The sequence below is a fragment of the Spinacia oleracea genome, chromosome 5, assembly GCF_020520425.1.
Source record: "Spinacia oleracea cultivar Varoflay chromosome 5, BTI_SOV_V1, whole genome shotgun sequence".
In the NCBI taxonomy this organism is placed as follows: domain Eukaryota; kingdom Viridiplantae; phylum Streptophyta; class Magnoliopsida; order Caryophyllales; family Amaranthaceae; genus Spinacia; species Spinacia oleracea.
In genome coordinates, this window is record NC_079491.1 from 21,038,710 (window position 1) to 21,150,432 (window position 111,723).

General features: G+C 35.0%; 5 protein-coding genes and 1 long non-coding RNA gene across 8 annotated transcripts; 2 read left to right on the forward strand and 4 right to left on the reverse strand.

The window, feature by feature from the left end:
• Positions 1-9,789: 9,789 nt before the first annotated feature.
• Positions 9,790-12,610, reverse strand: LOC110779156 (uncharacterized GPI-anchored protein At4g28100). Its single transcript, XM_021983685.2, has 2 exons — positions 11,770-12,610; positions 9,790-10,303 (listed from the first exon to the last, which is right to left on the reverse strand). The coding sequence occupies exons 1-2, from the start codon at positions 12,439-12,441 to the stop codon at positions 9,965-9,967; spliced, it is 1,011 nt and encodes a 336-aa protein (XP_021839377.2). The 5' UTR covers positions 12,442-12,610; the 3' UTR covers positions 9,790-9,964.
• A 1,766-nt stretch (positions 12,611-14,376) lies between these two features.
• On the forward strand, positions 14,377-15,901 carry LOC110779157 (H/ACA ribonucleoprotein complex subunit 3-like protein). Its single transcript, XM_021983686.2, has 3 exons — positions 14,377-14,539; positions 14,846-14,888; positions 15,573-15,901. Exons 1-3 carry the CDS (start codon positions 14,486-14,488, stop codon positions 15,668-15,670), a joined length of 195 nt encoding a protein of 64 aa, XP_021839378.1. The 5' UTR covers positions 14,377-14,485; the 3' UTR covers positions 15,671-15,901.
• Positions 15,902-16,374: 473 nt separating this feature from the next.
• LOC110779155 (phosphoethanolamine N-methyltransferase-like) lies at positions 16,375-24,073 on the reverse strand. Its single transcript, NM_001426333.1, has 12 exons — positions 23,789-24,073; positions 23,549-23,676; positions 20,344-20,481; positions 20,071-20,208; positions 19,805-19,948; positions 19,042-19,152; positions 18,808-18,949; positions 17,932-18,212; positions 17,424-17,585; positions 17,270-17,323; positions 17,103-17,177; positions 16,375-16,970 (listed from the first exon to the last, which is right to left on the reverse strand). The coding sequence occupies exons 1-12, from the start codon at positions 23,799-23,801 to the stop codon at positions 16,872-16,874; spliced, it is 1,485 nt and encodes a 494-aa protein (NP_001413262.1). The 5' UTR covers positions 23,802-24,073; the 3' UTR covers positions 16,375-16,871.
• Positions 24,074-31,530: 7,457 nt separating this feature from the next.
• LOC130461959 (uncharacterized) lies at positions 31,531-35,076 on the reverse strand. 3 transcript variants are annotated; one of them, XR_008922034.1, is made up of 5 exons: positions 34,820-35,076; positions 33,718-33,779; positions 33,130-33,224; positions 32,734-32,886; positions 31,531-31,650 (listed from the first exon to the last, which is right to left on the reverse strand). It is a non-coding gene; the product is annotated as an uncharacterized lncRNA (long non-coding RNA). The 3 variants fall into 3 exon arrangements; XR_008922033.1 differs by having other exon boundaries at positions 33,130-33,779; XR_008922032.1 differs by having other exon boundaries at positions 32,734-33,779.
• A 3,337-nt stretch (positions 35,077-38,413) lies between these two features.
• LOC110804241 (golgin candidate 2) lies at positions 38,414-57,542 on the reverse strand. Its single transcript, XM_022009799.2, has 10 exons — positions 57,385-57,542; positions 56,226-57,266; positions 50,128-50,238; positions 48,919-48,978; positions 47,984-48,041; positions 44,819-44,871; positions 44,630-44,722; positions 43,935-44,060; positions 39,039-39,086; positions 38,414-38,935 (listed from the first exon to the last, which is right to left on the reverse strand). The coding sequence occupies exons 1-10, from the start codon at positions 57,436-57,438 to the stop codon at positions 38,564-38,566; spliced, it is 2,016 nt and encodes a 671-aa protein (XP_021865491.2). The 5' UTR covers positions 57,439-57,542; the 3' UTR covers positions 38,414-38,563.
• A 32,321-nt stretch (positions 57,543-89,863) lies between these two features.
• LOC130461182 (uncharacterized) lies at positions 89,864-94,266 on the forward strand. Its single transcript, XM_056829163.1, has 3 exons — positions 89,864-90,971; positions 92,974-93,038; positions 94,036-94,266. Exons 1-2 carry the CDS (start codon positions 89,873-89,875, stop codon positions 93,000-93,002), a joined length of 1,128 nt encoding a protein of 375 aa, XP_056685141.1. The 5' UTR covers positions 89,864-89,872; the 3' UTR covers positions 93,003-93,038; positions 94,036-94,266.
• The last annotated feature ends 17,457 nt before the right edge of the window (positions 94,267-111,723 follow it).

Sequence of the window (111,723 nt, forward strand, 5' to 3'; positions counted from 1 at the left end):
GCACCTTAGGTACCTGGGACTTGACACTTTCAAAAGAGTTTATGATGTGGGAATAAAGATCGAGGATGATCTCGCGAAAACAATGCAAAGTAAACCCGCATATAAAAGCAATACCTACAACAGGGGCAACACATCCCAAGCCCAAGAAGTCCATGCCGTAGAGGAGACTCCCGCCCGGAGAAACCCTGGAAGATGGGTCCGAGACCGAAAGTTTGCCCCACTCGGGTCGACTTTGGTACAAGCCTTTGAAAGGCCAACCAATCAAGGAAAGTTGAGACCTATAGGCCCCACCCGTGACCCTCCTGTCAAGAACAGATATTGGGTCAAAGGTACTTACTGCAAATTCCATCAAGGAAATGGGCATGACACCGAAAATTGCTGGAATCTAAAACATACGATCCAGGACATGATAGAGGATGAAGTGATACCTCTCCCTAACGTTGGCAAACCCAACAACAACAAGAGCCCACTCGGCTCTTGTCACATCTCTCTCGACCAACCAGAAAATGAGAATTTCGACCCAACGGTGTACATTACACCCCAAGGTGCACCACCCGCTGTGGTCCCTATGGATCGAATCGAGAGAGAAGTATGTGGTGTGTGGAATGATGATGCTGAAGATATTTACCTATGTCAAGTGTCGGGCCAGGACCTCTTTACTGAAACTTGGCCCGGGTATGCTCTCATTGACACCACCCCTCAGGAGCCCGAGGTCGACAACCTCACCCGATCCGGAAGGATATACCAACCGGATATTCACCCACCTCCTATGGGCGATATCCCAGTTAGGCAAACTCCTGAGAATGGACGGCACACCACCGTCGCGGAAGTCATTGAAAATCCTCTCTTGAAACAACTAAAAAGAACCAAAGCCGAAATTACCATATGGGATCTCATGTGTACTTCAAAGGAACATCGCGAAAAGCTTATTCGCTCACTCGACCTCATCTCAGTACCTACAGATATCACACCTGACTCACTGGTTAGCCATGTCACGAGAGATATCGGAGAAAAGGCCATAGTTTTCACTGACAAAGACTTGCCCAAAGAGGGGGGTGCTCACAACAAAGCCCTTTATCTAGTGGTTGGATGCAAAGGACAAAACATCCCCCTAGCGCTCGTAGATAACGGTTCGGCGGTCAATGTTTGCCCATTGCGAACCGCCCATTGCTTGGACTAGGAAATGATGACTTCCAAACCTCCACGCAAGGGGTACGAGCTTATGATAACTCCCGAAGGCCTGTGTTGGGAAAAATCAACCTCACCATACAAACCGGGCCTGTGGCACGCACCACGGAGTTTCAAATAATTGACATCAAGCCCACTTTCAACCTCCTCTTGGGGCGACCTTGGATCAATGACTTAGGAGGTGTGGCTTCTACCTTGCACCAAATGGTTAAACTTAACTATAACGGGGTAATACTAGAAATCCGCGCCCCTCCTCTCGACGCCAGTTGTACTATGGTTGGAACGGCCGAAACTGCAGACGACCTTTATGGGTTTCAAATGGAAGAAACAATCCAGTTCATCGAAGATTATGATCCAGCATTCCTAGACCCGCATGCATCCCGAGTCATCCCTAGAATGATGTTAGCTCAAGGTTATTTCCCTGGAACCCCATTGGGCATAAGAAAGAAGGAATGCACATTCCATCCTTTACCCAACAAATCTACTCCCTTTGGCTTAGGCTATGAACAAACGGAGGAAGATATTGTTGACCGCCTGTCTAGGCTACGCCTTAACAAGGCCAAACAAACCACCCTCCTTTCCCCATATCAAAGAACCCTTAACGGGATGTTCGTTCGGGAAGGAGAAGGACACCCATGCTGTGATTTCCCTGAACCCTTCGTTCAGGATGGCTTGCTAAAACTAGGATTTGAAATCTTCCATGACTGCCACACCTTGGATGAGGCACCCCACCTCACCAAGACTAAAACAACTGAAATATTGGACGACCAGGCTCTATGGACATTGTTTAACGAATCGAGGCCTATGGAGGACGAGACTGTGACGACTACCCTAGCTTTACAAGATGAAGGTTTCGATCCAACCCGGTTAATCGCTCCTGCATCAACGCTAGAAGAGATCGAGAACGGATGGGTGAAGACATATCAGTGGGTCAATGCAAAAGGAATAGAATTCAAGATGAGTACCGGTGAAGGACCAAAGTTTTACGAGACTAAACCCAAGGCTTGAGCCACATAGAGCACCGTAGTAAAAAGCGCCTAGTAGTTCTTTAGATTGGTAGAAAAATAATAAAGACTTTAGATGGTCCTAAGACCCCTTAGAATATAGGTCAAGTTTGTTTCAGTGTGTTTTCCTTACTTTCCAAATTAATAAAGGCGTAATATTTCTCCTAAAAATTCTAACACTAAGTAAACACCAAATGTACTTGCAAAACACAAAAATAAAGAGGCGGCCCACTCTAAGGCCCAACAAACGAGGCCCATTCGTTCTTGAAATAGTGCTATGGGAACCAGTTCCCGAAACCCACAAAATAAACCGCACCATCCCATTCATATCCCCAAAAACCTAAAAAGTCAACCAGTATTATCACAAGAGTCAATCCATGCAACCCAAAAAAAAATCAAAGGAAATCAAAATCCAAAACAATGCAAATGTTACCAAAAAAACAGATTCATAAAACATAATTCCATCATACCCTTCACTAACAACGCGCACCTCAATCCACCCAAAAAGCCTACACAAAGATTTTCATATCTTCCACACCTTAACTCCATTTTCAAATCCGTCTCGAGTCACGGATAGAAAAAATTAATCCGGACAAAAATGCATCTCACGCTAACAGTCAAAAAAGCCCCCGAATTAGCCTCAAAATTGATTTTAAATACGAGCAAAATCAAAGCACTAAAAAAGGAAAAAAAAAAGAAATAAATGCAAGAACACGTGAAGCAAAGCGTCAAAACTGACCGCCCAAGTCATTTTCAGTGCCCAGGGCTGGGCGCCGAAATCTTTGACGCCCCAGCCTGGGCGTTGAAACTCTCTGCCTGCCTAAATTTTTTTAGAAGTGCTCGTCATTTTATCCGCACATAACGGAAAAATAACGAACACTTGGGGGGTACAGCACGTATCCAAATAGGCTCACCAAAAAATATAGCCATACAAAAAGTAGTCGAATTTCACTTTTTACGCGACTTACGGCAAAAAAAACGGCAGACGAAAATAATGATAATACTTCACTCGTTTGACCGATTAAGTAATATGCTACCACCTCAGGGCATATCTATTAAAATCTGGCATCCTAGAACTTATTCTAGCCAGAACTACGCGCGACCTGATTCTGACAAGATACGTAGGCAATCCTTACCAAGGATTCGGTCCAATCAAAAAACAAACATACATAAATTGTGCAAAAAAGTGTTAGACATGTAAAAATATAAAAAGAAGGAGAAACAAAAAATGAAAATGAAAAAATAAAATACACCTTTATTGAAAAATAATAAGAAGGAAAACAAAGTGCTAAGGAATGAAAAAACAAACACAACTGAAATAAATAAAGGGCACCTACACCCTAGCAAGAACTACACTACTCTAGTTCTTCCGGATCATCAAATAAAGTGTTGTAGAGGGCAATGTTCGCAGGATCCACCCTCACAGTCTTCTGCGCTGCCCCAATATCAATCTCCATAAGAACCGGCTCCTGGACACTAACTTCCAAAGATGCCAAGGCTTCAGAAACATTCTCAGTTACAGCCCGCTCAGCCTCAAGGGCGCAGACAATGGTGGGAGAAGGATTATTATCATCAACTAGACTAGCCACTGTTTCTACAGGCGGCTGAGCCTTCCTAACCCATACATTATTCCGGCGACAACCTCCGCGAGAGCTTGCATTTCTTTTAACAACAGCAGGCCCCTTCATGTTAGGCATCTTCTTAGGCCTGAAACTGGAACGGGGAGGAACTTCCTTTCGCTTTCGATCAGGACGAGCTTTCACAGTCTTAATACTATAGGTACGAGGTTTGGCAGAATCAGGACCCTCATACTTAACACGAATACAAGGTATCAAAAGCTCAGCCGGCTCCCCATTTCGAGCCTCGGTCCTCACAGCTTTATCATGGGAGCTCATCCACAACTTGTAGTTTTCAGAAAGACCCACAAAGCCATTTGTAGCTACGGCCCAACGCGGGAGACCATCATAATACTTAGCCCACGCTAGAACCCGTGCTTGTGAAAAGGCCGCTACCTTAGGTGGTACCGTATCAGAAAAGGGGATAGTCTGCCTTAAACCATATTGACGCATGACTCGGTAAGGGAAAATATAAATGGGACGAGATAGCCCCAACAAAGAAACATAAACCGATACATCAGAACCCCCCGTCATAGTAGTCAAACCCCACCATGGTACCACCCACTTAATAGAACAAATGCCATAAGTAAAAAAGGAGGTCCATTCGGCCTCGTCCTGGCCTTGGTGCAAGTATTTTCGGTTACCCAAGGCTATAGGGCGATAATGTTTAGGATCGGCAGGAGCTTCCAAGAGTCTAAGCCGTTCCACGAGCCAAATCTGCAAAAAACGGGTACGATCAAAAAATAATAATAAAAGAAAACGGTTCCTGGGGCGCAGTTTCAACGCCCAGGACCAGGCGCCGAAAATTCCAGCGCCCATCCCTGGGCGCTGAAACTTAGCCCCAAGGCAGGACGAATAAAAAATGTGTACGCAAAAAAAAACGTGTATACGTGCGCAAGAAAAAATCGATTACCTGCAGTAATAGGGGGCTTCCCTTAAAATGTTCAGATTTGGCATCCTTCTTCAGCTCATCCGCACTCAGCAAAGTTTCGGCAACAACCAACGGCATAATGGAATAGCAACTTTCCATCTGGCTAATCAAGGGGATCAACCTTATGTCACCGAACTCACCATTGTTATTCGACAGCAAATAATGATTCAACAAGCAAAATACAAGGGCTCGAATATTCAATTTCTGTTCGGTCATATTCTTACTAGGCCTAAAGTGGTGTTTTACAAGTTTTGCCAAATTAACTTCATCACCTACAACAACTTCAGCAAGCATGTTATCATCTAGTCCTAGGAAAGCCCCTATGGTTGTTTTACTCTCTTCAATAGTGCCAGGAGTGGCAGGGGTAGCATTAGTAGGATAACCAAGGATCGCAGCAAATTCATCTGGCAAAGGACATATTTCGTTGCCCCGAAAGACAAAAACATGATGATCGGAATCCCAAAAACTTAGGGCTGCGTGCAGAAAATTATAGTCAATGTTAATTTGTTGTAAGCCTAAAAGTGCCTCTAAGTGGTATTCTTTCAATAAAGCCTTTTCTGTAGGATTAAGGGCCCGTAGCCAACGCCTAACAACCCGTTGGAGTGAGAAAGTGGGAATTGACATGACGAAAGCAAGGAGTAATTAAAACACAGCAAAGAAAGAAGGAAATTGAGAGTGATGGAAAATAAGGGACGTATCTAGCCCCTATATATAGCTGAATGCATCAAGTGAAATCCTGATCCCATTCGGGAACGCGTTAAGAAATCCGAAAGTCAAAATTCACCAGGAAAAGACTTTCAGCGCCCAAAGCTGGGCGCCGAAATATTTAACGCCCAGCCTTGGGCGTCGAAAATGCAGCCCAAGGCCCAGATTTCACAAAACGCGGAACAGGAACAAACTTAAAACCGTGTTGCTAGACACGAGGCCCTATGTACAATTAAGATCAAGCCCAAAAGCACCTTTAAGTTCCCAAATAGCAAAAATGAATGGTAAAACTTGGTCGAAACTTAGACTTGTCTCAAGAAACATATATGTACACTGTTCAAAACAAAAATATCAAGGTCATTCTTCGAAACACCAAAAAATGTTGTTAAGTCGTTGGTTTCTCAAATAAAAAATGTCTGTCTGTCAAAGGGTTAAATCGGGCCAAGCTGAACCGAATGATATTAAACCTTGTCGCCCGAAGACTGAAGTCGCACCCCGCCACTTCGCCAAAGTAGCACACCACTATGAAAGGTCGCTCGCACATACGAGCTCGACCCCAAACATGATTAAAAAACGTTATGAAGTATGCGAAAAATGACCACCAAAGCCCGAGTGCTTGGGAGGCTCGCAAAAAGTATACTCCAACAGAGAGCGCGCGATCAAAATCACATTCCCGGGCTGCGCTATACACAAGTCCCGTGTTTGGATAATCTCAAAAAAAAGAAACGAAAAAAAAACGGTATTTAAAAAAAAATATCGCTAACAGAAATATACTCAGTGTGGGCCCACTTATAGGACACACCTAATCAGCAAATGTTGCGACCCACCAACCGGTTGTAATCACAAAAGCCCTTCTACATAAGCAAAATGAAAAGAAAGAAAGAAATTCAAAATGGGCTCGCCCACCTTCAACGGGCGGGGTCTGCGTCACTAGCCACGCAGGTCCTCAGTTTTCCAAAAATGAAATTTTCAAAAATCAAAATGAAACAGGCTCGCCATCTTTAGCCGGCGGGGTCTACGTCACAAACCGCGTAGGTCCTTATCTTCAAATTTCAAAAACAACTTCGTCCACTTCTATCGGACGGGGTGTCCACCCTTAGCGGACAGGCTCGCCATCTTTAGCCGGCGGGGTCTGCGTCACTAACCGCGCAGGTCCTTAGTCGCTGCAGCGATAACCTTTATCGGTTTTCCCTTTTTCCAAAAATTAAAGGAGCGGTTTTCCCTTTTTCCAAAAATTAAAGGATCGGTTTTCCCTTTTTCCAAAAATTAAAGGATTGGTTTTCCGTTTTTCCAAAAAAGAACGATGAAATTGGTTTTCCCTTTTTTCCAAAAATTAAAGGATTGGTTTTCCGTTTTTCCAAAAAAGAACGATGTGCTGGATTTTCCTTCGTTTTACGTCCCATAAAAACAAGGGGGTTTTCTCGTTTAACTAGCCTTGAAAATGAGAATCTTTAAAAACGTTTTTACCTCGTGGTTGGGCTTGGCCAGGCCCAATTACACTTTATAGCTTTGATTTCGAAAACATCTGTAGCTACTCCCAATGACAAAGTGAGGGAGTTTCTACGCCTCTTTAGATACTTCCAATGACAAAGTGAGGGAGTATTCTATACTATCCGTTGACAAATCCCAATGACACGTGAGGGATATGTCGACATTTCAAGTGATGACCCTTAAGTCAAATGTTATCACTCGGGGGCTCGTGAGACCCTCGCAAAACATGTCACATACACCATGGCTTGTGTGGCGCACTCCGTCCAGTACTTTGACCATCGTCTCATCCCGAGACTCAGTCAAAGTGGGGGCTAACTGTAGACACCTACTTTTGTCCCCATTCCCGAAAGGGAAAGGTTCGATGATGAAAACATAAATCTCCACTTGACAACGCATCTCCTATAAAATAATGAATCTCAAAACTCCTTTTCATTTCACCCGAAACTCGCTATTTATGGAAACCTGCTAAAAATAGTAAGTGTCGTAATAGGTAGTTGTTAAAAGTGGCAAGTCATAAAAGATAGAAACCTGTCAGAATTAGGTGTTGCACTCCAACATAAATCCTAAATGAGATAGAAATTGCGAGAGAATTCTATTCCTAATATGATTCGAAAGTAAGAGTCACGTATTAATTAAAATCCTAACGAGCCTAGAGTTCGTAACGGGCCCAGACGCATCCCGTCACAAGGTTAAATACGCACTAAAGGACAATCAGAGTTACTGCCGTGGTTTACCACTCTAGTATGTTGATTAGTTCTGAGTTTTAACCTTAAGCTTCCTATTTCTACAACTTTTTATACACAGTTAACCTCGTTCTTTTAGTGCAGATGTGGTTTTTTTTTGGTTTTTTTAGTGAACTGCTGTAGAAAAAAATTGATAATTTTGGATTAACATTTCTTTTTGTTAAATATTGTAACTTTTTTTTTGTAAGTTTACATAAATAATTATACCAGCCTGATATGTTTGTAAAAAGTAGCATAATAAGAGAAGAGATTGATCACATATAAGTGTAACGAGGTTTCATTCTAAAACCAATTGGTAATAGGTGAAGTATCCCACCAATCTTATATGCTAGTCAATCTTCCTCTATTTCTTCTATGTGGGACAACTAGTCCCAACTCATATATGGATTATTTTTCTCAACAATATCCAATATTATTTGGAGTTTCAAATGAGCGACGGCAAAAAAAAAAGCATATGACTCATAACCCCATGAATGATAATTAAACATTTAAACTAGTTCTTGCTTGACCGAGAGAGAACAAGCGTTCAAATCCATATGTCTAAAATTTGTATCCATAATACGCAAAATGGTGAGATAAACGAAGGGTCGAGAATTGTGAGCGTCTGTCAAAATTTTGTTAATAGAGGAAAATAAAATATCCAATAAATATTTTAATTACATACGTAGAAAGTAAAAATCATAAAGTATGGGAGTATTTGTTTTTGTTTTGTTACGTATAAACGAGCTAAAATTGTTAAAAATATGTAAATAGTGTTAAAAGTCAATATAGTACAACTAGTACTAAACAAAGGGAGATGAAACAACACATGTAGCATGAATCGCAACAGACCTATAGTAGCTATGGGAAAGAATATCCATAGCGTGATAGCGGGGGTAAATCTTCTTTTACAGAGATAAAAAGGGTGAATTGTCTTTTTACAGAGATGGACATGTCAGCATTATCGTGCGGATGTTTGCAGTTTGTAAATTAGAATTAGTACTATTTGAATATTGTATGGATATCTTTTATGCTTACAATAGGACTCAAAATTTACTAACGGTTGGTGTGTCGTATCCCAACCATCAAATTTCCAGTTTATAACTCTAATTAACTCATTAAGGAGTGAAATGATAACATTGAATAGTTTAAAGGTACTTTTCATGTGCCTAAAGGTATTGCTTAGGCTTTCAATGGTATAGAAGCAGACCTGTTAAATGGGTTGGTCGGATTGGGTTGTAAAAAATTATTTTTGAGTTGAATCGGGTCGGTCTCTTTCGGGTTCAGGTTCACAAATGCTTGTTTAAGACCCAGAACTTTTGGATTCGGTCGATCCAACGGGTTGAGAGATTTTAAAACGCGCATTATATTTTCATTAATTTATGTGATGAATATACAAAATATGAGCACAAATTAACAAATTTTCCTACTCAGGTTTTTATTTAGTCAAATTCAACCATAAAATGACGTATAATTCAAATTAAAATCATATTACACACAACAATAGTAAAAACAACGTGTTTATTATGCTTAAATTTTCTCATAATCTCAATTATTACTACAAAGACCATGATTCTCAATTGGTCGGGTCCAAAACGGGTTCGGTCGGGTTTTGACCTATTACTTTTCGGGTTGCTCGGGTTCAGATAAAATCGGGTTACGGGGCATAAAATCTTATTCAAGACCCAATATTTCCGGATCAGGTCGGATCAATTTTCGTGTCGGATCGATTTTTGACCGGTATAATAGAAGTGTTGTGGTTTGACTCGCTTAATGTTTAAACATCATTTTCATCTCTGTTTTTGGTGCTATTATTTTTACCTGCCCATAGCAGCTACTACATGCAACACCTATTGGTATCATTTTCTGTAGCTGAATTGAAGTGTGTTCTAATACCTTGTTTGTTTCCCAGAAAACAGTATTACGAGCAGTTGCATCTGCCAATGTGTCAATGTGTCATGTGTCATGACTGAGCAAAGCATATTTGGAATTTGGATGTCACAAATAATAGCAAGAGACAGATCAGAGTGTTGTCCATGTCAAACCCAAAGGAGAAAGGACCCATCACCATGTTAGTGGAGGCCCGTATGTTCCCACTAAATGTTAAAACATCACTAATTCAAGTACTTGACTCATCTGGAACATGACACTTTTAACCCTGCACAAAGTTTACTGGTAACATGCATGATTTTAAACCCTAGACTACTATTACATCTTACTTACTAGTTACTACAACACAGTGAGTGGTAAACACTAAACAGCCACAATTAAAGAACAAAAAATGGGGATTAAAGAAGATGATTAAATCTAGAAATAATACGATACTATAGTTGAGCTCGTAATTAGCAAGAAAAACGTGACGTAGAGAGGGGACTTAAGGGTTACTGATGAAGACTGGCCATCGATTTCAGAGGAATCAACAGCGAGTGGCAAACCATTGCTGCTCAGACTACATGATTGTGGATCAGCACCTTCTTCATTCAGCATTAGTGCTCTCATTACTGCTGTAACCGTAGACATATACTTGTCTCTGTTTTTGTGTAGAAGCCATGTCAACCCCATTAATTCGCAGTCTCTGCTACGCATCTTGCTTGTCCTCACGTCTGCTTTTGTTCCGTTCTTACTTACTCCGCTGCCTTTTTTCAGCTGCGAAACAAAAAAAAGGAGTTGAAAGGACTCAGTATGTGAAGGTTTATTCAAATCCTCAATGTAATGATGTTATTATGAGGTCTAAACTTCATTCTTGAATATAATAATGTGCACAACCGCCCATTCGAGGCAAAGTTTCAGAGCATAAATGGTCAAAAAGGTTCATCAAAGATTGATTATGATATCTCTGCCTGGATTAATATACTATTTAGGAACAATTATAACATGATTAGTAGTGAATGTTGTGCAAAAGTATCAATCACAAAAGTGGGAGTGCTCATAAAAGTACATAAAACAAAATGAAATTTTGAACAAGGAGAATAATATCAACAATGTCATAATTGTACGAAATAGCAATAAATAACTTCATTCTTTCCTCACCTAGTCTTCAAGTGCAAGTATAGCATTTTTTTAAATCTTCAAAACATATATTAATGTCTTACTAGCAGTCTAGCAAGAGTTTCACGTGAAAACTTAAAAGAATATTCAACCACCGTGAAAATGGAGGACCATATCATATACTACCTCCGTTTTTTTTAGTTTTTTACACATACTCTAATGCAATTTTAACCATTAATAAGTCCAATTTCAAATGTGAAAAAAATATAAATTTTTTGATATTTTGAAAATACATATCGAGACTCACCATGCAGCCTTGCCCGGAAAACACTTACGGAGTAGAATCAACCCCCAAGTAATTAAATAGGTCCCTTGACATAATGCTGACTATAAGAATTTACTAGTGTTTAATTTGAAGAATACATTAGGGACTGTACTTTTCAATAATATTATATATTCCCCTAGATCGATACTCGTCTTGATTTCATGTAATCATTTGACAACAATCAATAAACTAAGCAGTATTACTGGATCACAATTCCACAAGTGTTAAGTTTCTTATATGTATGTTTTAATTAGAAAAATATAAAATTAATTAATGATTGTAGTCCATATAATATCATTTTTGTCCTATTTAGCAAAGTCCAAATCAGTATAGTAAGTAAAATGCAGAATTGAACCCACAGACTACCAATTCCTCTATTGCATGAACAGGGATGTCCACCTTCAGTAAAAACTCCCTCAATCCCGGAATTATAGTGTAATTTGAACTAGTAATGCGACAATTAAACCGGAATGGATGGATGGATGGATTTCCCTACAGACCATGTATCTTACAAGTTATATTCAACCTTATCCATCAAACCCATTGATCAAAGCAAAATACAAACATAAAAGACAAACTCAGATTGTGAAGATATTTCCAATTTTCAACTTTGTCAAACTCCAATGATGCAAGATCAAAATGAAAATTTAAATCTTATAATCCCATTTAACCACTCAAGATCCCATAAACTTTAGGTTTAGCATTTCCAGAAATGATTTGGGGTCGACTAATATGAACTATAACCGGAAAAATCATCCAAATGAAAAGAGCAAAAGGCGGGTAGAGTAAGAGAAATTACCGAGTAAAGAGAGTGCAAGCACTTAGAACAACCAGCAAGGGTAGAATGGTCATCCTTAGACTTATGTGAGCTATAACAATCTTTCTCTAACTTGTTGACTCTGTCATCCCCTGCTAATCTACCATCTTCTGAAATATGAAAAGCTTGAGGACAGCTCAATTGATGAAGCCTAATTCCACAGTAACAATACACAACATCACAAGTTGCATTTATTTTTACCAAATTTACCCCTTTATCTCTCATTGCGTTTTCAAGCCCATCAACACATGTTTCTGAGTCATCTGGCAGCAATGGCATATCATACGACGTCGTTGATACCGACTTACTATTGCTAGCTCCTTTACCCAGAGCTGTATTCGAGTAGGCAGAGTACAGCCAGGCGGCCAGGACAGGGCAGCATTTGCCTCGCCGGAGATGCCCGCCACCGTTACATGAAGCCTTAACGGCGGGGAAGATCTCATCGGGGAGGGATAATGGACATCCGGCTACAGCTGATTGTTCAGGGAATGATGGGATAGTGGCCGGCGGAGAGGGATTTGGGAGGAAGGTTTGCTGTTGTTGGATGGAAGCTGGGTCTGGGTTGGGTAAGACGGGTAGTCCGGGCAATAAGGGCAGGAGAGAGAAAAGAAGGGTGAGGATGATGGGGAATGGTGGAGGATGGTGGTGGGACATTTCATAAAGAAGGAAAGAAGCTTGAGTGAGTTGGTGGTGGTGGTGGTGGTGGTGGTGGTTTGTGGGCAGCAGTGACTGAGACTGAGTGAAGAAGAAGGAAAAACAAGTGTAATGGGAATAAAGGTGGGATGTGTTAGTGGGTGCACTGCTTCATGTAATGAGTACCTAAAGTTTGGTTGGGTATCGATGTTGGAGCTGTTAATATAATTTTTTTTTTTTTTTTTTTAAAGTAGTACGGAGTAACAAAATATCTTATACGGAGTAGTCAGTTAACTCAGTTTGCTGCGTAATCTACATCGCACAACTGTTTGTACCTTGTCATTTACATAGTCTAACTAAAATCTCAGTCTTGTATGTGACTGATATGTGTGTTTTATATAGAGTTTTTACCCCGTCCCTTAGTACTTTTCTGCATCAAATGAACTCTTAGGAGCCTTTTTTAGTACTAATCTGTGTTATTGAGTGTGCCTTGAGTTTCATGATTACTTAGTAAGAAATTGGTCTTTTTAGGCTCGTTTCATGGTAATATGGGCCACTACACGATCCCGATGAAGTTTGGGACGACTATCGTCGACTTTTGGGAGCCTTAGATGTTTATGGTTGAGCCCCGGAAGTTAGACGCGGTGCTATGGGCGAAGAATGATGCTTTTAGACAATCACCCGTTGAAGGGTGGGTGAAAGGATACCAACCGGGCGAGCAAGAAGCTGATTAATTTATGCTTTCAACACGCGGCCGACCGGGCGCCCTTCGCCAGGTGACCACCGGGCAGACAACAATATTGAGGAGACCAAGTGTCTTTGCCCGCCCGACGGGCGAAAGTTGAAGAATTCAAAGGACGTCGCATTTAGCTCGGCGGGCAGACTTGCGCCCGACGGGCGGGTTTCGAGCTTCTCGCCCAGTGGGCGGATGTCTGCCCGACCGGGAGACGACAACCCCGGGCGCTTTTTCAACAAAAAATAACAAACATTATAAAAAAGAACATAAAATTCCAGAGGAAAAAATAAACAATAAAACAATTATGAACAATTTTATAATAAATTTTAAAAAATAACGTGAAAGAACAAACAGTACAACAAGAAAGAACAACAGTACAACAAGAACGAACAAACAATACAAAAAGAAATAACAAACAATACATACGCTTGTAAAAACATAAAAGATCAATGAAGATTAACCAGATGATTATTATGAACAAACAAATAAACAAGAAAGAACAAATAATTCAATAAAAAGGACAAACTATATAAAAAGGAGCGATTTCCTTCAATATTGCATAAGGATATACCAATATTATATTAATTCTCACACTTACTTACTAACCCCACCTACACCCCTATTCCCTACAAAAAATCATTTAAAAATTCACACCTCCACTCACCACTCTCCACCTCTTACCCATTTCCCACTAACTATACTCCCTCCGTCCCGGAATACTCGACCCGGTTTGACCGGCACAGAGTTTAAGGAACTTGAATTGACTTATTTAATTTAATAGGTAGTAGTTGATAGTGGGTATTATTTTAATGTAGTTAGTGAGAGATGGGTTAAGAGGTGGGGTTGGGGGAGAGTAGGGGTTGAATTTTTAATTACTTTTTGTATGGAGTAGGGGGTAGGTGGGTTAATAGGGGTGGAGTGAGAAATAATATAATATTGTTAGAATATTTCCATTTTTAGAAACAGGTCAAGTATTAAGGGACGACCCGATAAGGAAAACAGGTCAAGTATTCCGGGACGGAGGGAGTATTAAAAAAATACCTCACTATCAACTAACACCCATTAAATTAATAAGTCAATTTAAATGTCTTAAACTCCGTACCGGTCAAACCGGTGCGAGTATTAAGAGACGGAGGGAGTACTTTTTAAGTTAATTCCCACCTTACCGTCCACGTAAGCAAGGGAGAAAGAGAAGTAATTTCTTCAAAATCTCAGTTTTTTTTTCTTTTTCAAAAACCTAAATTTCTGCTTCTTTCTTTTCGCTTCTAAAATTCTAATTCTTGAAGGGTTTTTAATTTTGTTTGAATAGGTATAAAAGAGAGATCGAAAATGTATCTGCAATTTTACATCAACGATAATGGCGACAAAGTCTATACTACCAAGGTTCTTCCCCCTTCTTTTTGCTCTTTATTTTTTTGTTTTCGTTTATTCTGTTAAATTTGCATATAACATGGGTATTTCATGTTAAATTAATTTGGGGTTTTTTGTTGAAGATTTAATATGGGTATTTGATGATATTTTTTGGTGAGCTCGTTTTTATGAGGAATTTCATGAAAAGTGAAATATTGAAGCAGGAGTACCCTTTCCTGATTTTAGTTTCGGTCGATTAATTTTGATGATATTGCTAATATTAAAAAACATTAGGGTTCTGAATTTGAAGTATTGATATAATTTCATGTATTACTGCAGAAGGAATCACCTGTTGGTAAGGCCACAGAATCAGCTCATCCAGGTAAAATTGCAGCTAATTTAAACATATTGCTTGTTTTAGTACTTGAACAATGTTTTAGATGTGTGTTAGTAACCCTCAAAAGGTTTTATGAATGAACAAAAACGGAACTTGATTGGATTTTGTTGATGATGAAATATGTGATGACATTATGTTGAGTTGATGATGCTTCTTTTGATTGTTACGCTCGAACTGATCAAAGGTCAAGGTTTGATAAAATTGTTATGTTTTTCAAGGGTGGTTGATTGCTGTCATGGTGTTCCAATTGGTAAAACCGTTTCGCTTGATGTTGTTTCAGTAGTTGGCTCACTGGTTGTTTCAATAGGTCTATGTTTACAAACTTTTAGGAAAGACGATCTAGCGGTTAGACCACTTTTATGCATGCACTTTAACTAATTAGTTAATCGCTGAAACCAATTAGTTAAGTTTGAAATTCAATTAGTTAAGCAACGAAACCAGTTAGTTATGCAACCGAACCTATTAGTTAAGCACTGAACCAATTAGTTAAACAATGAAATTGATTAGTTAAGCAATGTGATCAATCATAATTGAAGAAACTAGCTTATACTTGAACCAACCATCTACTTATGATTGACATTTCTAGGTTTTGGTTGCTTACTTATAAGCTGCACGGCTGCACCTATGTTGCATCCCCTGACTATATTGTGTTGTGTATTGACTATGCAGCTCGCTTTTCTCCTGATGACAAATTCTCAAGGCAGAGAGTTCTGTTAAAGAAGCGCTTTGGATTGTTGCCCACCCAACAAACACCTCAGAAGTACTGATATTGGATGATCACATAACCTTCTGGTGCTTGGGGATGTGTTGAATCTGTTTCATATGTTTCGGTATTATGTTATGAAATTGCCTCATATGTTTCGTTGATCTCATATGAAATTGCCTCATATGTTATGAAAGAGTGCAGACTAGATTTTGTGATGTACACATTTTAAGGTTGTAACTTTAAGAATGAGTTTTGTCATTAAATGTCAACGTCTAGTTATTCTGTCTCAAAAGGTCTTGCGCGCACAAGGCGTACAATAAATTTATTGTACACCAAGATAAATTTTATGCAATTTTTGGTAATTTAACCTACTTTTTTGTAACTTTTATATTATAAAAACAAAAGGTTGATAGATAAACATTTTAAAGGATAAAATGATAATTTATACATTATTAGTGATTTTGAAAAAATAATTTTTATTTAAATGAAAATTTTTATCACTAAAAAATATATAACTTTTACATATATAAATATAACTTTAAAACATTTTGAGTTAACTTTTACTCCGGTGTACAATATTTATTGTACATCACTTTTAAATAAGAATTTGTGATTTCGTCTTTTCTTTCTCCCTTGCTCTGCTTGGTAGCCGTGTGAGGAGAGGTTTGTGTTGAAGGCCATATTTCTAAAATACCAATTATTTGATTTTTTTTTTTATTAGTAGTTAATTGAAGATATTGTAAGCCAAAATGGAAGTTAAATCGATGCAACAGAAGAAAACGTAGGAAGTATCCTTTTAACAACTAAGTGCAGTACATACTAATACAAAATCCATATTTCCCTACACACTTGTGAATAAGTGTGTTGCAAGTTCCACTTTCAACAAACTAATACACATTACTAACAAAGAGTTTCGACTTCAATCCACCATATAAAGAAGTAAAAGCGGTGATATTATGATGGTAAGATTGAGTGAACTTGGAACGGAAAATGTACAAAACACATAACTTAACCACTAGATCTCTATATAGAGAGTGGGTTCTGCCGTTTTGATGATTTCGTCTGCAACTCCATGAGTTCCCTTCAGTTTCTTATGCGAACTTCACTGCTTGTGCTAATTCAGAAGTGACTATAAGAAATCATCTTTCAGTTTGCAACTCACAGCTTATTGGTAGATTTTGCATATACAGTCCATGAACTGAAAATACATTGATAAACTAATACTAGAAAAAGGCACCGTGCTGCTTTCACCAGCTCATTCTTCACATTTTCTTGGCAATGAACAAACCCCATTGTTGCTCACCCTCTGTAGTCCTCACCAACTTGGCCTTCCAACCATCAACTATGTCGTTATAATCCTCCTGGAAATCATTGCACCAATTACAAGTTAATTTTTACCATCAACTTTAAAGAATCGATTTCAAGATCCTTCAAAAATTAGAGAGGGAAGATATAGGAAGCAGCGGGAACTGGGAAGTGCACAACATACAAACCTCAGAGAAATCATCAATGAAGTCATCCTTCTCCTGTTCAAGAGCATCTAGTTCCTTCTGCAGAACTTGAATGAACTGAAAGCAAACATCAAAACAAAAGGTTCAGTTTTCATTTTTCCACACTTACATCATAAAGGTATGAAGAAATAATAAGTACTACGCAAGACCTGGTCAGTCCTATTCTCAGCAATAACCTCAACGAATCCAGCATCTTTAAGCATCTGATAAAATTAACAGCAGCCAAATGATTGTAATTTGTTAATACCAAGAAGTTGTAAATATTTAAACACTTTAAAAGATTAGTAAACTCAATCAGCTTGCCTTGCCATATGCCTTCACATCGTGGAGATCATATCCCCTCTGCCTGATGTATGCAGCAAATTCAGCTGAAGGTGTACCAGCACTCTTACAGTAGTCACTAATAAGAACTTTGCCTCCAGGTTTCAACCATTTGTGGAAGGATCTAAATAAAGCAGGTTTGTCCTGAAATATGACAAAAAAGGTTCAAGAATTAATTTTCTCCCTTCCATTTACTTTTCTGTAAGTCATTCTCAGTTGTGATGCAGATTACTCGAGTATGAAGTCAGTAATGTTCAACATGGACAGCTAGGATTTGTTTATTTTCGCCATTTATGTTTAAGTCTTAACTAAGTCTTGGGACATCATAGTAAGGGTTAGAACAGCCAGAATAATAAAATTGGAGTATGCTCTAAACAGTTCACATCATATACTCAAAACATTTAAATCTCAAATAAGTAATTCACCAAGCTAAGCAGCAATTGTCATCTCAAATATAAGCTGGAGGGTGATATCACAGACAGCATGTTACCTGAATATGCAGAATGGTATCACGGCTGTAGATGACATCAAAAGAGTTTTCAGGGTAATCTTTCTTGGTGCAATCTGCCACCTCAAACTCAACAGCACATTTGAGGCCAATTGAGCGCTCAAGGGCAAAAGAAATCATATTAATGGAGAGATCAATTCCAACAACCTCAACATCATAGTTCTCTGCCATGTAAAAATCACCTCCACCTATGCCACAACCCACATCTAGGACCTTCTGGCCAGGCTTCAAGTCAAGCTTTGATACAAACTCCTTGGTTGTTTCTGCTCAGAATCAAATATTTTAGCATCAAAGCAAGAGAGTCACAAGGCATGGGACAAAATTTAGAAGTTTCAGATCTCAAACCCACCCTTCCCTCCCAAAGAAGACGGGGGGAGGGGAAAATGTTTCAGAAAGCACACAACAATGTCTTAGTTAGCATTGATAATGCTTCATGGCAAGGATCAAAGTCTCATATGGAACAAAATGATATTATATGTTCTCTCAGATTCCATCACTTCTGTTAATTAGACCAAACCAAAAACAAAAAGTTGATTTTTGAGAAGCCCACTCCCAAAATCAGTTGTTGATGAAAGAGCATCCATGAACGAACATATGTTTCTTCCTTTCTGCTGTAGTTTGTATTCCATGTTTTTTCAATTTTTAATATAAGAAATAATAATCTCTTTATTCAAACTCAGCTATTGATATTGTCTTCTGCTTAGGATAGGAATCAAGGTGGTTAACCTTTGTTAGATGATCCTCATGCTATTTTCTATGAAATTAATTAAACAATTAATACGCCTAGCCCCTAAAATTCTGTAGTACTGATTGCAGAATAATATTAAAATGCTAAGGTGCTAAGGAAACCAAACCTACCGAGTCCTCCGGTACTAACATAACCAGGACCAAATACACGCTCATAACGCAGTATGCTGTTAAACTTGTATTGACTAGAATCCAAGAATCGCTGGAACCCCTTGTCATCCTCTGAATCAACTTTCTGCCATAACCAGCTTATCTGCAACCAGTAACGTATTTGTCAGGAAATTTGGTTAACTAGTTGTTTATCCATTCTAAATATAAAGAAAATGGCACAGAGATATCCAGTACCTGGTTCTGATTCTTCTTGCTTTTGACATAAGCTCCAATACATTTGCAGCCAATTAGGGAGAGCTCATAGGAGTTCCCAGAATCATCTTGCATATGGCATTCTTTGAAGATCTGTATCAAAGAAAGATTTTAGAATGTGAATAAAGTGAGATTTGAGGTATAATTTAAAGTGCTAGGAGCAATCATGATACAAAGTACACAGAAAGTATCAATAAGGCATGAGCCAAATTACATTGTTGATTTTGGGATTCGTATAATTTTACAAAACACTGCCTTAAGTTCCTATGTATTCAGAAGTTATCAATGAGGCATGTCCCCCTTCGGAATCAGTTCTAATTTTTCAGTTACGTATTACTTTATATCACCTATCAACCACTTATTGAAGAAACCTGTGTTAGGCCACTTTAAAGTGATGGTCTAATCAAAATAGACTCTTTGGTGTTGTAATGACAAGGTTATTCAGGCAAGAGGCACTTTAAAGTGATCTTAAAGTAGATGCATATAAACCTTCTATATTTGGTTATCAACTTATCAAAGCATAATTAATGTGGAGTAGATGAAACAATCACCAGTGACCAATCTACATGATTACAGACAATCTGGTTAGTTCTGAACAAATATGGCATTTGTTTAGTGATCAGCGGTAATAATACTAAAAATGTTCAGGTTCTGCATTAAAAGAAAATACAGCCAGAATTATTTAATCAACTATTTAAGAAAAAACGGACAAAACAGAGAAAGTGAAGAAGCATAAAATCAAAACCTTGGTGTAGAACCTAGGTTCACGGTAGTGGGTTGGATTGCTTTTGCGCTTGTGATCTCCTGATTGATGAAAACAAGATTCTCTGAAGAAAATGTATCCTCCTGGCTTCAACCATTTCAACATCCTTTCAACCAGACGCTCAACCTACACAATAACAGGAAAAAAGAATATAAAGCAGAGAAATTAATATAGATGTTCTTGTAATAGGGAGATTTCCAGGGAAATTTTATTAGATTTGACCACAAATAGCAGAAATTTCATTATACCTCTTCATCAGAAAGATACATGAGTAGCCAATTGGAGAATATGATATCCACGGAATTTGGTGAAATGTTGAGACTTGGAGATGTCACATCAGCACACATAAACTTCACATTTTTGTAATGCCCATTTATGCTTTCATTCTGCAATCAACAAGGGCACTTGAAGAGTTAGAATAAGCGACATGAGCACATTGCAGAAGAATAGCAATTTTTTCGTACAACTTCAGATAGAGTATACAAAGTAGAGAGAATCAAGAGACAGCATTTTCACATCACCTTCTTTATAACACTCTCAATGAAATCCAGAGCGATGACCTGGCTAGCTTTCTCGGCCAATTCACCAGTAAAACGACCAATACCAGCACCGAGTTCTAAGACAGACTTTCCTTCATAAGGTGGAAGCATGGAAAGTACCTATACCCATAGAAAAATGTGTTAAAAGGTCTCATACATTGTGTTGATAAGCATTTGCATCTACTGGTCACACACATACACTACGGCCTGCCCTTCATTAACTTGTTCTATTCTATAGAGTACAAATACAAGCACGTACAGATTACTTATAAATCATGACAACGCAAGGTCGCTTGAATCATGTAAGATCACTTCAATTAGCATACTCAAAGCACTCTTAAAACTCCAAAAAGGATAAATTTGATCTGGTAATCTGGCAAGTGGTCAAAGCTTCAATTATATCATAGGTATAAAGCTACAATCTACTCTAATAAAATTCTTGGGTTGATGTTTAAGTATTACTCTGAAGTCTGAAGAGTCTGATCTGAATCTTTTGTTTGAGTTTATTATTTTAACTTTTACATTTCAAATCATGAATAAGAGAATGAAGACGATGAACTACTAATTTAACTCTAGGTTTAATGCCAAATATTAGACAGTTCAGATTGATACCAAACCAACTTTTGTTGTCTTTATCCACACACTTAGTAAACAAACAACCAAGTGGTTATTTAGCTAATTCGCAACAATACTTTAACAATACCAAATTACCAACAAACAAAAGATAATCAAGTACGGAGTACTTTCTTTTTAAAAATAATTAACACAAATACGATTATTTATTGGAAATTATATCCCAATCGTTGAGACTTAAATAAAGGTGTTGTTCTCTTCGCTTGAGTTTTACAAACTAAAATACTACGTTCCTTAACTATTGCACCATCATTGACTTTACATTTTCCAATAGATGATTTTGACTCTCAATATCTCGAATTATGTATAAGTAAAAATTATATAAAGTTGATATGTAGAAAATATATATCGATATGAATCTAACTAGATCTCACATGACTATAATTTTTCTTACATATGAATCACGAAAGAATGTCAAGGTTTAGTGTGAATAGAATAAAAAACAAGATGATGCGATATTTTTGGAAGCTCTGTTTTTGGAAAATGTTAATTCAATATTTTTTTACTGATTTCCTAATGTTTACTTTCACAGGTAGCTGTTGATTTTTATTAGTTGACATTTATTTTTACTGACATGTTGACATAAAAGTATAAAACTCTTTTCCTTAAATGCTTCCTACTCAATTATTGCAAATTATAATATTTCCTAATCAACTATATTACCCTTTAAAAAGCACATCCTTTATGGTGAAATCGTTTTTAGAAAGTCATTGAAGAAGCTCGTTACTCTTGTTAAAGAAAACATGAAAGATACAGGTTTTATTTAAAAAAATGAGAAATTAGTTTAATTTTATCACCATTACTTGAAATAATTTATTGTGTCATTAACAAGTTGATATGCAATTACTACAATAAAGTTGTCAATTTTAATTTCTTCTGAAGTTATCATCAACCCATTCACGCCAAAATCAAATCGTAAACCCAGCAACTTGGTAAGTGTCAGTCCATGTGGAGCAATCAGTTTATGCAACAACTTGGTCCACAAGTATATACTATTGTCAGCAAGGGGATGTGTTCCATCATTGGTATGCGCAAAATATTCAGATCACATCAATACAATAATAACCTTACCTACCAAAAACAATTTAAAATTTGTTCCGGATCTTGATAATATTTATACTAATATTTTATACTACCCATATAGGATTTTAGTTATAGTTGTATTTTTCTTAGGGATGTTAGTGGGGCGGGTTTCGCGGGAGACCCGACCCGCATCCGCCCCAAGTAGGCGGGGATGGAAGTAGGTTTGGCGGGTGATGGGGCGGTGATGGGTATAAAAATCGTACCCGCCATGGGTGATGGGGCGGGTGTGGATTTTATGTTGAACCCGCCCCATTCCCGCCCGCTCCGCCCCATCCCCGCCCGCCCCGCCCCATCCCCACTCGCCCCGCTTCATACTTGCCATGGGTGATGGGGTGAGTTTGGATTTATTTGCATATTTAGGTGATAATATAAATTTAGGTGAGATTTTTATGTTTTTTGTTTGGATTTTTTTGTTATGACGAGTATTTTTTTCGATTATATAGGTTACTTTAGTCATAAGGTATTTTTTTTTCTATAGTTAACTTTGATTACTCCGTATATATGGCAAATGTTTGCTAAATAAGAAAAATTAAGCGGGTATTAGCGCGGGTATGAAGCGGGGATAAGATAGGGATGGATACCCAGTTGGGTGGCGGGGCGGGGATAGATTTTAGCTTACAACCGTTGGGGCGGAGATGGGGATGAATTTTGTACCCGCCATGGGTGATGGGGCGGGGATGGGGATGAAATTTTTTGGTGGGGATGGGGATGGAGGGACCTACATCCGCATCCGCCCCGCCCCATTGACATCCCTAATTTTTCTACTAGGCCAAAATGGTACACGGGTCTAAGTGCCCCTGAGTTTGATCCCGGCCTTAAGGTTGTGTGATATTATAGACAATTATTTACTTGTAAGTTGTAACACTAACGCAAGTAGTAGTGTATACTCGCTTACAAAAAAACAAAGCTAGTATACACAACTTGAGTTAGCGTTATAAGTGAATAATTGTGTACATGATAATATTAATTAAATTTAACAACATTGGATGTCTATCAGCATTGGGGTAGATGAGAATTGACACTCAATTTTCGAGGTCAATCACACAACTTTTTGTTTTAGTGCAAGGATTCATGGTATAATAGTATATGTGATTATGTGTTACACCGGAGGTCCGGAGGTCAATATAAGTCCAATTCACACTAGTAGTATATTATACCATCAAATATATATGGTTGATAAACATTTTACTTGTATTAATTTTTCTCCGTATATGACTTCACGATTCTTCCCAATATTGCAACTGAAAGAGAATTCTGACGTGACAAATGTACTTATTTGAATCCAGGTCTATTTCAACATTTAAAAAAAAAAAATTTTACCAATATCAACTGTCTTTTCTGATTGGTGCGGCCTTTTCAAGGTAAGAGGAAGTCAGTCCGATTGAGCATAATTTTTCGCCATCGATCATAATATCAACGTCCAATTCCCAAAATGAAAATGAAACCAGAAAAAGAATGAAAAGGAAGATACCTCAGGTCGCTCCACTTTGTCAAGATCTGAAGCTTGTGAATCAAGCATCATAGCCTCAACAGTCAAATCAACAGAGTGTTCAATCCAGTATTTCTTGAACACCTCTCTCTCTTGCAACACTCCCATAGCTAAAGATCAAAACCAAATCAATCCACAAAATTAATTAATTAATTATTTATTTATTTTCTCGGAATTAAAAATGAATCGAACAATAAATTAATTAATCTGATCAAAACGAACCTGAAGCGGCCATAATAACACGAGAGATTGATTGAGAAAATGAAGAAGCTAGAAAATAGGTGAGATTAATGTGCGTGAAAACGCAGAAATTGTGGGAAAGAAAAAGAAGGAGATAGTTAAAAGTATTAGTGACCCTCAATGGCAATGCGAGAACGAGAAAAAGTCCTGGATCTACGGTTCGAAGCCCTGCCTCTCTGCCGCATGAGCAGTAGGAGTATCAAATTCACTCTACCACAAAACTACTACTTCCACGCTTCAAATGAATGATGATGGATAATAGTCGTTTGGTGTGAGATTAAATGGGGGTTTAGGGTCTGTTTATATAGACTCATTTACATGATAAGAGAGAGAAAGTGGGAGGTGGTACCCTCACTACATTTACCATTTTTTTAATGTTCTTTAATACTTCATCCGTTCCTTTTCTATTATTGGGTGTCTCCCTTTGAGATTATTACATACCTAAAATGATATAATGATACAGTAATTTCTTCTGTATTTTTTTGTAGGCATTTTTTTTTTAATTTCCTTACCTTCTATAAAATGTAATTTACTTTATTAAAATTCGGGGTACATTATGAATATAGGTCGGTAATGTAGATTCATCAAGAGATAAAAACAAGTGAAAATTTTATCATTTGCATAGTCGCATCATTTGACTTTCATATTTGCCAATACTTAACTTTGATCATCGACAATTATAAGTATATATATATATTTTTTTTTTATAGGTAAGAAGAAGAGACCCTAACTGAACCAGCACCTAGCACAGGTTAACCAGCCCAGCTCCGCAGGTCATCGCTTGAGCCACTCTCAAGCATTTCGCAGTTGATGGGGCTCGAACTTGTGACCTCCAAGTTACAAGGTGAGTTCCCCACCAACTCCACCAACTTATGTTGGTTAATTATAAGTATATATTAGTAAAATTATACTTGTATTAAAAAAATGTTATGTTTAAAGTATACATAGAGAAATACCCGGTACAATTCACATAATAATATTTATTTCTATTTATTAGTCAAAAGTTTATGTTAAAAGTCAAAATAGTGCAACTACTTAGATAAGGAGATAATTTTTTTCCACTTTATTGTCTTTATTTTACTTTCAATGGGTCTATATTTATGAATGTGTATAGTTATGTCAAAATCTTGTGGAAAGAAAGTACTCTCTTCGTGTATTGTTAAATACATCACTTGCTTCTTATAAATACTTTTTAAAATTAATGTATTTTTATATTTGGTAACTATTTACTGTGTTTTACTTACTACCTTTTTCACGATCCCATTATCATATGTATTAAACAAAATTTGGAGGGAGTATGGGACAATCGTTAATGAACGGAAGGAAAAAGTAATGACTTATGTGAGTGAGTGTTAGTTCTAACGGCCCTTACGAGGCAGGAAGCGGTCATGATCATTGGAAGTTTAGGGGGTGGGCTTGGCTTTATAAAAAATTATGTGGTGATCCGTAAACAAACAAATGACGATATGATATTATAAAAGGAGTGTTAAGAAAATGAAAGTAACAGTAGTACTGTGGTAGTGCTACGTGTTTGGTGTTAACATTAATTCTAGACTTGTAGTCGACTTAAGTGGTACAAATTGTTTCCCTCAAAAAAAAAAAAAAAAGTGGTACAAATTGTTACTTACCGTCTTACCCCATATGTCATGTACACGCGTCATTTACTCTTCAGCTTGCACGCGACTCTGTTTATTTCTTCGGACCCCAGTATCGAAGAAATGTATTTATTTTTATTTTTATTTTTATTTTGAGGGAAAATAATATGAGAGATTTGAGGGAAATGTATTTATTACTTCCTCCTTCACAAATTGCTCGATGTATTTAACTTTGCATAAAATTTTAGATGATAAGTGGTATTTTATTGAAAAAATAGATATGAAGTGTTAGTGGGGTATGTTTTTAATTGAATGAGAAATGTGAATGGACAAAAAAATAATTAGTGGAAAGAGAGAGACAATATAATAATTGTGGGGTCGTTTCTTATTTAGAAGTGTAACAACTAATTTGGGACGGACGAAAAAAATTGAAATAAATAATCGGGGACGGATGGAGTAATAGGATATATTGTTTTTTATGGAGTACTTGGGTCTTATATACGGAGTAACAATTTCATCTATTTTCCCATTTTCATATGGTAAAAAGCAAGTTTTAAATTTTTTAGGTGATAAAATACAAGTTTTAGTTTGTAACACCCCGACAATTTTTCTTTTTCTAAAACAACCCTTTTTATAAATATAACTATAGAGAATTATCAAGGTATTATCGCCCGTGTGAAAACGTTTCGGCTTATTCAGAATTTTGCAGCGGAAAACATAATAAATAACTTTAATAATTTAAATAAGTCAACTACCCAGAACCAACAAACCGAAGTCGACATAATTAGTTTAAATCAAATACAAGTCCATTAAAACAAGTTCAACACAACCAAATTCAAATGAAATAAAATAACGACTACACAAATCTTTCCAGATCCCGAACCCCAGAGATGCATCATCTTCAAACCTGCAATGGACAATGCTTATGGATCCCTAGAGACTGCTCACCAAAGATTGGGTCATCACAGGATCAATAAGGCATAGCCATGATCAACATGCACAAGCAAAATCACGTAATCAGCAAAGTTGAGTACTACATACTAAATCAATAATAATCCTAACATGATTCTATTAAACGAACAATCCTAACATGATACTAATAAAACATAAGCAAGGATAACCAAAACATATTGACTTTAAGACTATATTTGACTGAACTAGATCTTTGTATCATTAACATTATTTTAATTGAAATAGTCAATGGACTGAGTTGTCTACTAGAAACTTCTTCACTAAGGAAGACGAGGTACGGGCGCGACTCCGTAAACCCCAATGACCTGCGATATCGATGGACTTGAATAAAATAGAACCGGTGATCAATCCGGCCCCAGAAAAAGCCATAGTCGACCCATGACCCCAACTCCTGATTGTCCGTCACTTTAGACGTGCACAGTCTAAAGCTATTGCTACTCAGTTTCACTTTACATGATTTACAAATTAAACTCTGTTATGACTCAACAATCACAGGTATGTACGTACCTTGTGTAAACAAACTGTTAGGCCACTTTAACGAATTCAAAAGTCGCCTACAAAGAATTCTCCGCCTAAAAACAACCAATAAAATTCCCCAATCAATTTCCAACAATTTACAGCAATACTAAAGTACTATAAATACACCATAAACATATTTTGAACCATCCCCAATATCGAAACTTAACTAAATAACCTCCAAGCATAATAACTATTAAACTAATGTTCACAAGTCGTCCTAACTCCAATAAAACATCCCTTTTAAAATTTCCAGCAATATAAAATAATTTCAAACGTCCACGGAACATAATCAACGTTCTTAAAATCATAAAAATCATAGCTTTAATAATAATATAATCGTTCTATTATGATTTAAAGCCATTAAAACCTCAAAAGTCACACTTTACTACTTAAAGGCACTAATTTAACCAATATAATATAATCTGAAAATTAGTAACTTTATTATATAATTCGTATAATCTGAAATCTATAATTTAAATCATAAAAACTATAACTTTAAATCAAGAAAACATAATTCGAATTAATAAAACATGATTAAACCCTAACTTATATTTTAATCAACCAAAACTGAAAATAATTAGTTTATAATATCAACACCAAATCTGAAAATCATATTCAAACCATAAAGATTATAAATTTAATTCAAGAACATAATTAGAATTAATCAACATAATTAAAACATTTAATTAGCTTAGGGTTTAAGAATTAACCAACGAAATAGAGAAGGGTTGGTGGTCGGCAGTCAGGGACGGCGGCGGCAGTGTAATACCTCGTATTTTTATAATATTTATAAATATATTTTATTATACTTATAAAGCATTTTACGATTTTTGAAAATTAATTCGCATTTAAATATTATTTAAATGTATTTTAATTAATTAGAATATTTATTATTTTAATTAATTACGAAACGAATTTAATTCTTTAGTCGGGAAATTAAATGGGTTGCAAATGATTTTTAAAGGCTTCGGGTTTTAAATGAAAAGTCCAATTCGTTTTATTAAACGAGCCCAATCAAAAGAATTTAATTCCAAACTCTTGGCTAGCCCAATCATTTAATTGCTAAGCCCAATCCTATTTTCCTAAGCCTAGCCCATTAAAAATAAGGAGTCTATAATTAGGACTCCTCATCATTAAATGAGCCCCTAAAATTCATAAACCCTATTTTGCTTTGCTTGCCCCTCACTCCAACTCCCTCTTCTCTCTCTCGTCCGCACGCACGCACGCCCGCACAGCCTCGTGCTCGTGCCTTCGTGCTGCCGTGCCATCGCCCCTGCTCCTCGAGTGCTGCGTGCCTTGTGTCGTGTGCTCGCCCGTCGCCCACACACACACTCTCGCCCTCCCTTTCTCTCGCAGCCCGCCCAGCCAGCACGCATCGCTACTGGTGCCGTGCTGCTGTGTTGTTGTTGCTTCGTGTGCACCGCACACCCCTGCTCTCGTCTCTCTCTTGTGCGCCCTCGCGCCAGCCCCTGTCGCCAGCCCTCGCGCCCTCGCGCCAGCCCCTGCTCGTCACCCCTCAATCCCGCGCGCGCACACACACGGACGTGTGTGTGTGTGTGTGTGTGTTGTTCGTGTTCGTAATTCAATTCTTTTTCGCCCAATCACCCTAATTCGTGATGGTTCCGTGCTATAGGCCGGATTGGTATAATTCTCTTCTTCCTTACCTATTCTATTTCAATTCCGTATTTTAAATTTTAATATTAATATTGTTTTGAGTAATTAAAATGCTGGGAACCGGTTATGAATACCGTGGTTTGAGGATTTGCGTGTTGTGATTCATCAGGCTTGTTTTAATTATTAAAGGACGAATTTTCAGATTTGTTTATTGAATAAAGAATTGATTTTTATGATGTTAAATTAGTTTTAATGGGATTTTCAGGTTAGGGTTTTAATCTAGACCTAATGAGTCAATTGATTAGCATAATTAGGTGATGATTTTAATTATGATAATCAATTATATTTTCATATTTGAATAAAGGCTTAAAGTGTTGATTTTTATTGATTTTAAAGACGAAAAAAGTATGTTTTCGTACTAAGGATTGGTTTTGCAAATTGAGACGTTTATATTATTGAAAAACAATCGAATTCTAAAGTTTAAATAAGGTTTTAGATTTTATAAAGTTGCTGGAAATTTAATGAACATGGAAATAATTTAAGTTTCATTATTTTGATGATAGGAGGTGATTTCTAGTTGAGTGCTCGTTATTGCAAAGTGGCCCCTACGCTTAGGTATTCAAGGTACGTACAAGTCTAGGGCGACCACACTTTTGTCATGGACATTACATGATTGTTGATGATGTGAATTATATTATATGGATTCATATATGCTTTGGTGAACGATCATGTGGATTAATGTTATTGGAATTATTGAATTGTTGGTTGAACAAGCATGTTGAGATTATTATGAGTATGGAATTCATTGTCAATCATGTTGTTCAATATTTATGCATGTATGGTTTGTTTCACATGCAAGGGATGATTATTTATTTGTATGCTATTGTACGGGATGTCTAGCATACTTTGAGCCAATTATTCGTACTTCGTGGTACTATTTAATTTACCACATGTGAAGGGTTAGCTCATGTAAGCCACCGCACATGTAGGGTTCAGTTGGAAATATTTTGTATGAAATGAATTAGGATTTGTCGTGCAAGGGCACAAGCCTCATGTTAATGTGCATGATGTGGAGTCTCACTTTGGTGAGGAGGAACATGGTAGTAATTTCACAAGTGTCTTGCTTGGTTGATCACAAGTCTTAAAGCAATAAAATAAGATTGTTTTGGTTGTTGTTTATTAATGGTATGAATGTACATTGTTGAGTCTTGAGTTCACCTTTAATAAAATATTAATAAACGTAAAGTGCAACCAGAACAAGCTTCAAAACTCTTGGAACGTATATACCTTGAGTATGAACAATGGGGGGAGTCTTGCCGGAAAGCTCGTACAAGACGTTGTTTCATTTATATTATGCGCAGGAATTCCGTCGGTATGGCCCGACACTCGGTATGGCCCGATTTTATTATTTATTATTTGGTGTATGGTTGGCTCCCATCACCTTTTCCTTTATGGAACTTTCTTTTGGCCCGTTCGAAGCTTATTCTAATTGAATTGTGAGTCAAGAGTCGAGTCTTGTATTCATGATTGGTTGTCATTTATTAATTATATGGCTTTTGCATGATGGTTAGTACTTAGTGAGTGATGCATGTTTTAGTTTCATTCACTCTATCCTTGTAAGTACTCAGCTTTTGCTGACTACGTGCTTTGTGTGTTTTGGTCATGGCCTTTGCCTTAATGACCCTATGATGATCTATCATTTGCACTTGCATTGATGGGGAGTAGAATAATATAGCAGGTTGGTTGATCGGAATCATGTGGCTTGGGATGATCGAGAGAGTTGCATGTTTTCGTATTTTGAACTATTTTATTTTACCTTAATTATGTTTGAAATGGTTGGACTATTTATACTTTGGTTTTTTGGGCCATTATGGTTCCAAATTGTAGGAGGCCTCGATATTTTATTAATTGTGTTTTTAAAAGTTAGTTGACATTAATTTCCGCTGCGTAATTCTGGTAATAGCCTTAACCGTTATCACGGTGGCGGTAATACTTTAGTAATTCCTTTATTTTAAGTTGGAAAATGGTTTTATAAAAGCAAGGAATTATTAGGGTGTTACAAGCAGGGAAAGAGGCGGCGCGCCGGTGGTTCAACGTGGCTGGTGGCGCGACGGAGGTGCATTACTGTGGATGGCGTGTGCAAGAAACAAGAAGAGAAGGGAAGACTGGTTGCGTGTGTTGGAGCAGAAAGAAGGGGGGTTGGCCGCGACTGGGTGGCGCAGCGCGACAAGGGCTGTAGTGAGGTGGTTGCTGCGGCTGGTGGTGGTATTGTGGTGGCTGTCGAGAGAAGCATAGGCAAGAAAATCATAACCATTGATTAAGGAGAGCAAAAGGAAAGAGGGAGAGAAAGAAAGAATGAAGGAGAGCACTACTACAAAATCGGCTTATAGCAACGGCAATAAACCGTTGCCATAGATCAATATACCGTTGTAATAGGCCTATAGCAACGGTTTAAAAACCGTTACCAATAGGGGGCGTTGCTATAAGTCTATACCAACAGTTTCTCGAATTTAGGCAACAGTTATGATAAACCGGCCATAAATAATTATAGTAACGCTTTTTATAGGCAACACTTTAAACCTATGGCAACAGTTATTCAACAACTTAAGCCAACATTTACACATTTCAGGCAAAATTTTTCGTCAAATTAAGGCAACACTTACTAGCTTGTTGTTGGTTAAAGTTTAAAACTAATGCAACGCATTCTTACACTTATGGTAACGCAACCAATTGTATCTATGGCAACACTTTATATCGAGTTTATAGCCACAATTTTAGTTTGATTATGAAAATGGTCACATTTGAATTTATGCCAACACTTTCAATTGAGCTTACGGAATCGCTTTCAATTGGTCTAAAGTTATGTTCTCAAATGGATTTAGTTATCCATATATATGTACTAAATATGAACTATGTATAATAAAATTTTCATAACAAATAAGTTAAAAAATGTATACAATTCAAATAACTTAAATTCATAAGCATAATATCTATTACAATTATCTCAATAATAAATAAATAAAACTCCTACAATCACGGTCCAATAGCTCTATTTTTAAAACATATCGAATATGTATGTACCAGAAGCCATTTAAATCTTCACATATTCAAAGTAGCTTTTAGTTCTTGATCATATGCACCATCCTGCACAACAAACAAATTAATTGTAACACTTTAATAAGAAACTTATTATCAATGAATAAAATCCAAATACGTACGTAAGAAAAAAGAAACTCGACTGAATGACAAAAGATAATTTGTATTTGATTTAAGTTCTGTACTAGTGGTATAATTTAAATTTGGTTTAAGTTGTGTAGTTGGTGCAAGTGATATTAATTAGAAAGGAGGTATGTGTACAAAGAAAAATAAGTAGAAGGAATAGTATAGATTAGAAAACATACCAATAGGAAGTTCATAAGAGCAAGTTCATAAGACTACAACGTATCTTTAGAAATATCAACTTCGTAATCAAGATCCACATAACAAAGATTTTAAAGAGACAACTACGGGGAGGATATTCTTTTGGAGGTGAAGATACTTTGAGCATTCATACTACGGGGATTATGAAACGGGAAAAGAGAACATGACTATTATCCCTGAAACCCAATAAGCCTTGATAGTCACTGCAATTAGGTGGTTTTCGTATGCTATAATTGATAGTGGAATGTTGGTGTTTCTCACTCAGAATCTAAGGTTGCTACCTGTGGAAGATTTTGTACTAGCCTGGAGTGAACTGGAATGTGATGGTGCTGGAAGTTGTAAATTCTGTTTCGGTTCTAGTCTTAAAACATTATAATGATTAGGTTTGAGCCTTTGACTATTGCACTTTGGTTTATGGTTAGAACTGATATGGATAGCCCAGTCGCTCTGGCGTGGATACTAGAAAGTAGAGAGTACAAAGAGTGTGAATACTGATGTAAATTTGGGCTCCAAGTTTTATTGTGAATCAGTGGTTGCATAGAACTGCTATCTAGGCTAAAAACTTGTAACTCTTTCGTAATTTGTATAATACGGAGTATCATTTTAATTTCCCAATCAAAATCACAACTATATGTTATGGAAAATAAGTAAACAAACTATTAAATCAGATCCCTCAAAGCTTCATGACCCAGCCAAAAGCCCAAGACAAAAAAAAAGGAAAATAATTTAAATATGGAAATGAGAAAATACGAACAAGAAGGCAAATATACAAGGTCTGTTGAAGATTCAGAGTGAGTAGAAATGTACCACTTGGAGATAATTTTTAGCAAATGTTCTTGCTCTGGCTCCTTCCTCGGAATATCAGCAGCTATGGGATATACTCGGATAAGTTATAGGAACTTGATCTCCATTGTTAGTGTTCCCTGGTAAATCTTGATATTGGCTCGTCAGTTATGAACCCTGCTTAAGAAGATCAAATTTAGATACAATAGTCGTCCTTGTCTGCACGACCTTTTCCCTCTTCTTTTTCCTTTTATTTCTTGTTTTAGCAGTTAAAAGGAACATAAAAGCCGAGTGAGAAAGCATAACTAGATAAACTGACGCTCAAGACAATACATTACCTTCTCTAGTCTCCACGCACAAATAATTTACACGCGATAGACCAAGAAGCAACTATTAATAAATATTACGGAAACAACTTACATCATTTCCATTAGAGTGAAGATATGTGGGATCCAGTTTAGAATTCTATGTGAAGGCATCTTCATCATCAGATCCTTCTACACTCTCAAAGGAACCTACAACAAGTCTTATATACCAGGTAAAGAGTCTAGAAAAGAAAACACCGAGGACTGAGGGAAAAGAAGAGACAATAATGGGATAATGATATATCTATTGTCAACAAAAAAAACATTAAGACGCCCCTGGAACAAAAGAACAGAAATGGCATTTGAATCTTGTTGCAAAAGGAAAAGAAGATGGAAACAAGTACCTGGTAGATCCAATCAGAGTTATGGCACTGTTAACATTAGATTATTAATCGACCGAGGACTAGTCTATTATCACAATACTACTAAAAAGAACATGTTCTACGTAAAATGAAAAACTAAAGATGGAGAACGAGCAACAAGGAAACATGTCAAAAGTTACAGGGACTCGTGTATGAAGTATCAGTGTCACACACGGATATCAGGGTTACCAACTCGTACAAACTCAAAATCTAGGAAAGTTGGACTTATATATAATAATATGCGAGTTTTAAATTTTTGTGGTGCATGTCAATAGTAATACCTGATTGAACCAAAGAATATGCACACCAATCAAGCCACAACTGCTAGCTCAGCTACCAAGATCTGCCATGTATAAGATACCAATAAATAAATTATGCAACATAATTAAGAAACTGTAACAATACATCTGCAAAAGTTTACCAGTCTGACTTGATGTATCAATGTTAGTATTCTTTTTCCCATAAACAATTGGTTTTGGATAAATCCTTAATAAATATTAAGTTAATCATGGTTACCAGCTATAGCGCATAAGACATCTACACATTGTTAAATTACATTTAAGTGTTAGTACTTCAATAGTCACAACAAATAACTCCTCAAGCATCAAAGTTATCTACTACAGTGCATTTCGACAACTTGTGAAAGTTTATTTTGTAATCTACCATCTGGGGACTAAGCTATAAAACAAGCAGGCTTATGTAGTGTTCTCCATTGCAATGACATTGATACATTTCACAGCAACAATCTGCTATTTTATCCTATGGGAAAAATCCTGAACTGGGAAAAATCATAATGGAATTAAAACTAAGTTTAAGTTTTGAGTAAGAAATTCCCATGACAAACAAAACAGTATAAAAGAACAAACAGATCAACTTAAATCAGAAACTTCTAGGCTACAACTCAATTTCACAAAGAACACAAGAAGATGAACATCTTGTCTACAACCCAATTCAAGAATAAAAAAATGGGGATCCAAGATTCACGCACAGAAAGAAATTTGTCAGGGCGGTATAAAAAATCAGAACTAAGATCATTCAAAATTATCCCATCATACACATGATTAATATTGTTGACTCGATACAAAGTAGTTCTCTGATTAAATCATGCAAAAAGAATCACTTAAAGACTTTATTGACATTATGGACTCAACTTAAAATTCCCTAATTAAATCATACGAAGAATTCATTAGAATCATTCAAAAGAATTTATTGTAATTTGCATCAGCAGTTCAACACGCATCTTAAAACATACGAATTCCCTAATTATAAAAACCCTAATTGAATCCTTAAACCACTCAAAAATCCAATTATAATTGAAAACTTAAACTACATCTTAACCTGTGAAACTTAAGACTAGATATGAAGAGAAAACCATGACCTAACCTTGCTCTTCTCGATAATTTCGAAACTTGTTCTTCTCGCTAATTCTGAAATGCAAATTGCCAACTCTTCTTATTTCCAATTCACAGACCTATTCTCCAATTGTCCTGCTTGAAATAACGAAGATGAAGACATCGAACGTAAGGGGATGACCGGATGAATTAGAACAAAGAATTTGAATGAGAACGAAGAAAATGGATATTTAAGGGTTTGGGAAGAAACTGAATTCTGAAAACATTGAAGGGAAGAGCAATAGTCGCCTTTTAGTTTTCATGTTTTATTTTACAACTTTTAGAAGATTGACCTAAAAAATGTTGCTATAAAAGTTTTTTTAATTCATTCATCCAAAACGGTTGCCATAAGTTTTCTACGGTAACACTTTTCCTAATTCCAAATCTACTTAAAACATTAAATATTTAACTGTTACAATAGCCATACTATAGCAACGCCGGTAAAATTGTTGCAGAAAAGGGCGTTGCTATAAGCCTTTTTTCTTGTAGTGGAGGAGGAAGATGGAGGAGTTACCGGTGGTGGTCGCCGGTGGCTGGTGGTTGACGGCGGCGGGGACAACAACGTGAGGGAGAAAGCCTGGTTCTCGTTCACGTGAATAGGGAAGGGTTAGGCTTCTTTTGTTTTACGTAAAATTGAAGGAGAGAAAAGGAGTAAAGTGTTTGGGTCTTATTATTTGGGCTTTGCCAATTGGGCTAGAATTTGGATTTAGTTTTAGGATTTCAATCCAAAATCGATTAGTATCGTTTTCTAAATTCAATCGATTTTCGTAATTCGATTTCTTTTCAACGTAAAATTCTAAAATTACTTTTGATTTCGTAAATCGTTAAAAATATTCGAAATGTAATAAAATAAATATACTTAAATTATATATTTATTTATACAATTCGTAAATTCTATTTAAATATAACTAACTATACGTTAAAATATATTAATAAAATGTATAAAATTACGGGGGATTACATAGTTTTTTAGATGATAAAAATATTTAATTTTTTTAAGTGGTAAAGTATAATTTATCCTTATTAATATGTGGGATTCATGAATAATCCATAACATGAAATTTTCGTAATTAAATCACTAAGAAAGTTTTTTAAAAAGGTGGAAATAAAAAGAAACGAAAGAAAGTGAACTAAATTAATAAATTTTGAGTTTAAAGGTATATATTGAAATCTATTTATTTACAATTATGTCATGTGATATGTACTATTCCCTCTGTCTCTAATTGTTTGCCAATGCAACAATGAGGACCTCTAGCAATGAGACATTGATTCCGGTCTCATTAAATCCGGATCCGGAAGAACGACACTTTTTTAGGATCGACTTAGGGCAGGAAGCCGAGTGTTCCAGAACAAAGGTGAAATGTCGGTTTTCTTACTCATTTTGATCACAAAATCCAACTCAACAACCAAGATCCAATGAGAATATGCGCGTAGTTCCTGGTCATTGACATGCTAGAACCATCTAGACAAAACCAAGCTAGAATGCCCAAGATAACTCGGAAACACCACCGAAAAGCAAAGTGACAGGAGAACCAATTATGTCATCGAGATTATGGATTTCTTATAGTAAAAAAGAAAAAGGATGTGCCAAGCCCGGTGAAAAAATGAAGAAAAATGGAAAAGATTATGCTCTAAAAGCTTCACACTTTACTCCCTCTGTCCCGGAATAATCGCACCAGTTTGACTTTTTTCACTATTCACATAATTCACTTTGACCCAATCATTTCTAGTATATGAAAACAAATGTTAACATATAATTTATTGTTGGTTTCATCTTTATATATATATATATATATATATATATATATATATATATATATATATATATATATATATATATATATATATATATATATATATATCAAAATATTAATATTTTATAAGTTTTTTATAACATGTAGTTAAAGATATTGGTGGTCAAAGTTGTGCATTGGTAAGCGTGTTCAGTCAAAACGGTGGAAGTATTCCAGGACGGATGGAGTATTAAGATTTGATTGTGTGGAATTGATAAGAGACAAAAATGGTGGGTTAAATGTAGTTTATGTGAGAGGAAAGTAGTGGTCCAATGTACTTATATGGTAATTGATCAATCTTTTAGTGATGATCTAAATTGACAAATGGGGCAAACAAAAAGGGACTGAGGGGTATTCATCAATAACAATTATCGATTTGAAAACACTCGTATCTCTTTACTGAAAGGAGCATAATTAAGTTTAATCGGGAAATCAGAGAAATTCAAAGCGGGAGTAATCATACTGCGGAAGGTTGGGGTTGTGAATCGGGTTTCGGTGTCGGTGTTTTGTTGGGTGGTCATCGGAAGTATCACCCGAGAGAGAGAGATTAAGGGACATGATTAATTTTTAAAGGAAAAGAAAATGGATGAGGGATATGTAGTAAGTTCGGCCCCACCATGGTTCGTGCCGCCAATTCCGGGCGGCCCTTGTGTTTTTAAAAAAATATTGAATTTTTTTTCCTGCCATGTAAAAACGAATGTAATAAAAATAAAAGTTTTGTTTATTATTTCGTTTTTAATTTCGGATATGTAAAAAAGTGTTGCCAAAAAAAAATTGAATAATTACCGAAGTTCATAATTAAAATAATTAATATAGTTTTAAAAAAATAAAATTGTTAGAATTTTTTGTTTAAAAATTGTAGTTTAAAATTGTTATTTGTTTATATATTCATTTCAATTCAAAAAAAGGTTTATATATTCATTTCGATTCAAAAAAAAGTCAATAACTATGTCACATATATTAATAATTATAATGTTAAAAGTTATTGTATGAATAGTAGAGTAACTATATTACATATAAGTACAACTATATCAACGTAAGATTTACTACATGGGCCGGGCATTTTTTCGGATCACATAAATAGTGCTGGTCCATGTCATCTTTAAATACTGTAATATACCTAAAATATATTGGTCCATGCAAGTGGGATTGGGAATCAAATAGTGTCCCACAAAGTTGATTTAGGGCTACGAAATGAGAATGTGCATTATGTGCGGCACAAAGGTGTTTTGTTTGGGCTACGAAATGTGATTGAATATGCCGCACAAACTTGATTTATATGGGCGACGGATTGAGTTTTATTTGACCCATGCTCGGATTTTTAAAATTACCCCTTGGTCCCTAAAGGACAATCCATTTAACTTTTCACGATCTCTAATAGTTGGTTTTTCTACTTGAAATTGACTAGATAGTAGCTTAGTGGAATTATTGTAAACATGGTATAATAAACATCCCGCCAAAACATCAGGGGTAGTTGCTGCTTTAAGAGTACAAATCTATTTTTATCACATAAATGTTACGGAGTATATGTCAGATTATTAATGATGTTTTTCTTTCCCATCAAAAAAAAGTTTAAGCTTAGCAGGTCAGTTTTCTTGTACGGAGAGTAATTTTCATTTTAATAAAGAACAAGTTGGATAAGATATTGGTTATCCAAATACGGATAGGATCTGAAACTTTGAGTATCCAGATTTTTGGATCCAACTTTTGAAAACTGCACAGCCTCACGATCACAGTATGTATAAAACTGCCAGCTCGATCAAGAAATATCGAAATTTAGCTTCACATTCTAATTACCTAAACATAATCACATTAAACAAAAATGATTTATCAAAGAGCATCTGCCAAGTTGTTAGAGATGTTGTTACCATTAACAATATACACGAGCTCATTAATCAATCAACAAAAAATATGATCGATAAACATAAGCACACATGTACGTCTTAGACACCAGTGCTGCCGTTAATATTCTCCAAGGATACTACAGAACTGGATGTGGAATCTTCAGTTGACTGAGAATGAGAGAAAAGAATATACAAAACCCATAAATGTAGGGATACAAGATACACCAAGGACCAGAGCTTTGCTGCTGGATTCCTTGCTAAAAATACTGCACCAGCTGAAAAGATTGCATCCAATTGTCTAAGCATTGAGCCTAGGTGCTGCCTCCCCGACTGGATTTTATTTTCTAACATTGGCCGAAGCTTAGAACCAGTTGATTCCCATGTTCCTGCCTCTACGTCTTCCCTTAAATTGCCCGAAATATCACTCCCACTGTTTAGAGACTTATTTTCCTCGAGTAACCTTGAAACTGCCTGCAGTTATATTGAAATGGTGTAACAGCCATTTAGCATTGCCAAAGATCTTACAGCCATGTATGTTAAATTGTTATTATGAAAATCCAACAAAATGATCTACCTCGGTTCTAAAAAGAAGAGTTGCCTTGTTCGATGAAAGTGATTCAACCTGGAAACACAAAAACTAAATAAATAACCAGTAGCAATGTATACTTCTGCAAAGGGCTCAAATGTTTAAGAATACACAATTCTTAAATGAGGAAATCGCTTGAAGTAACATGGTATACGAAACCTAAACAATTAGTACACACAAAGAGTTTTTACCAACCAATTCAACAATTGGCTAAAATTAATGCGAATTAACAAATTGATTGCTATGAGAACTGCAACTATTAAGATTTTTCTGATATTTTAGCTAATCACTTAATTAAAGTCGGTGCACAGCTCAGATGATTTTAGGCAATTTTCCTTCCAAAAACTTTAGAAACATTCGGCAAGCCGAGATATAGCAGATTGAGCACATATTAATAGCATCGTGTTGTAGAATGGATTAAACGAAAAATAGAAACTAAGGACAAGTATGATAATCTATTTTAATTTGCTGCCGTTAAATCATCAAAACTGGGGCAATAACCTTTATTTCTCCTAAACTTATCTTATCTGAACTTATTTTTCCCGTAGCGACCAGACAAAAAAAGTAATCTGTAGCGAGCCTATTTTCCTGTTTAAGAGAGAACAAATGTACTACCATTTTTCATCAAAAAGGTGCCTTATGGCTAATCAACGTGAAAGTTCATTGAGCAAGTTTATATAGAATTAAAATATCTTAACTACACAAATCCTTTAAGATTTCCTTTCATAGCCTATACCACGTGGGACACAACAACTGCTTGGTGCAAATCCCACCTTTGGCAGGGCTGTGGGTTCGGAAGATGAATAAGTTGCAGACCCGTAAACATAGTCCATTAAAACCTAGAGCTGAAAATAAACTGTACTTTTTCAAAGTGCGCATAACCAGATTGCAGCAAACACGTCTAAAAAAATAAATGAATACATCAACGTCATAAAATTTTCATTTCTTCATTTCCTCCTTTTACCTCTAATTGGGTAAAGATGAGATACAGGGACTGCAAATAAATAAGGCCACAAGAGACAAAGCTGCAGAGCCCAGACAATGCAATAGACCAAATATTTCTCGGTGGTTGTTTTAAGGATCATACATCAAACCTACCTGTAGGGGGAGAGAGGTCTGAACTACCTGATAACATGCGCTTCCCTTAGTTCGTGCTTTCTTCATTACTATTTACTACTTCAGTAACTTCACTAAATGTTCTCATTCTAGAAATATCATAATCAGGGGTGTTAACGAGCCAAGCCTGTTCGGAACTACTTAAGGCTGGCACGGTCAAGAGTGTGACAAGCCAAGTTCGAGCTAGCTTTGGCTCGGCTCGATAACTCGTGAGTAGGATCGAGCTTTGCTAAGTTATTGATATTAATTACTTATCATAAAATAAATTGAAACAAATTTGTCCCTCGTCAGATATAAACAAAGAGTACAAAGTAAAATGGAATTTTAAAACTAAAAAGCCAACATGGCCACTCCTCACACCTAAGGTAGTGTTTGGCCTAGCTTTTGAAAGTGTTTCTCAGTTTAAGAAATAGAAGCTATGCCAAACAAGTATTTTAAGAAATAGAAACACTTCCCCAAGGAGCCTAAAGAAGCTTCTAAGGAGGGTAGAAGGAGAAGCTCCAAACAGGGAGGGTGGAAGAAGCTGGGCAGCTGTTTTCAGCTTTAATGAAGCTATTGAACAGACAGAATTACCCTTGTACAAACCATAATTATTTTTGGCTTGTCCTCTAAATAAAACACGAATCTTCTTTATGCTGCTATCACCTCTCAATGAAACAAACTGAAAACTCCGGCTCCGGTCTCTCTCTCTTTAACATATCCCTTTGTTACTCCAGCAAACCCACAAAATTATTTTCTCGAGCTAATATTGGATCCAAGTTGGAAACTTTAAATTTTCATATTTCCAATTTTTTGAGGGTGGGCTCACTCTGCTGTCAAGGTAAACTCTTTGTGTTCACCAGAGGTTGTTTTGGCAGTGACGGTGGAAGATGTTTTTGGCTTTTCATAAACTTTAAATTCCCTTTCCTCTTCAACTATCATCCTCTTCAACTATCATCCTCTTCAACTACCTTCCTCTTCAATCTGGGTTCAATTTCTGGCACTATACTTGTCGATGGAGATTGATGTTAGTCAAGAAGATAACTTAAGGGTGAAAAAATGGGAATCAAAAGTTCTCCTTTTCTTTTCCATTTCTTTCATTTTTTGTAAATCATTTGAGGTATATTTATGATTACGTTTCTTTGCACCTATAAAAAACATGTATTTGTACTTTTTTATATACATGTTATGAGCAAATTGTTTGATCAACTTTTCCATTATAAAATAAATACTCTCTGTTTCCAGAATATCCACAACAGTTGACTTGAGGAAGAGTTCCGAATATACAAGGAAATGAAAATTAAGTTGCAAGTGGATTAGTGGGGGTATTTTTTATTGTTTCACAAGGACAATGTGTCCTTCACTTTGTTGATGTGAGGGGGGTGTTTGGGGGTATCATTTTTCTATTATTGTTGCACACTTACTAAATATCAATGGGGACAATTGAGGACGGAGAAATAATAAAATAAGTGTGGTCCCTCACTAAAAAATAGAAGTTTTGCAAGTATTTAGGAATTGGCGAAAAAGACAAGTGTTGCGAGTATTCTGGAACGGAGGGAGTAACATGTTCTAATGGGCACCATTTTTTTTGGTATTTTAAAACATCTTTTTTTTCCATTTAAGTGTATTTAGTTAATATGGAGTATATATATGTGGAACCCTGAAAACCAAACAATTGGCCAAACAATCTACAACTATTTATGTTTCTCATAAGCACTTCTAGAATTGTGTGGCCAAATACTTTTGTTTCTCAAAAGAGTGTCTCTAGAAACAGTTTCCGGAAAACCACTTCTAGGAAACAAAAGTTGTTTTCCAAAAGCTTGGACCTTGGCCAAACAGAGCCTAACTTGTCTTCTTTCTTCCTTCAGCTTCTTCTCTGCGTTGAATAATCATTGTCCCATAGTGATTTTGCGTTGAATAATCATTGTCCCATTAATTTGTCTTCTTTCTGCTACTTTTTCACCATTTAATTTTCAGGCCATTGCACAATGTACAGCCATTGAAAGCACCTTTTTTAATCCTCCTCTTTCCTCTTTTTACCTCCTTTTTAAAACATAACCTCACCTCTCTCTGTCTCTCTCACTTCTTTTCATTTTATGTTTTCTTTTTGGTATTTAGAACAATCAAATAAATTATTCAAAACAAAACTAACCAAAATTAGTGGATGTGCCTTTGGGTTCTTGCTTGAGATCCTTCAACACAAAAAAGAGTTGCAGAAACAAAGATGGAATAAGAGCCACCAATTGAACATTAGTGACTCCCTCTCCCCTTTGCAGGGTTCAAGTTAACAAAGTGGCGAGATGTAATGGAAGTCAATGTACTTCTTTTCTATTCATGTCATAGAAAAAGAGTTTGGCTCCAGCTTGGCCCAAGCTTAGAGTAATGTACTCGAGCTTGAGCCGAGCTCAACATTTTCAAGCTGAGCTGAGCCTTAGACGACTTGTTTTTGAGCCGAGTTGAGCCTACTCATGCTCGGTCTCGGTTTGGCTCGTTTTAATACCCTTAGGCTCTCTTCTGTTCGACTTATTTTGACTTATTTCAGACCAAATAAGTTCAGATAAGTTCAGTTAAGTTCAGATAATATAAATTCAACAAAAATAAGTTTTTTCCACACATTTTCACAAAAATAAGTTCAGATAACTTCAGTTAAGTTCAGATAAGTTAAGTTAAGTTCAGATAAGTTCAGATAATATAAGTTCAGTCAAAATAATTCCAATAGAACGGAGCCTTAATCATAATGTAAAGGGTTATGCTCCCTAAGACCATGTCTTTTTTGGCTTAATTTCAGTTTCAGGACTTATTTCGCAGTTCAGTTTAGTTCAGTTCAAAAGCATTCAGTTCAGTTCAGTTCAGTTTAATTCAATTCAATTCAACTTAATAATAATAATATATTTATTATTTATATCATTATATTATTTATATTTATACTTATATTATTATTAAATATAAATAATTATTTATTATTAATTACTACGAAGTACTTCCTCCGTTCCGCAAAGGATGCATCATTTCTATTTGCACGCATGCCAATACGCTTCTTTGAACATTAATATCTCTAAATGCATATAAGTAAAAATTATAAAAAGTTGATATTTGGAATCCTTGCATTAATACGAATTTAACAAGATCTCAATTGACTATGTTTTTTCTTACACAACAGTGAAAAAATGATTGTCAAAGTTGATTGATGAATAGTGCGCAAATGAGAAACGATGCATCTATTATGGAACGGAGAAAGTATAATTTATCATTTATTATTATTTTTAGTAATTAATTACGGATTTTTAATTATTTAGTTATTACTCCGTAATTATTAATTATTATTAATATTTATCATTTATTATAATTATTTAGTAATTAATTACATATTATTATTATTTATTATATAGTTATTAATTATTCTTTAGTTATTAATTATTTATTATGTAGTTATTAATTAACATTTTTTATTATTATTTTGTAATTAATTAGAGATTACTAATAATTAATTATTAATTATTAATTATTTACTACGCATTATTTATTATTTATTCTTATTACTTATTACTTATTTCAGTAGTAATATTCAGTTAAGTTAAGTTAAGTTAAGTTAAGCTCAGCTCTAAAGAACAGGGCCTAACAAACCTATAACATGAAATAAAGAAAAAGGTGATGGTTGTCGAGATGAGAAGCTGAATCCCTCTCTCAAAGACAGGACATCATCAAGATTCATCAAAGCTACTCAACAGGCATTAAATACACTGTTACAAGAATAGAGACATTGTAACAAGATAGATTGCGAACATCTACCTGGGCTTGTTTCTGAATCAAATGATCTGTCATCTGACAAAGCCTCCGCCGAAGCTGGACTTCTACTTCAGTTGAATTTTCCATTTCCTTTGATGTCATGTCAATGTCTGCTTCCAGCTTCCTCACCTAACACGATGTTCAACAACGTATTATCATTGTACTTCAAAGTCCACTTCAGTACTAAACAAAGTTTGGATTTCTTTTTTCTTCAAAATTATGATAAGCCTCAAAGATCTCTACCCAAGTACAAGTTAGAGAAACAGTTCACAATGAAGTTGTAGGGAAAAAACCCGGCATATTGAAATATATATTGTTTGGTTTTCCCTAAAGGCTGCGAGAGTAATGAATTTAATTCTTCTGTAGTTTGACAAGACAACATGTTAATAATACAGTTATTTGGCAAGTCGCTTTTCCCCATATCCTAAAGAAAGGTGTAGCAATGAAGACGATTTTTTTTGAAATACTTGTGCTGTGTTTGGATAACTTCAAAAAACCAAAGTTTGTTTGCAGATGAATTCCCCATCAACTTCTATTTTAAGAAGGTCTCACAGAGTCACAGGTTATTAAACATCACACAGCCCGACCATCGTACATAGAAGCAAAAAGACTGCTTTTATTCATCCATGGACCATGATATATGATTAAGATTCAAGACCAGAAAGAGAAAATAGGGGAAGAGAGGTTATCGATCTCACCTTCTCTTGCAGTCTAGCAGTTTTGTCTGTAGCAAAAGCACATTCAGCTTCCAGCATCTCTTTCTGCAACCCAAAGCCCTTTGAAGCCATCAACTGCAAAAGTAGCATATTTCATGGGAAAATAAGTCGCTGAATACCTTCTCACATCTATCAGTTTATATGAAAGAAATGATGTCCAGAAAGCATTACGCTGGTCAAAGTGGCCCTGGTTTGATGAACACTATAAATCTTCCTCTTCAACTCTGCAGAACAAAAAAAAAAAAAACTGGATTATGCAAAAGTTCAACATTTAAAAGTATAGGAAAAACATATACAAAAAGTGTCAGAAGCTTCAGGACAGGATAAACCAAAAAGTGCACGGGCATCTATTTCAGACTTACATAAATCAAAATCCCCTCCTCTTTGGGTGAAAACCCAGCTGGTTTTTTATTCTTTGATAAAAAATAAATTTAAGGAAAATTTGTAAAAAATAATCAAACCTTTTCTTCAACAGTACCACATTTGACTTATTTATGAATAATCCAAGCTTTAGAGGCTATCTTCCAAAAACAGTCCTTGACTTGTTGGCAACCGGTTTAATGAGTTAACATGACACATGTCTCACTATAATTGGTCTAAACACATTTAATTTAAATAATAATTTTATTTGTCAAACATTCTCTTTCTCTCCCTCCCATCTCCTATACCTGACATTTGCTCTCCTCTCATCTTCCATGGCAACCTCCCAAGTCTCCTTCCATGTCTGCGCCACCCTCCTCTCTCCTCCGTAATCTCACATTTTCCTCTCTCACATTTCCAACTTTTTTTGAGGATCAAGTTTTAATTTTAAGAAACTACTATACTTCTGTAAAAATATATATATATATATATATATATATATATATCTTTCTCCTTTTTCCATTCAACCGATTTCCATTCCTCTCCTCTTCTCTTCCAAGGTAGCTTCTCTCGGTCTCTTCCCATGGAAACCTCCCCTTGTCATCTTCTTTTTCGAGTACAAATCATAAAAAGTTGTGGCTTTTCTTAATAAGCAGTAAAAAGAGAATGACACTCAGATATTTAGTTTGAATCCATCATCTATTCCAACAGTAAATAAACTAATTTGTACTCCGTATCATAATAAGCCAAGGATACTAGCATAGTATTGAAACTATACAGAGAAGATTAGCGAGGCATGCTGTTGCGGGAAACAAAAAAAACCTAAATTTCATTGATGAAAAAATGTATACACAAATGGCATTTATATAAATCCTAAAAAATTGATTAAAAAAATTCAGAAAAACTCGAAGTCTAAGTAAGGACCAGAAGACCTGTCTGAGTCTGAAGCTCCTTGTTTTTCACTAGGCGGTTCTGATGATGTTTTGGATGTGTGATTGTAGATTGTGAGGTCGGTAGGTTTCGGGATTTCTGGAGGGGTACTAGAGCGAATGAGAGCCCAGTACTACCGCGAAGGATGGTGGGTTGATGGGTGGATGGGTTTTGATGTTAGGCGGTGGTGGTAGCGAGCTGATTGGTAATTGTTGCAGGTGGGCGGTGCTGGCGGCTATGGTGGATTCAAGTGAGGAAGGGTGAGACAGATCAGGGGAAGGGAGAATGATTGTTGTTTTTTAATATAAAAATAAACAGCTAACCAATAAGAAAGCACCATGTGGCATTCTTAATTTTTAAAACATAAATTTGACCTGCTACTTAAGGTTGTAGGTAAAATAACCTGTTTTGGGAAGATACCCTCTAAAGCTTGGATTATTCATAAATAAGTCAAATGTGGTACTGTTTTTAGAAGAACTGACAAAGGTTAGCTTATTTTTTACAAATTTTCCTAAATTTAATTGAAAGGAAACCATAATACAACAGCTATAAGAAGGGAAACGAGCCCGCTTCAGAGTGAAAAAAAGTCAAAAAGACCATCACGCTCAATATCTGGAAGCAAATAAGTGAGACAAGATCCTGATGCAGCATAACACGAAGAGACTAGAAAGACAACAAGATCCAATAGCTTCCCTAACCCACTAGGTCCCATGGTGAAGTATATGGTGGTTTCAATTCAACAAAAATACTCACATCGCTGGAAAAAGCATGGTCCTTCAAATATCATTTCAACTATAGGCCATTTCAAATGTGTTTTCTGGTAATTGATCTCAAATGCTCAAAAGAATAAATAAATTTGACCGTTATCTTGTCTTCACAATTCAATTTCTACAAAACAAAACCACTTGCTATGCTCTCTCTCCTATTTTCGTTACACAAATGCTACCTGTTTCTTTTTTAAGATTCTTGTAAGCAAACCCACTAACTTTCTTCTCTTTTCTAGACTCCTTAGTTTCTGTTGCAACCGACAAAAAAACGAGGGAGTACATAACTTGGATTAAAAAGGATTTTAAACTTGATACAAATTTGCTACTCCCCTAACATCGCATCAACAATGTTAATAATATTTACAGAAAAGAAAGAAAAGAGTCCCTACATAAGATAAAATAAAAACTTGCAAAATCAATGGGATGGATTAAACACGACAAAAAATGGCATAGTCACCGGGGAACTACAAGATATGTGAGACATTGAAGGACACTCGATACATCCCCAAAACTCCAAGCGACAGGTTAATGTATGGACATTTACTCGACACTGTTGGGTCACATCCAAATATTGGACGACGTCCTTTATAGCTAAATGTTTGATAAAATCAAAATATTGGGAAGTAGGTTAGTACTCCCTCTGTTCTATAATGATGTTCCAGTTCAAAATTTGACACTATTCACAATAAAAGAGGTTATTCTAAATTCTTTCAAAAACATATTCATGTGGTTGTTTGATTCGTCTCAATGAGTATTTTTAAGAAAATCAAAAATTTATAATTTTTAATAATGTGCAATTAGAGATAAAAAGGATATAAAATGTGCATTGGCAAGCGTGAGAGGTACAAACTGGAACATCATTATGGACCGGAGGAAGTAGAAGAAAAAGGAAAGAACAGAAAGACACAAGGGCCATAAGAATATATCCTTTAAAAAGAAGGGAAAATTAAAAAAAAAAAAACCCTTATTCTCTATTTAATATTCTACTATGTTCTCTTATACATACCCTAACAAAAGTTTCAGATTTCATGTTTGTCAAGGACCTTAACCTTCCTCGATCTTTTTTATCAAGTCAAAATTTAAGTCAGTCTTTCTACCATTTGAATCTGCAAAGCAGAGAAAATGACAAAATCCCACTCTCCTTTTGACAAACAAGAGGCAGCAGTGAAGATGCTGACTGACATAAATTTAAGTAGCTATTAAATGCAAGTATTACGCACAACAGAGTTTGTGAATGAAATGAAAAGGCCAGAGCATGCTGACTTTGGCACCTACATACCTTCAAGGGCAACTTCCTTTACCTCAACTTGGTGCCGGTATTCTGCTAGGCGATTTACCTAGTCCAACAAAGATTGCTGAATCAGTTAAAAAAAATCAACCAGAATACTTACAGTTGTGTGCTGGTATATTAATGTTTGGAAAACTGGAGAATAAAGTAAGGGAAGGGTTTAAGCCCTAGAAACTTAGCATCTCAATTAAATTGATTTCATTTTCTATACTCAGCCTGTTCGCAATCAATTTCATTTTCAAGTGCTCAAAAAATTTGTTCTCGTTTTTTATGAGTTTGTGATCACTTTTTTATTCATGGTGTCACTTATTAGAAATAGAGTATTTCTTATCTAAATGTTTGACACAATTAAGTTTTGTATCAAAAATTAATAAAACTACTTGCACTTATTAAGAGCTTATATTGTAATCTGTAATGAATTTTACTACCACTTTTGAAAAGTTCGTGGTTACTTCTTGAAAAATTGTCGTTTTTAAAAGATTATGGTCCATTTTAATAACTACTTTTGCTTTTTGAAATAATATCCAGTCACTTTAAAACTTCGATATTAACTGATCCATCACCTTTTACATACATTATTTTGTTGTTACATATAACCTATTGCTTGTTAAAACTATCCAAATATACAATTTTTAATATACTGAATAAGTTTGGGCCATTTTCTTTTACAATTAATTATCGTTTTTAACAACTCATCGTCTGTTCCAAAAAGTTGATATCACCTTTTAACGATCTATTAGCATTTATAATGATTCATTTGTTGTCACTATTTACATTACTTTTTGATAACAATGTGTCGACTAAAAACAATAATTGCACGCAACCACTAGAAACTCTATGAATATAAAGATAATGTAACCCACAAATATTGTCAGTTACAAGAAAAAAGATCTCAGGTGGCAACATTATTCAAACAAATTTCTTACCTCTATTTCCAGATTCCATTGTGCAGTGCCAAGAGATTTAGCAAGATTGGCATTTGCAGTCTGCAATGTTTACCGAAATCAGTCAGATGATTCAGGCACATCTAAAGAAGGCATTGACACTATGACTGGATCTGAAAAGGATATCTTTGAGACACAAAAGAAGAGGTCATAATCTAACATGGCAATTATACAGGACTAGGGCTCACCAAATAGATGGCGAATTGGTGGAAATCTTTTACCCTTTTTTATTGTAAGTTTCTGCCAGTGTAAATTATCCCCGTTCCCTCTCTCTCTCCTTCCTTGTGCATGTGTAATCTCTCGGTCCCGGGGTTTTTTAGCAGTTTCTTCTAACTTATTCGTTTAGGAAAAGATATAATATATATCAGCATCAGCAGCAAACTGAGAATACCATAAAAAGAGGGCAAGTTTCCCATAGAGTCGTACACCAGCAAACATATATTACAAACTAACCCAGTTCCTTAGAAATTCTCCAGCTTAGTTACTGTTAAAAAGTTCAGAGTTCAGACACTTGATAAGAAATTATATTCCACAGTACTAGAGAAGAGTTACAAGTGATCCAGCTCGAATCATGTAATAGGTGAGCTCCAACTTTGACTTAATAAAATACTCAAAGTCTCAAACATTAGGGTTTTATCTGCTTGGGGCCTGATTTAGGCTCAAATTTCAAATTTTTGGTCTTCTCACATTTCGTTATCTCTCTATCTAGGTGACTAGGACAACGAGAGGCATGTGCAGGCATGCAGCACTGTACCTCATGCTTCATATAAGTGTGCCTATGTGTGCTTCCAAGAATTGCTATGGCTGCTGTGCACCTACATGCTCTCAGGCTAACTTTATGAACTAAGTCTTTATCATCTTTACCACAACCCTAAAACAACATTTATTTATTTCTCCACCTTGCACCCCAATATCTCTCTTCGTGAATTGATCCTTGTGTTCACATGTCCGAAACTAAAGACATCCACATTCCACACTAACTACAAATGTAATGACCTAAACGGCTTTACCAGGAGTGATCACGTTTAAAAACAACATGATGCAGTCTACATTATCGATTAACTTAGGTTATTATTAGTGAGTTACAGCAGTAGGTCCTCAAGAAAAAAAAATCCCCTTTTGGCATAATGCTAAGATCTTATTTCATACAAGTAATAAGCAAAACAAGGGGTAAACAAACACTTGTAGAACCTCTGATTTGGCCAGTTGTGCAAGGACTTCCATCCTGGTATGACTGTGCTTCTGCTTCTCCACTTCGGTAGCTTCCATCATTTCCATCATTGTTGCCTGAAGTTCTGAGGCCTGATATTGAAAAAGGTTTAAAAACATCAGGATTGATCAGAGATTAATAAAAAAATATGACCAATAATGTAAACACAATAAATAGAAGAAATTATTCTGTAACCAAATTTCCTACTATCTAGCACAAATTTCAGCAGTAATCAGCACAAAGATGCTTCAGTATTATTCTCTATGATAAACTCTTCCTATTAATTGGAAACTGATCTACACTCAAACATCACCTCAAAACGAAAGCTCAAATAGGACAATATAGAAAAGACTAACGGTACCTCAAGAACTCAGAACCTATAACAGATTCAGAACATAGCCTACTGAACTCAATAGCATTGCTGGAAGTTGAACAAATATAGAGATAATTCAGAGAAACAGAAGATTAATTTGAGATAGAAAGAAAAAACAAGTTAAGTTGTCCTCAGAATAAAAATCTAAAATAAAAGAATACAAAGTAGAACATAAGGAAATAACTACAAGAATGAGAAAGAGAAGCATTTTTGGCAAAAGAAAGGAGAAACAAACAGTACAAGTTTTTAGAAATAGAAAATAAGTAAATAATAAAGAATGCAGCTAGTACCTGAAGAACTCAAATAATACTAAGAATTATGATGCACGGGCGTTGGACAAACCCACATAGCTAATTAAAATGACACTTGAAGCATAAGAAGCTTTCATTATTTACGGAAGTGGGCTTAGGTTGTCTATACTCAAACAAATAACAATAACAATATTCATCACATTATTATTATCAAAGGATGCCTAATTCATCTTTTTTGCAATTAGGCTTATGACTTGATATGAAATGAGGTGATTAGGAAGAAAGTAGGTGTTCCGCCGATTGCGAACAAGATTAGGGAGAATCCACTATTGTCCATGTAAGACGGAGGTCAAATGATGCGCTGGTTAGAAAGATTGAAGAGTGGCAAATGGATGGAATTGTGAGGGGTAGGGGAAGACCAAAGCAAACATGGAAGAGGGTGATTAAGAGTGATATGATCTATCGGGTATTTAGGAAAATATGGTGTTAGATAGGGCAAAGTGGAGGGAGATAATACATGCCGACGACTCAAAGTCTCAAGCTGACTTTTTTCCTTTCTTTCTCTTTTTTCTTTTTCCTATTTTCTTTCTAAACTTCCCTCGTTTTCTTTTTTTCTTTCAAAACACATTTACGCCTCTTCTTTAAACCGGCCTATCTTGTTTCCTCTTCTTCGTGCCTCATGCTTACTCTTTTTGAAATAACCTTTTTCTTACTTCACGTTTGGCAGACGATTCCTATATGACAGTTCATGTAAGCCGACCCCAAACATTTTGGGACTAAGGGTTGGTTGTTGTTGTTATTGTTGGGCTCGTGACTTGTGATTTGTGATTTGTCTATTTTGTATAAGTTTTTACCCGAGTCCCTTCACTATTTATGGTCTTAGTAGTACTCTTTTACCACCGAAGGATACCGGACCATAGAGCACATTTGTGTCAATTCTTGCAACTTTTAAAGGAATTTGGAGTCCTAAAGAGTTAGACATAGGCCGCAAAGGGGCCAAGGAGCCCAAAATCGGAGAAGAAGAGTAACCGACACGGCAAAGCCGTCGGACCGGCGGGACTTAATATTGCTCTTAGTGATAATCTATTCTCAGGAGATTTGCGCCGCCGATCAAATGGCCTCGCCCATGCATCGGGCGGCATTTTCCATGTCTGCGCGATTTCGATTTATCATCTGCGTGACTGCGTCTGATAGGGCGATGTGGCCTGGCTAATCGGACGGTGGTGTTTCCACAGAGTTTTCTTTCCATTTTAATTCTTTTTAGTTGTTGCCTATAAATACTCTTGTTAAAGGCACGAAAAACCTTATGTTTTCATAGCCTTTATTTTACCTAGTTGTTTAAGCACATTAATTCAAGTTCTCTTAGACTCAAGCGCATAATTCTTATGTGCAATTCATACAACTACAATTTCAACCTTTAATCATTCAAGGTTCTGAATAATCTCTAAACACTCATTATTTATTCCTTCCAATTTTTAATTAGGGCATTCAATTATTATTATTGCTTTGTTTAATTCAATCATGAGTGAGCAGTTTAGTTTAATTCTAGGGTTTAGGATCTATCAATGCATGTAAGAGGTTAGATTTAGATGACTTAATTGTTGATTGGTATTGTTATCGCTCTACTGTTTGTCATTATTGCTTTCAATTGAATTCTGCGCAAGTTTGATTGTTTAGTTTTGTAAATTGGTTATGTGCGATGCGCCGAGATGTAGAAACCAATGTTAGACTTACAACAATAGGTAGGACTAATCTAGTAAATTGTGAGAGTGTGCTAGACAGGTGCTTTAAGGGTGACATAGTTCCAGAGAACATGTTTTCGCTTGATAGTATTTCCATGTTATTTATTATTTGATTCTTTTTAATTTTTGTGAACTTTTGAGTTATGCGCCGAGAGGTAGAAACCAATGTTAGATTTACGATAATATGTAGAACTAATCTAGTAAATTGCTAAAGTTTGATAGACTCATGTGCTAAGTGTGACATAGATTCGAGAGAACATCTTTGCCCTCGATTGTATTTCTTTGACATTTACTACTTGATTCTTGTTTTAACCCCAATTTACATTCGTAGTGAACATTTGACCTAGATCTTTATTAAAGATTTAATATAGTTCTTGGTTACAAACAACGAATTGGTTACCTTGATCCAATTTGTGATTGGTAGCGGTAAGAATGTGGTTTCCGTGTGTAGTTGACCTTAGGTTTATCTTTGATTAGAGTACACTACTTCCGTCCCAATTTAATTGTCGCATTAAGTTTTTCACGGAGTTTAATGCGATAAGTGGATGTTGGCTATCTATTGTATTTTAACAAAAAAGTAGTTGTAATGGGAGATAGTGGAGAAATATTTTAATGGAAGTTGGACCCTAATTTTTGATAGTGGGAAGAGTGAGGTAGTAAACTATTAGTGGGTCCATGCCATAAAAGGAAATATTACAATCATATTGGGACAAACAAAAAAGGAAAGTGTGGCAATTAAATTTGGGACAGACGAAGTTGAATTTAACCTACAATACAACATTTATTTTAATCTTAATGCACAATTTTGGGTTTCCTTGCAAATATTAAGTACTACCTTTGTTCCCATATGTTCTTTACGATTATTGTTTTCACGCGAATTAAGGTAAATGAGAGGGTGCGCAAATGGGGTAGTTATTTGCAAGTGGGTGAAAGTGACATCTTGTTTAAGTGTGAAAGTAGATGAATAAAAAAAAATCAGAATAGAGGGTATAATTATGCAAGTAGGCCAATAAATGTTGCAAGTGGATGAATGAAAAAATCAAAATAGAGAGTATAATGGTAAACATTGTATTCGATAAATAGAATAAAGCATAAGTGTAAAGAACTTTCAGGAACGGACTTAAATGGAAAGCTAAAGAACTTTCAGAGGTAGTATTTAAGTTGGTCTAGCTAGGTACCAGCACTATGGGTCAGTATGAGAATTAGTGTGGTATTTACTGCAGCAAGGTAGTTAAAGACTTAAAGTTACATGGTAATATGAACCAGCTCTTAGTTTTGCTGATTCAAGTGCAGCAATTAAGCAAGATTTAGTTCTATAGGGCAGCAACAACCTCTTTTGGTTGTAAAATTTAGTTCAGTTATGACTTATGAGCTGGGATAATTCAAGGAAATGGGTGCATATATCAAAGAGTTTTTGTACAACTTTACTTTCTCTTGTTTTAGTAATTAGCACGTTATAAGTTGGCACATCAGCAGATTATTATTGTTGGCAATTTACCCTTGTTTTACAAAGAATTTTATTAAGTTTAGTAATTAGACATGGAAGTAGAGTCATATGAGTTTTTAGGAAAGTATGTTCATGGTTTTGGAAAAGCAAAAAGGTATAAAAGACTTATACCTCGCAAAATTTTGCAAACTCTTTTATGCAGTATTATTGAAGTGTTTTCATTGCATTTCACTTGCTACATATCCTTTTTTTTCAACCAAGAAAGCAAAAAGAGTTGTAAAAAATCTTCTTTTATTAGAATCAGGTGGTTTAAAACTTTGAATCCATAAATTTCAAATTGCTTTCTAACTTTTTCTGATGATTTTAGTTTTTTACAATCTTGACTAGAGCTAGTGAGGCCAATATGCATCGAAACCCTTTCAGACAATTGCAGACAGGATTAGTTCACTATCTAAGCTCTCCAACTCCTATTCCAGCTTTTTCGGGTATATTATTCAGTCTAAAACAATTTTGGGTAAGAGGAGTAAAGTCTTTACCCTATAGAGTCAATTATCTTCATGCCTAATAGTGTCAAAATACTTATGGCTAATCCAGAAGTCTGCGTCATGTCTAAATCAGAAATGGTCACAATGTAGTATAACATTACAAAACTTGGTGCGGGTCATCTTGTGGATAATAAAGCTGAAATACCTTCAAATCAGCACACACTCAGCCTAAAGTAATCCATGTAAGTTGTAACTAGCTGCCTTGTGGGATGTAGGTCATTCTTAACCATCCTAATCTACCAATTTTCACATTAACTGGACTAAGATTTCCTATTTGTATTCACAAAACTATAGCATGGAAGTTATTAACATTAAAGATCAAGCTGCCTAGTCAAAGCTGCATCCAGAAAAGTCCTAGAATCTACAAAGAAACTATGCATTCATGCCAGCCACTAGTTATAACACATTGGTCTTTGGCTTAATGATTTCAGAAACAACTTACAGTATTACCTTTAACTTCTACGAAGCACAGATGCATTAGCATGTGTAATCATAGGCTTCTTCTCCACGTGTCATACATACACCGTATATATGGTAGCAATACAAGAAGCAATAATTTTTTTTATATTCTTGCAAAACTCCCCCAAATCATTTTGGGACTAAGGCTTTGTTGTTGTTGTTGTTGTCTTGCAAAACGCATAATAGGAAATTGTAGAATACTCTCAGTAAGAAGAAAATAAGCAAGTCAGAAGCCTGTGAAACTGTAAGGCAACCCATCACAGATCATAGCCCAAGGAAATACAAAAAGTGCACCCTTATCTGTCTACCTATCTGCTACAATTTCTCTTTCGCCCCTTCTCATCATCTTATCTCTGTTTCACTATTCTGCGTCACCAATTCCAATCATCTTCTTGATTGGGACATAAGTTGTTTTTTAAAACTGGTATTTTTTAGATTTTTTTTTGGTAGAAGTATTTATTAGATTGACAGAGCCCTCATTGTATGTATGTTTTTGCTAAAACTCACGGCTAGTAAGGACTATGGATATAAAACCTGATTTTGAAATGAAAATACGAAGTGCTTTTTAGCATGTAGACCTTTGAAATTCAGCAACCACCATTTTTTTTAATAAACTTAATGCTCGTCTAAAACAAAGGCTCTGAATAACAGAGAGTTTCCCTTCTTCAATTCATCTATATGTTAGTGAATAGTAACCCCTCCATCTCTCAGACAAAAGGGTTATAAATTTATAATGATATTAATCACGTTAGGAAGAATGTCCTTCCATAGTACTTAAATGTAGAATCGGCAATTCTGATTCCTTTCTGAAGCAAATTCATCCAACCGACATACCAACAGATTTTCAAAGGATAGAAGGACACTAATTCTTCATTACTACCCCCTATAAAGTAGGCAGAATTGACCGGCAAAAAAACCTGACAGTTCAAAACGCAATACTAAGTAGAACTACTTTTCTCCCGAAACCTAGGAGGCTAGGATCATAATTGGCAAGGAATGTTTGATGCAAGTAACTGGCAATCCTGCATTTGCATGTACATGTTACAACTGCCAGGAGAGAATTTAAATGGAACCAAACATGACTACAAATTTACTTCTAACACAGTCCACAAGTCAATCCTAAGGTTAAAGAACAATATGTTCAGCCAACCCTAGAAACTACAAGCTATATAATTTGAATTGGGGTTCGAAAACATACATTAAAAAGAAATCAAATCTAAGCACAGGAAAGAAATAGCAAGAATATGAGAAGTGATTCTAACCTCTTGAGCTGCTTGATTTGCCTGCTCCTCTAGTATCTTCTGGAGGCTTTGCTTCTCTCCCTCCAATCGAGCCACAACATTCTCATGTTCTTTAATGGCCTCCAAAGCTTTTGCAGCAGCTTTAGCAGCCAAAACTTGTCTTCGTCTCTGCATCCTTTCCTCCCGCTCTTGTTCAGCCCCTGAGTCAGAATTCGAACTTGAATCTGAATCTGACTCATGATCGCTACCGGAGTGAGAGGCACTCTTCATACCTCCTAAAACAACATTTGCAATATCTTTTTCGCGATAATTCATTCCCAAAGTTGCTCTACCAATTTTTTCATCAACAGAAACAGCTCTTTTCCCTTCGTCAGACACCACAACAGAGACAGCATCACTTTTTCCAAGAAATGGGGAATCAGCCTTAACTATGGACTTATCATATTCTAATGACCCATCCCCCATCATATCTCTTCCATAATCTACCTCATTACTGCCTTCCACTTTTTCTAAACTCACTCTCGCTTCCGTTGCATCAGCAATCTTCCTGGAAGATCCCAAGCTCGACCCCCCTCCCTCACCTCCAACAACTCCATTCCCTTTCTCGGCATTCCCATCTCCTTCTTTCCTCACTGTTTTCCCCACTACTTTACCATTACCCTTAACCTTCAACCCAGTGATTCCAGCCTTCCCCACATCTTTCCGAGCTCCATTCGAGCGGTGTGTCTTAGTAGAAAATGGCTGTTTCGGGGTATTAAGAAGCTCAGTCCAATCACTATCATTAAGAGTGGATTTCAGATTTGAGTTGGGTTTTTTCACAACATCGTTCCCCAATTTTAGCTTGCCAATCCTACTAATTTCATCACTACTCGATTTAATTTCACCATGATTAAAAGAATCACTGCTTAAATTTCCCAAATTTTCATTACCATTCGATGTTTTCTTCTTCAACTGATCCCTCAAGGGAACAGTACCACTAGATTTCTCAGAGGCGATTGCATCCAAATCATCAGTTTGTTTACTCTCACCCTTGCGGAGTGATTCAGCAGCTTGTTGGTCAATCTAAACCCATGAACACACAACCCACACAACAAGAAGGAACATTTGAAATTAATCGCCATTTAAAACAATTTGACATAAATTAATTTGCGACAAAGGAAGAGAGAGTGAAAGGGAGTACCTGTTGAAGGAGACTTTCGGCAACTTTGAGCTTGGAAGAGATCCAATTAGCCATGCTTCCGAAAAACCTCACACGCAGACACCGAATTGTTAAAAATTTTAAATTGAATTTTGGGAGAAATGATCATGTATTCATGTTTAGGTAAGGGATATACAAAAAAGAAGAAATTTCCCCGTCAACAAAAATGTCACGTTATTCGACTCCGTGTTTTACTCAAGATGTCTATCCCAAATGGGTAAAACCCGTTTCTACCCCTACAAAACGGGAAATGATAAATCCAAGGAACAATTTCACTTCTTTCAAGTAAATCAACTTAAAAAAATGTGAATTTTCTTGGAAGAAGTAAAATATTCCTTGGATTTATCACTTCCCCTACAAAACTCACTTGTGTTTCGAGTAATCTAATATATACTCAAGCGCATATTTGCTGAATTATTAGAGTCCACATAAGAAATCTAATGGTTTCGGCCAATGAAATATAAGATTTTTAATTTATTTTTGAATTAAAAAATTGAGTGTCACGTAGATAATTAATTATGTGTCACGTAGATATTTTAATTAATTAATTAATTACTATTATATACTCCATCCAAAATCAAACAATCTAATAATTAAAATAAAATTCAATCTAAAATCAAACATTAATCTACAGTAAAATTTAATCTTAAATTAAACACTAATCAAATATTAGAGCGCCACGTAGAAAATCTAATGGTTTTGACCAATGAAAAATAAGATTTTGAAATTATTTATGAATTAAAAAAGTCGTGTGCCATGTAGATAATAATTAGGTGCCACATAGATATTTTTATTAATTAAATACTAATACTACGTATATACAACTCCATCCAAAATCAAACACTCTAATAAATTAAAAATTATTCTAAAGTGAAATTCAATACAAAATCAAACACCAATCTAATCTAAAACGGCAATTTTTGTGTAAGACCGTCTTACCGAAAAGACCACTTTGATTACTTAACTAAATAATTTCAGTGCTTAACTAATTGGTTACAGTGCTTAACTAATTTGATTTGGTTGCTTAACTAATTGATTATATTACTCAACTTATATGACACCAACGCGGTCTTTTGTATAAGGCCACCTTATGTAAAAGTTTGTAAATCTAAAATATAAAACAGAGCAGTTGATATATATAGGAGTTTTATTTTAACTTAACAATTTAACAGAATCCATGCAATGCACGGACCGATTATCCATTGAGTTTTTACTGAATATTATATTCACCTAAATACTTGACCCGTTCACACACTATTTGTGTGATCCTACGGGTTCAGTCAAGAGTAAGTTGTGGCATTAATATTATTAATATCATTTGAACTAAAGCGACATCTAGTTAGGCATTCAGATCACTTGATCTCACTGAATAATTATTAGATTTCGCATTAAATGCAAACTTGGACCAAGGATATTATTTCCTTCACTTCGAAGGATTAGCTTTTAAACCAAAAACATAAGAGAACTTGCAAAAGTAGAGAGCAAATGCCTAACCGAAGAGATGTCCCCCTTTTAGAATGAACATATGTATGCTCGTTCACTTAAGTTCATGAACAACTCATTTATGTTCATGAACAAGCTCGTCTATTTATGTTCATAATCAAATTTATCATACATAATTGTTTTATTATAGATTTAAATCGTATTTTTACCTTGAGCATCCAAAAAAAATATATCATAGAATAAAAATATTTTTGAATTTAAGTTGTTAAATTAGTGAACATTCAAAATAATGTTTTCAAATGGTTAAACTATAAAGCGCAAAGCTCGTTTACGAAAAAAAACTTATTTAAGAACTCAACCCGATTAATAGGTGAGACATTTATGAACCGTTAATGAACACAAAATCTCTTAAATGAACTTTTAATCCCCCGTAATTTTATACATTTTATTAATATATTTTAACGTATAGTTAATTATATTTAAATAGAATTTACAAAATTTAGAAATAAATATGTAATTTACGAATATTTATTTTTATACATTTTAAATGTTTCAACGATTTATGAAATCAAAAATAATTTTAGAATTTTATTTTGAAAAGAATTCGAATTACAAAAACGTTCGAAATTGGAAAACAATCCTAATCGGTTTTGGATTCAAATTCTAAAACTAAATTCTAATCCTAGCCCAAATTGGCAAAGCCCAAAATAAAATTAGCCCATAATTCCATGCCCATGTTTCAACTTCACGCGAAATCTCAAACCCTCCTCTCTCCTTGTACGTGAATTGCAAAACCACAACCCTCCTTTCTCCCTCACGCTACTCCTCCATTGTTGATACTGTTCAGCCGCCACCTGTACCCTCGCCGGCGACCACCGTCGTCCGCCCTTGCCCCGGTAACTCCTCCTTCCTCCTTCTCATTCCCTTCGTCCTTCTTTATTTCTCTATTCGGTTTCTCCTCCTCACTCGCTGGCTTATTGCAGCCACACCACCATCAGCCACCATCAACCGGACACCACCACCACCACCACTAGTCGCGCAGCCACCGCGCCGTGATGTTGTTGTCGCGCCCTCCACGCACAGCAGCACTCGTGCCCCTTCTCTTCGTGTTCGTCCTCCCTTCTTCGCGTCATTGCAGCAACCTTCCAGCCACGATTTTGTCGCGCCGCTGCCAACCACCTTGCACAGCACTGCTGCCGCCGTCCTTTCCTCCGGCCGGCGTCCCCTCACTCTCTTCTCTTTTTGGTTATTTCTTTAACCCTAAAAATACTTAATGCTTTAATTTTGTTTTAGTAGTTTAATTAATGTTTTCATATTTTAAATTTATGGTTTAATTATCTAAATATATAATTCAAATTTATATATTTGCATAATGAGTTTATTAAATTTCAGATTTATTAATTTTGATTGAAATAAGAATTTTAATTATTAAAACGTGAATTTTAAGGTTTTAATAGTTTTGAAAACATGGTAGGATGATTATAAGTTAATAAAGTTATTGTTTTTATGATGTCAAACATGTTAATTATGTTTTGGAGTAATTTGAAATTAGTTCATGTTGCTGGAAATTTAAAGTACGATGTTTGCAAAGAGTTTTCAACGAATTTCAATAACTAATTCAATAATTATGATGCTAGGAAATCAAATTTTCAAGTTTTGATATTGGGGAAAGTTCTAAATATGTTTAGGATGCATTTAGAATGATTTATTGTGGTTGCGAATGATAAGAGATTCATTGGGATTATTTTTTGGTTGTTTTAGGCGGAGAATTCTCTTTAGGCGACCTTTGAAACTTGAAAGTGTGAAAGTGATGTATTATTTTGTTTACACAAGGTACGTACATACCTGTGTGCTTGGAATGTGTGTTATTTGTTGAAACCATGTTGAAATTTGTTGGTGAACTTGATAATGTTGGAATTACATGTTTAATGTTGTTGGATGGACACGTTGAACATATATATTTCGTTATGAGAATTATAACATGTTAGTAGATGATTGATGCGAACATGTTAGCTGGGAACATTAGATTATTATATATATTGATTCAGGTCGATTGATCGTTGTTCCCTTTTAGTTTTTCACTACTTTATGAGGGCCGAGGACCTTGTTTAGTAAGTTGAAACCTTATAACCATATAGAGGGTTGATCAGTATTAAAGGAAAGGTTGAATTAATTGGAATAAGTCTTGATTGACACCTTTGTGATCACTTACTTAATTCCAAGATAAAAACAGTTGTGATTAGTTGTTGGCTGTATGACTTATGTGATTGTTGAGTCATAACAGAGTTTTAATATGTAAATCATGTAAAGTGAAACTGAATAGCAATAGCTTTAGACTGTGCACGTCTAAAGTGACGGACAAACAGGAGTTGGGGTTCATGGTGGTAGCCCATGGCCTTTATCTCGGACCGGATTGATCACTGTGTCCTATTTTTATTCAAACGTTCCTCGATATCGCAGGTCACTGAGGTTACGGAGTCGCGCCCGTACCTCGTCTTCCTTAGTGAAGACTTATAGCTAGAAAACTCGGTCCATTGACTATCTCAATTAAAATAATATTATTATTACAAAATTCTAGTCCAGTCTAGACTAGTCTAGTCAAGTGTGGTCTTCAGATTAACATGTTTGGTCTGCCCTTATTTATGTTTTATTAGTATCATGTTAGGATTGATCGTTTTAATAGAATAATGTTAGGATTATTATTGATTTAGTATATAGTTGTAACGCCCCGACTTCTAAACACCATTAATTAGGTTAATTATCTTTAGTTAGCAGCGGAAAACCCTAGCTTAGTCGGAGCGTCACATGCGGTATCTCCCTCGTGGGAAATACAAGGCGACATAACCTTTTTAAATTACTAAATAAACTTTAATAATAAACACTTTTAACATCTGATTAAACATTAATATTAAAATCTAACTCAAATCATGAAATCAAACTTAGACTTTAAATAATACATCCCTTTATTACTAATGACATAGTTATCTTTACTAAACATCGATCGTGAATTTGGTGGTTGCATCCTCACTCTAAGGCATCCCATGATCTTCTTCGTACCTAAAACAAAAGCAATATCGTGAGCCGAGGCCCAGTAACATACTACCCTAACAGCGTAAACTCATTTCAATTCATTTTATTTACTTTGCAATCAGGGAGAATAGAATATAGTAAAACACTTTCATAAATGCATTATAATAAAACATAATTTATAACTTGAAACTTTAATAGTTCTCATTATCTTTCATAAAACCTTCATTTTACTTGGTAACTGACAAGTTAGCCTTGCGGGACGTCTCCCACCTTGCGATAGTCCTCAAGGAGCACTCTCCCTTGTTGGACATACGCCCGTACCTAATTAGTTTTTTTTTTTTTTTAGCTTGCGGTAACCCTCAAGGAGCACTCTCCCTTGTTGGGTGTCCCGCGGTACGGCGGTACGTGCACGACCTAGAAATAGTAACCCCACTAACTGCCAGAACCGGTTACACTTGTATTTATCATGTTTTGTATCTTATTAGTAACTCATAGACATCGTTCTTATAAAATCATACATAAACATGCTTGAATATAATCATCATAAAACATACTTTGTAAACACATTTCATATCCCACAATCCAATAAAACACATCATTATAAACATATTTCATAAACTCATAAAACACATTTCATAAGGGGATTGTGGGTGTTAGCAATAGATGTTACCTCAACCGTAGTTTATACTCCCTGTTCGATGGACCGTTCTTCCTGAGCTCCGAGTTCGATTTCTTTCAGAATATTAAACCATCCAATTAGTTATTAACGATTAATATTAATACTTTATAGTAAGTTTATAAATAATTATAAATAACGAATTGTAATAATAAAAAATTATAATTTCATAGTTTTATCGATAATATTATTATTAATCAAAATTTCAATTAAAAACTAAATTTTTATTTTATAAATCGATTTACATGAAACATATTTATTTTTGTTAATACTAGCTAGTAACTTAATTTTAGTAAAATCGGTAATTTAAATATGTTTTCCTACCTGAAAAATAATGAGTAATTTATTAGTAATTTATTATATAAACATATATTGAAACATTTTATCAAATTTATTTAGATAAAAAAACATGAAGGATAAGTTTATAAATCTGAAAATAGTAATGGAGAATGAGCTTACCAAAACCCATTAGAATTTGGGCCCATCCCTTTTTATTTTGGGTTAAAGGGAACAATTCACAAGTCAGGAAATTGGTTTCCTGACTTTGTGAATGTCGAGCAGAGGGGAGGGGCAAGCAACAGGCACGAAAGAGAGGAAGGGAAGAGAAGGTGGCGGCTGAAGCCTGGGCGGTACGGCGGCGCTAAAGCGCTCCGGCGATGGTGGTTGAGGGCAGTGCGACGGTGAGAGAAAGGAAGGGGGAGCACGATCAGGGCGGGACAGGGGAGAGAAACAGGGGAATTGGTGGTGGTGACTTGGGGCGGTTCTGGGCGGTCGACGCGGTGGCTGGTGGTTCGTGGGTTGGTGATTGGTGACGGACGGAGTGGTGGTGTTGCTTTGGTGGTGCCACGAAGAGGAGAGGGAAGGAAGGCAGGGAGTACTTCGAAGGAGGAGGGAGAGCGAAGGGAGGTATGGTGGGAGTAGGTGGTCGGCCGGCGAAGTGGGTGGTCGGGTCTGGGTAGTTGGTGGTCTGTAGTGGTGGTTAAGGTGGTGGCAGATGGCTGCCGGTTGTGGTGGTTCGAATAAGGAGGAACAAGGGAGGAATTTTCAGATTTTGTTAATTTGATTTTTGCATTGAAATAATTCTGAAATTGATTCAATTTGTAATTAGGTGGATTTCTAGAAGAATAAAAGTTCTTGGGCTCCAAGGAAATGAATGTAGACTGGAATAAGGGAAGAGAGGAAGGAAAGAATGGCTTCCTTCTTCCATGTATGTAATCCCCCGTAATTTTATAAATCTTTTTAATATATTTTAACGTATAGTTAATTATATTTAAATAGAATTTACGAATTTTAGAAATAAAAATTTAATTAGCGAATATTTATTTTTATACGTTTTAAATATTTCAACGATTTATGAAATTAAAATAATTTTAGAATTTTATGTTGAAAAGAAATTGATTTACGAAAACGATTGAATTTAGGAAATGATCCTAATCGATTTTGGATTGAAATCCTAAAACTAAATCCTAATTCTAGCCCAATTGGCAAAGCCCAAATAATAAGACCCAAAACACTTTACTCCTTTCCTTCTCTTTCAATTCACGTAAAAAGCCAAAAAAAAAAAAAAAAAAACAAGAAACCAAAACCCCTTTCCCTTTCATCATTCACGTGCATTTGCAAACCCTCAAACCTCCTCCTTCTTCAGCCACCGCGCTAACCACCGTCGGTCCATCACCGCCTGCGCCACCGGTCCTCATACGCACGGTAACTTCTTTCATTCTCCCTCTCTTGCTTCGTTCTTGCTTACATCTCTTTCGTTTCCTTGCTCTCCTCCTCATTCGTTTCTGTTTGTTGAGGCAGCCCCACACAACCACCACCTCCACCAGATCGTTGCCGCTTCGCTCACCCTCCCTGCAGTGCTGCCTTGCTGCACCGTACATCAACCATCACAGCTTCCCAGTCAGGCTCGCTTTTTCGTCTCCTCCTCTCTGTTTCTTCCTTGCTCCGCACGCATCGCCCAACCACCACAACCAGCCGTGTCGAGCACCAGTGTCGCACCCCTACTGCGCAACCGCGACCCTGCCGCCGCCGTTTCCCCCTCCGGTCGGCGCCCTCCTATCTTTTTGGTTAATCCCTTTAACCTTTTATTTAATTAATGTAATATTATATTTTAATAATTTAATAAGGTTTTCATAGTTTAAATTATTAGTTTTGATAATTTATATTTAGAATTCAAATTATATGTTGATATTATAAACTAATTTATTTTCAGATTTGTTAATCATGTTTGAGTTAGGGCTTTAATTATGTTTATTAAGTTAATTCATGTTTTCTTGGATTAGATTTATAGTTTTATGGATTAATTATAATTTTCAGATTATATGTTTTATAAAATTAAGTTGTTAATTTTCAGATTATATAATTTGATTAAAATAGGAGTTTTAATTATTAAAGTATGAATTTTTAAGGTTTTTAATGATTTTAAATCATGGTAGGATGTTTATGAATTATTAAAGTTATTGTTTTTATGATTTCAAACATGTTAATTATGTTTTGTAGTAGTTTGAAATTAGTTATATTGCTAAAAATTTAAAGTACGATGTTTGCAAAGAGTTTTCAACGAATTTCAATCACTAATTCGATAATTAAGATGCTAGGAAATCAAATATTCAAGTTTTGATATTGGGGAAGGTTCTAAATATGTTTAGGATGTATTCAGAATACTTTATTATGGTTGCGAATGATTAGAAATTGATTGAGAATATTTGTTGGTTGTTTTAGGCGAAGAATTCTCTTTAGGAGATATTTGAAAGTGTTAAAGTGGCCTATTAGTTGTTTATACAAGGTACGTACATACCTGTGTGCTTGGAATGTGTGTGAATTGTTGAAACTATGTTGAAATTGTTGATGAACTTGGTTATGTTGAAAGTGCATGTTTAATATTGTTGGATGGACATGTTAAGCATATATATTTCTTTATGAGAATTATAACATGTTAGTAGATGATTGATGCGAACATGTTGGTTGTGAACATTAGATTATTATATATATTGATTCAGATCGATTGTTCATTGTTTCCTTTTAGCTTTTTCACTACTTTATAAGGGCCGAGGACCTTGTTTAGTAAGTTGAACCCTTATACCCATATAGAGGGGTTGATCAGTATTAAAGGAAAGGTTGGATTAATTGGAATAAGTCTTGATTGACATCTCTGTGATCACGTACTTAATTCCAAGATAAAAACAGTGGAGAATAATTGTTGATTGTATGACTTATGTGATTGTTGAGTCATAACAGAGTTTAATTTGTAAATCATGTAAAGTGAAACTGAGTAGCAATAGCTTTAGACTGTGCACGTCTAAAGTGACGGACAATCAGGAGTTGGGGTCATGGGTCGCCTATGGCTTTTTTCTGGGGCCGGATTGATCACCGGTTCTATTTTATTCAAAAGTCCCTCGATATCGCAGGTCATTGGGGTTTACGGAGTCGCGCCCGTACCTCGTCTTCCTTAGTGAAGAAGAAGTTTCTAGTAGACAACTCAGTCCATTGACTATTTCAATTTAAATAATGTTAATGATACAAAAGTCTAGTTCAGTCAAACATAGTCTTCAAGTCAATATATCTTGATTATCCTTGCTTATGTTTTATTTAGTACCATGTTAGGATTGTTCGTTTAATAGAATCATGTTAGGATTATTATTGATTTAGTATGTAGTACTCAGCTTTGCTGATTACGTGCTTTTGCTTGTGCATGTTGATCATGGCTATGCCTTATTGATCCTGTGATGACCCAATCTTGGTGAGCAGTCTCTAAGGATCAATAAGCATTGTCCATCTGCAGGTTTGAAGATGATGCATCATTGGGGATCGGGATTAGAGAGCTTGTAGTTAGATTTGCTTTATTAAGTGATTTGGTTTGTTAACTTAAATTTGAAATTTGTCGTACTATTCGTATTTCCTTATTTCAGTTAAATGGGTTTTGGACTAAATCTGTAATCGATTATTTATAAACCTAAAGTTAGTTTTATGTTTTCCGCTGCAAAATTCTGAATAAGCCGTTACGTTTTCACACGGGCGATAATGCCTTGATAATTCTCTACGTTTTATATTAAAAGATTATTTTAGAAAAGAGAGAATTGTCGGGGTGTTACAAAGTGGTATCAGAGCTTATGGTTTTACTTCAATAATTTTTAGGCGCCTAAACTAGCTAGTTTTCTAAAACGAATTTCCTAGAATTGAGCTACTACTTATTATATCATTCAAAAATGCGTACTTTTTTTTGGGGGACCATATTCATTTTATTTTGTGTGAAAGTACATTAATATTTCTTATTTAAGTTCGAAATTAACTTATTTATTCAAAATTTGTCGTTTATGTGAATTAAGTACGTTTTTCTTTCTTTTCGAAATTAAATTAAATATATATATATATATAAAAAAAAAAACAAAAAAAAAAAAACTTATTCCTTAAGTATCTTTATTCCTTTATATTTATTCGTTTAATAAATATTTATTCGTTTAACAAAATTCCTTTCTTATTAACCGTCTCGTTTATTTCTTAAGTGTTTTAATGTTTTACTTATTTTGATTTATTACGAGAGATGGGTAATATAGGAAAGGGCATATAGGATAGAATTACATGTGCATTAGTAGCTAGTTAATGCTAGCATAAGAAATTAATTGTTATGTACGTGCATGTGTTTATTGTTTAAATGTTGTAATTATATGTGCATAATAGAAATTGTTTGCTTCCACCAAACTTATTGTGTTATCGACCTTTGTTTATGATTTGGTTGGAAAATCGTTAGTGAGACCCGGAATTGTTTATTTTAGGAATAAAATGTTTCTTTCCAAGTACACCAACATAGGAAAGTTAAGCCCACATACTTTAAGGAGCAAGCTGATCCTACCTTTTCAGAGAACTGGGTTGGAGAGTTTGAGAAATTGTTTGGGGTTGTGAACTGTCCTGAAAACATGAGAGTGGGTCAAGTTGTCCTATACTCGAAAGATGACGTTGATTTATGGTGGAGAGAGAATAGAGCTAGGCTTAGCGCCGTGGAGAGATTCAATTAGGATTCATTTGTTACTGCCTTAAGGGGAAAGTTTTACCCTACCTTTTATAAGAAAGCAAAAAGTTTAGGAATTCATAAACCTTGGGATGGGGAGTATGACCATCGCTGAATATTATAGCAAATTTATAGCGCTGTCGAGGTTTGCACCTTGGGTTGTAGCCACAGAAGAGATAACGGCTCGGGGGTTTGAGCAAGGGTTGACCGATGAGATCCATTTGGGATTAGGTAGAGAAACCTTTACATCTTTAGATAATGTGTATGAGAGAACCGCTCATATTTATGGTTTGCAGTCCATAAGGGACAAGAAAATTGTTGTTGAGGATAAAAGAAAAGAGTTTAATGTTGGGGGAAGTCAATGGAAATTCAAGAGGAATATGAATTAGAATAGGAATGAGAATGGAAATGAAAATTTTCAAGGAATGAACATCAGGGGCACAACAATAGGAACCAATATGAGAGAGTGTATCACCTTAAGATGTGTAGTAACAACAATCCTGGTAGAAACTGCAAGGGGGGATTAGTGACTTGCAACTATTGTCAGGAAAAGGGGCATAGAGAGTATGAGTGCTTTACTAAGCAGAAAAAGGGTCAAAATGGTAATGAGAGTGGTAACCAGGGATAGTCAGGGTATAACCAATCAAGAAATCAGGGTTCGAAGCCTATAAGGGCGCATAACAACCATGGAAACCTCCATAAGTCTGTTGATTAGAATAACAACCATAATAAGGCTCCGGGTAAACTGTTCGTGATGAGTAGAAATGAAGCTGAACGTTTTGCAGACGTAGTTTATGGTACTTTTCTATTAACTCCGTGCCAGTTAAAACATTGTTTGATTCAGGGGCAACTGGTTCTTTATTTCGTCCTCTATTGTTAAAAGTTTGAAGTTAGTAGATTTTGAGGCGATTGATTTACCTGTTAGTCTACCTACTGGTGTAACCATAAGGTGTATCAAGTTGTTTAAGAACTTGTTTTGGAAGATAAAAGATTGCGTTTTCCTTCTGATTCGATAGAGTTTAACCTGGGAAACCTAGATGTGATTACGAGGACGGATTGACTAAGTTTTTTTTACAAAGCTAAGATAGACTGTGAAATTTAGAGAGTAATTTTAAGGAACCTTGTTGGGAAATTGACCTCATGTAGACGTTTTGAGAAGTCCAAGAACCTTTAGTTATTTTTGTAATACGAGTGAGGAAATGGATGAATAGAGAGTGTGAACTATTTTTCGTGTAGTGTGTTAGAGGTGAGTAAAGAAGTTGGAGTGAAAATCGAGGATGTTGCCATTGTGAGTGGATTCATTGATGTGTTTCCGAGTGAAATTGCAAGTATGTTACCTGTTAAGAGCACTATAGACTTAATTCGTGGAAGGACACCTATATCCAAGGCACCTTATAGCATGGCACCTCCTGAAATGAGCGAATTAAGACACAGTTGCAAGAGTTGTTTTGTTAAGGGGTATATTAGGCCTAGTGCATCACCGTGGGAAGCTCTTGTGTTGTTTGTTAAGGAAAAGACAAGCGTATGGAATTATGCATTGATTTTAGGGAGATAAACACCATCAAGAACAAGTATCCTTTGCTTAGAATAGATGACATATTGGATCAATTGAATTGGGCGAGTGTGTTCTCGAAGACTGATTTGTGTTTGAAGTATCACCAATTGAGGATAGCTGATAAGGGCCTAAGACCTCATTAGGACTCGTTATTGTCATTATGGGTTTAGAATAATGTCTTTTGGGTTAACCAATGCACCTTCCATAATTATGGATTTGATGAATAAGATTTTCCACGAATTCCGAATTAAGTTCGTTATTATGTCATTGATGATATCCTGATTTATCCAAGGAATGAGAAAGACCATGAAAAACACTTGAGGATTGTTTTGGAGACGCTGAAAAAGAATCTAGTTTAATTACATGAAGTATACAAATCTTGAAGTCATGTGTGTATAAGTGACACCGACGGAAAAGTGAAGGACTAAATTGATTGAAAACTACGTTACGTAAGGGAATACATTTGAGAGAAGATTCGAGTGGTCCAGGATCGTTAGAAATCCTTTGTTGTCTTGAAAAATGGGGAATATATGAATTGGTGAAAGAGCTAAGAGTTAAGCCCAGGAATTATACATCCATGAAAGGCGTAATGAGGTTCAGTAGAAAGGAAAAGTTGAGCAAAAGGTGTTTCTGTAGATCCTACGTGAGATCCAAGCTGTGAGTGAGTGACCTATTCCAAGAACGTGTCTGATATCTGAAGTTTTCTAGGCCTAGATGACCATTATAGGAGGTTGTGAAAGACTTTTGGAAGGAAGAAAAACCAATGACCAAGTTGTTGAAAAAGGAATCGAAATTCAAGTGGAGTGAGAAATGTGAGGAAGCTTTCCAGATTTTAAAGGAGCATTTGACCTCCGCACACGTTGTCGCGTCAGTTGAAACCTTTTGAGGCATTGTATGGAAAGAATTGTAGAAATCCTACTTGTTGGGTTGATTTTGAGTGAAAATATTGTATTGGGGACAAAATTCGTGGAAGGAGAAATATCCAAAGTTTTCCATGAGATGAGTTACGAGGGCGTAACTCGTTTTCTTTAAGGGGGTAGAATGCGATAGAAATTCGCGCTTTTTACCTATTTTTATGGTATTTTATGCATTTTATGCTCACTTTTAGCAAATTATACATGTTAATGCAAGTAAATAGATTCTCTGCATAAGAAAAATGTGTTCATAAGTAACACAAGCAACTTTAAGTTGGCAAAAGAGTGCACATGAGTGGCGCAAGTATTTCTCCAGTAAGAATAAGTTGAAAACTTTTGAAAAATGCGTGAATTTTCGTGTCAAGTTTCGGGACGAAACTTCTTTTAAGAGGGGTAGATTGTAATCCCCCGTAATTTTATAAATCTTTTTAATATATTTTAACGTATAGTTAATTATATTTAAATAGAATTTACGAATTTTAGAAATAAAAATTTAATTAGCGAATATTTATTTTTATACGTTTTAAATATTTCAACGATTTATGAAATTAAAATAATTTTAGAATTTTATGTTGAAAAGAAATTGATTTACGAAAACGATTGAATTTAGGAAATGATCCTAATCGATTTTGGATTGAAATCCTAAAACTAAATCCTAATTCTAGCCCAATTGGCAAAGCCCAAATAATAAGACCCAAAACACTTTACTCCTTTCCTTCTCTTTCAATTCACGTAAAAAGCCAAAAAAAAAAAAAAAAAACAAGAAACCAAAACCCCTTTCCCTTTCATCATTCACGTGCATTTGCAAACCCTCAAACCTCCTCCTTCTTCAGCCACCGCGCTAACCACCGTCGGTCCATCACCGCCTGCGCCACCGGTCCTCATACGCACGGTAACTTCTTTCATTCTCCCTCTCTTGCTTCGTTCTTGCTTACATCTCTTTCGTTTCCTTGCTCTCCTCCTCATTCGTTTCTGTTTGTTGAGGCAGCCCCACACAACCACCACCTCCACCAGATCGTTGCCGCTTCGCTCACCCTCCCTGCAGTGCTGCCTTGCTGCACCGTACATCAACCATCACAGCTTCCCAGTCAGGCTCGCTTTTTCGTCTCCTCCTCTCTGTTTCTTCCTTGCTCCGCACGCATCGCCCAACCACCACAACCAGCCGTGTCGAGCACCAGTGTCGCACCCCTACTGCGCAACCGCGACCCTGCCGCCGCCGTTTCCCCCTCCGGTCGGCGCCCTCCTATCTTTTTGGTTAATCCCTTTAACCTTTTATTTAATTAATGTAATATTATATTTTAATAATTTAATAAGGTTTTCATAGTTTAAATTATTAGTTTTGATAATTTATATTTAGAATTCAAATTATATGTTGATATTATAAACTAATTTATTTTCAGATTTGTTAATCATGTTTGAGTTAGGGCTTTAATTATGTTTATTAAGTTAATTCATGTTTTCTTGGATTAGATTTATAGTTTTATGGATTAATTATAATTTTCAGATTATATGTTTTATAAAATTAAGTTGTTAATTTTCAGATTATATAATTTGATTAAAATAGGAGTTTTAATTATTAAAGTATGAATTTTTAAGGTTTTTAATGATTTTAAATCATGGTAGGATGTTTATGAATTATTAAAGTTATTGTTTTTATGATTTCAAACATGTTAATTATGTTTTGTAGTAGTTTGAAATTAGTTATATTGCTAAAAATTTAAAGTACGATGTTTGCAAAGAGTTTTCAACGAATTTCAATCACTAATTCGATAATTAAGATGCTAGGAAATCAAATATTCAAGTTTTGATATTGGGGAAGGTTCTAAATATGTTTAGGATGTATTCAGAATACTTTATTATGGTTGCGAATGATTAGAAATTGATTGAGAATATTTGTTGGTTGTTTTAGGCGAAGAATTCTCTTTAGGAGATATTTGAAAGTGTTAAAGTGGCCTATTAGTTGTTTATACAAGGTACGTACATACCTGTGTGCTTGGAATGTGTGTGAATTGTTGAAACTATGTTGAAATTGTTGATGAACTTGGTTATGTTGAAAGTGCATGTTTAATATTGTTGGATGGACATGTTAAGCATATATATTTCTTTATGAGAATTATAACATGTTAGTAGATGATTGATGCGAACATGTTGGTTGTGAACATTAGATTATTATATATATTGATTCAGATCGATTGTTCATTGTTTCCTTTTAGCTTTTTCACTACTTTATAAGGGCCGAGGACCTTGTTTAGTAAGTTGAACCCTTATACCCATATAGAGGGGTTGATCAGTATTAAAGGAAAGGTTGGATTAATTGGAATAAGTCTTGATTGACATCTCTGTGATCACGTACTTAATTCCAAGATAAAAACAGTGGAGAATAATTGTTGATTGTATGACTTATGTGATTGTTGAGTCATAACAGAGTTTAATTTGTAAATCATGTAAAGTGAAACTGAGTAGCAATAGCTTTAGACTGTGCACGTCTAAAGTGACGGACAATCAGGAGTTGGGGTCATGGGTCGCCTATGGCTTTTTTCTGGGGCCGGATTGATCACCGGTTCTATTTTATTCAAAAGTCCCTCGATATCGCAGGTCATTGGGGTTTACGGAGTCGCGCCCGTACCTCGTCTTCCTTAGTGAAGAAGAAGTTTCTAGTAGACAACTCAGTCCATTGACTATTTCAATTTAAATAATGTTAATGATACAAAAGTCTAGTTCAGTCAAACATAGTCTTCAAGTCAATATATCTTGATTATCCTTGCTTATGTTTTATTTAGTACCATGTTAGGATTGTTCGTTTAATAGAATCATGTTAGGATTATTATTGATTTAGTATGTAGTACTCAGCTTTGCTGATTACGTGCTTTTGCTTGTGCATGTTGATCATGGCTATGCCTTATTGATCCTGTGATGACCCAATCTTGGTGAGCAGTCTCTAAGGATCAATAAGCATTGTCCATCTGCAGGTTTGAAGATGATGCATCATTGGGGATCGGGATTAGAGAGCTTGTAGTTAGATTTGCTTTATTAAGTGATTTGGTTTGTTAACTTAAATTTGAAATTTGTCGTACTATTCGTATTTCCTTATTTCAGTTAAATGGGTTTTGGACTAAATCTGTAATCGATTATTTATAAACCTAAAGTTAGTTTTATGTTTTCCGCTGCAAAATTCTGAATAAGCCGTTACGTTTTCACACGGGCGATAATGCCTTGATAATTCTCTACGTTTTATATTAAAAGATTATTTTAGAAAAGAGAGAATTGTCGGGGTGTTACAATGTACGTGGAAGGCAAGGGAGGAAGAAGCAAATTGAAAATTTTGTCCTTTAGGGGCATTTTAGTAATTTCAAGTAGTTAGGCCAAATTTCTGAATTTTAATTGCTATTTTAGGAAATTACTAAATATATAAATGTTTAATTAAAACAAAGTCTCGTAAAATATATCGTTAACGAAAAATAAATAAATTTTCGTTTATAAATTTATCATTTAAAATAAACCGTAAAAACGTTTAAAATAACGAAATTTTTAAATTATTTCTAATAATTGAAACGAAATTACGTTAATAAAATATTATTAATTTTTAATAAACGAGTTTAAAAGTTTCGGGGTATTACAGTAGTACTCAGCTTTGCTGATTACGTGATTTGTTTGTGTGTGTTGATCATGGCTATGCCTTATTGATCATGTGATGACCCATTTGGGTGAGCAGTCTCTAAGGATCAATAAGCGTTGCCATCTACAGGTTTGAAGATGATGCATCATTGGGATCGGGATTAGAGAGCTTGCGTTTAGTTTTGTTTTGCTAAGTGACTTGATTTGTTAATTTGGAGTTGAAATTTGTCGTACTATTCATATTTCCTTATTTCCGTTAATTGGTTTTTGGATTTAATATGTAATCGATTATTTATAAACCTAAAAGTTTGTTTTATGTTTTCCGCTGCAAAATTCTGAATAAGCCGTTACGTTTTCACACGGGCGATAATGCCTTGATAATTCTCTACGTTTTATGTTAAAAAGGTTATTTTAGAAAAGAGAGAATTGTCGGGGTGTTACAGAACTGAGCTTGAACATATTTTTGAGCTCGGTAGAAAACTCGGGCTCGTGCTCGTACTCAAGCTCGCCTAAATTAAATAAAAATGAACATTACCAAGGTAATACTCAGCTCGGTTCGACTCTTTTGCACCCGTATGTAGGCCACATGTACAGTCATCATTGTATTTTCGTAATACATCAAAAACTGCGTAATATACAATCAATAACTAGCATTGTACTTTAAACTTCTATTAATATTCAAGCTACAACTATATATATACACATCATTCACTTCCAATAAACTATTATACTTTAGTCACCCACAATCATAAAATATACAGTCAACGACAAGTAGATTCAATCAATACCAAAATATATACAGTTAAGAACTGTAAATATACAATACATACCTAATATTATACCACCTTGTAGACGCCTACATTTGTCCCTAGGCCCAACGCGGTGTGTTCGATGATGAAACCAAACACCGCTTGACTAAGCTTTCCTAAGTATGCGAAGAACGATCCGTGGCTGACTGACAGTCACGGAAATCATATTTGCATTTTTAGATACTGCTATTTAGGAAAATTTGCTAATTACTACCTAGGTCTTTGGTGACTTTGCACATTACTATCTAGATTGTTAAAAGTTGCTAATTACTACCTATACCTTTATTTATTGTTGTCAATTACTACCTTAGTCAAAATTCCGGCCAATTAATCACTAATCATATCCTAATCGTCTGTTAATCGTATTTTAATTACTTTAATTAATAAATCTAAAAAAATCCAAAAAAATAAAAATATTTACGTTTTGATTTTCTTTTGATTTTTTGTTTTTTTTTTGGTATTGGCGTTTTTTTAATCAACCAATTTTTTTTTGAAATTTTTTTTGATTTTTTTTTTCCAGATTTATTAACTAATTAAAATAATTAAAATACGATTAACAGTCGATTAAAAGATGATTAGTGATTAATTGGCCGAATTTTGACTAAGGTAGTAATTGACAACAATAAACAAAGATCTAGGTAGTAATTAACAACTTTTAACAATGTAGGTAGTAATGTGCAAAGTCACCAAAGACCTAGGTAGTAATTAGCAAATTTTCCTGCTATTTATAGTAACTTCTATGCTTAACCGCTGCTCAGAATAGTAACCGTATAAGATAAATATTCAAGTGATTAAGTTGCATCACAACTGATCCTCCGATAAAGAATTAGAGTTGCATTCCAACCAGTATTCTCAAGAGATAAAACCGTGAGTGAGATTGTAACACCCCGACAATTCTCCCTTTTCTAAAGTACTCTTCTAATATAAAACATAGAGAATTATCAAGGCATTATCGCCCGTGTGAAAACGTAACGGCTTATTCAGAATTTTGCAGCGGAAAACATAAAACTAACTTTAGGTTTATAAATGATCGATTACATAGTTAATCCCAAAACCAATCAACGAAAATAAGATCAACTAACAAGTTTAAAGTCCAATTAAACAAACCCAAGTCAACTTAGCAAATCAAAACTAAATACAAGCTCTCTATTCCCGATCCCAATGATGCAACATCTTCAAACCTGCAGATGGACAATGCTTATTGATCCTTAGACACTGCTCACCAAAGATTGGGTCATCACAGGATCAATAAGGTATAGCCATGATCAACATGCACAAGCAAAAGCACGTAATCAGCAAAGCTGAGTACTACATACTAAATCAGTAATAATCATAACATGATTCTATTTAACGAACAATCCTAACATGATACTAATAAAACGTAAGCAAGGATAACCAAAACATATTGACTTGAAGACTATATTTGACTGAACTAGACCTTTGTATCATTAACATTATTTTAATTGAAATAGTCAATGGACTGAGCTGTCTACTAGAAACTTCTTCTTCTTCACTAAGGAAGACGAGGTACGGGCGCGACTCCGTAAACCCCAATGACCTGCGATATCGAGGGACTTTTGAATAAAATAGAACCGGTGATCAATCCGGCCCAGAGAAAGCCATAGGCGACCCATGACCCCAACTCCTGATTATCCGTCACTTTAGACGTGCACAGTCTAAAGCTATTGCTACTCAGTTTCACTTTACATGCTTTACCAATTAAACTCCGTTATGACTCAACAATCACATAAGTCATACAATCAACAATTATTCTCCACTGTTCTTATCTTGGAATTAAGTAAGTGATCGCAGAGATGTCAATCAAGACTCATTCCAATTAAATCCAACCTTTCCTTTAATACTGATCAACCCCTCTATATGGGTATAAGCTTTCAACTTACTAAACAAGGTCCTCGGCCTTCATAAAGTAGTGAAAAGCTAAAAGGGAACAACAATCAATCGATCTGAATCAATATATATAAAGTAATCTAGTGTTCCCAATCAAACTTGTTTGCATCAATCATCTACTAACATGTTATAATCCTCATAACGAAATATATATGTTCAACATGTCCATCCAACAATATTAAACATGAAATTCCAACATAATCTAGTTCATCAACGACTTTCAGCATGGATTCAACAAATAACACACATTCCAAGCACACAGGTATGTACGTACCTTGTGTAGACAAACTAATAGGCCACTTTAACACTTTCAAAAGTCACCTAGGGAGAATTCTCCGCCTAAAACAATCAACAAATATTCCCAATCAATTTCTTATCTTTCGCAACCATAATAAAGCAATCTAAATACATCCTAAACATATTTAGAACCTTTCCCAATATCAAAACTTGAATATTTGATTTCCTAGCATCATAATTATTGAATTTGATGTTTGAAATTCGTTGAAAACTCTTCGCAAACATTATACTTTAAATTTTCAGCAATATAACTAATTTCAAACTACTCCAAAACATAATTAACATGTTTGAAATCATAAAAGTAATAACTTTAATAACTTATAATCATCCTACCATGATTTCAAAACTATTAAAATTACAATTCGTGCTTTAAATAATTCAAATTCTCGTTTCAATCAAATTATGTAATCTGAAATTTAATAATTAAATTATGTAAAATATATAAATCTGAAATTCATAATTGAATAATAAAAACTAAACATTTAATTCAATAAAACATAAATTACATAATTAAAACATAATTTAAAACATTTAAATAGCTTAGAGTTTAAGAAATTAACCAAATAAAGGTTTAAGGAGATGTTGGCCGGCGGCAAGGGAGGCGCGGCAGCGAGTGGTGGTTCCGGTGGTTGTTGCGACGTGGCTGGGTCGTGCGGTGGCTGTGCAATAGCAGGAAAACAATTGAGGAGAGCAAGAAATATCCACCGAGTAAGGAGAACGAAAAGAAAAGGGAAAGGAGGGAGAAGAAGTTACCGAGCAGATCGGCGGTCAGGCAACGGAGAAGAACTCGCGACGGCTGTGCTGGTGGCGAGCACGGCAGTCTCGCTGCGCGAAAACAGGAATAACCAAGAGGAGAGGGTAAGAAACGAAGGGGGAGCAAGAAAAACGAAGCAAGAGATGGAGGAGTTACCGGACGAAGGAGGAGACGCCGACGGCGAGGTATACGGTGGTGCAGGCGGCGGTCAGGCGATGGTGGTTGACGGCGGCGTTGAAGCAAGGAAAGCTGCAGCAATACTTCACGTGAAACTGAAGCAAGGAAAGGGTTTTGGTTTTGTTTTTTTTTTGTTTTTTTTGTTTCTACGTGAAATTGAAAGAGAGGTGAGGAGGGGAGAGTTGTGGATTTATGTTTTGGGCTTCATCAAATTGGACTAGGTTTATGATTTAGTTTTAGGATTTTAACCCAAAATCGATTAGGATCGTTTTCTAAATTCAATCGGTTTTCGCAATTCGAATTCTTTTCAACGTGAGATTCTAAAATTATTTTGATTTCGTAAATCGTTAAAAATATTCAAAATGTAATAAAATAAATATACGTTAATTATATATTTATTTCTAAAATCTGTAAATTCTTATTTAAATATAATTAACTATACGTTAAAATATATAAATAATGTTTCTAAATTTACGGGGGATTACAGAGATTCTGATAAAAATTTGGACCTCTTATATAATCGAAAACCCTGTTTTTATTTCATAAAACAATCGTCCAAACCTTGGGAGTGTCACTGCTACATTTATTCTCCGTAGAAAATAAATGCAAAGCAACAAAACAATTTAAAACCATTAAAGTCAAAAATCATAAGAATATTACAACCAATTCCATAAAATACATAACAAAATCCAACTTAAACTGAAATAGAAATTATCTCTTGATTAGGTGGTTATTCTAAGCGTCTCCTCACTCGTAGCCAAGTACCTTTACCAACCTGCAAAAATAAATAGGAAGAGACAAGAGAGACGAACTCCCAAAAATCAGATAAACTGAGTAATTCCAACTCCATCCCGTAAAATAAATACTTTTAGTTTTGAAAACGTTTTGAGTATATAAAATAAGTAATTTAAACAACACGTACCAATTTAATAATTCCATTATTAAACTTATCACATAAGATCAATATTAATTAAGTGACGGAAAGAGAACGCTAAGAGTCGCGCGTAACCTTTGAAAATGGCCAAGTAAGATGAGTACATAATGTACTTAGTGTGCACACCCCTCACTAATTGACTATGGGTCTCCGCGACCGCGCACCAATAGAATTAGGAGGAAGACTAAGCAGAAAATTTAATACAGAATAATTGAAACCTACTAGAAGCCTACCGGGTCTCCACTAAAGTGCACCGATAGAACAACATCTAGAAGGGCAACCTTGTAATCCCCCGTAAATTTATAAATTTTATTAATATATTTTAATGTATATTATTTATATTTAAATAGAATTTATGAATTTTAGTAATAAATATATAGTTAACGTATATTTATTTATTACATTTTAATTTTTTTTAATGATTTACGAAATCAAAAATAATTTTAGAATTTTAAGATTGAATAGAATCTGAATTACGAAAATCGATTGAATTTAGAAAACGATCCTATTCAGTTTTGGATTCGAATTATAAAAGCCAAATCCTATTTCTAGCCCATTGTTGCAAGCCCAAACAAGAAACCCATACTCCCTCTCCACCTCTAATTCACGTGGAAATAAACAAAACCCAACATTCAAACCCTCAAACAAGTTCACGTAAAAACTCAAAACCTTGCCTCTCTTCTTCACGTCGATGTCCTTGCTGCGACCCAGCCGTCGGACCACCAACGACGGCGCTCCCCTCTTCCGTCGCCGGACCTGCACCGCCGGTAACTTCTCCCAAACCCCTCTCTTGCTTCGTCCTTTCTTCCTTCTCCATCGTTTTATTGCTCTCCTCACTCGTTTCTGTTATTGCTTGTTCTGTTTTCAGCCGCCGCACGCACCACCGTGCTGCCGCCTAGGCAACCACCGATCAAACTTCTGCGCAGCCACTGACCGGCGAAGCAAGCCGTCGCACCCTCCCTTCTCTCGTTCGTCCCTTCTCTTTGTCCCTCTTTTGTTGCGTGACTTCCCCCTTTCGCAAGAAACCACCGCAACCACCACCCACCTGCAGTCCTGCACCACCGGTTACGGTGTCCAACTTCCGCTGCCGCGCCGCCGTGTCTCTAACCGCCGGCCGCCCACCCTCTCATCCTCACTTTTGGTTATTTCTTAAACCCTAAGTTATTTAAATATTTTAATTAAGTTTATTAATTTGAATTTATGTTTCTTGAATTAAATTATTAATCTTTATAGTTAAATTATAATTTTCAGATTTGATATTGATGTTATAAATTAATTATTTTCATTTTTTAATTGATTAATATATAAGTTAGGGTTTTTAATTAGTTTAGTGATTTAATTCATGATTATTGAATGTAAATTATAAGTTATTATGATTAAATTATATTTTCAGATTATATATTATGTTTAAATAATAAATTTAATTTTCAAATTATGTAATTGAATTGAAATAAGGAATTTAATTATCAAAGCATGGATTTTTAAGGTTGTAATATTCTAAAATCATAATAGAATGATTATAATATTATTAAAGCTATTATTTTTATGATTTTAAGAACGTTGATTATGTTTTGTGGACGTTTGAAATTATTTTATATTGCTGAAAATTTTAAAAGGGATGTTTCATTGGAGTTTAGAACGTTTTGGGATCATTAGTTTAATAGTTATTATGCTTGGAGGTTATTTAGTTAAGTTTCGATATTTGGGATGGTTCAAAATATGTTTAGGGTGTATTTAGAGTACTTTAGTATTGCTGTAAATTGTTGGATATTGATTGGGGAATGTTATTGGTTGTTTTTAGGCGGAGAATTCTTTGTAGGCGACTTTTGAAATTGTTAAAGTGGCCTATCAGTTTGTTTACACAAGGTACGTACATACCTGTGTGCTTGGAATGTGTGTGATTTGTTGAAACTATGTTGAAATTGTTGATGACCTTGGTTATGTTGAATTGTTGATGAATTTGGTTATGTTGAAAGTGCAGATGGAGTATTTAATGCCATTAAATACTTGATCCGTTTAGGTACTATTTGTGTGACCCTACGGGTTCAGTCAAGAGTAAGCTGTGGATTAATATAATTAATTCCACTTGAACTGAAGCGGCCTCTAGCTAGGCATTCAGCTCACTTGATCTCACTGAATTATTAACTTGTTAATTAATACTGAACCACATTTATTAGACTTAATATTATATGCATACTTGGACCAAGGGCACTATTTCCTTCAGTCTCCCACTTGTCCTTAGGGACAAGTGTGCATTTCCTAATTCCTTTGTCGCTCGATGTTTGCTCTTGAACATAAGGTAAGAGTTGTCATCCTTATTATGTCCAGAGGTGTTTCTCGGTTTCAGAGTTCAACTGATCAAATAAACAGATAATCATAGCCTATGATTCATCCGAGCACGGCCATGCATTTTACAGTTTCTAGCGCTCCGAGTGGCCTTGTACAACTTTTAAGCATCTCATCCTGATTTATGGGAGGACAATCCCAATCTTGCGATCTTGAGATTAGACTTCGTTTGATAGGTGATTACATGAGCGTTGCCTTTATAGCTTACTTTTACGGTGCGACGGTTGGTCAACGTCAAAGTAACTAGTTCTCAAACAAATAATCTCAAATCACTCAGGTATTGAGGATTTAGTGTCTAATAATTTTAATGAAATTTACTTATGACAGATTTTCATCTCTTACAGTAAAGTTTCATAGGTCTGTCCGATACTAGTCTTCCCAAAGTAAGTATCTATGCAAATGATTACGACATTGCCATGTCCACATAGTTCAAGAAACGGAACTACTAGTCATCTTGCATTCTAGTCGTCTAACGTTTTCCATGCGTCCATCTTTATAGAAAACTCCGACCAGGGACCATTTTCAACTTTTGACATTCAAGTTCACTTGATAGACATTTCTTAGTCACAGGACTGGTCCTGACAGTCTATCTTGAATATATCGTCAAATTGAAGGGACTCATCATTTAATACTAAACCAAGATTAAATGGAATATGAAAATACATTTCATATATGATAAATATTCAACCCCAATGTTTTACAACCATGGGCCCATTTTTAAAACAGTTCATGGAATTCAAAGCTATGCTTGATTTCCAGTGCTACAATGTGAGTGTTGCCTCTCACTTTGTAACACCCCGACAATTCCCTTTTTCTAAAACAACCCTTTTATAAATATAACTATAGAGAATTATCAAGGCATTATCGCCCGTGTGGAAACGTACGGCTTATTCAGAATTTTGCAGCGGAAAACATAAAACTAACTTTTAGGTTCATAAATAATTGATTACATATTAAGTCCAAAACCAATTAACGGAAATAAAGAAATACGAATAGTACGACAACTTTCAAATATAAGTTAACAAATTAAATCACTTAATTAAACAAATAGAACTATAAGCTCTCTAATCCCGATCCCAATGATGCATCATCTTCAAATCTGTAGATGGGCAACGCTTATTGATCCTTAGAGACTGCTCACCAAAGATGGGTCATCACAGGATCAATAGGCATAGCCATGATCAACACACACAAACAAAGCACGTAATCAGCAAAGCTGAGTACTACATACTAAAGCAATAATAATCCTAACATGATACTATTAAACATAATTAAGGGCAGACAAAGCATGATAACCTGACGACCATACTTAACTAGACTAAGCTAGACTGGACTAGACTTTTATAACAATAATATTAATTTAATTGAAATAGGCAATGGACCGAGTTTTCTAGCTAGGCGAGGTACGGGCGCGACTCCGTAACCTCAGTGACCTGCGATATCGAGGAACGTTTGACTGAAAATAGGACGCGGTGATCAATCCGGTCCGAATGAAAGGCCATGGGCTACCACCATGAACCCCAACTCCTGTTTGTCCGTCACTTTAGACGTGCACAGTCTAAAGCTATTGCTACTCAGTTTCACTTTACGTGATTTACAAATTGACACCCTGTTATGACTCAACAATCACATAAGGCATGCAACTCACATTTATTTATAACTGTTTTTATCTTGGAATTGAGTAAGTGATCACAAAGGCATCAAACAAGACTCATTCCAATTAACTCCAATCTTTTCTTTAATACTGATCAACCCCTGAATATGGGTATAAGGTTTCGACTTACTAAATGAGGTCCTCCGCCCTCATAAAGTAGTGAAAAGCTAAAAAGGGAACAACAATTAACTGATCTGAATTATATACTAAATAATCTAGTGTTCCCAATAAAACATGTTTGCATCAATCTTCCATACTAACATGTTATAATCCTCAAAATGCAATAAAGGTTTAATATGTTCATCCAACAGTATCGAACATGCAATTTCAACCTGACTAAGTTCATCCACAACATTAACATAACCAAGTTCATCAATAATTCAACATGGTTTCAACAATTAGCACACATTCCAAGCACACAGGTATGTACGTACCTTGTGTAAACAAACTAATAGGCCACTTTAACACTTTCAGAAGTCGCCTAAAGAGAATTCTCCGCCTAAAACAACCAACAAATATTCCCAATCAACTTCTAATCACTCACAACAATAACAAAGCATTCTAAATACATCCTAAACATATTTAGAACATTCCGTAACATTGAAACGTGCACATTTGATTTCCTAGCATCATAATTATTGAATTAGTGATTGAAATTCGTTGAAAACTCTTCGCAAACATTATACTTTAAATTTCCAGCAATATAAATTCGTTTAAACTTCGTCAAGACCAAAGTAACATGCTTAGAACATCCCAACAATAATTTTAATAATCCACAATCATCCTACCATAATTTAAAACCATTAAAACCTTAAACATTCATACTTTAATAATTAAAATCATTATTTCAATCAAATTGCATAATCTGAAAATTAAATTATTAATTACGCAAAACTTAAAATCTAAAATTCATCATTAATTTGTAAAAACTATAATTTAATTCAAGTAAAACATGAATTATATTAATAAAACGTAATTAAAACATTAATTAGTTTTAAGGGTTTAAGAATTAACCAAGAGAGAGAGAATGAGTTTGCCGACGGGAAAGGGGCGGCGGCAGCAGGCAGGGAGGTGCGGCAACAGGATCTGGAAGGGCCACAAAGGCTAGACACCGCAGCTGTGGCGCCGGTGGGTGGTGGCTGTGCTTGTTGCGTGCGAAAGGAGAAAGGAGAGAGGGAGCTGATGGTCGGTGCAGCAGCGTGACAGCAGGTGTGCGACTGCTGTGAGGACGACGGCGGTAGGGGTTGCAGCGACACCGATGGAGTGGTGGCTGCGCAATAACAGAAACGTGAGTGAGGAGGAGGAAAGCCAAGTAACCATGAGAAGGAGAACGAAGCAGCAAGAAAAGAACGAAATAGAAAAGGAGAGGAAGGAGAGGGGGTTACCAGCGAGGATGACGGTGGTCCGGTGGCTGGGTCGACGGTGGTCCGGTGGCTGGGTCGGCGGCCAGCAAGGTTACACGTGAAGGAGGGAAGGAGAGAGGAGGGTTTTGCTTTTTTTTTGATTTTCACGTGAAATTGAAAAGGGAAGGGTTTTGGCTTTGCTAATTGATTTCACGTGAAATAGAAGAGGAAGAGAGGAGATTCCTTGGGTTTTATTATTTTGGGCTTCACCCATTTGGGCTAGAGTTTGGGATTTAGTTTTAGGATTTCAATCCAAAATCTTTTAGGATTGTTTTCTAAATTCAATCGTTTTTCGAAATCCGAGTTCTTTTCAACATCAAATTTTAAAATTAGTTTTGATTTCATAAATCGTTGAAACATTTAAAATGTATAAAAATAAATATTCGTAAGTTACATATTCATTTCTAAATTTCGTAAATTCTATTTAAATATAATTAACTATACGTTAAAATATATTAATAAAATGTATAATATTACGGGGGATTACACACTTGTTGCATAGGTTTAGTTATCATGCTTTGCCAATCTTAATATCCTTTTCATCGAATGTTCTTCGAGATATGATGATAAGATCTTTTGAGTTTGTTTATTATGTGACCACATACTCTTATTGGTAATAAATTTTGTTCTAATTTTATTCTGGTGTGGACACACCGTTTTCAAACAACCTAATTGCTTGGGTGTGCTTAATATTGCTTTCAAGGGCCCTAAACAAAAGTGATTAATGCCTATACTTTTTTTTAAAAACGCTACCCTAATTTTGTAAGTGGAATAATGTCTATAATATTTGATCGTTGAGTCAACTATTGTGAAGCACCTTCAAAATTAGTTCTTCTTGATTGTACAAAACTTGGGACATTTACAATAACAATATGTTTCCATAAATAAACATTAGTTGGTCCATAACTATTAAATACTTTATATACTCATCATCCATGAAAAAATATTCAAACAAATTGTTTTGTATAATATTTTTATGGTACAAGAGTTTTTATATATTAAAAAAACCCAATTAATATATGTTTTTCTAATTCCGAATTAAGAAGATTTCAAGGTACAAGACACACTATTGTTAGGCAGGTGCACTTTGTTATCTATAGTAGATGTTTCTACATTCAGAAACTTCATTTGATTGGTGATAGACTTCAAAGACTTTGAGCATGGAACTTGTATGATTCCTAGCTAGGAGACCCTTCCTAGAAGGGTTGTCTAGTCTTGGTTTCTTTATCATGCTCCCGACCTCCGGTATCTGAATTAGTTTTGTAGTTTAGCTTGTACACGCTATTTTGGTTAATAAAATTATTTTTGTTATTTAAATTTGAAATAACTTTTAAATTTTTATAATATTCTAAAAAACACGAATCTGAAAAAATTATAAACGTTAATTAGGTCTTAAAATCTTATATTAATATAATTATCTTTCACTTACAAAAATCTTAGCAACTTTTATTTTTCTCAAATAAATCTAACAAAATTTATCTCCTTTTTGTTTTGGCATGACCAGTCAAGTATTTTTTGTTATAAAGTATCTACTAATTTCGTTAATATTTTTAATCTTAATTTTTAATTTGGGTAGTGCGTATTGATAATTTTCAATAATTCTTTATGCAACCAATACTTTTGTTTTTTTATATATTAAAGTAAATTTATGTAACTTTTTGATGGTACATTTATGTAATTATTTAATTTAGGATATATATTTATTTGGTTTAATATTTTAAAGTATGTGAATCTATATAATTTTAAAAAGTGATAATTAGACTAGAAAATAAAATATTAACATAATTATATTTACTCAAAAATACATTAGCATAATTATCTTTTCTTTAAATAAATCTAAATGTAATTATCTCATTTTTTGGGCATGACATGTCAATTTTTTTAGGTTATACTTTTAATTTCAGTAATTATTTAAACTTTGGTAATTTGTATGGTATCAGCATTTTTTTAATCAATTCATATCAATTGTTTATTTTAATAAATAATAAAAAAATGGTGTTTTTTCTAAAAAAAATCTGTAATTTTTAATTTATGTAACATTTTAAACAGCATAAAACTTTCACGTTTTTTAAAATTATAATTAGGCTAAATCTTAAATATTTTTAGATAATATCTTAGCATAATTATCTTTCATTAAAATATATTCTCATATGTATCTTTTATATTTCCCTCAAATAAATATAAAGATTGGTGAACAAAGATTTTGGATGATATTTTAATCTATTTTTGAAATTTAATCGTTTTATTTTATATATCTACTAAGTTGGATATTTGTAATTTGATACTCTTTATGTTTCGGTAAATTATAAAATTATTATTTATAAAAAAGTAAAATCAAAATGTCGTTGATTTCCTTAACTAAAATAAATATATAAATTTGTTTGCATAGTCAACTGTTTCCTAATTATTAGCCTAAATTTTTGTCACAATTTTGATTTGGTAATGTTTTCAAAAGAAAAGTAACTATTGAAAAAAAAATCAGATTCAAATTTGTAAGCTAATTTATTTTATACAAAAGTTAATTGTTATTAAGACAGTGATCATATTAAAGGAGTATGGATAAATTAATATGGTTGGTACGTCAATTTTAAATGGAGAAACATAGTCAAAACATAATATGGAGAAGCATTCTTGGAGTATTTCTTAGGGAATATAATTTTTTAAGGTATAAATACAACTAAGTATTACCAAATTCAATAAAAAACAAAAAAATTACAAAGTACTAAGTTTCATAGATATGATGAATTATAGGAAATGTGTATCATTTTTAAAATTTACTCCGTACTAATTAAGCCATAACTATATTATTTAGTGAAAGAATTTAATTCGGTGAATGTTATTGATATTTGTCAATCAATCGATACACATAAAGTGTATGATAACAACTAGCCTATTATAAGCCTAAATTATAGGAACTAATTTGCTGTACATAAGGGAAAGATTACGCTAATTTATACAATTGTGTGATATGCTAATATACATATATTCTATCATTTAGATATCGTAATTATAATTTTTAATTTTCGACAAAAATACAAAGAATATGAAGGTAATTTTGAAAAGTAATAAGAAAGATATTTTAGATTATAAAATGATAATTTTCCTAAATTATACGAGTAGTTGTAATTAATTAGGATGCAATAACGATTCTCTCCTCGTTCCTAGTTTTTGCTTAAAATATTTTCCTATAATAAAAAACAAATATTACGTTTATTAATTAAAATAAATACTAATTATTTTAATTTAAATTACATTTGTTATTAAAGTTATGTTTTCCTAAATTGTATTTGCAATTAATTAGGCAAATTGAATGATTCTTTCCTAATCTCTGGATTTGTCTTAAACTTTTTTTTCCTATAATAAAAAAATTTACGTTTTTTAATTAAAATATATGAATAATTATTTTTGTTTAAATTATATTTCTTATTAGAGTTAGGTAATTTTTTAAAATAAATGATACACCTATATTATATTACGTCATTTATTAAAAGAAATGTTTACTTATTTTTATTAAAGTTACGTTATCTATCAAATAAATGATATATTATTTTTTATCTTAATTAAGTAAGTAAAATTTTAACTGATATTTAGGTTAGTTTTGTTTTTCATCACGAATCAATTAAGTTCTTCAAACAACTTTAATGAAAGAATTCAAAGCTTCAAACAACATTAATGGAGAATGTGAAAATCAATATCTTACCATGTTGTGCTAATGTGATTTATAAGATTTTTAGTGTATTTTGATTTTTCATTAACTCAAAAATACATTTAAATTTATGTATATTGATAAACAAATTTACATTGATATTTAAAAGACTGTTATTATAATTTGATATTATAAAATTGTTAGTATGAATGATTAATTTTTCTTATTTGTACTATTTTGACATTGAAGTAGATGGTGGTTGAGGAACAAGATGATGGATATATGGTTGAGGCAGAAAAATATGAATGAATAAACATACAGACAATTTGTTTTTTGTTTTTAAGATAACTGAAGATGATGAACACTTTTTTTTTTAATGTTCTTTTTGTAGATGATCGCATATAATAAGTTAGACTATTATTTTTTTGAAGATGATTGGAGATGATGATGATGATCGAAGATGATGATGATGATCGAAGATGATGATGAACCATAATGATGGGTTAATTGTAGATTAAACAAATATTTATGGCAGAGGATTAATATGCAATTTATAATAATTAAAGGGTATAAAAATATATTTAATTCCTCCCTATTTCTTGTAAACAAACAAGCCTTAAGATAATTTATTAGATGGATGGCTACGATTTAATTAACATAATTTAACGGTCCAGATTTATCTAAGGTTTTAAAGTCGTCGTAGGTCGACGACCTTCACAGAATTTTTATACAATGCTTTAGTTTATGAGAGATGGGTAGTATAAGAAGGGCATATAAGATAGAATTATATGTGCATTAGTAGCTAGTCAATGCTAGCATAAGGAATTGATTGATATGTACATGCGTGTGCTAATTGTTTAATGTTACATTTAAATGTGCATAAAGAATTGTTTGCTTCCACCAAACTTATTGCATTATTGAACTTTGTTTATGATTTGGCTGGAAAATCGTTAGTGAGACCCGGAATTGTTTATTTCAGGAATAAAATGTTTCTTTCCAAGTACACCAACATAGGATTCTTCGAGAAACTTGATATAGAAACCCCTGATATTTACGTAAAGAAAATTGTGTTTGGATGTGAATATCATACTAAAGTTCAAGGGCAACCTATCTTAATGAGAAAGGATACCATAGCAGCCACTATCATTAATTGCTTACCTAACAAATTTCCATACTTAGAACTCAAGGAAAAGTTTAAAGACATGCATTCTGATAATGGAACTCCAAACTTGACTAAGTATGGGACTTGGGATGGTAGATGGAAATATGACTCAGAAATTCTGACCACCATTATTGAGGCGGCAGAAAGTGGGTTTAGAGACGGTAAAATCGTAGGGAGTCATGTTGGAGATGCAGTTACAGAAGAACCTATGGGAGTAAGTGTAAATAATGACCTAGAGGAAAATGATGTAGCTGTGGAGAATGAGAATGTAGGTGTTGAGGCAGAGAATCCTAACCTAGTGGCCCATGAGCCAACCATTAAAATTTCTAGTGATTCAGATGTAGAGCTCGAAAGTGAACAGGAGATGGAAAGTGAGCCTAATCAAGATGAAGACATGGGAGAAGATGCAAACCCTGAGAAAGATCCCGATGAAGACCCTGAAGAAGAGTTCGATGATCTTGAGATCTAGAGTTCACTCCGAAAGTTTCAGGAGCAATGGATAGGCAAGAGGCCACAAATATTTTGAAGTCATAAATAGTTAATTAGCTGTTTTATGTTTTAAAGAATAAGTAGCAAAGCTACAACAGTTTAAGGTTAAAGTTTATTGAAGTTTGAAATGTTCTTTATTATTTTCAAGGATGTAATAAACCTCTATGGAGTTAGCAATAAAAGTTAAAGTTTTCAAGGAATTGTTCTTTATTCTATTTTGAGGATTCCATAATACCCCAACCTCTAGGTAGTCCTTCATGGATTAATTCTTTATTGTTTGCATACTCAATGTGAATTGTGAGTCAATTTAATTTCCACAATAATATTAAATGATTTGAGTACATAAAGGAAGTAAGGGCCAATCTAGACTCTCATGACCAATATGATTCAAATGTTATGCCTTATATGCAACGTGTGAATGTATTTCGTGAACTATTGAGGATGATTATTTTTCAATGATTATTGCATCTTGTCGGCGATCGTTGCACCTTCGTAAACGATTGTCGTGCTTTCGTAAATGATGTGTATTAATGTGAACATTGTTGGTTGAGGCGATCTTTATGGTCAATTCAAATATTAAATTGTATGGAATAACGTATAAGTGATGTCTCAAACTTAAAATAGAGTATACTAATTGCAGGTCGCGTTCTAGAATGGCCAACAACAATGATCTAGCTGCAGCGATTCGCCTATTGGCGGAAAAGCTAACCCAGGAGAGATCTGAGCGCCCCGACTCTGCAGGTGAAATGTTTGAAAGACTTTCTAAGGTTAAGCCCCCGTATTTCAAAGGGCAAGCAGACCCAACCTTCCTGGAAAACTGGATTAGGGAGTTTGAAAAACTATTTGAGGCTGTGGGTTGCCCTGGGAGTATGAGAGTAAGTCAAGCTGTCCTTTACCTGAAAGATGAGGCTGACCTTTGGTGGAGGGAAAATGGAACTAGACTAAGTGCTGCTGAGGGATTCAATTGGAATTCATTTATTGTTGCCTTGAGGGGGAAGTTTTATCCTCCTTTTATGAGAAAGCAGAAAGCGCAAGAGTTCATCAACCTTAGGATGGGGAATATGACCATTGCTGAATACTATAGCAAGTTTATATCTTTATCGAGGTTTGCACCTGAGGTCGTAGCTACGGAGGAGCTGAAAGCTCAAAGGTTCGAGCAAGGGCTGACTGATGAAATTCAACTGGGATTAGGTGGAGAAACTTTTACATCTTTAGACATAGTGTATGGGAGAGCTGCTCATATTTATGGGCTACAGTCTAGAAGGGACAAGAAAACTGTGGTTATTGGGGAAAAGAGAAAAGATTTTAATACTGGGGGAAACCAAGAGAGCTTTAAAAGGAATAGAAACGGAAATGGGAATGGAAATGGAAATTTCCAAGGAGGAAACAATCAGGGGCACCACAACAACTCGAACCAATCTAAGAGAGTACATCATTGCAAGATGTGCAGTAACAACCACCCTGGTAAGAACTGCAAAGAAGAATTAGTGACCTGCAACTATTGTCAAAAAAAGGGACATAGGGAGTATGAGTGCTTCACTAAGCACAGAAAGGAACAAAATAGTAATGGAGGTGGAAACCAAGTGAGGTTTAATCAATCTGGAGGTCAAAATTCAAAGCCTGGAGGGGCACAAAACAATCAAGAGAACTATAATAAGCCTGCAAATGATAACAACCACCCGAATAAGGCTCCAGCAAAGTTGTACATGATGAATCAGAATGAGGATGAACGATCTGCCGATATAGATTCTGGTACTTTCTCTATTAACTCCGCGCAAGTTAAGTATTATTTAATTCGTGGTGACTTGTTCTTTTGTTTCGTCATCTATTGTGAAAAGTTTAAAGTTAGTAGTTTTAGTGAAATAGGAATTTTGAGGATAGAATTCGTCTAAAGAAAATTTTGGTTAGCTATTCCCTGAGGTGAGTCACGAGGGCGTAACTCGTTTTCTTTAAGGGGGGGTAGGATGCGATAGAAATTCACGCTTTTTACCTATTTTATGGCATTTTTATGCATTTTATGCCCATTTTAGCAAATTTTACAAGTTGATGCAAAGCAAATAGATTCTCCGCATAAGAAAAGGTGTTCATGAGTAACACAAACAGTTTTGAGTTGGCAAAATAGTGCACATAGGTGGCACAAGTACTTCTCTAGTAAGAATAAGTTAAAAGCTTTTGGGGAAAATGTGGGAAATTTCATGTCAAGTTTCGGGACGAAACTTCTTTTAAGAGGGGTAGATTGTAATCCCCCATAAATTTATAAATTTTATTAATATATTTTAACGTATATTATTTATATTTAAATAGAATTTATGAATTTTAGTAATAAATATATAATTAACGTATATTTATTTATTACATTTTAATTTTCTTTTTTTAATGATTTACGAAATCAAAAATAATTTTAGAATTTTAAGATTGAAAAGAATCTGAATTACGAAAATCGATTGAATTTAGAAAACGATCCTATTCAGTTTTTGATTCGAATTATAAAAGCCAAATCCTATTTCTAGCCCATTGTTGCAAGCCCAAACAAGAAACCCACACTCCCTCTCCACCTCTAATTCACGTGGAAATAAACAAAACCCAACATTCAAACCCTCACCCAAACAAGTTCACGTAAAAACTCAAAACCTTGCCTCTCTTCTTCACGTCGCTGTCCTTGCTGCGACCCAGCCGTCGGACCACCAACGACGGCGCTCCCCTCTTCCGTCACCGGACCTGCACCGCCGGTAACTTCTCCCAACCCCCTCTCTTGCTTCGTCCTTTCTTCCTTCTCCATCTTTTTATTTCACTCCTCACTCGTTTCTGTTGTTGCTTGTTCTGTTTTCAGCCGCCGCACGCACTGCCGCCTAGGCAACCACCGATCAAACTTCTGCGCAGCCACTGACCGGCGAAGCAAGCCGTCGCACCCTCCCTTCTCTCGTTTGTCCCTTCTCTTTGTCCCTCTTTTGTTGCGTGGCTTCCCCCTTTCGCAAGAAACCACCGCAGCCACCACCCACTTGCAGTCCTGCACCACCGGTTACGGTGTCCAACTTCCGCTGCCGCGTCGCCGTGTCTCTAACCGCCGGCCGCCCACCCTCTCATCCTCACTTTTGGTTATTTCTTAAACCCTAAGTTATTTAAATGTTTTAATTAAGTTTATTAATTTGAATTTATGTTTCTTGAATTAAATTATTAATCTTTATAGTTAAATTATAATTTTCAGATTTGATATTGATGTTATAAATTAATTATTTTCATTTTTTAATTGATTAATATATAAGTTAGGGTTTTAATTAGTTTAGTGATTTAATTCATGATTATTGAATGTAAATTATAAGTTATTATGATTAAATTATATTTTCAGATTATATATTATGTTTAAATAATAAATTTAATTTTCAGATTATGTAATTGAATTGAAATAAGGAATTTAATTATCAAAGCATGGATTTTTAAGGTTGTAATATTCTAAAATCATAATAGAATGATTATAATATTATTAAAGCTATTATTTTTATGATTTTAAGAACGTTGATTATGTTTTGTGGACGTTTGAAATTATTTTATATTGCTGGAAATTTTAAAAGGGATGTTTCATTGGAGTTTAGAACGTTTTGGGATCATTAGTTTAATAGTTATTATGCTTGGAGGTTATTTAGTTAAGTTTCGATATTTGGGATGGTTCAAAATATGTTTAGGGTGTATTTAGAGTACTTTAGTATTGCTGTAAATTGTTGGATATTGATTGGGGAATGTTATTGGTTGTTTTTAGGCGGAGAATTCTTTGTAGGCGACTTTTGAAAGTGTTAAAGTGGCCTATCAGTTTGTTTACACAAGGTACGTACATACCTGTGTGCTTGTAATGTGTGTGATTTGTTGAAACTATGTTGAAATTGTTGATGACCTTGGTTATGTTGAATTGTTGATGAATTTGGTTATGTTGAAAGTGCATGTTTAATATTGTTGGATGGACATGTTAAGCATATATATTTCGTTATGAGAATTATAGCATGTTAGTATGGATGATTGATACAGACATGTTGGTTGGGAACACTAGATTATTTTATATACATTGATTCAGATCGATTCATTGTGTTCCCTTTTAGTTTTTCACTACTTTATGAGGGCCGTGGACCTTGTTTAGTAAGTTGAAACCTTATACCCATATAGATGGGTTGATCAGTATTAAAGGAAAGGTTGGATTAATTGGAATAAGTCTTGATTGTCACCTTTGTGATCACTTACTTAATTCCAAGATAAAAACAGTTGAGAATAATGGTTGATTGTATGACTTATGTGATTGTTGAGTCATAACTGAGTTTAATTTGTAAATCATGTAAAGTGAAACTGAGTAGCAATAGCTTTAGACTGTGCACGTCTAAAGTGACGGACAATCAGGAGTTGGGGTCATGGGTCGCCTATGGCTTTTTTTGGGGCCGGATTGATCACCGGTTCTATTTTATTCAAAAGTCCCTCGATATCGCAGCTCATTGGGGTTTACGGAGTCGCGCCCGTACCTCGTCTTCCTTAGTGTAGAAGAAGAAGTTTCTAGTAGCAACTCGGTCCATTGACTATTTCAATTAAAATAATGTTATTGTTATAAAAGTCTAGTCCAGTCTAGCCTAGTCTAGTCAAGTGTGGTATTCAAATTAATATGTGTTGTTTTCCCTTACTTATGTTTCATTAGCATCATGTTAGGATTGTTCGTTTAATAGAATCATGTTAGGATTATTATTGTTTTAGTATGTAGTACTCAGCTTTGGTGATTACGTGCTTTGTTTGTGTGTGTTTATCATGGCTATGCCTTATTGATCTTGTGATGACCCATCTTTAGTGAGCAGTCTCTAAGGATCAATAAGCGTTGTCCACCTACAGGTTTGAAGATGATGCATCATGGGGATCGGGATTAGAGAGCTTGTATTGATTTTGTCTTGCTATGTTATTTGGGTTTTGTTAATTTGGACTTTAAACTTGTCCTACTATTTATATTTCCTTATTTTCGTTGGTTGATTTTTAGGATTAAACCTGTAATCGATTATTTATAAACCTAAAGTTAGTTTTATGTTTTCCGCTGCAAAATTCTGAATAAGCCGTTAGGTTTTCACACGAGCGATAATGCCTTGATAATTCTCTACGTTTTATATTAAAAGGTTATTTTAGAAAAGAGAGAATTGTCGAGGTGTTACAAACCTGTTCCTAACCCTTACGGATTTTCCCCTCTAAAATTACACTTTAAGTAATTAATATTTTAATAAGGTTAAAACACACAAACGACTAACTCATGAATCCAAACAGTACAATTAACTAATTAAGTGGCCACATGAAAGTGCATATATTAACCAACTTATGAAACTCACATCCAGGAGCTCGAATATGTCAGTATTCCCAACAACTAATGACCACAATAATCCACAACCAAGTTTATTCTCAAGTTCCTCAATATAGTACTACGCAATTTAGTTCGTAAGGGTAAATCAAATAATCTTTTTCAAAAATAAGTATAGAGTTCAATTAATATTATCATAATGATACTACTAGTATACATATTTATAATTTCACATTTGCAAAGCTCATATACATAACACTTAAGTTTCTTATCACATGATAACATATAAACATGTATAAAATGTTTTTTCTAACGGGATCTAAAGATGATAGACATTGAAAATTACCTTAAACACACGCGTATTTCGAACTAGTAGTCTCCTTACGTGCTCCCTACGTAGCCTTCGTCTACGATTACAAAAATTAAATAACCTAAATTAGTCTATAACTAATACTCACGAATTGAATAGGAGGACAACCCTCCTAAACTATTAGCCCATATTTTTTTTTAAATAAAGTCAAAAGGAGAAGTGTTATAGAAAAATCAAGTTAAACTAATTTAAGATCTTTGATGGACATTGCTGCAAAAAGAATTACAAAGATAAAGGTAAATACTTCTAACTTTGGTGAATGAATATATATATATACACGTACGAAGTGGTGTAGTTCAGGCATGAAAACAGAGAGGGTGGAAGCCGGTGAAGGTTATTAATGGACGAATGATTAAAGTCTCAACGTCAATTAAAACATGGAAGGGAAAACTTTGCTACTCTAATCCTTTACTCTTGCTATATAAATTGTGCTAAAAAGAATTTAAAGTTGAAGAGATTAAGTTCATTACTTACCAGAGAATAATGTGGTGGATGGTGATGGTGAAAGAGTGATGACGGCAGAGGAACGTTTGAGGTGCGAATAAGGGTTTTGATGGTATCTTTTATTATGCACGGGCAATCTTGAGTATAACTGTAATACCCCGAATTTTTAAAACTCGATTAATTATGCTTAACTATTTTTATTTAGCTTAAGTCGTTTTAAATCCTAATTTTATTTTAAACTTTATTTTAATTTAACGAACCTTTATCTCGTTTGGAATTTTAACATTTTTAAACGATTTATTTTTCATATTATATAATTTAATTTTATATTTACGAGCTTAACGATATTTTTTTAAATCTTAATTATTTTCGGATTCCTAATAATTTCGAAACGTTCTTATTTTATTCGAAAACTAAATTTATTTTTCGTTAACAATATTTTTATAAAGAATCATTTGAAAACTTGATTTTAATTAAACATTACTATTCTAATTAATTTCCTAAAATAACACCAAATTTTCAGAAATTTGCCTAACTAAGGAAAATTACTAAAATGCCCCTTAAAAGCACAATCTCCTTTTGACTTCTTTTCCTTGCTCTTCACGTACAAGAATGAAGGAATTCCTTCATTCCTCCTCACCCTCAATTCAGTCTACATTCAACCCTTAAGCCCCAAGAAATTTTCCTTCCCATTCACTCTTCTTGATTCTACAAATCAGCTATAATTTCAACTAAATTCTAACCTAAAAACAAAAACAAATTTTAATTTTCATTCCTCTTGTTCTCTGTGAATTGAACCATCCATAATTACCACCAAAAACCACCGAGCCGTCTCAGTCAAACACCAACCACCACCACTGCCTACAACCACCAGCACCGACGACCACCGCAATCACCATCGCACACCCACCTTACTACTCCCTGCATCCTCTTCATCCCCTCACGATCCCCTGCCTCTCTCCCTCCCTCTGCCCTGCCTGCAACCACCGACAGTCCACCATCTTCCACCACCACCGTGACAACCACCAACTGTCCACCACCATAACCAACGACCACCACCGTACTTCCTCCTCCCCCAAAACCAACCGAAAAACCACCCTATACCTCCCCTACTTCCTCCTCTATTCACCCTTTCACCCCCTTCTCTTGACCGCACCTCCGCCGCAAAACCACCCTCACCATCATCGTCGCGCTCTGGCGCGGTATCGCGCTACTGCGACACCCAGGCCGCCGCCCAGCTCAGACGCCCTCCCTCCTCTCCTCTCCTCCTCCCCTTCGTGCTCCTCTGCTTCCTTCCTCAATTCGCACCTCATTCTTTGTTCTTTTGACCACCGTGCCGCCGCCCAGCCACCACCCTCACCGTCGCATTAACCGACGCAACCCAGCCCAACAGCCACCTCCCTCCTCCCTTCTTCTCGTGCCCTGTTCCTCGTGCTTTAACCTCCCTCCCATGTCGTGTCTTCCTTCCAGAAACCAAAACCAAATTGTGGTTTTAACACTGGGTTTTATTTCCTTTCAAAACCCATATCAGAGTTGGGCTATTTGAATTTGGGCCTTGGTAAGTTAAAACTAAATTGTAATTTCATATTTTAAAACTATGAATTTGCATGTTTTAATAATTGTTATGAAATAATTATTTACTAATAAATTGTTATTATTTTCCAGGTTTAATTATCAATTTTACAAAAAATAAGTTACTAGTTTTATTTATCAATAAAACGGAATTAAATCATATTTTCATGAAAATCGGTTTATGAATATAAATATATATTTCGATTAAAATTTCGATTAACAATATTTTCATTAAATTATGAAATTATGTTTTTATTAAAATTCGTTACCTATAAATGAATTCTTATAAAACATATTATTTATAAATCTTGATTTTAAATTATTTATCGTCTTAGTTACTAATTCAATAATTTAATATTCTGAAAGAAATCGGACTTGGAGCTCAGGAAGAACGATCCATCAGACGAGAAGTATAAAACTACGGTTGAGGTAACGACTATTGCTAGTACCCGCAATCCCCTTATAAATATGATTTATGAAATTATGACGTTATGATTGGATTTATGAATTAAATGTTTTGACATGTTTTATGGATTGTGTGAATGAATTATGATTTGTTTGAATTATTCTTTATAATATGATTTGATTGAGTTTTCTCATGAAATGATGTTTATATGATGCGTTGAATGAAATGATGTTTTATGGATCCCAGGATCTAAATGATGTTTTATGATAAAAAAAAAATGATTTATGTTATTTCAACTGAAATACAAGCCAAGGCTTGGTGAAATTACATACAACATGATAAATGAAAGTGAAAGACCTGGTTTGTCTGGCGGTATATAAACTACCATCTTCTTATCTATCGGTCATGCATGCACCACGGACACCTGTCCACCCATGGAATACGAGCTCAGGCTCCCATGGTTTATGAGCCCAGGCTCAGGGCCCAGGCCCCATGTTACGATGATGAGCCCAGGCTCTTATGGGCCCAGGCCCAGTGGAGAATTCCTTCACGGTTCGTACTTGCCGACAACTAGAATGTTAATTAAAAGTTTATGAATGACGTTTTCATTAAAAGTTTATGAATGAATTAAATTTGATGTTTTATTAAATGTTTTACTTATTCTATTCTCCATGTGTTATTAAATAAAATGAGTTGAAATGAATTTACGTTGCTAGGGTAGTCGTTACTGAGTCTTCGGCTCACCGTTTTGTTTTCCGTTTTAGGTACTGCGGGGAACGATGGACACGAGTAGTGGCGAGGAATTTCACTTTATTAATATTCACCTAGTTTATGCTTAATGCTTTGATAGTTTAATTAAAGACTTTTAGTAAGTTTTTGTACTTGTATTTTGGGAATATAAAGGATTATTATATTAAATTTGGAGGTTTTTATGGCTTATGTATGATGTTGCCTTGTAATTTCCAAGAGGGAATTACGGCAGGTAATGTCCCGACCAAATTAGGTTAATTCCGCTGCTATTATGCTTTAATAATTGAATTAGAGGTCGGGGTGTTACAGTTTGGTATCAGAGCCAAGGTTCTGCGACCATAAGTGCTAAACCTTACGGGTTTTGTACGTAATAGAATTCATTAGGCTTTAAGCAAAGAGTTTTAAGGAATAAGTTAAAAAGAATATGTTAAAATTATCTTGTTAAGTTAAAATGAAATGAGTGTGAGCGTAGGAACGCACGGGATAAAAGGGATTCATTTCTCATGTTATTTATATTTTTCTGATTGAATATGTTATGCAAAATATCGATTATCGAGGTTACTAACGGTGCCACGAAAGAAGCTCACAACAACCGCAGCATTCACAATGATTTCATCCACAATGATGTTTTCCATGATGATTCCTATGACGACCAATCTATACAAGACCACAAGGAGATGATGGAACGATTAGGAACGGAAAGTACGATGTCAACTGAATTAGTCAAAAATTCTCGGAAAACGAAAGTCACTAATGCAAACGGAATTGCGTCACAATTCACCCTCGAATCCACCAATCTATGATCGCAAGCCAATTCGATGGAATTTGAAGACTAGATTAATCATATGGATCAACTACTCGAGACTCTCAAAATGCTCTAACGAATGGAATTGAATATCGTGCTAAAACGAATACTTGGTATCGATGTCGAGGATAAGATCATTTCGTTAAAGATTGTCCTAAACTACCTCCAACGAATACCGGAACATCAACCTCGACCAATCATGAACGAAACAACAACAATGCTAAATCCACCACGCCCGTCAACATACGTAAGAGATAAAGGACAAAGATGACGCCAACACTGATATTATTTTGATTTAGCTCTCTCTCGCTTTAGAATCGAACTTCCCTTGATTTTATGTTTATCGTCACATGTCATGTTATGAGTTTTTTACCCTAGATAGACTAGGCAAAGTTTAAAGCATCACTATGTCATTGAAGAAGTCAAGTTAAGCACGGTTCGAACTCAAAGAATTTATGGATATGAATTGTTTTGAGGAATTTTTATGGTTATGAAATCTTTAAGGATAGAATAGTACCAAACGAGACTAAGGATCACTAATTAAGTTGAGGTTATTTTAGATTTAAAGTGTTCAAGTTGTGAATGATATTGATTCTAGGGTTACCTCCCCGTGTTAGTCATGGTGAATATATTGATGTTTATAAGTACAAAAATCTATTATCTAAAAGATGATTGATGTGCCCCTATTAAGGAAGCTAAGGAGTTATACAGAAATGTTATGAACCCGACACAAGTTATGATAAACGACCCATTCGTATTGAAACATGAATAAGATCTTGAGGATTTTACCTATCAAGAATTAGTCTGTCAATAAGGTTGAATGATAGATTACCAAAAGAAGCACGAGTTTATATTCTATAAGTGGAGAATCACCAATTAAATCAAAGATATTCAAGGTTCAAAGATATATGTATACCTCCCCGTGTTAGTCATGGTGAATATATTGATGTTTATAAGTTATGATTAAAATTGATTTATGAGTTACTTTCCCGCTCCCTTCATAATGATTGTTTTTGTGGTTGTAGGTACCTAAGTGTGTATTCAGATATGATAAGGAAGCTAAGCTAGAACTTTTAAAAGTTATGCAAGAATACGATTTATGGTGAAAAGATAAAATTGAATTTACACATGAAGTTCTGAGGATTATACCAAAACAAGTAATAAGGAATTAGTATGTCAGTTAGGTTGATGGTATTCTTGGTTTACCTTTCCGCGTCTTTAATAGGGATTATTTTTGTGTATTTATCAAAAAGGGATGCTTGATAATCTCCATAAAGGAAGTTGAACTAGGGAATGTAAGGTTTTGCAAAAATGTTGTGAGGAAAAGTACGATTTATGGCGAGGACATGAAATTGAGATTGCATATAAAGCATTGAAATAAGTTATCAAGAATTTTGTCTATCAAGTTGATGATATTAATGAATGTTATGAAATTCGAAAAGAGTTATGAATGATTGAGGAATGAAATGGAGTTGAGAATAGAATTTGACAAAATGACATGTCTGTAAAACCAGGTAATATGAACTAAGTTTTCTAGAAGCTAGATTGTTTATGATAAAGGCATGCTTGATGGCTTAGCATTCTCCGCAAAATACGAGATTTTTCGACCTAAGGATAAGTAACCAAGTCGTATGTCTAACGATATATTTCTAGTCACGTGATTGAATTCGAACCCCTGCAACGAACGCAGTTAACGAAGTCACTCAACACAGAAGAAAGATCAGAGATCGAAATCAAAACGAATCGAATAATGAAAGTCAACGACAAAGATTTCTGCAACAAAGGAGCCAATAGCAAATGAAAGTGAAATGTCTCTAATTATTCGCCCATGAACGATATGATGTATGAATGACTATGTTTTCTATGAATGATTATGTTATGGTCAACCATGCTCGTGTGTTAGATCAAATGATTATGAATGTTATGCTTATGTTGAATATGAAATTTTCAATTTATGAATTATGTCTCTATGATATGGATTATGTTTATGCTGACATGATTGTACTAGTAATCTAATGGTTATACGCGGATGCCGTCTTCGATGGAAGTTCTCCTGAGCTTAGAGTACGAGATTATTATTATAATAAATAACTTTTACAACTATTTGAGTCTTGCAATTGATAGATAAATATTTATTTTCATTATTTATACATATATTTTCAGAATTATAATTTTGCATTAAAAACTACTATTTTTGGTGGAAAATATTTTCAAACAGGATCTCGCAAAGTAAAATAGGAGCCTAGTCTATGATAACAAGTTTGCCCCTTTTATGTACTTTGCTCCTCGATCCTATTATATGAAATCAAGTGGAGATACGAAAGACGATGGCGAAATGTAATTGACCTTAATGACGATTAAGGATCAATATATAATTTTGCCCCTTTTGCATTCTTTACTCTTCGATTCTAGGTCTCGAGTTGAAGCGGAGTCCTAAAAGATGATGGCGGAATGAAGGCTAGACATTGTCGGGATTGAAATAAAATTTTGAGATCGTGGTTTTAAAATAAAACATCGTGCCTTTATTCAAGCGTTTTCAATTTTCAACAATCATTTTATAAATCTAATTTTCAAGTTTCGAGGACGAAACTTTTTCTAAGGGGGTAAGAATGTAATACCCCGAACTTTTAAAACTCGATTAATTATGCTTAATTATTTTTATTTAGCTTAAGTCGTTTTAAATCCTAATTTTAAACTTTATTTTAATTTAACGAAGCTTTATCTCGTTTGGAATTTTAACATTGTTACACGATTTATTTTTCAGATTATATAATTTAATTTTATATTTACGAGCTTAACGATATTTTTTTAAATCTTAATTATTTTCGGATTCCTAATAATTTCGAAACGTTCTTATTTTATTCGAAAACTAAATTTATTTTTCGTTAACAATATTTTTATAAAGAATTATTTGAAAACTTGATTTTAATTAAACATTACTATTCTAATTAATTTCCTAAAATAACACCAAATTTTCAGAAATTTGTCTAACTAAGGAAAATTACTAAAATGCCCCTTAAAAGCACAATCTCCTTTTGACTTCTTTTCCTTGCTCTTCACGTACAAGAATGAAGGAATTCCTTCATTCCTCCTCACCCTCAATTCAGGCTACATTCAACCCTTAAGCCCCAAGAAATTTTCCTTCCCATTCACTCTTCTTGATTCTACAAATCAGCTATAATTTCAACTAAATTCTAACCCAAAAACAAAAACAAATTTCAATTTTCATTCCTCTTGTTCTCTGTGAATTGAACCATCCATAATTACCACCAAAAACCACCGAGTCGTCTCAGTCAAACACCAACCACCACCACTGCTTACAACCACCAGCACCGACGACCACCGCAATCACCATCTGTAACACCCCGACAATTCTCTCTTTTCTAAAATAACCTTTTAATATAAAACGTAGAGAATTATCAAGGCATTATCGCCCGTGTGAAAACGTAACGGCTTATTCAGAATTTTGCAGCGGAAAACATAAAACTAACTTTAGGTTTATAAATAATCGATTACAGGTTTAGTCCCAAAAATCAACCAACGAAAATAAGGAAATATAAATAGTACAACAAGTTTAAAGTCCAATTAAACAAACCCAAGTCAACTTAGCAAATCAAAACTAAATACAAGCTCTCTATTCCCGATCCCAATGATGCAACATCTTCAAACCTGCAGATGGACAATGCTTATTGATCCTTAGAGACTGCTCACCAAAGATTGGGTCATCACAGGATCAATAAGGCATAGCCATGATCAACATGCACAAGCAAAAGCACGTAATCAGCAAAGCTGAGTACTACATACTAAATCAATAATAATCCTAACATGATTCTATTAAACGAACAACCCTTACATGATACTAATGAGCACAAACAAAGGCAGACAAAACATGATAGTTTGACGACCATACTTGACCAGACTAGACTAGGCTAGACTTTTAGCAATAATATTATTTTAGTTGAAATAGACAATGGACCGAGTTGACCGTCCGACAGCCTTCACTAAGGAAGACGAGGTACGGGCGCGACTCCGTAACCTCAGAGACCTGCGATATCGAGGAACATTTGAATAAAAATAGGACACGGTGATCAATCCGGTCCGAGATAAAGGCCATGGGCTACCACCATGAACCCCAACTCCTGTTTGTCCGTCACTTTAGACGTGCACAGTCTAAAGCTATTGCTACTCAGTTTCACTTTACATGATTTACAAATTGAGACTCTGTTATGACTCAACAATCACATAAGGCATATAATCCACATTCGTTCATAACTGTTTTTATCTTGGAATTAAGTACGTGATCATAAAGGCATCAATCAAGACTCATTCCCAATTTACCCAACCTTTCCTTTAACCATGATCAACCCTGTATATGGGTATAAAGTTTCAACTTACTAAACAAGGTCCTCGGCCCTCATAAAGTAGTGAAAAGCTAAAAAGGGAACAACAATCAACTGATCTGAATCAACATATACAAAGTAATCTAGTGTTCCCAATCAAACATGTTTGCATCAATCATCCATACTAACATGTTATAATTCTCTTAATGCAATATAGGTTCAATACGTCCACCCAACAGTATTAAACATGCAATTTCAACCTGACTAAGTTCGTCGATAATATCAACATCACCAAGTTCAACAATAATATCAACATAGCCAAGTTCAACAACAAATTCAACATGGTTTCCACAATTAGCACACATTCCAAGCACACAGGTATGTACGTACCTTGTGTAAACAAACTGATAGGCCACTTTAACGCATTCAAAAGTCGCCCACAAAGAATTCTCCGCCTAAAATAATCAAGAAACGTACCCAAATCAATTCCTAATAATTTACAGCAACACTAACGTACTCTAAACACATCCTAAACATATTTAGAACATTCTCCAATATCGAAACTTAATTAATTAACTTCCTAGGATAGTGATTAATTCCCTAATGATCCCTAATTATCGTAAACTCCAACAAACGTTCCTTTTTAAATTTCCAGCAATATAAAATAATTCAAAACTTGCTCAAAATATATTCAACATCCTTAAGATCATAAAAATAATAACTTTAATATGTATAATCATTTTATTATGATTCTAAACATATTAAAACCTTAAAAATTCATGCTTTAATAGTTTAAAAATACTTATTTAACCAAATTAATAAATCTGAAAATTAAATTTATTATTTAAACATAATATATAATCTGAAAATATAATTTAATCATAAAAATCATAAATTTAATTCAAGAAACATAAATTAAATTAATAAACTTAATTAAACATTTAAATAACTTAGGGTTTCAGAAAATCAACCAAACTAAAGAGGAGAGAAGAGGCTGGGCGGTGCACGCCGCGGCAGCAGCGGCTGGCTGGGTTGTTGTCGTGGCGGCAGCTGGTGGCTTGCGGCGAGGCTGGGTCGCACACGGCTGTCGGTTCTGGTTCGAACAAACACCGAGCAACGAGTGAGACAAAGTGAAAGGGACGAAAAATAAAGAGAATGGACGAAGGAGAAGGAAAGAGAGACTACCGGCGGTCAGGGTTGCAGCGACAGAGGCGGTTGTTGCGGCGGCGACGAGAGGGTTGCTGCGCGAATCAGAAACGAACAGAGGGGAGGGAAGCAATGGTGAGAACTACGAAAGGAAAAGAAAGAAAGATAAAGAAGAAGGACGACGAAGAAGGAGGAGGGATTGGCTTACTGGCGGCGCGGGCGGACGGCGGTGGTCGCCGGCGAGGGTTCAGGGTGGCGGATGAACAGTAGCGACAAGGAGTCTTGAGAGGGTTTTGTGGTTCACGTGAATAGGGAGAAAAGTTTAGTTGATTTGTTTTTACGTAATATTGGAAGAGAGGAAAGGAGTAACATGTTTTGGGTCATATTATTTGGGCTTTACCCAATTGGGCTAACATTAGGATTTAGTTTTAGGATTTGAGTGTTTGAGTCAAACCAAATAGGATTGTTTTTCCGAATTCAACGAGTTTTCCTAATTCAAATTCTTTTCAACATAAAATTCTAAAATTATTTTTGATTGCACAAACCGTTAAAATCTTTAGAATATATTTAAATGAAATTAAATATACATTAAATATATAAATATAATAAAGTTCAAAATTCGTTAAATATTTAGAACGTACTTAAAATAAAATAAATATACGTTAATTATATATTTATTACTTAAAATTCATAAATTCTATTTAAATATAAATAATATATGTTAAAATATATTAATAAAATTTATAAATTTACGGGGGATTACACCATCGCACACCCACCGTACTACTCCCTGCATCCTCTTCTTCCCCTCGCGATCCCCTGCCTCTCTCCCTCCCTCTGCCCTGCCTGCAACCACCGACTGTCCACCATCTTCCACCACCACCGTGACAACCACCAACTGTCCACCACCATAACCATCGACCACCACCGTACTTCCTCTTCCCCCAAAACCAACCGAAAAACCACCCTATACCTCCCCTGCTTCCTCCTCTATTCACCCTTTCTCCCCCTTCTCTTGACCGCACCTCCGCCGCAAAACCACCCTCACCATCATCGTCGCGCTCCGGCGCGGTATCGCGATGCTGCGACACCCAGGCCGCCGCCCAGCTCAGCCGCCCTCCCTCCTCTCCTCTCCTCCTCCCCTTCGTGCTCCTTTGCTTCATTCCTCAATTCGCACCTCATTCTCTGTTCTTTTGACCACCGTGCCGCCGCCCAGCCACCACGTACCCTCACCGTCGCATTAACCGACGCAACCCAGCCCAACCGCCACCTCCCTCCTCCCTTCTTCTCGTGCTCTGTTCCTCGTGCTTTCCTCCCTCCCATGTCGTGTCTTCCTTCCAGAAACCAAAACCAAATTGTGGTATAAAAACTGGGTTTTATTTCCTTCCAAAACCCATATCAGAGTTGGGCTATTTGAATTTGGACCTTGGTAAGTTAAAACTAAATTGTAATTTCAGATTTTAAAACTATGAATTTGCATGTTTTAATAATTGTTATGAAATAATTATTTACTAATAAATTGTTATTATTTTCCAGGTTTAATTATCAATTTTACAAAAAATAAGTTACTAGTTTTATTTATCAATAAAACGGAATTAAATAATATTTTCATGAAAATCGGTTTATGAATATAAATATATATTTCGATTAAAATTTCGATTAACAATATTTTCATTAAATTATGAAATTATGTTTTTATTAAAATTCGTTACCTATAAATGAATTCTTATAAAACATATTATTTATAAATCTTGATTTTAAATTATTTATCGTCTTAGTTACTAATTCAATAATTTAATATTCTGAAAGAAATCGGACTTGGAGCTCAGGAAGAACGATCCATCAGACGGGAAGTATAAAACTACGGTTGAGGTAACGGCTATTAATAGTACCCGCAATCCCCTTATAAATATGATTTATGAAATTATGACGTTATGATTGGATTTATGAATTAAATGTTTTGACATGTTTTATGGATTGTGGGAATGAATTATGATTTGTTTGAATTATTCTTTATAATATGATTTGATTGAGTTTTCTCATGAAATGATGTTTATATGATGCGTTGAATGAAATGATGTTTTATGGATCCCAGGATCTAAATGATGTTTTATGATAAAAAAAAAATGAGTTATGTTATTTCAACTGAAATACAAGCCAAGGCTTGGTGAAATTACATACAACATGATAAATGAAAGTGAAAGACTTGGTTTGTCTGGCGGTATATAAACTACCATCTTCCTATCTATCGGTCATGCATGCACCACGGACACCTGTCCACCCATGGAATACGAGCCCAGGCTCCCATGGTTTATGAGCCCAGGCTCAGGGCCCAAGCCACATGTTACGATGATGAGCCCAGGCCCAGTGGAGAATTCCTTCACGGTTCGTACTTGCCGACAACTAGCATGTTAATTAAAAGTTTATGAATGACGTTTTCATTAAAAGTTTATGAATGAATTAAATGTGATGTTTTATTAAATGTTTTTCTTATTCTATTCTTCCTGTGTTATTAAATAAAATGAGTTGAAATGAATTTATGTTGCTAGGGTAGTCGTTACTGAGTCTTCAGCTCACCGTTTTGTTTTTCGTTTTAGGTAATGCGGGGAACGATGGACACGAGTAGTGGCGAGGAATTTCACTTTATTAATATTCACCTAGTTTATGCTTAATGCTTTGATAGTTTAATTAAAGACTTTTAGTAAGTTTTTGTACTTGTATTTTGGGAATATAAAGGATTATTATATTAAATTTGGAGGTTTTTATGGCTTATGTATGATGTTGCCTTGTAATTTCCAAGAGGGAATTACGGCAGGTAATATCCCGACCAAATTAGGTTAATTCCGCTGCTAATTATGCTTTAATAATTGAATTAGAGGTCGGGGTGTTACAATAACAGTGTATTTATAGTTTAGGTATTAGGGTATAACTAGGAGACTAATTTCAGAAATTTATAAAATAAAATCTGAAAATATACTTGTAGGGTTTTTTTTTTTTTTTTTGGTTAAAACTCATTATAACCTTATTTAATTAATTGTAAAATTAACTTAAATTACCAAAACAATTTATTATAAAATACCAGAAAATTTGGGGTATTACATTGACCCTAGTGGATTTGCCTCAGTGCATCGTTTATTCTACCGCCTAGTAGAATACATTTGGGAAATTTATGTGAATTGAACTAAGGACTATTCGTGCTATGGGCACACCCTGCTTGTTAACTGGCAATGTCGGGTTATCTCAACATTATTAATTTTGAGAAGGAACAATGGGAGTAATTTCACTCGAGTCTTATGTTTGATCACAAGTCCTAAAGGATTAAAATAAAATGTCATTGCTTATTTATTCGCATGTTGTGCTTTTGTGTTGAGTCTTGAGTCGCCTTGAACATAACATATTAACTAACGTAAAGTGTAACCCGAATGAGCTTCAAAACTCTTGGAACGTATATACCTTGAGTATGAACAATGGGGGGAGTCGTGTCGGAGAAACTCGTACTCCTTGAATGATACAAGACGTTGTTTCATTTTTTTGGTTTTATCGCTTGTATTGAGCAGGAATTCCGTCGGTATGGCCCGACTGTCGGTAGAAAGCCCGATCCTTACTTATTTGGTGCTTGGTTGGCTCCCAACACCCTTATCTTTCCCTCGGTGGTTTTTGTTATTATGTTTTACCCGTTCGAAGCTAATTCTTATTAATATGTGAGTCAAGAGTCGTGTCGAGTATCGAGTCTGTCTCCATGATTAATTGTTTATTAAATGGCTTTTGCATGTGGATTATTATATTGTTGAGTGAAACATGTTAGACTAGGATTTCATTTTAGCTTGTTCGTACTCAGCTTTTGTTGACTTCGTGCTTCATGTCTTTCGGTCATCGCCTTCGCCTTAATGACCCTATGATGATCCATCATTGCACTTGCATTGTTGGGGAGTAGTTTTCAATAAGCAGGTTCGTAGATATAACTTGCGGGAGAAGTTATCATGGGAATTGTATTGAGAGACTATTTAATCTTCCGTATTTATAAACTCTACTTTTATTTCTAGTCATGACTACTATAGTTACTTAAACTATAGTTAATAGATTTTAAACTATTTAATGCTTTGGTTTTTGGGCCTTAATGGTTCCAGGTTGTTGATTGACCATTAACTATTTATTATGTTTTGAAAGTTAGTTATTTCCGCTGCGTAATTCTGGTAAATAGCCTTAGCCGTTATTACGGTGGCGGTAATATCTTGGTAATTCTTTCATATTAGTCGGAAAAAGGGGATTATAAATATAAGGAATTATCAGGGTGTTACATAAGTAGGCTACGGTAGGAAGGTTAATGAAGAATTCTCAGCGTTGTGGCACTTGAATCATTTGACTGCACCAAGTTAATGACCAAGAAAGATTACCAATTAAAATAAACCTTCAAGTCATCCCACGTGGCATAATCTATACTAATATTTTAAAACACAATATTTTACTTGCCACATGTCCACTTCTTGGATTTAATTTCTATATTTTTATTTCTTTTTTTAATTGATTTATCTTTGAAATCCTAATTTTATGGGAAAAAAATTAAAAAAATTCATGACTTTCCATATGTTTTTCATTAATGTTGTTTACATCCATAACATGTTATTTTATCATTGATAGAAATAATTGATTAGTTCATTGTCTCTTCGACTTCTATATCAAAATATATATTACTTCGTATGTAGATTTTGATTAAAAAATATAACTGTGCATAGCACATACTAAAAACTAGTTACTATTCCTTTTCTCAAATGAATAGTGTCAAGGAGCTTGGAATCAACATAACGACTTCGTTTGTTTATGAATAAATGTAGAAGTAGACAATTTCCTCAATTTTTTTTTAAAAAATAGAAAAGCACTTGGGATTAGTATTACGACTTCGTTTGTTTTGATATTTGGAATTATTTTTTTCATTTTCTTTTTTTTGTTAAAGAGTGGAAAAGAATTTTTCCAAAGGTGAAAAGTAATTTTACACTTGTATGTTTTAGAAATTTTGTTTACACTGTACGTTTTTAAAAAATATATTATTTTTTCAAAAGTGAAAACCCATTTTACACTTATATGATGTTTTAAAAATATTATACACTTGTATGTTTCAATTTTCTTTTTCATACAATATCATTTTTCGTTGGAACAAACTTTTGAAACTAAAATTAATTTATTGATAAAAGTCAAAGGACATCTACAAAAGACATCTGAATCTATTAAAGACATAACAAATTGAATCAAATAAAACTCTTTTTTAGCAAAACTATGATCGTTGCACGTCAAATATTTTTTATACCCTCTTACACATAGCTGCTTGATACATCGTTCAACAAAGGGGTCTTTCTATCTATTGTAGTTGTGAAGTTGCATTAAATCAGATTCAATTGATTGTAGAAATAGAATTGACATCTACAACAACACCATACAAATCTTCGCCAACGAATCAATTTCTCCTACGAAATTAATTACGCCTTCCGTCCCACATTACTCGTTACATTTACATTTGCACAAAGTTTTAGTTTGATAAGTGGTTGTTTGGTTATTAATTGTTACTTTATTGAAAAAGTAGGTGTGATAGGAGTTAATGAAGCATTTTTTTAATTGAATGAGAGAGAGTGTGGAAACCAAACTTTTTTTAGTGGGAAGAAAAAGACAATATAGTAATTGCAGGGCCATTCTCAATTTAGAAGTGTAACAAATAATATGGGACGGACGGAAAAGGAAAGTGTAACAAGTAATGTGGGACGGAGGGAGTAACATTTCCCCCCCTTGCACAAGATATCTATGATCCGCTAACTTAAGAAAAAATCTCCCTAAAAGGTGAAAAGGAAAACCTTGTCTTTCGAGGGAGAAAAATGATACGCCCAAGTAGGAAGCATTATTGTAACCTAAAAACAAATAGAATTAAAGGAAAAACCAACAAATAAAAAGATTGGGGCTGTCCACCGATAAAAAAGGACGGATGCCGCTCTTCGTCGAAACAAACTCATTCTACCGCTCTTTCCATTTTCAATACAAAAGGTCTTGCATGCATAAGTTGTACAATAAATTTATTGTACACAATAACTTTTATCCACCTTTTGTACAGACTAACTTTTAATATGTTTTTATTAAATTTTATATTATGAAAAAAATATTGATGGATAAATATTTTAAAGGGTTAAATAGATACCTTTAACGTTTTTACTGATTTTAAAGGAATAAAATAAATAAAAATTATCATTAAACTTTGATAGCTTTTAAATACTTTATGGTAACTTTTAGTTCCTTCGTTTTTTAATAATTGCACCATTTAAGTTTTAGCACTATTCCCATATTTTTATATATTTACTTTTTGTGATTTATAAGGTAAGGCAAAATATATTCATGTGAAATCTTGTTAGATTCGTCTCGAAATATACTTTCAAAATTATCAAATTTTTATAATTTTTTCAAATATATAATAAAAGGTATTAGTGATTAAAATATTGCATTGACAAGCGTAAAATCTCATATAATATTAATTAAAAAAATGGAAGAAATAAATATTTATTATACTTCCTCCATTTTTTTAATAATTGCACCATCTTTGTTTTAGCACTATTCTCATATTCTTATATAGTTATTTTTTTGTGATTTATATGCAAGGAAAAATATATTCATGTGGGATCTTGTTAGATTCGTCTCGAAATGCACTTTCAAATTATCAAATTTGTATAATTTTTTCGAATATATAATGAGAGATTTTAGTGGTTAAAATAGTGTTTTTGGCAAACGTGAAATCTCAAATGGTGCAATTAAAAAAAATGGAGGAAGTATACAACTTATTTAAGAATTTATGTTTTCTATTTCTAGGAGCGATTTCCGTCAATATTGCACAAAGATACATTAATTCCCAAAATACGTTACTTTTTATGTTAATTTCCACCATACCGTCCACGCCAACAAGGGAGAGAGAAAACTGATTTTTTTTTTCCGGTTCACCACTGAACCGCTATCTAAGATAGCGGTTTGGTTAAGAACCCGCCATCTCAGACAGCGGTCAAGGCCCCTTCCACTGCGTAATTCATAAAGTCTATGGCGACGATTGGAATCGCGAATTGCTCGATTTCAAGGCGCGAAACCCTAATGTCCCTGTCATCGATTCCCCCGCCGCAATCCAACGCCTTCACAACCGGATTTCCATGCTCGACGCTGTCAAAAACCTCAAACCGGCGTCGTCCGAGGCGGCGTTGACGCCAAGTGTTGGAACACCTAACCAGATTCTACTCAGCGAAGAGATTATGATGAGAAGGTGACGAATTTGGGGGTGAAATTTCCGCTGATTGCGAAACCGTTGATTGCCAATGGAAGCCTCAATTCTCATCAAATGTCGGTA

Coding starts and splice junctions, on each gene's coding strand:
- LOC110779156 (XM_021983685.2), bottom strand. CDS start 12,441: ATGTCCCACCACCATCCTCCACCATTCCCCATCATCCTCACCCTTCTT. Junction 10,304..11,769: donor GCTTGCACTCTCTTTACTCG/GTAATTTCTCTT, acceptor TTTGTTTCGCAG/CTGAAAAAAGGCAGCGGAGT.
- LOC110779157 (XM_021983686.2), top strand. CDS start 14,486: ATGTATCTGCAATTTTACATCAACGATAATGGCGACAAAGTCTATACT. Junction 14,540..14,845: donor ACAAAGTCTATACTACCAAG/GTTCTTCCCCCT, acceptor GTATTACTGCAG/AAGGAATCACCTGTTGGTAA. Junction 14,889..15,572: donor CACAGAATCAGCTCATCCAG/GTAAAATTGCAG, acceptor TTGACTATGCAG/CTCGCTTTTCTCCTGATGAC.
- LOC110779155 (NM_001426333.1), bottom strand. Junction 20,482..23,548: donor ACAAAGTGGAGCGACCTGAG/GTATCTTCCTTT, acceptor CTATGGGTATAG/GTACTTTCCATGCTTCCACC. Junction 17,586..17,931: donor ATACCATTCTGCATATTCAG/GTAACATGCTGT, acceptor GTCATATTTCAG/GACAAACCTGCTTTATTTAG.
- LOC110804241 (XM_022009799.2), bottom strand. CDS start 57,438: ATGGCTAATTGGATCTCTTCCAAGCTCAAAGTTGCCGAAAGTCTCCTT. Junction 48,979..50,127: donor CACAACTGGCCAAATCAGAG/GTTCTACAAGTG, acceptor TAAACATTGCAG/ACTGCAAATGCCAATCTTGC. Junction 48,042..48,918: donor AATGGAATCTGGAAATAGAG/GTAAGAAATTTG, acceptor TTGTTGGACTAG/GTAAATCGCCTAGCAGAATA.
- LOC130461182 (XM_056829163.1), top strand. CDS start 89,873: ATGGCCAACAACAATGATCTAGCTGCAGCGATTCGCCTATTGGCGGAA. Junction 90,972..92,973: donor ATCTGCCGATATAGATTCTG/GTACTTTCTCTA, acceptor GGTTGTTTTTAG/GCGGAGAATTCTTTGTAGGC.